At 48.7% G+C, this 117,839-nt stretch overlaps 1 protein-coding gene across 2 annotated transcripts; it reads right to left on the reverse strand.

Moving 5' to 3' along the window:
- Positions 1-8,672: 8,672 nt before the first annotated feature.
- On the reverse strand, positions 8,673-98,416 carry LOC146173296 (protein kinase C-binding protein NELL2-like). Of its 2 annotated transcripts, XM_084584136.1 has the most exons (8): positions 98,253-98,416; positions 41,909-42,193; positions 16,316-17,052; positions 13,322-13,544; positions 12,746-12,822; positions 10,856-12,187; positions 9,840-9,883; positions 8,673-9,723 (listed from the first exon to the last, which is right to left on the reverse strand). In XM_084584136.1, the coding sequence occupies exons 2-8, from the start codon at positions 42,006-42,008 to the stop codon at positions 9,654-9,656; spliced, it is 2,583 nt and encodes an 860-aa protein (XP_084440262.1). In that variant the 5' UTR covers positions 42,009-42,193; positions 98,253-98,416; the 3' UTR covers positions 8,673-9,653. The 2 variants fall into 2 exon arrangements, with proteins under 2 accessions (XP_084440262.1, XP_084440263.1); XM_084584137.1 differs by lacking the exon at positions 9,840-9,883 and having other exon boundaries at positions 98,253-98,414.
- Between the last annotated feature and the right edge of the window lie 19,423 nt (positions 98,417-117,839).

The following is a 117,839-nucleotide window of genomic DNA, read 5'->3' on the forward strand; positions in this document are numbered from 1 at the left end:
TTGTTACGTGGTGACAAGAGAGGCCTTCACCCTGCAGTGGGTATAGTCTGGCTGATGATGGTCGACGTACGCGTGCAGAGAGAGAATCATCGTCATCATCATCATCATTTAATAACCCTTAAAGGTCCCGTTCGGGACATTACATAAGGGGGGGGGGGTGTACAGGGTTGTACAGCAGTCACACATGAACATAAATATCAATGAGTCAATGAGTTTTGTGGTGTAGGCGAGAGTGCTGCTTCATGCTACACGATTACGTTATCGTTTATACGCAAAGAAATTACCGAGGCATCAGTGCTAAATTGTGAATCATTATGCTGGAACTTTTGGCCTAGGCCACATGAGATGTCCTGTAGGCTGCAGCCGTCTACATGTTTTTATGAAGTTTTTGAGCACAAGCGGATCACCAAGCTTCATGGTCGAGCAGTGGACACTCCCCATGCCATCTACTAGAGGCATCCTCGTCATTGTACGAAGTGGCGAAACTTCATACGGATGCTGCAATGGTTCCGCCTGTTTGATTCCTCTCACCAATCCGCTTAAAAGGAACTGACCAAGTTTTGGCAGCTCCTTCCTACTCTACCATGCCATCTGGTCTCGTGACGTCACAAACTTCGTGACCAGTCACACTTCCGGTGATTTCTACAAACTAAGGGAACACATATTGGTATCACCCTTACCTCGAAACATGCACCCAGACTACAATAAAGAACGCAGAGAACACAACCATCGCTAAAAGAATGAAGTAGTCGAGGAAGTTGCTTATGTAAACGCATCATGCGGACGACACGGAGCAGTGGTCTTGGCAGTAGTAAATGAAGAAGGTGCACCTAAAATTGCGGCCTCAACACGTACCCGTGGCATTAGCACAGCTGAAGAGGTCGCAATAGCGCTCCCATGCACTGGCACACAGGCCAAAACTATAATTAGCGACCGTAAAACGGCTGTCTCAAATTTTGCAAAAGGACGGATCTCTAAGGAGGCCAAAAAGATTCTTATCACAAATTCCATTACTAGAACCATATCCATCATATGGATACCAGCACACGAGTCGGTCCCTGGCAACGAAGCTGCGCACCTGCTGGCCCGAGATCTCTACCACCGGGCAGTGGTAGCACAGCTCGAATGCAAGGGAATTAAAGATTGCGCTATCACATACAATGAGATCACTGAGTCTTACAAACTAGATTTAAAAGTCTACCCTCCGTCAGATCGGTCTCTCGCTAACAATGAAGCACGCATTTGGAGGCCATTTCAAGCCGGTAACTACATCTGCCCGGTCTAGGCTTTCTTAACACAGACCGGGGAAGAAGAAGATTGTAAATGTAAAAATTGCGTCCAAAAAGGCACGCTATAGATCATATATATGGGAATGCGCAGACTCCCCAGGCGCCGCGGCATTAACATTGACAGTAGAGAAGCCTGGGATGGTTTGGCTGCGGAGCGGATTGATTTATTGATTGAATAACTTTATTTGATTAGGGTATTCTTCGCGGTTGCTCCTTTTGTAGAGCCTTCAGCACTGGTTGGTGTCCTTATTCCAGGGCACCACTTGCTTCCGCCGCCCGTAGAGTACGCCGGAGATCCCACTGTTCAGCGGCACGCGACCCGCCAAGCGGCTGAGGCCGTGAAGAGTGCTTGTAACCTCACCCACGGCCGGTCTCGAGGGAGAGAGAGAAGAGAAGCGCGCTCTCCTTCGAGACCGGCCGTGCCTCACCTGACCTCAGCCTGCGGGACCCTCCTGACCCACCCCCCGGCCTGCGTGCAGGGAGCAAGAGATGAAGGGCGCCTTTACGGTGGAAATAAAAATTTTCATTAATTCATTACAAACTAAAAAGAGAATGCGCACCATTGTCCCTTAGGCCTGCCAACTGGCACCTGCAGAGGTATGCCATCACCCTTGCATTTACGTTACCCCCAGTGTCACGCAGGCACGTCCATACGGCTTTGTTAAAGCGGGGCTTTATATGTTGGTTCATGGCCTACACTATCGCGCCATACCTTTAGAGGCGGGGTTTAAGTTTACCCTACAATTTTTTTTTCAAGGCTGCGACGCTTAATTCAAACGGTCTACGCCGCCAACGCAACTTTTTTTTAGAAGGAGGCCTGTAACACCCTCGCAAGATTCCGCCAAGACACGCTAATCTAATCCGCCATCCGTATCATGGTTACTCACAGCAGGTGTCTCAGTCACCAGCGATCAGCTGTAGTTTGTAGCCACGCGCTTCGTACGCGGTTCGTATACCGCAGAGCGTTCAGTATAGCTATGTCGATGTTTCTGTTGCTGCGATGAGGTATAGCTCTAGCATGGCAGGATTCACTGCACGTTTATGCACGGTCGTTCCCAATGCTCAAGCCGGGCCTTCGTGTGCCGCAATCAACGAGGCAACATATCGCTTGACCCTACGTTAGCGAAAGGCCGTCGACAACGCCACTGCCCATTGAGGCGTCCGATATACAACGCTTGCAGATTGCATTACCCCGACGCGTTGTGAAGTGATCTGCTTTCTCCTGTGCGTCCAAGTCCCAAGAATAGGTACAGCGGCCACCATCAGACTTAGTCGGATACAAATCTGCAGTAATAGACACACAATTCCTCCGCGACAAAGTAGTCCGTTATTAGGGCTTTTATGGTTACTCAGATAAAAAAAGGTAACCATCAGAGCAAACTAAAAGCGCAAGAAATTCGATGCTTCTTGGTTGTTTGGTATCGTCAGATATTAAAAACCGATTCTATTTACTGTTCAGCGGACTAATACACACGCCACATGCCACTGCGCATAGTTAACAACTGTTCGTTTTCTTTTTGTAGCGAGAGCTAGATTGGCCACAATCTGGCTATTCAACCGTGCCTGTCTCTGCCTGTCAGAAAAACGAAGAAAGAAGTCGTGGGAGGCGGTAGCTGGCAGCTGATTACGTTTGGCAGGAGCTGCCAACTCGAGCCTCTCCTATCATATGGGAGAGTGATATCACAATCAGCCTGCCAAAACCCTTGCATTCACGTTATCCATAGGCCACGCAGGCAGGTTCATACGGCTCGGTTAAAGCGGGGCTTTTTATGTTGGCTGGTAGCTTACGCTATCGCATCATCGCGAACCGGGTAGGAGTGAAAACAGAGAGAAAGAGGTGAATTAGTGGAGGGCTTCAAACCACAGTGCGATATAGGTTTTCGCATCGCACGTTAGCGGTCAAAAGTGCCCCCTATGGCATAAATAAAGCTGAAACCATACAGTAAACTACTATGTGCAAAAGCCATCTCTTTACTTTCAAGCCTAACCTAATCGTAGCCATGCAGATGTAGCCGCATGGCTTTTATTTATTTTTTAAAATATGTTGGTGCACGTCTATTTCTTCAAAGCTGCAGACCCATTGTGAAGGCGCTTTCTATAAGCTCCCCAGCGTGTCCAGGTCCGCCTGACTGGCTTTAAGGGCGAGACAGTATACTAATAAGTACTCGCTCGTTCACGGCAGGTGTCGGTAGGAGCGAAGACACTATTGGCGCTCGTGCACGCAGAGTAGGTATATATCTACAAATCGCTGTAGCAGCGCAACGGGCCACAAGTAAAACATCTCGCAGCTATTACAGGTCTACGTCTGCGCGGAAGTATAGCCGCTTATACCCAGAAAGATGTCGACTGCCACTTTATACCTGAATAACATCAGCCGCCCTCTATTTTTAGCCTTCATTGTTTGGGGCGCACTGCCTGACTGCCCTACATGATGGTCCGAAGCCGGAGATCCGATTTTGCAGGCGACGCACGCCACACGACCGGAAAGACCAACAAGGCACACCTCGTGATCGGTATTCAACTTCGCAAATCGCTCTCTTTGGCTGACCACATTTCGCGTTCCGCTTTTGACGCTTTTTCCAGCCGGAACAGACCCCCGACCAATTGGCCTTCGAAGCACGTCTGGCGAGCGGTTAAGTGGTTTCAATGCTATCAAGAGAACTAGTAGTGTATGCCGCTCGTCATTGCGGGGTTCTCTGCTCTTGAGGCAGCTTCTGGTGTTTTTGCCATACCCAAGGGTCGTGGATGGCAATTCGTTCCGACGTGCCTCTCGGTAAGTATGGTTAGATCCTCGCCTGTATTGAAAGCCGGAGTTTCCTGAAAGCGGCACGGCAGTTCACTAAATCGAAACTGGAGTGGTATGCGCTACTTTTGCTGTCGACTACCTATTGTTTTTTTTTTTTTTTTTTAAAGGCAAGAATGGTGGTTGTCGTTTTTTCTGCAGAGTATCATGGTAGCTGGGATACGCCCTTCTGTACCCTAAGAGCTTTACAGGTGAAGTACTCGTGCACGATTGAAGCCCGCAACTAAGCATTTCATTCGGGACGGTTTCTTTACTGATAAGCGTCAACTTTACTCGTCAACTTTGGTTTGATGTCGCATCATGGTTTTGTTTTCTAAGCGCACCTTTTTTTTTTTTTTTTCACAGCTGAAATTACCGCTTGCTGTGTTATCCACGGCTGTTTTTCTGTTGATTGACGTAATTGCATTCGACAGTTAGCCGCACTTCTAACATTTCAGTATCCTCGACCGGCTGAGAGTGCTTCTTTCTGTCGATGATTCGAAACAGATGGCGAATTGGTTTGCGGAGACACAACATGACCCATGTAAATCAATACCAGCTCAAAACTTCTGCGCGTTTTTCCTGAAATAGTTACCTTATTTCGATATATCGGTCATAGCATTCGCTTATATACTGTGCGATTGAAGTGCCCAAACAGAAGCTGTCAAAATGCGGGTTTCGGGACTTTCGGAGTCGAGGCGTGGTAAACAGAGCTGCCGTCAACTCGAAATCTGCAGCACGCGTAGCCAGTGCACCGCTCCTAATGTCAACGGGGACAGACGGTTGACACCGTGACCTAGCGAAGTCAGTCTGAAGTACACACCTGTAGCCTGCACTTTACAGAAAGGCCGGCAGAAAATGTTCATTCATATTTCGCCACGTCAGACTCACCGATAAAGCGTTTTACCTTGAATGAGATCTCGTGCGGCTAAAGCTGTGAGACGGGCGTCCGCACGGACAAGACGATGATGTTGGCGCGGCGAGTGTTTAGTTCTTCCATACGATGAAGATGAGGTGGTTCGCCACTATAATCCGCTCGCTTTCAAAAACGGCGCGATTTAACACAACCCAGAAATCTAGGTACTGCAGCAAGCGAAAGAACAGCCGTAGTAACCCTGACTAGGGCGACCATCTTTGTTTTGGGGGCACAGTATTGCAGGACACGCAACTTCGTCCAGCGTTGCCAATACAAACAAATACAACACGTCCGGTAAACACCCCAATTCCTCCGTGACATAGTCCATTCTTACACCTTCTCTTGTTATCTAAATAAAAATCTCACCACCAGACCAAATTTCATAAGCTGCAGAAATTTAATACCTCTGGCTTGTTTGGTATATAAAATAAATATGCATCCAATCTAGCAGCACACTTTCTGTAGCGGTGTGCTGAACACCGACGATCTCTTTCATGACATTTTGACCGTGCCTTGTCTGGTAGCTGCCCGCACTGTGAGGCGGTGTCTTCGGACATCTACCACATGATGTGGGCCTGCCCTTCCAATTCCGCTGACCTCTTCCACCCCAACTCCATCCGGGAGGGTTCGGAGGCGACCCTGCTCGGCTGCTCTGGCCCAAAGGCCTTAGTTGAGCGCGGTCGACACCACTGGGGTCCCGAATATACAAGGGACGCCACCTAGTGGTCCGCCCCCTTATGGGTCGGTCCAATCATGCCTCCCTATACACTCTTTTCGAGCCATTAAAAGTCACCACCACCACCTGACAGCCCCCCGCTCGTCTAGGGACCACCGAGGCGCTCCTACGCGCGTACGAGCGCCAGGTGCCAAAGGAGCGCACCTACAGATGCCGCTATGTGGACGCAATATTTGGTTGAGTAAGACCTGATGTCAGTGCACGTTAAAGAATCCCAGGTGGTCGAAATTTCCGGAGTCCTCCCCTACGGCGTCTCTCATAGCCTGAGTTGCTTTGGGACGTTAAACCCCACAAACCAAACCAGATCTAGTGAGGTAACTCACGCTGCTCGCATCTAGCGTCACATGGCACCTATGCCGTTGGGGAATTCACATCAAAGCCACAGCGGACGGTATTTTGGGAGTCGTCACCGCGCTCAGCATATATGAGGTATAATTCGGTTACTGGCACACTGTGTATGCTATAACCCAGTTAAAGTAAGGTGCACTTGCTTCTCTGTCTCCAACAGCGAAGCAGGCCTTCGCAGCCTTCGGTCAGCTGGGCTGGCTTCACCGCACGGCCTGACAACCGATGAACTGAACTCTGGCTTTCCCGCATGACAGTAGTGTCGCGTTAAAAAGGACGTCAGAAGACCACTTCAAGCAGACTCTACATTTACCTCGAGTAGTTTCAGAGTAATAACATTGTCAGGAAGTGCCTAAAGTTGCGTAGCTGATCCGGCTCCGCGCGAGAATGATCCTAGCGGCGCCGTAGAAGCACAGCTTGTAATTGTGCGGCCACCTTTTAGTATATCGAATGTTCCGCTGAGCGAGAGTTCGATAAACGAGAACACGACCCCTATACTTTCGCATAGGACTTCCAAGGGGATATTCTGTAAGTTCATTATAAGCAATAATTCGATTTATCCGAGATCTATGTACCCGGCTCGGGTAGAATAATTAGATCGTCATCTGCAGCGGAAGCTAACCAAAACGGCAACCTTGAGTTGTAGCCGTAGCCGTTTCGCCATTCCGCGTCCATCAGACATCAAACTACAGCAATCAGATGGACTCGACTGCTGCAGCCTTCAGGGCAGCACATCTGTTCTTCCGATGGGCGCGAGATGCGATATCGGTACAATCACTCCCCAATTTATGGTTCGCTGTCAGTGCAGATAGCGATTTAACAATTCATTCTGATCATATCAGGCAAATTTCCCATTTCAACATAGCTTGAAATAAGAACCTCTGAATAGCTCCTCTATACAAAATTTGAGCCTGAACAAGCGCACAGTTAGGGTTTTTTTTTTTTTTTTTTTGTCATGTTCGGAGTCACATTCTATATACTGGCACAAAACCACCAAAGACTGGCAAGCCCTCCACTGTCAGCCACAGGGCACAACCTGCACACCTGGATTCGGGTCTACATGCACAGACATACTTTTCGCCAACATTTCCGATGCACTAGCTTCTTTTGTAGTCTCTTTAGACTGGCAATTTTGTTTCACTTGCAATATCAGCAATATGCCACTTTCAATCAGAACTTTGAAATTCCTGACTGCAGTGCAGCTTTCAGTTGAGGATATGTGCCGCTCCAGCAGAAAATCAATTCAGAAATCACTTTACTATGTTAACAGTACTGTCTGTAGAAATAGGTGCAGCAGTACTCAGGAATGCAGCTGCCACTGGAACATTTGGGTAGACTTACTGAGTAGTAACCGCTCAGCCTCTGGAATCTAGGAAGGAACCAGATATTTTATGAGAAATTCGGTGAGGTATTGCTGTCCTCCGAAAAGTTAAGAATCTGTCCACCAAGCATTTGAATTTGAAAGCATATGACTGCATAGAACTGCAATATTGACATATACGTAACAATATTGTCACGGGTTCTTTCGCTACCCGGACGGGAGTCCTGAAGGACAGGGTCAAAGGACGGGGTTGGGGCGCTGAGGCACAGGAAGCAGAGAACAGGCGCTTGACCAGGCAAAGCAGCGGCGGCCCAGAACCACGTGCATTCCGCACGATCTTAGTCTTCTTCCCCCTTTACAACGGCCACGGTTAGCACTGGTTACAATATTATCAACAGTGAGTCCCATATTTCAGCGACATATTACTGCACTATCAAAATTAAAGGGTACAATAGACATGTGAAGACCTTAGAACTGAAGCAAATACACTGAAGAAACATTGGAATGCTTATTTCATTAAAACCCTACTGAGATTCCTAATTAAACAGTGAGTTCACAAAAGTAGCCCTGTTCCAGCTTATTCTGATGAAGCAAGAAAGGAGGCTAATGAAAGAAAATCAAGGCTAGGAGAATTGCAAACAGAAGACAATACCAGAATAAACCACGAATACTTAGTCTATGTAAGTGAACATTTCCCTAATCTCCTTCAAAGTTTATTCAAGTGTTCCTTCACTAAGTGTATTTTCTTTCATAATCTACTGGTGATTTTGTAATTGGTAGGATTAGAGAACTGTCCAACCTCCACAATGATGCAAGGAGATCTCAGCAAAGCTATTCCAGTATCATTCAGCACACATTACCACCCAGGCTAGGCGACATCACTGTGCTCCCAATGTAATGCTACGAGGGGTAATGCAAGTTAAAATCTGTAAATGTGACAAGCGTTCATTCTAAATTAAAGAAAAGGTGCTAGAGGTTTACGCACACATCTAATGCACATTAGTCTCAAGGAGTTGTCAATCCTAAGAAGCAAGCCATGAAGCAGAATGAACTACAAAAAAAGTTGGGAGTGCTGGGAGCAATCAGCTGACGCTGTGGTGGACTTGGCCGACACGTAATGAGCGTAGAGAGTGGAAGTAGAAATGGTGCAGTCAAATTTGTGCATGAAAATGCATCGAAAAGTAGGCATTGATGTTCACACCCACACATTGATGAGTGGATTGGATTTCGGGGAGTGTGAAGAGCCTCCGACTAAATAAGTAGGCAGATCATGACTACACACAGACGGCGTTCAACCAGGGTTTTATTTAAATAAAAAGGGGAGGGAAAAGGGGGTGAGGCGAAAAAAACGACTAGGGAGAAAAAGGCAGGGCTGTGTGTGTGTTGTTATAGCTCGCCGGGCGCTGCACCAAGCCCAGTCTCTGCTCTTGGTGTTCCAGCACACTGGGTGTGCCGCCAAATAAAAAGGAAGAGGCGCCTATATATATGTATATGTATGTGTGTATTATGTATATTATAAAAACGAAGCTTGTGTTTCTTTGTGTGTGTATACAAAAAGCACCTAGAGGGTTGTTGCTAAGGTGTGGCAGGATCTGTGGCAGGACCCGTACCACAACACTGGCGGAGGCGGCAGCGGCGGCGGCTGAGGCTTTGAGGTATTCTGCTGGCAGGTCTCTCGTCCGAACGCGCCAGGGGTTTCGCTGTCGACGAGACTAGAAAACCTATTTACACACTGACACACACACGCACGCACACAATACATAACACACTCAACATGCCTGCGGTCACGCTAAGGCCTCGCTACTCACTCACGGGCGGCTACCCGGAGGAGTTGAATGTACATTGCATCGCACATACTGTATGTGCTTTTCCTCTCACAACACGCACACACACAGCGCGTGTATGTATACCTTTCATAATAGTATATATATATTTATAATATATATATTTTATATATAATATGTATAATAGATAGACCTATCTCTTGCGCATGTTCAACAGAGCTTTCTTTTTCTTTGGCTTCGTTGCTAACAATGCCAGGCGAGCGCGCGCGAGGAATGTCGCTGAGATCTGGTGGAATGTGTGCGCCTCCCGGGCATAGAGAGAGTGTAGCTGTTGTGTGAGTTTGATTTCTCAAGGGAGGGGGTTGGGGAAGTTTGGGGGAATAAGTTACACGTGGGAACAGGGGAACGGGGGTTAATAAATTAACGCTGTACAAAGGTTTGTGTAGTGTCTCTCTCAGGGACGGGATGGGCCGGACAACCTCAGCTGGGAAACGCTGGGGCTATCGTGGCCAAGGCAGTCAGCAGAGTACAGGCAGCATAGGTGGCCGTCCTGCGTCGGGGAAGAAAAGAGGCACATCGTGTCAGCTCTACCCCTGCCCGCGGGGCCCACACGGCTGGGCCGAGAGAGCCGGTTAGTCTCATGCAACAGAGTGAGGGGGTTATTACCGGAACACACTAAAGCCCGCATTGCTCACCAAGAGCTCGGGGACCTGCGAGGGAGAAGGTGTTAGAGAAGAATGCGGCAAACTTGGCAGCAGCAGCAGTGGCGACATGCAAGGTTAACCATAATGCGGCCCACTGTGGTAATGCACGCCAAGCAGCAGCGGACAAGTCAGGGTGACGTAGGGGCGCTGAGACGCCTATGCGGCAAGCTTAGCATCTGGCCTGTGCGTGCAATTATAAACAGTACACTACAGCGTATAATTGCAAGATGCACAATTATTGTCGTTTATGAGGTAGATGTACAGGACTTTTCAATGCACACTGCTTCTAGCCTCATGTCACACGGCACTGCTCCTCTGGCAAAGCGATAGGCAAACTTGCCTACAAGGCGCAACAGCAGTTAGACATTCTCAGTCAACAGAGTTGCAAAAGCAGATACTCTGCACCGCATGCTAAATACTATGTCTGAATGCACAAAGGTTTTTAGGAAGACATTACACAAACATAAGGACAGCTTCATCTGGTTTGAGCGCTACTATGAAGTCTTAACATTGGAACAAGTTGGTATAGTTGGATGCAGCTCAAGAAGAAAGCGACAAATGCCCTTCAAAATGAGCCCTCCACCCAATGGTTCTGACCATCCGTCATGACTCTGGTGATATGCAGGTAATTCCTTTGCACCTGCCAGCCCCTTTTTATCGCACTAGTAGGTGCAAGGGGATTAACACCGAAGTCATGACAATTGGTTCACGCCATTGACTGAAGAGCACCCTTTGAGATTCATCTGCCACTTCATTCTCGAGTTTTATACAGTTATTGGTTAATTGCGCTCAATCCTGTGAAGTAGCCACACTTGTGTTCTGTCTGCTTGAAAAAATCTGGTGCATCCAGATGTGGTACTCCCTTAACCCGCGAGGTTATGGCATGCAATTGGCGTCTCGGCAGCGCCCCTCCCCCACCACTGCCCACTGCAGCCAGGCGCTGCAACCCACCAGGAAGGAGACCACCACAGTCCTCACCGCGCACTTGCAGCTGGCGCAAGGGTCCAGCGGAACCAGCTCCCCGGCTCGGTACGTGCGGCCCATGTGCAAGCAGCCGCGGTGTCCGCTCGCGTTGGCGGCGGGAGCACACTCCATGTCATCTTCGTCTTCATCGTCGCAACGGGGGCAGCACTCTCCGGGCCTCAGTGAGTGCCGCGCGCATCGCAGCGGCGGGCACTCGACGGGCCAGCAGTCCAGCTCTCCACGCAGGCACTCGCACTGCTGGCAGTTGTGCAGCCAGCGCTGGCCGCTCGCCAGCCGCACTCCGCTCTCTTCGGGGTGTTCGCACGAGCCGGCCCGATCGCACTCGGGGCAGCAGCGCAGGTCCACGGAGCCTCGCGGCCCGTCGCAGCGGCACGGCGCCCGCTCGCAGCGTGCCACGCCCGCGCGGCACTCGCAGCGCGTGCACGGGTCGTCGTGTCCGCCCATCCAGCGCTCGCCGTCGGTACGCTCGACGCCGCCGTGGTCGCACTTGAGCGAGCAGCTCGAGTTGTCGGCGCACACGCACGAGAAGGAACCGCGCGGCTCGTTGACACACGTCGCGGTGCTGTGACACGTGTGCGTCGCGAGGGCACACTCATCCACGTCCTCGCACGAACCGTCGGGCGCCGTGGGCGCGTAGCCCTCGTGACACTCGCAGTAGAACCAGCCGGGCATGTTCACGCACCGCGAGCCTTCCTCGTCGCAGCCGTGCGTCCCTTCGGCGCACTCGTCCACGTCCCGCTCGCAGCGGGCGCCCGCGAAGCCGCGCCGGCAGGCACACGTCTCGGGCGCCGCGCACCGCCCGCCGTTGAGGCACCCGCGCGAGCACACTGGTTCGCACTGGCGACGTCCGTCGCCCCGGTATCCGGCAGGGCAGCGACACTGGAAGCTGCCCGGCGTGTTGATGCATCGCGCCAGCCGGTGGCAGTCGTGCTGTCCCGTCGAGCACTCATCCACCTCGGCGCAGCTGTAGGCGTCGACACGCGTGTACCCTGGCAGGCAGTCACAGTGGTAGCTGCCTGCTGTGTTGACGCAGCGCGTGCTCGATGCCTGGCAGTGGTGGCCGTCGAAGCCCCCTTCCTTGAGGCACTCGTCCACGTCCTCACAGACGCGTCCGCTGCCGGTGAAGCCGGACAGGCAGTGGCAGGCATATTTGGTCTGCAGGTTGACGCACGCGGCATGCTGGTCGCAGTCGTGTCCCTGAGCGCAGTAGTCTACGCCCGGACAGAACATGCAGCACTCGCCCGGCACGCTGAACCGCTGGGACTCTGGGCAGGTGAGTGTCGGGCAGGTCTTCTGGTCGATGCGCCGACACGTCATCTGGCCGTCCTGCAGGGAAGATAAGACGTTCACCTCTGTGCCCTTTCCTCACAGACCCGTGCAGCGAAGAGCTGGATTATCTTAGACGATGGCCATCAGGACTAACAATGACGCATCGTATCGCGTTACGCGATACAATGCGGATGGCGCAATGTACAGTAAACGGGCGTTCCCCCACTCGTGGAGCGCGGTGCCTATCACTGTAAACTCCCGACGGATCGTAAGCCTTATTTCTGTTGCAGGTGTGCATGTGTTAGGACCACTGTCGTTGGTGGAAATAGATGCTGGATCCATTGGCGGACTTAAAAGATAGGGGGAGGGGATGTAAGGAGGTCTACCAGTTTGGCTCAGCATGGCTTTTTTTTTTTCTTTTACGAAATACACTACGCAAATAGGATCACGTCCTTTCCAACAAGCGCTCACAAATTCAGCCCTGGCTGGCGGATTTCTAATTACCCCCCCCCCCCCACACACACACACACACACTTCGATAGGCAACAGCAACGTGCCTAATTGTTGCGCGCTGACTCCGCGCCGCCATTACTGCCCCGTGCAGATGGTACTTACACTGCAGTTGCACTGGACACACTTCTGCGTCACTTGTTCCCCGTGGTCGTAAAGGACCTGCTTCAGGAAGCAGCGCTCTGCGAGAGAGAGAGAGACGCGCAACAGGCTGTCAGTCACAGCGAAACAGCTCTTACCATATGCATGCGCCGGACGTGCTCACAACATCAAAAAAAAAAAAAAAATACACCTGTGCAGAAATGCCCCGAAGACAACACAGACTAATGTAGTCGACAGCCAGACAGCACTTATAAGACGTTAGAACTGGGCTCTTATTCCGAGTTCGAGTCTTTTTCGGAAGTCTCTTTCGCCCTCACTTCCAAGTCCCCTGATTGGTGGAAACGTCGAAACCGGATGTCAGTTCGATTGCTACCACTTCCGACGTTTCCACCAATAACATGAGAGTGAAAACAACGAAAAAGAAGCTTCTGAAAACCACGTAAACTCTGAATACGGGCCCTGTACACCAGACGTATTCTTAGCTTCCACAGACGATTCCTATGCACCGTTCTATCGTCAATTTTGATAAAAGAATAGTGCAACTTGCACAAGCGACCCGGAATGGGCATGGATACTCACTCAGACAAGTGGGGCAGCACTCTCCTGGCTGCAGCACGGGGTGCTTGCAGGGGGGCGCGGGGCAGCTGATGGGGTGGCATTCGACCTGGCCCCGGGAGCACGTGCAGATATCACAGTCCTGCTTCCATACCGCGCCGTCCGGCCGCACGGTGTCGTTGACGTGGCAGTTGCGCTGACACTCGCACTCCTCCACCGAGGCGATCCTCTGTTCGGCCTCGGCTAGCTGGCACGCACACAACACAACAGCACCCGTCACTCTCCAGGTACCAGACTGTACAACACGCCAAACTAACAACACGAGGCCTTACGCTTGGTTCCCCGAATGACATGCGTCCCATTAGTGAAAATAATGGTCACAGAATGGGAGAACACATTTCGCTCGTCGGTGCCGGCTGACAACTTTGAAGAAGTTTATAGGCGATCAAATGGGTGCATGTGAAAGGAACGAGCATTTTTCTGTCACTCTTCAATCTCTTACAATTCCGATTCTATGCTTGATTCATCTAATCGTAATCACTTCTTTTAACAGTCCTAGGCCCGTATTCAGAGTTTGCGTCATTATCGAAGTGTCGCTATCTCACGTGACCTCGAGTCATCTGATTGGTCGAAACGCCGGAACCCTGCGTTTCCACTGCGGAACCGGAAGAGGTGGCAACATCATGTTCAGGCGTTTCCATCGATCAGATGACTCGAGGTCGGGGAGATAGTGACACTATCGATAACGACGCAAACTCGGAATACGGGCCCTAGCCTATGGGAGTAGAACATGGGACTGGAGTTCTTGCGGTTTCCGAGATCGCCGCGAGCGTCTTTGGAAATATCAACAAAACTTCGTAAAAAGTTTCCCGTTTTTCTGGCAGGGATCGCCCGAGTTTCCGCCTCTTAATAAAGGAAAGCTGTATAGCTTTCCTTTGTAGCCGTATGGCTGCACTTGGGTGGATGCAATGAGTAATTACTCCCTTATTAAATTACTAAATTGCGTGCGTTTCTTACCAAAATCCTGTATTACGAATTTTGGCTATATCGAACTATTTCACAATTTTTACTTGTTCCCAATAATGAAGTTTCACTATATCACGTTTATAAGTAAAAATTTTTTTCAGGTTAGAATATAACGAACCTCCACTGATTCTCATTGCCCTTTAGAACTTAGTACACCAATCTGTAACGGTGACCATCTTTCTCGTAGCGATTCGATGTGGCGAGCAGCAATCACTATGCATTAGCTCCTCTATCGTCCCTCACGGAGCGTTTTGTAGGCACAATTCGTCATTTCCGGTGCGTAGTTTCGGGCTGGCGCCCCCTCCGCCAAAAATTGGGTACCAGCGATAATTGCGTACTGTGAACTCTCCCTTTTCCGGTGAATATGGCCGGTAAAATGCGGGGAAAATAAAATTTAATCGAATTTCAGGGAACTTTGGAATCAAAATCTCCCCGCTTTTTCCCCAAACTGATTTCTTAGGGTGATGCAGGGCAAAGGACGGTCCGATGGAATTTCGGGTTACAGCATGGAACACCACTGGTGGCAACGCGGAGCGCTTAAACAATGCGCGGTACGACCCGCCCGTAGCTTCATGTTGCGCCTCAACAGAGTTAGTTCTCCAACGTCCAGCTCTCTAACGTCTCTAAGTCCAGTTTATTTACGCAACACTGTCTCGTGATCTTAAACTCGCTAGCGTTTGACGACGTCAACGTCGCAATGGTTTCACACGGCCGTGCAGCAAGCGATGGAAAACGAAAGCGCAATCATTTCTCTAAAAGGCGGCCATCATCAAACCTTTCCGCCTGGCGTGCGCATTTCCCACACAACACGTCTGTGATGCGGTGAAGTGTGACCCTCGTGTTCGTGAGCCGTGCGGCGAAGCTAACGCGGCCGCCGTATCCAGAAAACGGAGCTAAACATTTTGAACCACCCTTTCCCTGCCGCGCTTGACACTTATCTAAGACCTGCCTCGCAGCTGAAGACCACGTGGTGCACGGTATAAAGGAATGCGCGTCGGCAACGCTGACATAATAGGTTGATCGCGTTGTGGCTGCTCTGGGCACGAGCTTCTGGAAAGCGTTCCAGCGACAGCTGCAACTAAAAGGCCAAGTACCGCTGTAACAAAACAACGGCTATAACGAATAAATGGCCGGTCCTCTTCGACATCGTAATAACGAGGGGGTCGACGCGCTGTCCAGCGAGTGTTTGCTCCAAGGCCACCGGGAAAAAATCAACGTACGAGGGAAATGCCCCGTTTCGTCGTCTGTGCGCAGGCGTTCGCTTTGCGCCCAGATTCACAACACCGAATGCAGCGCTGCAATAGGCCGAAAACGCCAGCTGCAGGACCAGATGCGGTTCCGCATCCGCGAGCCGCTACCCATGCGTGGAACTAGCGGTGTGGATGCGGCCGATACCATCGAAATGAGTCAAGCTTGGGGCAAACAATAGCGTGACGACCCCTCTCCACAGGAAAAGCTGGGACAACTATGATGTCGAGCTTCTGTCGTGGCGCAGAGCACGGTTCTCACACACAGACTGCACGCAGACATCGAAAGCTTTGGTAAGCTGTTCACGGCCAGACGGTGGCAGGGGTACCGGTGCTGTGCGAAGTGCTCATCCAGGTGTGGCTCATGCACTTTACACACACTCCGCTGCACGGATCAATCGCTTCGAATGCACAAACCCCAGCTGGTATCGCAACGTCACGTGAAAAGACAGCAATTTGCATAATGACCACAAGCGAATTTACAGGTAACAAGCAGTCGCGATCGCAACGGCAGGGACTGCCGGAGCCATGCATATAAGGAACACACAGGAAAACTGGAAAATAGGCAGCACTTTAGCCTACTCAGGTACCAAGAATGTTTTCATACTGACTACGGCGATCAGGCTTGTCAACTGGCTTCGCTCAAACCTTAGCGCAGCTGATAACCTGTGACCGTCCGTATCAGCCATTGATCCAGCTCGCAGCTATGTGAAGTAGAAATAGAGCCGTCCCGTGGCGCACTCACCCTCTGCGTGAGTTTGCTGACGTATCCCTCGAGGCGGGCCACGGCCTCCTGGAGCTCCTGGAACTGGCCGCAGGTGGGACACTGGGCGTCCAGCTGCGGACACTGCAGAAGCACGCCCTGCGGCTGCGCCACGATGCGAACGTCTTGTAGCTCGCCGCGGAAGTGGAAATGGCGCGCATTGCGCTGGCCCAACCACAGCTGCCAGGACGGGTCGAGCTTCTCGCCCTCCAGATCTTCCCGCGTACGGGGCGGCTGGCGCAGCAGGCGCGAGTACACCCGGCTGCAGTCCACGTACAGCTGCACGTTGGGCCCGCTGATGGCGAGCGCCACGCGATGCCAGGCGCCATCGGCGAGCCGGTAGGGGAACGTCTCCACCAGCTGGCGGCCCCCTCGGCCCACGTAGTGGAGGCGAACCTCGTCGCGGCGCCCGCTGCTCTGCAGCTCCAGGACGCCCGCCGAGGAACCTCCTGCCGACAGCGAGAGCAGGGCGCCTACGTTGCGCGGCTCCTGGCGTACGGAGGCCATGAGCGTGACGTCGCCGGGCGAGAGGAGCAGCCTGGCGGCGTGCCTGGCCGCCTGGGCGGGCAGCGCCACGTGCCGGGCGCGCGCGGCTGTCAGCCGCACGGCGGGGCTCCAGCGGTGCATGCCCCGGGCTGGCTCGAGGCCCGCGTAGCTGCCGTTGCCCAGCGCCTCGATCAGGTCCAGCTCCGGGCGCAGAGCAGCCGCCGCCGCCGCCGCTGAAAGGGAGGAGACAAGCCGTATGAATGTGAGGCGTCGCGGTGAACTACAGAGCACTGAATGACATGGCTTCCTGGCGCCGCCGAGAGGTTTACGCACTTCGTACAAGGCAACAGATATCCCCGTGGTGGTACTGCGGGCTCTGTGCACATAGGGGCCTTATCTCGAACAAAAAAGCTCTCCAAACCCCCACAGCAGTGGTCCTCGGAGAAGGGTTGTCGGAGGTGTTGGGTCGAAGAATTTCGTGTGACGGCAGGACACGGCACCGCTGGTCCTCTGGACTGAGGGATATCTCCTCTTTGTTCCAGAAGGTGTACACCGCGTGTTGTCCGTAAAGTTTGTTTTTACTACAAGGCGATCTTTCTGCGTTGCAACGAGTGTAGGCACATCTGTGCGCTACTTTCCCATAGCACTATAACAGGTCAGATAGTTCAACAATGACCACAAGGACGTCAAAGCGAATATAGTAAGACCGCTACCATGCGCCCACCCCTGAAATATTTACTGAGCAAGAAGGAATCAATCTAGCGGCGAAGGTGGAGAGACCGCAAGCACCGCACATTGGAAGGCTTGCACAGCGACATGCGCTAGACGGGTTAAGTGCACCTCTCTTCCCACTACATAAAATAAGTCACTGCGCTTCTTTCCTTCACAAGCTCAATGAGAGAAGGCGGCACAGACAGGTCACTCAAGTCGAAAAGCACTTCGAACGACAAATTCCTTCTCTCGCCGTCGATACACGCAGCACGCTTCAACGCACACGCCAAACGTCAGCTCTAGTTACCGACTTCTAGACCGCGCAAGAAGTGCATCACTTTTTTTTTAACTGCATCGGTTAGCAGCAACCTCGCTTTCACACGCATCAGGCAAGGAGCTGACACGGTAGGCGAAACTGCACCCCGAATCACTCGCGTGTTCTTTCCAAAACCGCAAAGGGCACGTATAACGACGCTGCGAAGGCAAGCTTCTCAATCAACGATTTCGCCGAAGGCGGCTTTCTCCACTCCCGTCAGTGGCTATTGTGATGCGTCGGCCTTTCCCACCCGATCCATCACTCTCGCTGACAGTGAAAGCGAAGAAAGAAGATTAACCATAGCGTGGAAACCTGTCGTATTATTACAGCAGATCGAGTCTTGAACAAGTGACGGCTTCAGAAGACCGCTGAGAGAGAGCCCATTCTGACGGAACGTGGATGAAAGGCTTGTCACTCACGACTATACCACCAAAAGGAGAATGAATTGACACTCGCAGCTCGCTCGTCTGAAGCGCAGAGCTTTTCCAGTAGTTTGAGCTATCTCGCGCGTGACCCGATGGGCCACCTAGACGCATGACTGGACTCTACCGTTATGGCCCTCACTTCCATGGGAGGGCTAGGGAGGACCAGCGCTACTTTGGTCGTTATGGTCCTCACTTTACCCGAGAGGGCTAGGGAGGACCAGCGCGACTTCAGTATCGTAAAGCGAACAAAAGGAGTAACCGGCCTGGAACATTTAATAAACACTGCCCTAAGAACACATAGTAGCACAGTACAAGCCAGCAAATACGGGACTACCTGGTTTCGGCTGATTTTTGCTCTGTCCGTGTCACGGACAAACGCTGACAAGACAGACTGCGCTATCGTCCGTGGCTCGCCTCACTTTCGTGTGGTCGCTTGTCAGCGCAGAGCGCAATGCGGAAGCAGATTGCAAAATATGGTTTCAACGCAAATCATGCTTATATAGTCCCGAGCTTCTACTGTGCGTCGCCGTGAAAAAAACAATAAAAAATAATTTTCTTTTTTTTTCAGATCGCGAATATTGACGTAATACATTTACTAAAAGCTGAAAAAATTCTCCATCAGAAGGTTGCAAAATATAACAATCTGACAAAATGCTCACACCTCACCTTAAAGAAAAGGAGCACGACACGCAATCTTCGTTTAGTAAAAAACGGTTCTGCAGTATTCTGTGGCTCCGTCAATGTTCATTGGGTTGCAGAGGAAGGTGGTAATAGCTCAAAACATATGGAGTTGAAGACAACATTTCCTCACCAAGGAATTCGAACGCACGACATTGATGACCGTCATACCAAGCTACCAAGCGCATGAGGAATACCAGGTTAGGATTTTGTATCGCCCCAAAGAAAAGATGACGAGAGAGATAGCGGAATCATATTTATTTCAACGGACAATAAGTGTGTCAGCAAGACTTCTCTTGCTCTTTCAAGCAAAGAGGTGTCTTTTTTTAGTGACTTTTTGTGACTTTTTGGAGTTGTTTCACGTGATTGTTTTGTTTTCGTCATGTTTGTTTTTATCTGGGCCTTGGAGTAATGTGCTTAGGCATAGTTGTGAGTCAACGCTTGTACTGCGGCTTTCTTTTATCTTGTCCTTTGTCTTCGTGTTCGCGCTGTTTAAATTAATAACGCATGAGAAATGTCTGGTAGGGATGTAAGTACTGGCCGAGGTCACTTGTCAGCAACGTTTGGAGCAACGAAAATGAGATGGGGAGGGGGGGGGGGGGGGGGGGGATATAGCGCACCGTCATCGGCTACCGTGATCAGTTTACGCGTGGTTCGTCTTCACAATGGTAAACGCGCTCTGCTCGGGACCACCTGCCAGCGCAGATGGCCCCCCGGGTAAGCGGTTCTCATTGATCAAACTCGAATCATGCTAAGTCGAAATTATATTTGAAATTTTAAAGCTGGAGTCTCATCATCTCGCCTCAATCGAACTGGGTGCGGCAGCACGAAGCGCGCTCCACCGCCCCCCTCCCAGTCCGGTATTATCGAAAGTTTCGTTTTGAAATCACAACTCCATGGCTTCGCGCAGGTCGTGCGTTTTTCTTGCTCGACGTACTACGCCCATGGCGAAGCAGAAAAGCTAAGATGCAAAATTGAAGTTGCGTGCCGTTGGACCATTGTTTACTGGATGGAGTTGGCTTTCTCACTTTGCACGAATGCACGCCGCACATGGCTTAACCACCTCCTTGATAGAGCACCAAAAGCGGACCCCTAAACCGGCGCCCACTGAGAAGGCCGCGGTAGCGCGCAGTTTCCCCACTTCGGCCAGGAAAGGCAGGAAAAGCCAACAAGAAACGTCACTTGCACGTGAATGTCGATGCCGTGCTTATTTACGGAGTGCCCTGCACATCACGGGACGATTCGAGATAGCTGCGCGCTGCAATTCAGTTTCGCTACTGGCTGTTTGCATTGCTCGGACGAATAACGGGCCCGCCCAGAGTATATACCAATGACCGATTGAATCATTATCGATGAAAATAGCTTTCCCCGCTAGTGCCTTTAACCCAGTATACAGAATTGCGCGCGGCGGCCTCAAATAAGAAAATGCGCAATTCTGGCTCAGGCCCGGCACGAACTTTTCGTATTTTGTCACACTGTATAGCACCACGTAGCAGTATCTACCTTTTGACGCAGTTCATTACTGGCACTAATGTGCCATATGCTAAGACCCGAACTGCAAAAAAAAAAAAAAAAAAAAAACAACAACAACAACAACAAAAAAAGCGCCGTTGTCTTCGCGGTTAGTGCATCTAAAGTGGAAGCTGGCGGCGAAATGTGCATTCCATTTCCTGGCTTCTTTTCAGGCTTACAAAAGTTCCCCTTTCAGAGAAGGTAGCCACTGTCATTACAACAACAGGTCGCTATAGTGTATACGGATATATCGAACCCGAAGAAGATCGCGATACAGTTCCATATATAAAACAGACCACCGAATTAGCTCTGTACGAAGACTGTATACCTATATGATAGCGGCGCGATTCCTGCAACTGCATGCTGCCCGCCAACACACACTGGAAAAACTTTGATGGGGCTGGGACAGGCAGGTCATCGCTGCTTGCGTTTTTTATTTGTCGGCCGTCATTGCACCCGCCACCGTTTCGGCGGTGGACGACGGCTGTTGTTGCGGCGCGTGTCTTCCTCTCCCTCTTTCTTTTCTTTCTTCTCTACATTCCCTCCTGTCTGCACGAGGCAGCGGAGGTGGCTCAGCTGTAGAGCCAGTAGCAGGCCCATGCATTCTCTTTTCCTTCTTCCTAAAGCCACAACAACAACAACAACAACAAAAACACTGGAAGTCAGCACCGCGGTTGCGGCAACTCGCCAGGCGTATGCACTCTCATCCGTTCTCCTATAAAATCCCGTTAAAGTCCGTTAAAATGACGAACTTTCACAGGAGCGTACGCCAAGTGTCTGGCAGGGACAGGTCGGAGCGTCCGGGCTCGAACTGCTCGCGCCTGGCAGGTCAAGTGCCGTCGAACTGAGTTGCGACTCGCATATCAAAGCAGCAGCGCGCAAGCACTCGTTCAGCCAGGCAGGCTTCCCCGCACAACGCCGGTGTCTGATTGAAAGCCAGTTCATGGTCCACATCGAAGGGCGCTTTCAAGCGAACTCCGCATTACATCTTCAGGTGGTTTCACAGTAGCAGATCTATATACCAGCAGGTATTCACTGTTAATTCTATAGCATTTACCCACTCACAACGCAACGCATCCAGCCGACCTGGCTCTTTGCACAAAAATGATCATGGAAGAGCTGCCGGGAGAAGCGCCCCTTTCAGGGGCACGGCGCGCTAATCTATATACTGTGTTGAATGTTCCGCTGAACGGAGTTCGATAAGCGCGATAAAAGGCTACATTATTGCATGGTAGTTTCAGGTAGATATTCCGAAGTTCGATATATGCGATAATTTGACATATTCGGCATTGACTAATAGGACAACTTGGATTTTCCATCCGAGCTACAGCGTACCAGCGGCGTACACACACGTGACTGAGGGAGACAGAAAAGATTGGATAAGAATTTAAAGATCTAATAATACTCTCGCTAAACTCCAGCAGGATAGTACATTTGGACACAATACAGCGGTTCTCGCGCCCGACGTGGAACGCGCAAAGCGGAGCAAAGGGCCCTACAACGATCGCCGCTATGAGTGACCGATTGCCTGTCAGATGACGGACAGCGCGAATTCGAGAGCGGCACGAGGTAGAAGCCAGGAAAACCGGGAAATTTGATTGGGCAGTGCAGGCGTGGATGAAGTGGAGAGAGCTAACCAATAACTGCGACTCCGTATCCAAACGGGACAAAGTTTCGCCGAAGTGCTTATGCACTACCGCTCGCAAAGCCCTAACAGTGCTGCTCGAAATTAAACTCAACTGGTGATGGCCGCTGTAGGGGGAAAGGGATTCCAGGGCTGTATTCGCCTACCCTAAGGTATCATCAAACAACGCAATCTCGCAGGTCACGAATGGCTGAGGGGTAAAACTACCCGGATCTAAATAATAATAATAATAATAATAATTGGTTCACAGGAAGGGAACGGCGCAGTATCTGTCACACTTGCTATGTGGACACCTGAACCGCGCCGTAAGGGAAGGGAATGAAGGTGGGAGTGAAAGTGGAAAGAGAGAAAGGGGAGCCGTAGTGGAGGGCTACGGAGTAATTTCGACCACCTGGGGATCTAACGTGCGCTGACATCGCACAGCACACGGACGCCTCTTCGTTTCGCCTCCATCGAAACGCAGCCGCCGTGGTCGGGTTCGAACCCGGGAACTCCGGGCAGTAGTCGGGCGTCTTACCACTGCACCACCCCGGCGGGGCCCGGATCTAAATGCAAAAGACATTCTGTGTCAGTGTTAGTAATGACGGTCTGAACCGGTGCGAGCTGCCGCAGACGGCTGAACTCTCGATCGAGCCTGTTCCCGGAGGAAAACAGGCCGCACGATTTACGAGGGCTCCCGTGTCAAAGGGAAAAAAAAATGTCGTGAGACGACCGAGCAGGAAGAATAGGAGTAACCATAGTCCTGAGCAGCAGCTGCCAGTGTATACGATGCGGCTGAGTCAATAGGTCGCGGCAGAAAGCTAGTACGTCTTGCCCAGCTGCACTCACTGGGGCCCCGTCAACGTTCCCTACTGTAACCGAAAATTTCCCCAGCTCAGTACAAACATCCTTATCTGAGGCAATTTTCCCTAACAACTCGGAAATCCCGACATTTTGGAAAAAGTGGTGACTTCGGGGCTCACAAATGCTGATATTACTAAAGTTCCCTTGTCGCAAAGTTTTATCTCCTGAATTATCCGAAGAAAAAAATCCCTCAATGAAACATCACTGTGGCCATCAAGCAACGTGCGCATGCGTAAAGTGGAGAAATAAGGTAGAGAGGAAAAACGCGACCATCATACCATATGAAAACGTGCCACAACACTATTTCATCGGTTTGCATCTCCCAAGTATTACTTCCGCAAGCCAGCCGCAGAACTGCCCTCCAAAATACGGCCAGACATTTGCAGTTTCTTTAGCCCGGAAAGGGAACAAAACGGTAGCCTAATTAAGCTGCTCAATCAGGGTGCGATAGCATTCCGCATTTCAAGCTTTTACGGTGCACGCCAACAATAATTTGAAGTTGTTGGTTGAAATCTTCCTCCGCTTGCTTCGTGTGATTTGCTGCAAGTTCACAAGATTTCGCTCCCAAGTTCGTCCTCTGATGTCGAAAAGAGGCCACGCGTTCAAATTTCGGCTTGCAATGTTAGTGGCCGAGTGCTTTTCCTTTTGAAATGCCAGGCAAGGTTGTAAGCTGATGAAGACGACGATGCCTAAAAGCACAGAGCGACCCATCTAAGCACGCAGGATGTCACGCTGCGGCGATACAGCAGCTGTTTAAAACAACGACCAATATAACTCGCAACCAATATAGCTCGCAACAAATGAGAATTCGCTATGTATTCCTTCCTAGCAGTAGAAGTTAACCTGCAGCTCTCTTCAGACAAGCTAGCTCACGTGTCTTCCGCATTTCCTAACTATCGTCATAGCCTCCTTCCACGACAGCCACCCTCTGGGTCACGTGGGGTCTGACATCACAGCAGGACGACGCGGCGAACGCCGGAGATTTCTGATCCAGCGAGGCTTCTACGCTGCTGCATAAAAGGTGATGACCCATCTCCCCTTACGGATACGCCTGTGACCATCACGACTGTCGTGACCGGCACGACCTTTTTTGTTTACTTAATGGTTCACGATGGTTGAACAGCACGCAGAAGGATGTGCAGTCACGAAAACTAACCGCGCGTCTGCAACGCGGCGCGATGCACATAGTCCGGTGGAGAAAAATAATAGCCTCCAATCTATGCACGCTGACCACAGGACGACGGTGGGAGCAGACAGTTACAACTGGTACAGCGTAGCATCTTTTCCTCGCCGTCGTCGTCTGCTATATACAGGAACACCGCCTGTCCGCCATTTCGTGCGCACGTAGGAGGGATCCGTCGGCCCTTGCCACCAGCGGCCAAGAAGTCATTCGTGTCGATCGAGCTTTATGGAGACCTTGGAGGATCTGAGAGATGGAACACGCACGCCACTGCTCCTCCTCCTCCTTCCCGCTCGCTCACCCGGCAAACGACCGGCGCGCGCCCGCTGGTCGTCTGCTCCCGGCAGACGTCGGACGCCATTTCCTTTTCGGCGCCGACGCCGTATGCACACAGCGTGCAGCTGTCGCCGCGCGGTCGCGATGAACGCGACCGGTTAGTGGTTGCTGCACGCGCCATACAACCGACGCCGAAAGAGAGGGGGTCATCGACGAGGGAACTATTTTTTTTGTGTGTGTGTGTGAGTGTGTTTGCGAACACCTCGCCGCCGCACTGTCTGCGTCGTCCACATGGAGCGGGAAGGGCAAACCGTCTGTGGTGCCGGCGGCCACATTCAATAACTACGCCGTACGCACGCAACTCAACGGCGGCACCTTGTGGCACTTTTCTCCTCCCACAACAAACGTCGTAGCGCGTTAATCTTGCTCTCGGTACGACACGCCAGACGCGTCGCTTTCGATGGCTCCCAACAAGAGGATGCACGAATTGAACGACGCCGGCCTGGTGAAGCAGGCCGGCTGTCGCTGATCGAAATGGTTGGCACGAGCGGCAACCAAGGAACCCCATGCTCAAAACATTGACCACAGAAGCAGCGCCGGTTACCCCGTTAGGCTTAGAGTACCGAGTGAGCATGAAGCGGGCGATAGGAACGGGCCCGCATGCGATCGTTGGCTGCTAGCAACAGCATTCACTGTACGGGATCACAGTACGTCGCGCGTCGCTTTATAAATAGCACCTGTGAGTTTGCAGCGTACGTTTACAAGACAACGTATACCAGTGGCCATTTGCAGGAATGCACAAGAGGCGGATTCGGAGGAAAATGAGGTGGGGGAAATAAGACCCCCTCCTTTCAAAGGGAGGAATTTTCGGCAGGAAGGCCATATTAGACCCCCGTGTTTCGAAAGTTTCATTAGACGAAACTTTCAAACACGGGACAGTAAAACGACGCCAAAACTATGTTCATTCATCTGCCTCTGTTCCCTCCGAAGAACGCCCCAATGAAATAGTACTTTACAGTCTCGCCTAAGCGTCACACAGCTTCGAAAATATGGTACCTATTGATCGCTCTGCATCTTATTGGTGTGTGGTTGTGTGCGTGTTTCAGAGCGAGGAGAGAAGAAATTAAGTTCGAAAGAAAAGAAGTATAGCGCATCCCACTACAGCTGGCAGCATCAAACCAGGGTCGCTTAACGTGTCAGGGCCACGACGCAGTGAATGTTTCCTCCAGCATGCTTAACTCCCTCGAATCTTTACCGAAAGCGTTATTTTAACAGTGGTGGGATGGGCTTATTTTCTGAGCAATGCTGTTATCGCCTGGCCACGGTAGGTGGGCGGGAGTCATTTGTGTACACATTCCACTCCAACGTGATCCAAGTCATTTCTCTTGAGACGATGCGACAGACTTGTAGTGCGGTGCAAGCATCATCATCATCACCCCGTAGTACTTATACTGAGGAAGTGTCGAGCCAGCTCCCTATTTGGACGGTGAAGAGGAGCAGAGAAATATATACTGCCAAAAAAGGGTCTGCGAGACAGTCGCTGATATCTATACCTGGAATTAGATTCAGCGAAGAGCAGAAGGGACTTTGGCGTATGTGGCGAGCAGTGGTGCCTGTAATTTTCTTTCGGGCAATGCCCTCTTTCTTGCTTTCTTTTTCAAAAGCAACGGAAGGGTCTCCAACTACTGGTGTGTCACAAGCGATTAAGTTGACGTGGCCGGTATGACAGGCGATGCGATCGCCATCGGCTCACGCGCTCGCTGGAGGTCATTTACACCCAGCATACATTTCAGCTTTGTGAGATAACTTATTTAAAAAGCCACGTCATCAGAATGCACTGCGCATTAAGATATGACACTCTTAAGTGTGTGAATCTTACCAAAACTTACAGAGGAAAAGACTAAGCAACAGCCATTTTTCTGAGGGAACACAGTGCAAAAAAGGAAGACGGACAGAAGGCGAAGATCCACACAGGTGTACACAGTATTCTGTCCGCCGTCCTTTTGCACTGTGTTCTACCAAATATGAATCACTAGCAGCTAGCCCAACGGCCATCTTACTAACAGGCATTTTTTACATTGCAACGACGACGCTCGTTCACAATGCGACAGCAAGCAATTCAACGGCGCCCCGCTATACCCCTCCGTTGTATCTCGCTGCTCTTAGAGTTTTAGCTTACCGTGATCCGCGATCCGCTACCGTGATCCGCCACCGCGCGTTCCACTGCGCATGCCCAGACCCCCCTTGAAGCCGATAGATGGCGCCACATACTGGATGTCGGCACACAGACCTGCCGCGTCGGGATCAATCAGCTTGAGCGCCCCGCCCAAGCGCGGTAGAGAGTCACGGTGGCGGATCGCGGATCACGGTAAGTTAAATCTCTCTAATGACGCATAAAGAGCGGCCCAGCATAAGCGCATCGTCCGAAAAAAACAACGGCGCCGCGCGTGGCTAATTCCGGAAAACGGAGGTCGTAAAGATGAGCGCGCGGTCCTTGGGGCAGGCGGCGGCCGACCGATCAAAGGCGGGGTTGAAAGAAACTGCAGGCCACCGATGACCCGCGGGGTATGCGCAAACACGCCCGGGTCGAGAGAGGAAGCCAAGGAGAGAAAGCACCCGGCGAAGAATGCTGGTCCCGAAAATACCGCCCCGCGGGCACAACGGAGATCGCGAACACATGGCCATCGCGGCCTGCAGACACACAGCTATAGAAGGGGGAGAAGACGGGCTGCGCGATCGTCCACGGAGAAATCTCGCTGTGGGCCGAATAATGGCTTGGGCTCCGCGTACAAGGAAATACCAACAACGAAGTGGCGGTTATAACGAAATATACTAGATCTTTCCCGTTAGACTAAGTAGAAAATACACGTAGTTATTACGAGGAGTCAAATTAATGCGGCAGTGCATGTGGCACTACGTCACTTGCCTACACTTATCCCCGCTCGTTTTTTCTTCATTTCATAACAAAGTCTTCCAGAGTTGATGCTCGATAGGACGACCAATAAATATGCACTAACCTGTTGCCGGGAGTAGCTGTGAACATCAAATGCACCTAAGGGAAGAAACAGCGCATTCAAGGATGACTTATAAATGTCGGTATAGGTAGCCGCAACGGAGTATTGCTTGAGATGTACGTGTGAATATCGGTAATTTCCCAAAAGCGAATCCATTATCCTATTCGATTCGTCAAAAGAAATACTGCACACTGACAGTGAGTTATTAGAAGCGAATTGAATGTAGTTTCAAGTATGCGGCACCTCGTCGAATAATACGCTAAAGTTCGAATGAGGCAGCCTGTTTTCTTTGACGACTGTTTTAAAAATGGGGCCAGAAGCAACGACCACACGTTCGAGCGAGTAGCGAATATTCGTACAGATACTTAGTTCTGGTGTGTAGCGAAACTACTTTTTTATTAGTACCTCAAATGCCGACCAGGGACGTCACATGAGGGGTGGGCTAAAGCATCATTTAATTAGTTCAGGGATTACTCTTTAAAGCTTTATGGCCAGCGTTCACTTCAATTCGCTTTTGCAAAAAAATAAAATAATGCGCCGGTGATTTAGGACCCGACGTTTTCGTGGAGGCCATGGGGCCAACTTGAATTTGGTTCTTGCGGGTGGAGCTCTGATTGGTCCTTAGGAGTCTTTCTGCCTCTATGACGTCATCATCCTCTCGACCGGTCGAGGAATTTCGTTTCTCATGGAGACCGAGCTCTGGTGTGACCGCGGCAATACTATACACAATCACGTCAAAAAGAAAAATAAGGAAAGTAGTGCACGCACATACTTCATCGTAAATCGGCCAGTTTCATCGGGTATCGAACGAGCTCGCCCGCTCCTATTCGAGATACAAGCTATCCCCTCCCCCTTGAGGAGCCCCCGCCACCAGCATTCTTTTTTTATTATCTGGGCAGCTCCTTCGCAGTGCTTAACTGCACTTCAAGCTGTACGGGCCGCCGTAGCGCTCAGCGTCCTTCGCCCGCTCTACATGCATTCGACCTCCTTACCTGCCACCTCACCTGTACGTTACTCCGCATAAAACCTTTATCGCGAATCTGCCGCCTTGGCTACCTCGCCATATTAGAGTGCTACAATAAATCTCCCGTTGGGAGCATGCACGGTACATATAGAGCCTCTCGGCCGGAAGCGTATCAAACTGCTCCACTGGGAAGCCACGTCGAAAGCCCTGTTGGCTACTGACATTCGAGAACTCAAACCGAAACGATACAAGAGATCGGGAGTCCGATACATTTAAGCGCGTCCATGTGACAACAAAAGTATGGCTTGCACTGTTTTTTCTTCACGTAGTCTGTCATGTCCCGTAAGGCATTTAAGAAAAACGAAGAAATCTGCTCAGCTCGCCCCGGCGTTGATTTGAATCCTGGTCGGGACAATTAGAATTAACGGCAAAATATTTTTTTATATATTCTTGCTGCCATACCAACGAAAAAGTTCGAAATGTTTCGAATAATTACGAATAATTACTAGGCAACCGGAAGAAGCCAGCCTTGCTTGGTTTGTACATATTTAGCGCCCTGAAAAGGCTCACGCGTAGGAGACGATGTAATGGACGGCTCCGGAAATATCGACCACCCTGCGGTTCTTTATAACGTGCACCGAGATCGCACAGTACACCCTGCTTGGCATACACCGGTGCGTCTCCATCGAAAGCGGTCGCCAAGGCATCGCCCTGCCGCACAAATTTGAAGGTTTAAGGCTTCCAAAGGCCGCAACGAAACAATGGCTATAAAAACAAAATCCTAGGAGGCACTCAGATCTCCAAGTGCGGTAAGGCGAAAGCCTTTCCTGCGACTCTCCACTAATTTGCCGTTTTTTCACTCGTATGCTTTTTTTTTTCTTTTTGCTCATCTACTTTTCTTCTTAATACATTTTTCCTCTTTTACTCTTGGCTTTTACTCGATGTTGTAACGCAATAACGAGGCCTGACATTAAAGATTTGAAACAATTTTTACACAATTTTGACGTAATTTGCACAATTCCGACGTCCGTGGCTGTTTTGACGGCTGCACACAGTGTCGACATTCACAGCTATATTGACGTCGAACTGACGTTTTTGGCTCAGATTAACTACTTACTCCACATCAACGAAATTTTGCACAGACATTTTTTTCACTATCTACCTCATACAAACATTCTTTTACTCACAAATAACGTTATTCCTCGACAGGCACGAGGGTGTGGGACCCTTTGCGGACGAATACTTTCTGCGTAGCATGACGAAGGTCCTCCTCACTGAACCACACTTGACGCGGAGCTGTCTATGACGCAATTAGCGAGAGTCGACACGCCTGTTCACCGTGCCAGCTGGTGAAAGCATGACCCACATCCTGAGCACGGGATAGATTTTAGGCAATACCACCGGCTCTGCTCCTCGAAAGGTCATGCAAAGAGGGACGGCCCCCTCCACACCGAGCCGGTGATTGCCCCGCAAAAAAAAAAAAAAGAAAAAAAAAGAATGCCGACGATTATGTTACTTCCTAATGAGAAATTTGAGCCCAGCTCATCAGCTGTTCAAGCTTTTCGATAGAGTGAGGCAAAGAATTCGAGTAAGACATGTATGTACAATTACAGACAACGTTTAGGCAGGCGGTTCGCAGTGGCGAACGGTGGCGGCTAATAGCCCTCTATATCACCCGTGTGCAGCTTAATAATCAGCCTAAAGCACGGCACTCATAATCGGTATAAGAACCGCGAAGACTTAAGCGCCATGCACAACACGAGCTCTGCCAACGACTCGAGGACTTCACCAGCGTGAATCGCGCAAACGTGCTGGCTTCGCACTCTCGACTGGTATAAGATGAGGAAATGACTATGCTCATCCGGTGAACCGTCTCCCTGATGAGTACCGTAACATTTTCAGCGGAGGAACTTTCGTGACAATGTACGGAACCGTAAATGGCACACTTTTTTTTTTTTCGCTGTAAATTTCGCGGGTTCTCCGCTCAAGCCCGGCTTAACCAATGCCGGTGCGTTTGCACAGCTGCGGGATGCAGCGTACGCGGCAAAACTTGTGCTATAAATTTTCATCCCATTTCTCGTGTCCCTTGACACCCCTGCATGCATGACCACGTAAAAAAAAAAAAAAAATATCAATAACTGAGCACTGCTTTCAAGAGAACAACGCACTCTGATGAGAGCTTTGAAGAAAAAAATTACGAGGGACTTTAGCGACTGAAGTAGAGAAAGGCGAAAGCTTGAGTGCCGCATTCTGCTACGCAAGTGAAACTCATTAGCACTTATTAATTAATGAATTAGTCATCAAGTGGACAATTAGTTACAAAAATTACTAATTAAACATTAATTACTCAATTACTTATGTAGTTATCAGTTAGTAATTAATTAGTGATTGATCATTTATTGGCATATGGTCATATAAGGCACGCATTCGCGCATACTGTGGTAGTGCTCTGATAGAGACCTTTATGACGTCATCTCGCCTCGGCCAATCAGAGCCGCCGCAAAAGCGGGACAGATTTTGTCCAGGACAGCATGAGCCATTAAAGGCTTTCGTCTTAAAAAACAGATTATAGGATTGCACTTAGCTTCGCAGAGCTTAATGACAAAATCTTTTTCGGTTTTTCTTCCAAGTTTTGTCTACCTCTTACTCTATCTAGCATGTTTGTGTACTGGTTATAACTTCATTTTCTTTTCTTTGGCTTCATCGTCGGAACCTATACTATATATTGCGACGTCCTGACCGGGGAAGTTAATTATGTTGGCGTCAAAACCCGACCTCTCGCTCACACATCCCGCGGAAACATTTCGCACACTCGATATATTCGCCACGAGCCAGGAAAGGCTCTCGCCTTAAAAATACGGCAGTTGAAGAACGCGAGCAGAACAGGGTAAAAGATGGGACCAACAGAATGGTCCTCTTAAATGGCCTGTCATGATTCGATAGTAACTCGACCAATCTCATTCTGCTTTATAAAATACGGGGCTGGCATCGCGGTGTTGAAGACTATAGTTGCAATTTCCTTCACATCAACTGTCCATTATATACGGAACGTGCTCAAGAAGGCTTTACACCATCCGCCCCTAGTGAAAAAAACCGCACGAGTCACAACCTCATACATATTTCTCGTACTAAACGCATACAAATGTCATACAATTTCATATATTTCTCATATGTTGAATGAGATATGTATGAGATGATATGAGATTTGTACGAGTTTAGTGTGAGTTTAATATGAGAATTTGAAAGGTTATTCGACTCATGTGGTTCTTTTCATTAGAGACCGAAATGAAAATTTATGAAATGAACGAGGAGCTCGCCCTGGCATAGTGTGGAGCCGCTGGCAAACACTTCGAAGATTCCATAACGCATCGCGCGGAGCACGAGATGGCAAAATAATGCACGGAGGGGAGCAGGCAGAAAAGTGTGGTACAAAACTGCCTGTGCCATCTGCAGAACGATCGAGAATCGCGCACGGAATGCGTTTAGAGACGACTAGGAACAGAGGAGTCAAGGAACGTTTGATATGCGACGAACAAGTCGCGGAGTATTTTGTTTTCTTGTTTCCTTTTCTCGGCAAGCGGAATGTCATTTGGTTTAACCTCTCCCGACGTAACTAGGCATAACTCGGTTACACGATGCGCAGTTCTTCCCGCAGAGTTTGCGAAGCCAGTTTGTACAGCTCTGTATAACCGTTAAACGTTTAGCTCGCGAAGACAGTTTGTACAGCTCTGTATAACCGTTAAACGTTTCTCGGGCACGCAGAAATCGTTCTTTGTCTATAAATAGCGCTCTCAGCTCACGGCCGCGTGAAATCTGCGACAGATGATAAATCAGGGTAATTAAAAACATTACTCCCGCGCGCACTCAGCATGACGCCGTAAACTGAAACACAATTAAGTAAAAGACCCACCCGACATATGTATAAAGCCGCGATTAAATCGAGTCATGCGTGTCCGTGTTGCCCTGTGTGATTCGGGATTCCGCGGGTCCGATCTCCAACTCAATGAAAGTTTGCAACTCCAGCACACTGTCACGTGACGTCACGCAACCCCTCGACCAATCAGTGTCCGGCCGCGTCGTGACGTCATACCCTTTAAAGGCGGAACTAAAGCATCTATCTATTTATTAGGGCGAAAGCGTTTAATGGCTCATACTGTCGTGGACAAAATGTGTCCCTTGGTTACCGCGTCTCTGATTGGCCGAGGCGGGATGACGTCATAGAGGTCTCGACCAATCACAGAGCACCAGCACAGTACGCGCGAATGCGTGCCTTATATGACCATATGTCAATAAATGATTAGTTGTTAATTAATGCTCAATTATCTAAGAAATTGATCGCCTTCCTACTTCATGCTTAAATACATAATTACTAGTTAATCACTAATCAGTGCCAGTTGAGTAGAAGAATGCGGCACTCAGGCTTTCGCCTTTCACTACTTAAGTCGCTAAAGTGCCTCGTAATTTCTTAATTTTTCATGATACTTAGTGACGCAATACAACGTGTACGTCTCGCAACGTACGGGAATATAGCTGTATTTTTGTTTACGCGAGCTCCGGTCACCTTCGCAGGCAACCTTGGTGCCCCTTAGTCGGCACGGACGATAAACCGATGAACGCACCGTTTACCGGAACGAATCCACGCGGCAGGAAGCGCCTTCGTCAATGGACGCGCAGGGCGAACGGACGATGACGCCCGCAATCGCTTATAACCGGTGCAGTTTTCCCGCTGACTTACGACGTCCGCTTCACGGCCCGTCAGTTCGCGACACTCGTGTATACAGGACACGAGGAACACCTGTTGTTCTGTTTCCCGCTTATACTCATTACCCACTGCGTATACCAGTCATGCGTATACAAGTCCAGATAACGGCGTAATGAACGAGACCCTACTGTATACGTACGAACGCGCGATTAACGAGAACGGCGATTCGTGCGTCGGACGCGGCTAGCGTGTACGCCTAATCTTGCGGTACGGAACGTTTTGACGGGAAAAACACAGCTGCCTGACGTCAATTCCATGAACACAAGCGCACTTCCATCACTCGAGCCACCGTAATCAGTCAAAAGTAAGTCTACATATGCACGATCTACGCTGAAACGAAACACTACAGTTAGCATTGGCATCCATATATGCTAGGATAAAGGTGTCATCCAAGCGTGTCGTGCTTGTGCGGCTAAGTGCGGAAATTCCCGGACGACTCATTTATCTACAGATCTCCAGAAAATACACCGAAAAAAAAAAAGAAAAAAGAACGAAGAACGCGCGTATGGCCTCCGTTTGACGAGTCGATTAAAACGACGCTCAACCGTCCACTTTTACACGCCGCGGCACCTTCGAGTGCCTCTATTCAAACGCATGCCCCTCACGCACTGCAGAACACACAGCTAACCCCTCACGCACTGCAGAACACACAGCTAAGATAATACATACACAACCGGCGCACAACTTATATACGACGGCGCTGCACACCACGCGTATAAAAGCAAGCTGCAGCTAAACGCGCGTGCACCACATGTTCCGCTCCACGCACCGCCGCTTCTCGCAGAAAACGGTTCGCGAGATTCGGAAGGTCGTTATGCAGAGCAGGACGAACAAAGTATGCTCCACACCAGACGCGACAGCAGCCACCGAAGAAAACAAAACAAAACAAAAAAAAAAAAAAAAAAAAAAACTGCGGCGTCGGCGACTGGCAAGCCGCATGCCGCGAGAGCGGGTTGTTGGAATCGCTCCAGGAACAGTCTTTCCCTGGACTCCATGAAGCGCCGGCGACCAAACACGCGGTGGTGGCGGCGGCCCAGGGAGACGTAAACGTTTACAATTCGTACGCCAGAAGCGTGCGTCATCCGTCTATCGGAGTCCACCAATGGATCGCTCGCACACGACTTCCAAGGGAACTATACGATGATGAAAGAACACGCAGAGTCGACGCGGAACTGAAGGTGACGACAAACGGAAGAGGAGCGAACAGACTTCTCTGCGCTACAATAGTGGCTGGCCCACCAACAGAACAGCCAGCTACTCTCTTTGCTGAAGGAGTAAAGACACCAAATGTCGGGTCCACTTTTATTCTCGTTAATGATCTACGGAAGGCATTACTGTACATGAATTAATCGCCACGTGCTCTTCGGCTACAACCGCCAAAAAGATTATCGAATTAATTTTTTCGGGCTCGTTTCGGTTTGAACAGCCGATCGATGAATAGGAGGTCAAAGTGAAGTGTAGGTCACGTGATGGGATGAAAAAAAAAACTGACAATCGTTGCTTCTCCAGTCGTAGATTCTTTTCAGGCTTGACGTTGGGAAACCAAAATTATGATGGAGCAATTATATCCCAGTATTACGGTTTGGTTTGTGGGGTTTAACGCCCTAAAGCGACTCGGACTACGAGACACGCCGTAGTGGAGGGCTCCGCAAATTTCGACCACCTGAGGTTCTTGAAAGTGCACTGAAATCGCACAGCACACGGGTGCCTTTTTAAGGCCTTCATCGAAAAGCGGCCGCCGCGGCCGGGATTCGATCCCGCATTCTCGAGCATATATCCCAGTTTCTCCATCGCTCACGTAAACTAGACAACTTGGACGTCACTGAAATCGCTCAGCTTTGAAGTTGAAATATAGGTGAGAAAATAAATTCGATTAGGAACTATTTACCGGTCGTAGGAAAACAACACGTGGTGATTCGAATATAATTTATGTTTTACGCATTACCGTAAAGAGTGAAAGTACACGCGGCCAAAAATTAGCTGCCTATATTCCTGTCAACGCAAGCAACCTTGCCTTTGTCGAGTTCACGCCCAGGTTCACAGAGGGCCTTAGTCACAAGCAAAGAACCCATAATGCTCGCTTCTATCCCTGTCACACAGGCATATCGAAAGGCCTCATTCACTCAAAGGCCATTCAGCGCTCACACCGAAAACAAGGGGAGGAGGGGGGAGGGTGACTCTACCGAGACTTCGAAGGCATCCGCACATGTAATGAATGCACTGAGAAATGAAGTCGAGGCAGCATATAATAGATGAAGCATTATGAAGCTTCAGAACGTATGTGCAGCTAATTTTGTAGAAAGAGTTTGCACAGAAAGGCCAGGCTTCAAGACGCTGTAGCAATTGCGCGATACCATTGTTGCGAGCGGCACAAAAACAACCAGGATCAGTTTCTCGGAAAAGTATACAACAATGCTATATACAGCTTCTCCAAAAGCAAAACAAAATTCATTTCAAGAATTATTAATATGCCAAGGTGTGCAAACACTTAAAGACCCTCATTTTTCAAGAAATTCAGATACTACAGCCGCGCATTTATCTGGATGAAACTAACGATAATGCGACTTCGGTTAATTGGAGTCGCTTTGCTCGCCTCCACGGTGAACAAGTTTATGTACGCTTTTCTTTTTTCTTTTTTTTTTTTTGCGTCAGGACCCGCTCCGCGGAATAAGCGGCGTTTTTAATTTGCGGCGCTGGAAAATACCGATTGATCGAGTGGGGTCGTGTCATGAAATCACACGTAGGGGACGTCGCTTAGAAGGGATACAAAGTGATCATGTGGTGAAATTTAACCTGCTGACCTTTCGGTCGCTCGTAATTCATTCGACTGCAATGAATACCAAACATTCTTTTTAACCTTTCCAGGTTAAATCTGAAGACTGATTGATTGCACGCCTGCAAAATTAATGGCAACAACCGTGGCACCAAGCCACCTTGATGAGAGATGGACTTGGTTTGATTTGTGTGGTTTAACGTCTCAAAGCGACTGTGGCTATGAGAGACGCCGTAGTGGAATGCTTCGAAAATTTCGACAACCCTGTGCTCTTTAACAGCACACGGGAGCCTTGCTCTTCGCCTTCATCGAAAAGCCGGCGCCGCCGCGGACCTGATCCCGTATCCAAATGGGCGGAGCAGTGGAGCGCCGTAACCACTACGCCACCGCGGCGGACCGGTGTGACATTGAATGCCTCGACGAGGATCGAGTTCGGCGTGTGGCAGTGGCACAACCTCAAGACCGAGAGTAAGAATCTCGAACGCTCTTTACTCAAACTTTGGGAGCGCCCTTGCGCTCTGCTCCTGCGTAGTGAATGCAGAGTAGAACGAGGTGAAGACCGTTCAGCTCTATCTGACAGTGTAGCAAAAACTGGGTGGGATGGGGGTATACGTCAACATTTCGACTAAGGGACTTTCGCACGCCTGGGCAGCACGGTCACCAACGCTTTTCTTCACAACTCGCAATGGTATAGTTCCTATCTCCTTCGGGAGTACATAACGAGCCGACCCACATCATGGCCAGCCGGGAAGCACACCTCTCGTATTATCCAGCACCGTTGAAAACGGTTCTTCCCAGATTTTGATCAGAACACAAATTTGTCTCGTTACGCTAGCACCTGGCGCAGTGTGTCACGAGACGGGATCCAAGATTTAGCGAACACCTAATTACATCATGTGCTAAGGATGCGACAGCATTAGCACCCTGAAGGGCGCGTTCTGCATGCATCGCCGCCTATGCCGTCCCTGTTCCAACTCCTGCGCTGAGCCAGAACCACCTAGACTGAGCTCGCGTGCAGCCAGTCGATGATGCCCCGTCTTCAACCAACGTCATCTTAAACGACATCCATCCATCCATCCTTTCGTGGTCGCCATCTCCGCTGTGCGGGGATTTTCCACTAAGGTATACACACTGAATCCTTTCTAATCCGACAAGCGGAGCTGTCTACAGACGTCTGCACACAACCAAGCGCGGTTGGCAAACCGACGCAGAGCTCGCCACCGCGGCGCCTCGGTCATGTCACGTGTCTGACGTCACAGCGCACGACGGCGGACTCCGGGTTTCTGCATCAACGAGGCTTCAGTGCTATCGGATGAAACACTGCTACCTGAGTGACGTCGGCGCTGTTACGTGCTCGGTTCTTAGGAAGTTCGATAGGACGCGCGCATAGGCACGGAGTGTACACACACAGACAGGACGTGACTGATGAACTGCCGCAGTTTACAACGGTGCGCAGCTGTGCTATGCCTTCGTTTTGCGCGGCGTTTCACAGATATACGCTCTTAATCCGCCCGTCGCCGGTCCAAACGCGACTTCGAGAACGTTAAAATTCGACGCTGTTAGCTTATTTCCCACTACATGAGAAATTACACGCTCATGTTCGGCACACGAATGCCCGCTGTCATGCAATGCCCCTGAACAGTGGTGCTCGACGCTGGAATTGCAGAGGCAATAAAAAACGCGATAAAAACTTTTGCACTATCAGCATATCGTCATCAGTTGTTCTTGATAAGCAAAAATGCGAGTAAATTGGTCATTTACTGCCAAAACGCGGATAAAACGGAATCGAAATTTGCCGGTTACGTCAGAACGTCAATGAACAGCAAGATCAAGCGAGCGCAAGCCTGTTTTATAATGTAAAAATGCTGCTGCGCAAAAAAAGAAAACCGGATTTCATTCGCTTCTGAACTTCGCTTCTGGAGTGATTTACGTTCAAACAGGCCTTCTGTCAAAGCTGACACTTTGGCCTTACTTTTCAGACACGCTGGAGCAGACCGGTTCATAAATTTCTGCGAGCGTATGCACTGAAGCTTGTAGTGGTTTACGAGGTTTAACGTCCCAAAGCCACTCGGTCTATGAGAGACGTCGTAGTGGAGGGCTCCAGAAATTTCGACCACCTGGGGGATTCTTTAAAGGATAGCGGAAGTTTTTTTTTTTTTTTTTTTTTTTTTTTTTTTTACCTTTGAACGATATGCAATGGATCAAATGTACGAAGGCTGCAGATAAACCGTGCGAACTGGTTTCGCGCCGGCATTTAAAATAAGGGCGCAATCACAGACTAAAAGTGAGGTCTCCTCCTCGATGCGCCGGAGCAATGCAGTGAAACGCGTAGTGACGTCATTGCTGCCGTTTTTATAGGCTTCCGCTCGTTTCGCCCACATGCTGTCCGCCCGATGTTGTACCAAATTACTCTTCTTGAGCTGCATATTAGGTGGCTTTGGTTCTCTACCCTCAAGCAGCCATTTATTTATTCAGGTTGCCTCACAGGCTCCAAGCGTTGGAGTATTGTGTGAGGGGGGATTACATAAATAGAGGTAATAACAGGAACATGAATGACATGATTACACAATGCTGATTGACTGTTAGTACTCATTTAACAGTAAGAACATCATTACACAATGCTAACTGACTGTTAGTACTCGTCATAAAACAATAAGAACAGTATTATACAATAGTTATTGACGCGTCAGTAATCAGAAAAAATGGCTGTTATTTCGGTCCTAAGAGAAGCTGGATCGCGAATACTGACGATGTGTTCCGGAAGACCATTCCAGTGAACAATAGCCTGCGGCAAAGCGGATGAATTGAATGCAACGGTTTTACCTGAAAGGCGCTGGAAGCTTAAGTGGTTGTTTAAGCGGCGCGAGGTGCGGTGAGGTTGAGCAAGAGGGAGAGATGAATTGTAAGTACTATATAGACTATCTTGTTAAATAAGCAGACTAGGGCAATTAACCTTCTTGATTGCAAGGTACAAAGAGAGCGATAATTTAATGTTTGTGATGCTTGAGTGGCGGTCATAGTTTCTGGAGATGAAACGCGCTGCACGATTTTGAACTGATTCAAGGGAACAAATTAAATAAGCCTGGTGAGGTAACCAAATGGATGATGCATACTCGAGTTGCGGACAAACAAATGTTTGATAGGCGAGCTTACGGGTAGTAGCAGGGGTTCCATGAAGATTCCGTTTTAGGTATCCTAAGGTCCGGGACGCTTTAGCGGTTATTTTCTCTATATGAGTGGACCAGGACAAGTTATTTGAAAAATGGACACCGAAGTATTTGTAAGAAGACACCTGAGAGACTAATCTGTTATTGAGTATGTAATTGAACGAAGAGTTAGATTTTTGCGGCTGATTGTCATTAACTTGCATTTTTCGGCTATACATGACATCAGTGAGGAAAAAAAAAACGCGCTGCCATGCACTGCGAAGAAGTCTGAACGCCTACAGATCTTAACCTGACTATTACATCGCCAATTCAAATGCCAGCACAAAAAGACGTCGCTTCCTTTGCCTGCAAGTTTCACACACTTTAAGTTTCTCTAAAACCTCTTCAGCTGCCCTTCAACGTGCACTGACGTCGCACAGATTACGGGCGCCTTGCTTTTCGACGCCTCCATCGATTAGCGGCCGCCGCGACTGGGATTCGATCCCGCATCCTTAGGCGGGTCCGATCTCACCTTCCCTGAATTTTCTTTTTACTGCAAATAGTGTACTTTCCAATTTCGCCACTCAAAAGTTTAACACTAAAAATATTCGAACAACCCGAATTTTCGCCGTCAGGCTCTCCACCAAGCGGAAGCCTTAACGCTACCCTGCTACCGGAAAAATTCGGCTCCGACCAATTCGTTTCCAAGGCTGCAGTCACGAAAACATTCGAACGTGTGCCTGAAGTTAAAAAAAAAGCCATTCTTTTTTATTTATTTATTGTAAAGCGAAGAGGAGCACTTGACGTCAACTCGCAAGGCTGACCATAAAAATCACTCCGCGCTCTGCGACTACGGCAATGAAACGGAAATTATTTAGATCTGCTCTGGAACAAGACACCACAAGCTGAAAAATTTAGTAAAAGTTTAAAAACAGCGTTGACATCGGAGAAGCAAGTTTTTCTTTAAACAGACTCCACTCTTTCGAGTGTGACGGCTTGACTTCGAGACAAGCACGTATACAACCGCGGTGCGAGGGAAACAGCAGTCTTTCAGGAGACCAGTAAGAACTGCTATTTGCTGAAATGGTAACAGGGACAGAAATTATTATATATATATATATATATATATATATATATATATATATATATATATATATATATAGGAAGCAGCAACAGCGTCTAGCATCCGGGTGAGTCATCCATCCAGCTAAGAGTGCGCCTGCGACAGGCGTGGTTTGATGCCGACCGACAACAGCTGCCCGGCGAGAACGCTATCAGTCGCGGATGTTTCGTAGTAGGGACGAGCGAACTAAATGGCATGCGATGAAAAAGTTCCAAGAAAATGTCTGGAATTTGGCGAAGGAAAAAAAAAAATGCGACGGAAACGAAACACGACCGTGGCATCGAAAGCTCGTACGATGAATGAAAACCGCATGTGCTGAATCAAGGTCAAATTTTGTAGCGGAGTGCAGACGATCACGTTGGATTACGTTACGCTTAATAAAACATAACGAGGCTAAATTGTAGCTAAATTAAAACGGAGAATAAAAATGGCTCATAGCGCCAGAAATGAGTCGCAAGGAACTTTAACATCGTCTGAAAGGAAGGCAAGATGTACTTATGTCTGCACTGCCTTGTGTAGCATGCGGTAAGTAGGACCCGTGTGAACTGACAGGACGGCCGCATTAAGAACTGCCAGAGTCTCGCATCACCGGCAAGCGTACGAATTCTACCCGCACCACTGCGTCCGAGACCAACTTTGCCGAAAAACAATTCGGTCAAACGTGAGTAGCGCAGAAGATACACTTCAGGAGGTGGCGCTGCCGCCACTCTCGCAACGAGCGTAGGCGTTCGAGGGAGGAGAGTACGAGTGGAAAGTTTCGACGTCGATCTCCCCTCCGCACGCGTGAGAAAAATGCGCAAAAAGTCGAGCACTGAGAGGCCGCTATCGCCATCATCCCCCGCAGCAGACGACCGGCCAGAGCTGCAAGCAGACGACGAGCCGCGCATAGCAGACGATGGACGCGCACAGCGAGCAGAAGACGACGTGCCCGGAATCGCAAAGCACCAAAACCGCGGGAGATAAAAAAGACCTCGCCCCGGTACAACCCCCACTGAGCATGCGCGGCGAGCCTTTGCCAAGCCGGCGTAGGCAGGTAGCCTCGGCGATAGCGCTAAATGCCACGCACATTCCCTGCCGTCCGCGATCGCAGCCGTACGTCACATACACACACACACACGTCTGTTTTTGGTTGCCGCGCGCGTAGTTTTTTTTGCCGGCGGCGCGTTCGTTTTCTAGCGGGAGAGAGCTGGAAGCGACACGGCTGGAGCAGACGACGTTTCGGTGGTGGGGGGGCTCGCCGGTCGGTGGGCCGTCCTGAGGGGGCGAACCGCGCTCAAGCACGTGCGCCCGCACACGCCGCAGTGGGCGCACAAGGCGCACCTCGTGTCGCCGCTGGCGGCGGAGCAGACGCCGGTGCGTCGCCGTCGGCAGAAGGCGCCGCCGGGGTTGACAGGGTTGCAACCGGTGCTTGGTCGCTGAGACAGCAGGCAGCCAGAGGCACAATAGCAGCAGCAGCAACGTTCCCGGCGCACAAATGTCGCAGGGTCAGGCGCCTCGGTGGGACCGCACCCCGTCGAGCCCACAGCTGCCGTCCCGGGGGTAGCGAGCGGTGCTTCGAGCGCACAACACACGAGCACTCACACACACGGCCAGGACACAGGCGCACACGCCTACTACCGCATATACGGCCGGCACGCGTCGCATGGACATCGCGCCAGACACGCAACGAATAGGCGGGAACGCGTTTCGAAAAAAAGGAACGGAAAGGAAAAGATGCTCACCGGCAGCGAGCGGCGGCGACCGGTGTTGCAGCAGCGGCAGACACAGCAGCAGGAAGATGAGCGGCGGCAGCGTCCGAGGCAGCAGCCAGGGTCGTCGCATATCCTCGTCCTAGCTGCTGCACTTCGGCGCTTCGTCCGGCGGCCGCGGCACCCACAACATTCTTTCGCGGCGGGCGAGGCACATCTGCGGGGCGGTCCGACCGGGCCGCATGCCGGCTCCCGACTGGGGGGAGCAGCGAGGAGAGCACCACCGCCGCCAGGCGTCGCCGCCGCAGCCTCCTGCGCCTGCACATAGTATTTTAAGCGCAGTCAGCCTCGCGTCGGCAGCGTGCCTGGTATGCCTCCTCCGTTCACGCACCGACAGAAGAACGGGCCGCCGCCGGAAGTCCGGACAGCTGCGAAGCGACAACAAAGCACCGGTTCCGGCAGCTGCTGCTGACCCCCCACCCTCCACTTTGGCTCTGGAGCGCGAACCACCGCTGGTCGTCGATACCGCGCCGCTGCTGCTGCTGCTGCCTCTTCGATTGACACCAATCGATCGCCTCACCCCCTCTACCTCCAGACGGTGTGACCAGGTAGATGAGGGCGAAGTTACCCTCGTCCTCCACCAGTTACCGCAGAAGAGGGGAGGCCAGCGCGATGGAAAGAGGGGCCGGCCTCTGCTGTCATCAATTCCGATGTCACAGCTTTAACTGACGTGTACAGGTGAGAGCCCGTTGGCAGCAGCCACAAGACGCGTATCAAGGGGCACTTTGTTTTTCTTCACGTCTCAAGAGGAAAGTAACCGGACTGATCCAGAATTTCGGCGGTGCGTTCCGCGCCGACTGGTTCAACGTCAAGTCATTGCCGCTGTCCAGGCGGACAGCGCCGACCTCACCCACTCCAGCGCTGGCCCTACTCTCCTGCGACGCGGATTTCATATGCTATGGACCAGAAAAGACTGCTTAGTCGGTTTGTAATAAGCATTGAACAATATGCCTTGGTGCACTGGCTTGCGTGGCCAGGAACTTTGCCTTGCACGAACAGTGCGGATGAAAGGCACATTGTGTTTCTATTAAACCGATGATAAACAACAACATTCACGGTGCATAGAATAAAGAAGGAATATATCTGGTAACAAGGTTAGAACTATATCCCCTTAAATGAGGGCATGGTTCATCTGAGCTATATTCAAATATAAAACGCTCATTAGATGCTGCGTCGAGTTTTCTGCGCGCCATATCCCGCAGAGGTCATTGACCGTGCGACCAAAAGCCATGCGGTGCCTTGCCGCACGTCCGCGGCACCCTGGCAGTTCACCTTCACTACTTGGTGGAATGTAGGAGCCTGATGGAATGCATTTCTGGCTGCACGGGGAGTGACCTCGAAACTTTCGGAAGAGCGTGGTCCTCGTTTCTGTGCAACTAAATCCACAGATATATATATAAAAAAATAAAAACATTTAAGATAGGTGAAACAACAACAAAACATTTAAGGCATTCAAGAAGACTGCCACGATAACTTTTTTGTTTTGTTTTCCGACAACAGACGCGAACCTCCATAATCGTCCATGGTCTAGACGCAGGTCGTCAACTTGTGCACATAATCGATTGACGTTTCATGACAGATTACTATACATGGCAGCACGCGGAAACTCGGTGGCGACCTGTCTCCAATCTTGTCGATTACACGAGTAAATAAACAACAGCTTGCTCGCAGCATAGTGGTCAAGACAATCGTCACGCTGCTCCGACTGAACCCGGCACTGCCGCCTCATGACCTGAATTAACCACCGATGACCAGTAGAAGCGAATCGATCGATCCGACCGTCTGACCGACAACGAAACTGCGCCGGCAGCCAAGCTATCGAGAGCATGCGCCGCTTTTCTCCGCAGAACAATGGGCCACGCTCCAGACGGGCTGTCAGCTGTCTTTTTCTGGCAGGACCATCGTCAAGTTTACTGGTGGCCCAACTTAGAGCAGCCCAACGGGGGGAAAGAAAAAAAGAAAATTCTTTAGTGCGCCAGAGGCCCAACCACCGATTTCGCTTATGGCTGTGGTTAAACCTTCACTTCAAATAAACTACAACATTTATGATCGCGAGTTCTCTTAGGCCTATGTATAACACTATAGTCTAAGCCACAATCTTGTGTGCCATAAACTTTTTCTGTGGACTTCGATTCCATTGTGAAGGGAACACATCAGCTCCGGTGGCCACTGCTTTAGACCCCTGCGCCATCACCACAGCCGAACATACATGTTTAACTTCCCGTCTCTCGCACCGTATATTTCGCATGCGGTCGCCTTCATCAACTATCCATCCGTGCGCATATACAGCGCACGCACCTTTATCACATTGCCCTCTTAGCGATAAGCGGACAGATAAATGTATAGTGATACCCGCACTACGCCCCTCCCTTTCCTCTTTCATTCAACTCACCAATTTCATTGATGTTTGTCCGAAGACTGCTTGCCGTTGAAAACCGAGGTCCTCGAGCACATAATTCGCGCATTTGGCCTAACCACGCTACATCCTGCACTTTTTTTGTCCTCCATCTGAAAGGAACGGAGCTGACGAGCGCGTTTTTCATTCCGACGCTGTTCCTGCGCCGTGCAAGCGGGCAAAGTTGTGCCATTGTGCCAGACACGTGTTGTGCTCCGTTAATGTCAGGTTTCGCCAAGGTGATCGCCGTCGCTAAGCATCGGACTGTGTATACCAGCGCCGTCCTCTCGACGACCCATTCACAGCGGCATACGCATCCGACGCACGGCGGGGGCAGCAGCCAGACACGCGTGGGTGGCCAGCGGCTGTCCAGCTGCGTTTGAGCAGCGGCGGTGCCGAGCCCCGGACACTGGCACCGTTCCGGGCCCCTGAGCACGGCGAACGACGATCCGTGCTCTGACCCGGCGCATTTCGAGGAACAAGCATGCAGACACGGGGAACGTATAGCATACGCGACCAAAAGTCGCCGCCGCATTCCCTGCCCTCTGCTTCCTCGAGGGTCGTCTATATTACTACACGACCAGACTCTTGTGGCCGCCGGTGAGCGGACAAAACGACTCGTTCGCTTACATGCACAGTACACGCCGGCAGTATTGATGACTTTAGCGTCGTTAATCACCGCCGCCAGGCCACCCGCAGTTCTGAAGAGCGGCGAGCCATTGATCCCGCCGGTGAGGTCCGTCGGCGCACGGGTTCATCCCGCCGCCGCGCTCGCTTTGAAGACTCCCCGCGCCGACATCCTTTTCCCCTTCTTGCCGGTGGCCGCGATGAGAGGTGCAAAACCGCCCCTACCATCATCGTGCTGGCCTAACCCCGCAGTGGCGGCAACATTAGCGGACGCAACCCTTAATCAGCGTGTCCAAATGTATAGCGGGATGATGGGCGGCCGCTACTTTCTTTCTTCCTTTCTTTGTGCACCACACATCTTGAGAGTACAGCGAAGCGTTCTTCGCTCTCCCCCTCCCCTTCTTTTTGCAGGGGCTCCGTTTAGCGAAGGAAGAGCGAGCTCCTCGACGACGCGTCGTCGTTAGCCGAGGCGCGCCCAGAGCGGTTGGTGGGAAGAAGGGCGCGAACGTGCGCAGAATAGAGAGATATCGGCCCTCCCACAGTGGGGCAGCGGCGGAACCAGACGTTACGTAATATGCCAGCGTACAGGCTCCGCAAAAACTTCCCGGGCCACCCGAAGCGTGCAGTGGTGCGCACGCTGCCCCATTCGCTCCTCTCTGCTGGTAGTTATGCAATCGTCCTACTCTCAAAGATATCATGATGGTGGACAAGTGACATCCCTGAGCATGTTTTCAGACTACCAGTACCGCGAAAGCAGGTTCGGACAAGGTATGCAGGGAAATGGTTTGGTTTATGGGGTTTAAACGTGCCAAAGCGGCTATGAGAGAAGCAGTAGTGGAGGACTCCAGAGATTTAGACCGACTAGAGTTTTTTACAATGTGCACCGACATCGCACAGCACACGGGCGCCTTGATTTTCGCTTCCATCGAAAAGCGGCCGCAGCGGCCGGGATTCGATCCCGTATCCTCGGGTACTGTATAGTCGAGCGCCCATACCCACTGCACCACCACCACGGGGCGTATGCAGGCCTGTTTTGTGGCTTATTGCCTCGCGACTCGTAGAAGCATGTACTGTGGCGCCGCCTGCAGATCCGAACCTTCCACAAGTTGGTTCTCGTAATGCTGCTATCTACTTTCCCGCGTGCCTTCACCTCACTCTTTTTCTTGTGCTCCCACACCACCGCCACACCTAACCTTCTTGCGCTCGCCATTTACATCCTTGCCCGCTCCAGTAAAGTTCGAACTTCGAAACTGAAGGCAACAAAGAGCTCTTGGAGTGGATAAAACCTGATTTATGTTTTTTTTTTGTTTGCTTTTTTTTACTACTGCGGCCAGAGAAAGGTTTACAGAGAATACGGATATAAAGACGGCCTTCAGCCTGTAAAACGGCCGTTTCAGTACTGTGCTGAAGAGTCATCAGCCAACTGTTGGACGTTAGATGGCGGTAGCCGAGCGGTCTAAAGCAGCGGGAAGCGAAGAGTCTGTCTGCGCAGCTGCCGAATCGAATCCAGCTCGATGTTAACGGTACATTACTTTTCTCCTCCCGTCATTTCGTATCCTCCTCTCACACATTCGCCCATGCCTCGGCTCCAAACACTTCCTGCTTCTAACACAGTAGTCAGTATATACCAGGTGTTTCAAAGAATCCTGTTACTAATCTTTAAATGTAGGCTCTCCGAGATATGAAGATGGCTTCCGCAGTAGGATTGTCGATGGGCATCAGAAAACAAAGTTTAATTATACTCAGTAACCGGGTTAAGTAATTTCTGATAATTAACTTTTTAACTATTGCAGAGAGGCGCTTAGTCGCAAGCGGCTAGATATGTGCAGCCGGCCATTGAGTAATAGCGCAATAAGTTTTTTTAGAATTTAGAAAACGCGATTTTCCTCGCTGATCAAATTTTGTCCATCTCGCTCCAGACAAACGCGCGTTTTCGATTAACTCTCTCTCTAAGCCCAGCCCCCAGCGTCGTCAATAAAATGGCTCAAATATGTCACGTCGCCTTCTGTGTCCAGCCGGCGTTGAGGGGTTGACCGCTGAATGCTGCTGGACAGCCCATGAGGAACAGCGACTGTGACGTCATGTCTAGTGCTCAAAGCGCGGGGTTTTCGAAAGTGCGTCCTTAAGCTCGAGATGCCCAAACTTTGTCGAGCCATTAAGCAGAGGACAATCGCTTTTTCGAAATTCTAAAAGCTGATATGGTCATTATTAAAGGTCGACACACACCTATATTTGCGATTAGACGCCAAACAGTAAAAGTTAAAAAGCTAATTACTAAGAAATCATGTAAACCAGCTGGCTAACGCTACCATTATAGACCCTATTTTCCGATGTCCGCCAACCCTAGAAAAATAGTGCCACAAACGCCGCCTTCATACCTCGAAAAGCCTACATTTAAAAATTAGCGACGATCGAAGTTCCGTGAAACACTTTGAATTGTGTGCACTAAATATACCTAAAATCGATTACGAAGCGCAGTCGGATGCCGAAGACCAGCGCATGTAAGCATGCGACCGACTAGTTAGCTATAGTTGTTTCCTCGTGTACACTTGTCTCTCATTGCTGCTGCTTATTTATTTACGAAAATTCACCCTCGCCAACCTGTGCAACGTCATCGTGTCACTGGGCGTTGTCTAAAAGAAGAAACGAACACAAGGGTTGTGCAAAACCCCATTATGAGGCGACGGTGCAGGCGTTGTTCGTTGCTTTCTTGATTCACCTTCCCTTTCTGATAGTTGTTTGTTTGCTATATACAAGAGCGGGTGAACAGGTCGTTGGTTAACGTCGCGCATTAAGCGCACACAGCTCGAGAAGACGACGGCGACAGCGACAGCGGAGTCTCAGCGCGGTGGCGCAGAGCGCGAAGACGCCGACAGGGGCGCGTCTTTTTCTGAGCCAGGAAGTTGTAACACCGCGAGACGGATAAGAGCTTCGGGAAAAGCAGCAGCAGTAATGGCCGGCTGATATACTGCGCGAGCGAGGAGCCACCATTCATTTCAGGGAAAAGCGGACAGCCCCGCCGCCGACGCAAGCAACACCGCAGCGCGGGCTCTTCCATTTTTGCGCGATTTATTGCCGCCTCTTCGCAGCTCCTCTCCTCACCGCCGTTGGCCTATTCCTCCGACGCGGACCTATTCTCGTACAATTTCCCCCTGCACCCTCAATTAGGAACAACGAGACGCGACGCCCCCCTCCCTCACTTCCCGCCCTCGGCCCGACAGCACACCCCCTCCCCCTCGAAGTTGCGCAATTTTCATCCCACACCCTGCATATATACATCGCGTTGGGTCGGCAAGCAGGATCCTCTTGACTTTCATAACAGCCACGGCTGCCCCAAAACGCTTGGCTCGCTGTCGTGACGCTGGGGCTATGTCGACCCGGCCTTCACTTGGTAGCGTGCAGAGACTCGGGGTTGAAGAAGGACTGAATCTTCGAAGTTGGTAAAATATGTACAAGCAGGTTTACTGGCACTTTGAGAAAACGTATTTACAATATTTACATGAAAAAGAAGGGTACATCAGCAAAATGGCAAGCGTTGAGAGTTCATAGCGAGAAGCGACTGGATGAGCCGTTTACCCAGGGCCCAGAGCGACATTTCGTGCTCTGCAGCGTCCTTAAAAACCCCCTATGTCCAGCCCCTCTCTGAAGATGCTGACCAACCAAATCCAGGGCACGCCCCTCAGGTATCGGCATCCAATCGAACACATCACTGCACTGATGGTCTGAAGCACTGACTGGTCCGGCATTCATTCGTTGGGCGTGATCACTTGTTGGCGGGAAAAGCTTGGGAACGGCGAGGAGAGGAGGTACATTTCTATTCTTCAGCAAAGAAACCACAGGCTGGTTCTGACAAGGGGTTTTACTTCTCAGAAACCCGAGTGCACGTGGCGCCGCAAAGGGCTCCCAACATGGTCCCTTTTCGACAATTGCAAATCTTTCCTGCATTCCCGGGAAATCACTTAATGGCCGTATGAGTCATGCTCCTTTCTTGTCCTGCACGTCAGCGGACATGTCACTCTGTCGTCTCCTTTGGATAGGAGGCATTCATCACTGGAGGATAGCACTTCTCGACTGGAAGGGTGAACAAAAGAAAGAAAGCACTTCCTGCTATTTCCCTCAGGGGGACGTTTCTTTGTGTTTTTCCAGACGTTCTCTTGACAGGGTCAATTTGGCATTTGCAGGTTGTCCACAAAGCAAAACATGCTTACAAAACAGGATTCCTGGAAACAGGCTCACTTAGAGCCATTGGACCATCACCACATATTCACAAAACTTATCCATGCCCACAGGCGAACAATAGAGCGCGCAATTGCGGATGCTTGGTCGTAACACTCGCTCAAACGAGCTCCCCGATCAGGCGGCCTAAATTTAAAACTAAACCCGATCAGCGTCCCTCGAACGCACAGACGAGTCAAAGCAGAGGAGAGCCCTTCCTTGCCCCCCCCCCCCCCCTCCCCCTTCCCCCCTCCATATACTCGCGAGCCTGTATCATCCGCGACGAGCTGTTTGCTTTGGCTAATGACTTGCACCGGGAGGGGAGCCCCAGAGGGCATGGGGGCTTCAAGACCGTCTCGAAAAGGGGCAGCGTCCCTCCAGGCTATGTGGGCAGGCGGGGCACGGACAAGTCATTTACGGCTAAACCGATTTAGCGGCAGGCCCTCCATTCATTTTTATTCACTAGATTAGAAGCCGGCCCTCCCATAGCAGTCCTGTAAACACGGCCTCTTGTCTCGTGTGCAAGGAAGGGCCTTTTTGCCCTTCCCTGTCGTGCGACGTTCTTCCCCTCCGTACGTCGAGCCGGCCGGCTGGGCAGCGCGCCGGTTTCCTTTTGATGTGCCCGTTTTGCGTATCCTTTTCCGCTGTTGATGCCTCCCCCCTGTCTGCGTGCGTACAGTACCGACCGGCACTCGAAGAGACTTTCTCGGTTTGCGCCTTCACCCCTGTTCTTTCTTCCTTCTTTCCGTTCCTGGTCGACCACACGCTGTTTGCACTTTCTCCGAGCCGCTGATGGCGCGCGTGAGCGAGTTGTCTGGCGCCGCGGTTACCTACAACACAGGACTGCCCGAGTAGTGGGCCACGGCTCACACTTCGTCGGTTGACTGACACGCACGATCTGGAGGAGAAAGGGTGAGAGAGCATGATGCTTCCTCCTCACCCCTCGGCTGGCTGGCTGGCAGGCGGGGTACGCCGCCAGAGAAGTCGCGTGGCGGCGGCACTTTTTCTTGCGCTTTGGGTCTTTCTGTTCCCCGCCCCCTCTCCCCCTCCCGACAGCTCCTCGTCGGCCTCTCTCGCGCAGGCTGCCAAGCAGCAGGAGCAGCAGCAGCGGAGGTGGTGTCGGAGCCGCCGGTGCGAGACCGCCAACCGTGGTGTGGCGTTGCTGCTGGCGGCGGCGCCAGCGTCTTCTGCTGTTGTATCCTCCCCCTGAGGGCCCTGGAGGCGCTGAAGCGTCCTTCCAGCTGCTGCCGGAAAGACCAGCTGGCGCGCTCTCGCCAGGCTGCACCGCACCGTTCGCGTGCCCCGTCGAATGTGGCGCGTGCCGCCGCACGCGGCGCCTCCTTTCAGGAAAGCGAGACTCCCACCGGCATTCACCCACTTTCTCTGCCGCTGGCTCAGAAAGAGGAAGAGAAAGCTGCCTCCGGTGCTCAATGCCCAGCAGCAGCGGGGAATCTCCCCAGACACGCGGAGGGGCGATTCTATGGCTGTCGCGAGAATAGGGAAAACTAACGGGAAGAAGAAGAAACGAGAGGGGGGGGGGGGGGGGGGGGGGGACTCCACTGTACCCCTCGTTAGGCCGATGTTACTTCGTTGGCGGCCGGCAAAGCGCTGCCGACAGCCTGATACGCAGATGGCAGCAATGCGGGCCCCCGTCTATGCCTATCACGAGGTGACACAACAACGCATATAGCACACGTCGCTGCAGGGGTACAGAAAAAAAAAAAAAGAACAAGTAAAAGAAAAATGAAAACCCGAGCAACAGACCTGTCCTTCGTTCTGTTCCTACGTTGCCGATTTTCTTTTTTTTTTTTTTTTGCTTTTTGTTCAATATGTGTACGTATCTGTGTACGAGGTGTCGTGAGGCTGTCAGTGAGAGACGGAGGTGATCAAGAACAACCGTCGCCGGGTTTCGGGGAAAGAGGGTCAAAAACAACCGCCGCTTTTTTTTTTTTTTTTTTCTCATTTCCCTCTTATTTTCGCGGAGGCATGCATAGATAGATACCCTTCGTTGCAAGCGGGCCGCGCAATGCCCAGTCGCCGCGCCAATAAGTCAAAAAACAGTTCGGCGTATGGGAAACGAGTTTGCGAAAAGAAACAAAAAAGCGACTCGTTAATTGATAGACCAACGTACCAGCAGCAGCAGCCGTATGGCACTCGATATAATAGAAGGGCGGCAAAAAATAACGAGGAAAACGGTCCAAAGAAAAAACAACGTAGCCTGATCGACGACAACCTTCCATTGCTCCTCAAACGCCGCCAAATGCGAGCCACCCCGCTAGTACCACACTCCGAAAATCCCCCTCCCAGCCACCAGCCGCCGCATAGGTATACGTTTTCCACCTGGTACACTCCTGCTCCAAGAACGGAGCGTTTTTTACCAGAATCAAGCCAGCTTTGCAGCGGTATTCGAGGGGTGAAACACGCCCCCCCTGTCTCTCTCTTTTCCCTCCCGAAGCTTTATCCGAAGCATATGCCGCCTCGTGTGCCGTACGCGGAATGGCCTGCCGAACAACAGCACTGTAAGCCATCTGCGGGAAAAGGCCCCCGACGCTGTACATGGCGCACGTCTGCTGCCGCATTAAAGAAGTACATTTATTTATTTTTGCTTTCTGGGAAAAAGCAAGAAAGGGCAAAGGCTCGGAAATGCAGACATACGGGACCTCCGAATAAGTTTTCCGCGTTTACTAGGCCCAAAAAGTATCCCGCAGGAACTGCGCTTACGGATCGCTTGATCAGCTGTTTCATACATAGATGAGCTTCCCACCTGTCTGAAAGGAAGTTGCCGAGAAATTCAAACAGCGCAAATATGATCCCAAGGTTTATTAATATTCATAATTAAGAATCAAGCAGTTTTCTCAACTTGTGTAAATTCAGAAGGCCTATACATTGTCAGAAACAGAAAACACTGGTAAATATGCATGCTTCTCACGTACTATATAACCACGGCCAGCAGATAACGCACAACCTAGTGTTTAGTTAAATATTCAATTACACACACAAAAAGAATGTTATGAACGAGAATACCGAAGAGAAACGAAAACATGCACGTTAGCATACAGAAAACACGCAGGCTTGAGATTGCTTCATTACTTGACATGGGTTGTTTTTCTATTAGTGATGTGCTACAGTATTTTTGTACTCTTCTCCGTTTAGAATGCAGAAAAGCTACGTTACAGTGAACTAGCTACGTTACGTGAACCTTGCTGGCGTGTGTACTTGGTTCTTTAGAGCTGCGAGCTGTATTTTTTTATTTGCCCGTCAATATATTTGTTTCGTGTTACATTTGATACAGAAAAGTAGAAAACAATATACCGGGTGTTTTTTTTTTTTTCTTAACTGTTACTAGATCGTTATTTTAAACCCGGCGAGAGATACGTTGGTGCGATTTGCACAGGCGAATTGTATACAGCAAGGCGGACATGATGTACGTGATAGAGCTCAGAAATGAAACTATTAATAAACTAAAATTATAACTAAAGTAATGTTTTTCACAATTTTAAGGCTTTCGACACAGAAGTTGAGTCCAGTTTTTTTTTTTTTTTCTTTATCGTAATGTTTCGAAATATTTAACATAAAAAAACGCCTTTTTTAGCTAAAGTTGGCTTCTCAGAATGCACATTTTTAACGAAGAATGGTTACTCAGTTCTAATGCTGCGGTATTCATGTTAGCTGCTCCTCCGGCATAAAATACAAACCGCACCCGTATTTGCCGTGTCAGAATTGCAAACAACGCCATTTTATTAATGTGCGTTGCGGGAAGCCAACTTTACGAGCTAAAAATGCGCATATTTGACGTTAAATATTTTGAAGTGCATAAATTATATAAGCGGGACTCCACTTGTATGTTGACGGCCTTAAATTTCCTTGTATAATGCCGTCCCTTAATGTCAAAAGTACAAAAGGTGATTAGTTTTCAATTAACCAATTATAGTAATTGAGCTCCGTCACGTACATACTGACCTGCTCGCTGTATAGCATACCACCAAAACAGAATGCACCGACGCATCTCTCGTTAAACAAAGCAAAAAAAAAAAAAGGGCATCCGGTATATGCGTGCAAAAGTGTATCAACATGACTATACGTACGGTGGATGCATACATGTTCAACATTTCCAACAATAACATCGTCTTAGCTACGGCGCATGTGCAGGTACAGTATACTGTACATTATTTTACTTGTATTTTCGTTTCTTTCCATGCAGATAGGTCCAACAAGACTTTGGCTGCATGATTCCGAAGAGGGTACGAATTCCTCATCAAGATAGTGCATCAGTAGCTTTTTGTTCTGGTCCTAGCATGTTTTGTGCGTGTGTGTCGTGTTGTCATATAAAAAAAAAGGTACTGACAGTGACAGATGACGAATGCAAAAAATCGGCCAACGATCGCTGCACTCGGCAATCTAAAGTTTGAGCGCAGCTGTTGAGGTATTGAGGTATTTGAACCGTATAGGCGATCGAATACGGATCACGCTGAAGTGGAGAACGGCTCCGCTCGGCGCGAGCAGCGTTGGCAGCCGAGAGAGCATAACAGATTCCTCTACTCTCGCCCCGCTCTCTATCGTAATCTTCCTTGCGCCTTCGCCTACCACCGCCGTACACACATCCTCGCGTATTCACCATAATCTTCCTCTCCGCTTTTCTCCACAGGCTGCTGCCATGCCCTCCCTCCCTTGCTTTTTCTCGTCGCGCTTTCTTCAGTGTTACTGTACTTTCATCCTCCGCTGCTCTCCGCATTCGCTCTCTTTCATCCTCCGTTGTGCTCCTCATTTGCTATGTCGGTTAAACCGACTAACCCACGCACGGGCGCCTAACAGCTGCACTCTAAATAAAAAAAGAATACATCCTGGCTTTCTCGAACCAACCAGCGAACAACTAACAAGCGTTTTTTTTTCGTTTTCAGAGATATGCGCCAGTTTCTTCCTTTTTTCTTTTCTAGTCATTTGCTCGCGTTACGTGCAACTATACCGCTGTTATTATGCACAACCTGCATTACCTGCCCCCAAAGCTGGCCGTTTGTGCGAGTTTCCAAACACCTTCTGAGATGACGCATAGTAACGACAACATAACCGGCAAATATCCACACAGCCGTCTAGGGGCAAAAAGGTATACACGGAGATAGCAACCGCGCGATTCTCGAACTATAACCACACCTCAGTGCGCTTTAAACTGATCCTTAATTAATGGGCATTGCCCAGCTGTGCACACCAAGCCCAGTTTTGTCTTGTTGCGTGTCCCGTCTTTTGTTTTGCTGGGAAGACGCGGCTTCGTATTTGGCTGAGATATTGAACGCAAAACGTGGATGATCAGCCGTATTTGAACGCCAGATGATCAGCCGTATTTGAATGCCAGTCTGCCGGGCATGCCAGCAGCCAGTCTGCTATCTCTACCCTTGCGATAAAACCCTATGAATCACAATAACCTCATGCAACTTCTCATACTAAACTCGTATAAATCTCATAATCGCATACAAATATTCAACTTATGAGAAATATATGAGATTGTACGAGTTTAGTATGAGAAATCTGTATGAGGTTATTGTGACTCATACGGTTTTTTCGCTAGGATATACACAACCGGTTGGGTGTGCCTCGGGTGGAAGCGCAGGGGCTGCGCTGCGCGCAGTGCCGCGGCGGACGATCGCGCCGTCCGGCAGCGACGGAAGTGTAGCATGCTACTTTTAGAGCGCAGCTCTTTGGCGCCTGTTCCTGCGTTTCACGTCGCCATTGCCGTTTTCCCTCGTAACCAGCTCCGCAGCCAGCGCGCGCTCATGCCGCTGCGTATCCCCCTCGTGTTCTCCGGTTGCTGCGCGCGCTCCTACCGCCACCGTTCGCTGCTGCGTGTACTTCCTCCCTCTTCCTCCGTGGCGGCGACCGCGCGTGTTCGATTCCTGCAAGCGCTCCTGCCGCCACCCTTCGACGCTGCGTGTACCCCCTCCCTCTTTCTCCGTGGCCGCGACCGAGCGTGTTCTCCGATTGCTGCGGGCGCTCCTGCCGCCACCGTTCGCCGCTGCGTGTACCCCCCTCCCTCTTCCTCCGTGGCGGCGACCGCGCGTGTTCTCCGATTCCTACGCGCGCTCCTGCCGCCACCGTTCGCCGCTGCGTGTACCCCCGCCAGCTCTGCATCAGCGGATCATGGTGCGTGCATCTCAAGCCGAAACACAGAGCCACGATGACTTGACTCGCTAGCGGCGTCAGTGGCATCTTTCAGTCGCTGCTATTTCTTCGCCGCGCAACGTTCCTATGCGCCCACACGCTGCCTCCCGCGACCTCCCGACAACTTAATTGCTCTCTTCGCTCCTCCTCCAATGCCACCTCTGTGCGGCGGCAATCAGAGCGCCGGATCGGTGGCGGCGAATCTCGATATGTGCACCACCCGAGCCGAAACGCATAGCCGCCGCCGTTTGCCATTACGTACCGCCTGCCTAAAAGTTGTCTGTAATTGCACATGTCTTGCTCGAATTCTCTTTCTCGGCGAATATAAGCGAATATGTCTACTTAGGCAGCTAGTAAACGCAGACCCGGACCATGAAAGGGAAATAACAAGGAGAATAAGATTGGGATGGAACGCATCTGGCAGGCACTCGCAGATTATGACCAGCAGCGTACCGGTATCGCTCAATAGGAAGGTATACAACAGTTGCATCCTACCTGTACTCACTTATGGGGCTGAAACGTGGAGGCTAATCAAGAGAGCTCTGCTTAAGCTGAGGACAACCCAGAGGGCTATGGAACGAAAAATGGTACGGGTAACATTAGGAGATGGAAAGCGTGCAGAGTGGGACAGAGAAATAACTCAGGTTACTGACATTCTAGTGGAAATCAAGAAGAAGAAATGGGAATTGGCGGGACATGTATTGCGAAGAGAGGACAAACGATGGTCGCTTAGGGTAACAAACTGGATTCTAAGGGAGCGAAAGCGTAGGAAGGGGCGGCAGAAAGTCAGGTGGGCGGATGAGGTCAAGAAGTCGCAGTTACAACGCAGCCGAGCGGGTGGTTCTGTTCATTTTCTTTCGCACCGAAAAGATGCGTCCCTCTAAGGCGAAAGCCTTTATTGCCTCATCGTTGCCGTCAGCAAATGTGTCACGCTTTTGCGGCGGCTCTGATTAGTCGAGACGGGGTGACGTCATGGAGGTCTCAATCAAGCACAGAGCACCACTACAGTATGCGCGAATGCATGCCTTAATGGCCATATGCCAATCAATGATCAATCACTAATTAATAGTAATGATTTATTTAAAATACTAATTACAATTACATTAACTAACGAATGACTAATGTCGTGACGCTGGGGCTATGGCGACCCGGCCTTCACTTGGTAGCGTGCAGAGACTCCGGGTTGAAGAAGGACTGAATCTTCGAAGTTGGTAAAATATGTACAAGCAGGTTTACTGGCACTTTGAGAAAACGTATTTACAAGAATATTTACATGAAGAAGAAGGGTACGTCAGCAAAATGACAAGCGTTAAGAGTTCATAGCGAGAAGCGACTGGATGAGCCGTTTACCCAGGGCCCAGAGCGACATTTCGTGCTCTGCAGCGTCCTTAAAAACCCCCTATGTCCAGCCCCTCTCTGAAGATGCTGACCAACCAAATCCAGGGCACGCCCCTCAGGTATCGGCATCCAATCGAACACATCACTGCACTGATGGTCTGAAGCACTGACTGGTCCGGCATTCATTCGTTGGGCGTGATCACTTGTTGGCGGGAAAAGCTTGGGAACGGCGAGGAGAGGAGGTACATTTCTATTCTTCAGCAAAGAAACCACAGGCTGGTTCTGGGGGTTTTACTTCTCAGAAACCCGAGTGCACGTGGCGCCGCATAGGGCTCCCAACATGGTCCCTTTTCGACAATTGCAAATCTTTCCTGCATTCCCCGGAAATCACTTAATGGCCGTATGAGTCATGCTCTTCTCTTGTCCTGCACGTCAGCGGACATGTCACTCTGTCGTCTCCTTTGGATAGGAGGCATTCATCACTGGAGGATAGCACTTCTCGACTGGAAGGGTGAACAAAAGAAAGCACTTCCTGCTATTTCCCGCAGGGGGACGTTTCTTTGTGTTTTTCCAGACGTTCTCTTGACAGGGCCAATTTGGCATTTGCAGGTTGTCCACAAAGCAAAACATGCTTACAAAACAGGATTCCTGGAAACAGGCTCACTTAGAGCCAATGGACCATCACCACATATTCACAAAACTTTTCCATGCCCACAGGCGAACAATAGAGCGCGCAAATGCGGATGCTTGGTCGTAACAGCCTCCTCCCCCGCCAGAAGAGACTCGGAGGGCAGCAGCCGCAGCTGCTGCATGAAGAGACGACTTAATGGCCTGCACGTGAACGCTTGAAGCTCGCTGTTGCATGTCGCGTTGTCTTGATTGTTGTAGGCCAAATTGCTTGAGCTATCTGAAACTCAACCACATGTCGAAGCAAGCACTCGGCTCCCGTCTGAAGAGACCAGGTCAAAAGAAAACTGCCATTGTTGTTCGAGAAAAGCCCACTCTCAAGACGTTCAGGACCCACGTATGCCTCGAAAACCAAACGTGCTGCTTTACATAGTCATCTATATTCAAGCGCACGAAAAAAAAAAAAACCTGATTATCAATTTGGATACATGGTGAGGAACATCTCGGACCGCTTAGAAAGAGCGGCTAAGCGCGTCCGCATTCCCATTTAACTTCCCCTTTTTGTATCTTATTTCAAAATTGTACTGCTGTAAAATCAAGCTCCACCTAAGAAGGCGACTGTTCTTCGATGTCGCAGTTTGCAGCCAAGCCAGGGGACAATGGTCCGTCTCTACGGTGAATTTGGCCCCTCCAAGATAGCACTGCAATTTTTGAATGGCCCATACAATGCAAGCGCATTCCTTCTCTGACGCGCAATAAGCCCTCTCTCTAGAACTCAGTTTTCTGCTCAAGTAGAGCACGGGGTGCTCATTACCGTCGTCATCTCTCTGGCAGAGAACAGCACCTAACCCTCGATCACTGGCATCACACTGGACCGTGAATTCTCGGCCATAGTCTGGAGCTCGCAATACCGGACGGCTAATCAGCACAGCCTTCAGGTTTACGAAGGAGGCTTCCTTTTGTTCGTCCCAGACTACATTTGTCGGTTCTGTCTTGCGGAGAGCGTCGGTCAGAGGGCTAGCCAAAGCTGAATAGTTAGGGATGTAGTGATTGTAGTACCCAGTCAGACCCAGGAATGCTCGAATTTCCGTCTTCGTGCTCGGCCGCGGGTAGTCTGCTACCGCAGAAATCTTAATCTCGCTGGGTTTCCTGAAACCTTGACCTACATTGTGACCCAAGTAGTCCACGGTCGCCCTTGCCAGGCAACATTTCTCGGCCTTTACGGTTAGTCCAGCTTGACGCAAAAGGCTCAGTACAGCTCTTAGATGTACCATATGGTCCGCCCATGAGTCGGAAAAAACCGCAATGTCGTCTAAATAAGGCACCGCGAATGTTTCACACCCCTTTAAAACCCTATCCATGAGTCGGGAAAAACAAAATGGAGCATTTTTGAGCCCGAAACTCATCATTGTTGGCTGGTAGCTGCCCGTCGGAGTGACGAAAGCCGCGTATCTGCTGGCGCGTTCAGTGAGCGGTACTTGCCAGTATCCTCGAGTAAGGTCCAGCGTAGTCACATATGCCGCTCTACTGACCTGTTCTACTCTCTCCTCAATATTCGGAATAGGATACACTTGATCCCTGGTGAGAGAATTTAGCTTTCGGTAGTCTACCACAGGCCTAGGGTCTTTACCTGGAGCTTCTACTAAGATCATAGGCGAAGCATAATCGCTTTCCGAGGGTTTTATTACTCCCAATTCCAGCATGCGAGTTACTTCCCTATCCAGAATTTCTCTTTGCCTTGGAGAAAATCGGTAGCACCTTGATCGCACTGGCACGTCTGAAGTCAGCTCAATATCGTGCTCAGTCAAATCAGTTCTGCCTGGCCTGTCCACGAAGCAGGCCTCAAACTCTGTTATTATCTCGCCCAGATCGGACAGCTGGGATTTCTTTAGTTCTCCTCTCTGCTCCGTCTTTTTGAGAAGCTCCTGAGCGTTGCTTCCTTTTCCGCTGAGGCAAATCAAGTTGTCCCCCATCTCCTCGGGAAGGTTTAACGTTAGATTTACCACGGCTTCCCTCTGCACATAAGGCTTCATAAGATTGCAATGATAAATGCGCACTTCTTTACGCCTACCGGGAATTTTCACTGCGTAGTTAGTGTTAGAAAGCTTTGCAACGACTTCAGCCGGTCCTTCCCACTGTACTTCGAGCTTATTCTGCCTTGAACTTCTCAGCAACATCACCTGGTCCCCGATACAAAACGTCCTTTGACGGGCTGTCTTATCATAGTACACCTTGGAACGAGCCTGGGCTGACTTCATGTTGGCCTCAACGAGTTCCTTAGTGTTATGTAAGCGATTCAAGAGGTTCAGAATGAATTCTACTACTGTTGGGTCTTCTCCGCGCCCCTCCCAGGCTTCGCGCACCATTCGCAAAGGTGAGCGCAGTGACCTTCCGTACACCAACTCGGCTGGGCTAAATCCAGTGGATTCGTGCGGCACTGACCGCAAAGCGAAAAGCGCTGCAGGCAGGCAGGTATCCCATTCGCGCTTGTTTTCATAGCACAGTCCCCTCAGGACTCGTTTGAGAACAGAGTGCCATCTTTCTACGCTGTTGCTCTGCGGATGATGGATCGAGCTATGCACTACCTTAATGCCGCATCGCTCGAGAAATGAGGTGGTGAGGACACTCGTGAAAACGCTACCCTGATCACTTTGTACCTCGGAAGGGAATCCAACTCGTGCAAACACTGACAGCAGCGAATCCACTACACTCTCGGACGTCACCTCGCGCAGCGGAACAGCCTCTGGAAACTTTGTGGCTGGGCATAACATAGTGAGGATATAACGGTACCCTGACTCGGTCACAGGAAGTGGCCCAACTATATCTATTACTAACCGGTGAAACGGCTCGGTAATGATTGGTACTAACACCATCGGAGCTTTCCACTTATCTTGCGCCTTTCCAACCCGCTGGCACGTGTCGCATGACCGTACAAAATTTTCCGTGTCCTTAAAACATCCAGGCCAATAGTATTCTTGCAACAGCCTCTGCTTTGTTTTCTTTATTCCAAGGTGACATGACCACGAGCTGCCATGGGAAAGTCGCAGTAAGTCTCCGCGGTACTTTTGGGGAACGACTAATTGGTCCCGCTCTACTCCGCGCTTATCCTTGAATAAGCGATACAGCACTCCCTTTCTCATCTCGAAAGAAATATTGTTTGCTGTCTTAGTGGCGCGGTGGCGCTCCCTTATCTCCTGTATATTGGGATCATTGGCTTGCTCTATAGCTAAGTCCTCTCGGGTTCCACTTAAAAGTCTCGTGAGATTACTAGACGCTGGCGGCAAGAGGTTACTCCCAAGGACGTCCTCATTCCGCGTCTCATCAAGATCACTTTCAAGTTGACTTATTTGAGATGCCTTGCTCTCAAAGTTTTCTGACCCACTGTCTTCCGCATCGACCACTGTTTTAGCTGTCGTTTCCTCCGCGGTGGATTTTTCTGGAATTAGCAGTGTAGCTAGTTCTCGCGCCTTTGAACGTGTTAAGGCTGGCACAACTCTGTCTCCGAAAAGGATGCCCCTCTTTCGCAGTAGCATATCCGATTTGTTGGAGAACAAATACGGATAGCACTTAGGAAGCTTTCCTGAAACGGCAGCCTCGGTTGTTAACTTGCCGAAAGGGCCCTCGATGACCACGTTCGCGATTGGCAAGCACACACTCTGTTCCTCCACTACCTGGCGGATCCATGCACACTGTCCTGTATAGTCAGAAGGCGACACATACGCCGGATGGACAACATCCATCGTTGCGGCCGAATCGCGCAGTACCTTGCAAGGCTTCCCGTTGACTACTAGGTCATGCATGTAAGGTTCCAAAAGGTGCATATTTTCATCGCAGTCACTGACATACGAGAAAGCAATCTTTTCTTTCCGGCAGTTGACGGCAATATGACCTTGCTCATTACACCTAAAGCATGTGAGCGGCTTCCTAGCCTCAAGCTTTTTCTTTGTGTTCTGCGCGTTGGTCACTTCCCCACTTTTCTCACTGCCGTCCTTTCTAGGGCGTTTGCCTGAAGAAGCCTTCCTTTCTTCGTTTGCAAATCTAGCAAAGTGCCTTTTCTGACGGTTATTCACACTGAACTTGGGATTGCGGAGCCTATCCACTGCTGGGTTGCTGAATTGTCGGCGCGAAGCGTACTCCTCAATGACTTCGGCAGCTTCAGTTGCCGACTTAATGTCGCCTCGGTCCTGTAACCAATTTCTTTCTTTTTCTGGGAGGCAGCTATAAAACTGCTCCAAAAGAATTCGCTCGACTACAGCGTCCCTATCACTGTAGGAATCAGTGCTCTTTAGCCACTCGCCCAAATTAACTCTTAAATTGTATAGGAATTCAGGGTAACTCTCGTCTCTGAACTTAGTAGCGTTCCGAAAACGTTGTCTGAACGCCTCGGCGCTAAGCCTATACTTTCTCAGAAGGCAAGCTTTGACCTTCTCGTAGTTGTCCGCGTCCTCCTTGCTTAGCCGCGCGACAACCTCCGCTGCCTCGCAGGGCAGAACCGTCAATAATCTCTGAGACCAAGTGTCTCGCTGGAAGGACAGTTTTTCGCAAGTTCGCTCAAAGTTAGCCAAATACAGACCGATATCCCCTGATATCACATATGGCTGCATGTACTTTGACATCTTGAAATCTGCCTCCTTGTTGAGAAGAGGTACCGCTAGCTGGGGACAATCGCCCGACCTCTTGCTCAACTCTAGTTCTAATTTCCGGAGCTCAATTTCTAGCTCCAGCTTTTTTGCTTCTCTTTCAATTTCACGCTCTTTCTGCTGTCTGAGCTGTTCCTTTTTTTGACCGATGAGGTTCCATGCTTCACTGAGCTCCTCATCATCGGTTCCCAGATCAGTGATTGCCTTTATAATCAAGGGTTTTCGTGCCAAACCACTTGTATCAATTCCCAATTCCTCACACAATAGCAACAGGTCCGGTTTCTGCAGCTTTTGTAGGTCCATGATCGCTCCGAGTGTCGGCTACTTCCAAAACAACTGTGCAAACTACCAACCTAAAGGCGTTTCCACACTCTCTTTACCAGTTCTAAAATCTAACCCTGTTCTAGAACCTGGTCCACATCAGAAGAAAAGCCAAGCACTCACCCACCCATGCGATCGATGTTCCGAGCTGCCCTCTTGTTGGCCGATTGTTGCTCCTGCTTGTTGCTTGAGATGCCACCTCCGATCACCAGATGTTGTGGCTTGTAGATTCAGATCCCAACGCTGGTCACCAGTGTTGGGGCTTGTAGATTCAGATCCCACCGCTGCCACCAGTTGTCGTGACGCTGGGGCTATGGCGACCCGGCCTTCACTTGGTAGCGTGCAGAGACTCCGGGTTGAAGAAGGACTGAATCTTCGAAGTTGGTAAAATATGTACAAGCAGGTTTACTGGCACTTTGAGAAAACGTATTTACAAGAATATTTACATGAAGAAGAAGGGTACGTCAGCAAAATGACAAGCGTTAAGAGTTCATAGCGAGAAGCGACTGGATGAGCCGTTTACCCAGGGCCCAGAGCGACATTTCGTGCTCTGCAGCGTCCTTAAAAACCCCCTATGTCCAGCCCCTCTCTGAAGATGCTGACCAACCAAATCCAGGGCACGCCCCTCAGGTATCGGCATCCAATCGAACACATCACTGCACTGATGGTCTGAAGCACTGACTGGTCCGGCATTCATTCGTTGGGCGTGATCACTTGTTGGCGGGAAAAGCTTGGGAACGGCGAGGAGAGGAGGTACATTTCTATTCTTCAGCAAAGAAACCACAGGCTGGTTCTGGGGGTTTTACTTCTCAGAAACCCGAGTGCACGTGGCGCCGCATAGGGCTCCCAACATGGTCCCTTTTCGACAATTGCAAATCTTTCCTGCATTCCCCGGAAATCACTTAATGGCCGTATGAGTCATGCTCTTCTCTTGTCCTGCACGTCAGCGGACATGTCACTCTGTCGTCTCCTTTGGATAGGAGGCATTCATCACTGGAGGATAGCACTTCTCGACTGGAAGGGTGAACAAAAGAAAGCACTTCCTGCTATTTCCCGCAGGGGGACGTTTCTTTGTGTTTTTCCAGACGTTCTCTTGACAGGGCCAATTTGGCATTTGCAGGTTGTCCACAAAGCAAAACATGCTTACAAAACAGGATTCCTGGAAACAGGCTCACTTAGAGCCAATGGACCATCACCACATATTCACAAAACTTTTCCATGCCCACAGGCGAACAATAGAGCGCGCAAATGCGGATGCTTGGTCGTAACACTAATTATTATTATTATTACTAATTAGTGACCGTTGCTTAATTGAATAATTACTTTCTAATTAGTGCCGCGCACCCGGTAAAATCAACAAGGAGAGCGATCTCGTCACTGCCAAGCAGAATTCTCTGAACAAATGCACTCGCAGAATGTGAAAGAGTAGTCGCTCGCTTTACTCGTCGCAGCATTCATCGCTACATGCGCAACAGTCGCGTAGCAGAATGCAGCACTCAGGCTTTCGTCCACTTTAGTCGCCAAAGTGTTCTCGAATTTTATAGTCTTGAGCGATGTATGCGGAGCCAGTTTCCATTGTTGTTTCAGACCAATTGTATTCACATTCTTTCCCCAGTAACCGCAACAAACGCTAGTGTGTAGGTGCTGCAAAAGCTTGCGGCGGAACACTACGCAAGCGACTGGAGCTGTCAGAGTTCCTGGTGATACTATCGCACGAGCATGCCTCTGCAGCTGACAACGCAACGAGTAATGGTTAAAGCCGGCAGACTGAGCAATCTGAGAACACAGCGGCAACCTTATTCTGCAGCAGGTGCGTTTCACGACACGTTCAGAGGCGTCCCCGTCGGCACTTCGTTCGCCCGCTGCCTACGCTCCCAACAACCCTGCTTTTTTAATGTATACGGCTGCGCTCATTCCCTCGATCCACATATATGCAATCCTCACAGAACGTGGCCACTTTACGTCACAGTGTTTCATTTCCAAACGTCCGGTTACTATAGGCCTCCCGTGATTACATTCATGCCTAGTAAGCTCGTGCAATGTGACGGACGCAACTTGCATATGGTGACAGCAGCACTTCAGCAGAAGACCGTGTACAGCACAAGAGCAGGATAAACAACCGGAAGTGAGCCATAAGTCTAAAGGAGAAAGTAATCAACAAGAAACTTCAAGTTCCAAACCCACCGAGAGAGCAGAGAAGGCAAAGCTTGTTGCACACTTGTATAAAACAGTGAATACACGGCGGAGCTTATAAAGACGACCGGCTACTTCCGCGCCATCGAGCGAAGAGAATAAATACAAGTGATGGGAACACGCACCCCGTTTGTTACAACGACACACGGAAGCGATCAGCTACGCAGCCTCCGCGCCGCCCCAGTAGACTCGCGTCTTTTTTTACGACGTGGGTGATCAGCGAATTTCTCGTGCTTGCTTCTGCAGGATCACCTCGCTACAAGAACCCATTCCTCTATTTTACGACGGCAATCGGCGAATGTCTGACCTGCCTGCCTCGCGACTCTCTCACAACTGACTCTTTTTATGCCCCCTTTCTCATTTTTTTCTACTCCCTTTTTTGCCCTATTTTACTCCCAGAGGCTTACGCCCTCAGTTCGTTCGCTCTTACGTCGGTCCTCGAACCCAGAGGAGCAGTTATGTCTCCTTCAGACGACCTGTCTGCTGCAGCTGCTAGCTCTGCTTCTATTGGGTGTGTCACAAGCAATCAACTAAAGAAGAATTAGAGTCGAGACTTTGGCTCTCCATTTTTCAGCGGAAAGGAAGAAAAGTGCGCGCTTCTCCCCTTCGGAAAGGTGTTCTAAATGAGCTGTCGGACACACGGAGTGAGAAACGGGCAGCGAGCCGTATGTTTACTCTGTCAACATTGCACCCCCTTGCTGTAAAACAGTGCTGGCCGCAGGCAGCGAAGACGCCCGCTGACCCATGATTAGAGGATACGTCCTGACCAGCCAGACAAGGGTCAGCAATAACTACTTTTACCGGAGGCTGGCGTGCGAGTGAGAGACCAGAGAGAAGAACACGCGCTCGATAGCGGGAGCGCACGAAACGACCATGCACGCCCCGCCACTGGACAAATGTATATATGAAGACGTCTTTTCCGTTCTTGCTCACACAGAAGTCCCCCTTGAGCGCCAGCTGATCGGTCAGGCCTGGAGGGCCGTATTCGCCAATGGTTTCATAGACCTGGGTGAACTACCCGTGTAATTACTTTGTATAAATAAGGTTTATTCTCTCTCTCTCTCTCTCGGTTCTTGCTGAGGTATGCGTAATCCGCTCTGGTCGCGGCCGCACGGTTTGTTTCCGAACCAGTCGAAGCTGGACATGTTTTCTTTGGCAGTAGACCGAAAGTGCAGTGAAATGAAAGGACACCGCGACTCGAATGTTTGCCTTACAACCTGTCGCTCTCCGGAAGAAAAACATCCGGATTTCAAGTAGCAGAACAAAAATGTCAGAATAGGAAAGGCGATGGTGCGTGCTCTGAGGCTGGAGCCTCAGAGACCTCATCAGGTCGCTTAAGAAGTTACTGAGAGACACATTGCCTTTGAAGCCTAAAGCCGCACCAGCTGAGTTTGTGTAGAACCGCGCTCGAGCCTTGTATAGCTTTGAGCGCATTGTTACGCAGTGGCACCGCCCACGCAAAGAAAAGTGCGCTGCAGTGACTTGTCATCATCAGCCGGACTATACCCACTGCAGGGCGAAGGCCTCTACCCTATACTCCCCCAATTAATCCGGACTTGTGCTTGCTGCATCCACTTTACCCCAGCGAACTTAACCTCATTCGCCCACTCAACTTTCTGCCGCCCCCTGCTACGTTTTCCTTCCCTTGGAAAACAATTTGTTACCCTAAGCGACCATTGGTGGTCCTCTCTACGCAGTACATGCCCTGCCCATATCCATTTTCCCTCTTAATTTCCACTAGGATGTCATGAACTGGAGTTACTACCATTTTTCGTTCCATAGCTTCCTGCGTTGTTTTCAATTTAAGTAGAACCATTTTCCTTAGCCTGCAGGTTTCAGCCCCATAAATGAGTACAGGTAAGAAGCAACTGTAGTATACTTCTCTCTTGAGCGATACCGGTAAACTGCTAGTCATAATCTGCGAGTGCTTGCCAAATGTGCTCCATCCCAATCTTATTATCCTAGTTATTTCTCTTTCATGGTCTGGATCTGCAGTTATATACCTCTGTTAACTTGTTAAGAAAACGTATTCGCCCAGAGCTCTTCAATACTCTCCGGTGAGAAACTTCCCATAGGGCCTATGTATCAAAAAACGGCGGTTTTGATTGGTCAAAATTCGGGTCTTTACGAATGGTGACGGCACCCGCGGCCATAAAGGACACTACGTCGAAATGCCAAACTTTCTGATGGTTGATAAATGTACAATGATCATAGAAAATAAAATTAGTCGAAGGCTGACAGTAGCAAAAATTCGTAAATATAACAGCCATCATAGTTAATTAAGATAGAAAATAATAGAGAAAATTTGATTTCCAAAAGGCAATGACAACAATAGCAAAAAGCTTGTACCGACCGCTTCCAGATGGCGCAACAATTGAGACACCCGAAAAATGCATACAAAATCCGGTCACTTTTTGAAGCGGAGTTTCGCAACTGATATGATCCAAAAGCTTTGATATTCGCTTACCACTTCAAGTGCTTCGCTGCATATTGTGAGCTACTTTTCCTTCCCGAGGCTGTTGAACATTACCTTAGTCTTCTTCACATTGATTTTTAGGCCAACCTTTCTGCTTTTTCTGTCTTGATCATCAATCATTCCTTGCAGTTCATCCCTGAATTAATTAGTCAGGCAATGTCATCAACGAATCGCAGATTACCGAGATATTCTCCATCGACCCTTATCCCTAGCTGTTCCCATTCCATGTCTCTGAATACTTCCTCTAAGCAAGCTGTGAATAGTACTGGGGAGATCGTGTCTCATTGCTTAACACCTTTCTTTATGGGAATTTTGTTACTTTATGTAGAACTATGGTTGCTATGCAGCCACTACAGATACCTTCCAGTACTTTCCCATACGGCTCGACTAAATCCTGACTTCTCAATGTCGGTATGACTGCCGAGGTTTCTACTGAGTCAAACGCTTTTACGTGGCAATGAATGCTATGTCTAAGGGCTGGTTATATTCTGAGCATTTTTCTATCACCTGGTTGATGGTATGGATATGATCGATAGTAGAGTACCCTTAGTGAAAATCTGATTGATCTCTTGCATGATTGAAGTCTAAGATTGTCCTGATTCTGTTAGCGATTACTTTAGTAAACACCTTATATGTAGCTATAGTAAGCTGATTAGCCTCTGTTTTTTTTCAACTCCTTAGCGTCCCCTTCGTTATGAATTGAGATAATAGGGAGTTTTAGAATAGCGGAACCCAAGGCTTAGGGCCCCCAAGAAAATAGCGTGCCGTGGCGCAACGTTCGAGCCGACCGGCGAGTTTTAGAATAGGGTTTTACCGACGCAGCGGAGCGGGGCTTGCGTTTGTCGATTGCAGCGCCCAGACGGTAAACCGTGAAAAGCATATAAATCTATAAAAGCTAACCAATGCTATTTCATTAAAAAGAAACTGCTGTCATTGTACAAAACTATCTTAAAAATACCAGTTATATAAACTCTTTTTTTCAGACAAGACGAAATCGGCCAATCTTCACCAATCCAGGCTGAGCCTGGAAACCTCATTTGAACCTTCTGCGCTTTCCGACGCCTGGTCCCCATGGCAACCAAACGAGGCGAACTCGTTAAGCCTAGCGGCTCGGTAAATCCGGAAGCAATCAGAAAATATGGGGCTTTTTATCGCTTAAATTTGGTGGTGCAGGCATCATGAGACTTAGAACAAGCTTCGTGGACCTTTCGTTTGTCGTGAACGCGGGGCACCATGGAGCGGGAACGACGAATGTGTGCCGAGGCGAGCGGCCGCCATGTTCCCCGACCCTATCCGGCGATAGGGTACACGCTATTTCGCCGAGATAGGGTGACCGTCGTCCGCTGACCCAAAAACCCAAAGCACGCTTGGGTTCTGCGCATGCGCACTCGCGTCCCGCTATTACCCTACCCCCCTAACCGATAGGGTCCCCCTATTCTAAAACTCCCTAATGTTAGCGTTCTTCCCTGACTGCGGTACCGTCGATGACACCATGTCATTGCGTATACAAGGTGGCCAGTTTCTTTAGCACGATATCCCCCGCCCCGTCCTTCAACAAATCTGTAGTTACCCGAAACTCCTCAGCTGCTTTCCCCCTTTTCACAGTTTCTAAAGCGTTCTTGACCTCGTCCTTCGTCACTGGCAGAACATCTGACTGCTTTTCACTACTGCCTATCTCATTATTGTCCAGACTACTTCGGCTACTATATAGATCCGTATAGAACTCCTCGGCTACTTTGACTCTTTGATCTATATTCGTGGTGACATTACCCGCCTTGTCCCTTAGCGCATACATCTGACTTCTGAATATGCCCAGTTTCCTCTTTACCGCTTTAAGGCTGCCCCCGTTCTAATACAGTGACTTGTACTGAACATAGAATGAACGTCCAGAGGTATCGCCACCGGGCTTCTGAACAGTGCCCGCGTGCCCGAGACAAGTACGCAGAAGGGATGCGCGCACACTGGGCGCCAAATGCTGGCAGTGATTCTGCCTACGCGAAGTTACGGAGCAACGACACATGCAGATTCCACCTACACACAAGCGAGTCCCTGCCAAGACAAGCGGATCTCGAATTGAACCAGCCGGTTTACGGGTGTGCCCCAAAAAGACTGCAGACGAAGAAACAATGACGAGTCGGCACCAGTTTCTCGCGTTTCCTGGCCCTGTTGGAGATTCCCTTTCCCGCGCTGCGGACGGCGAGATCAAAAAGCCGTCCGCACAAATGCTGCCCCTCGGCCCATCCCGTTCCGCAAAGACCGTGCCTCCGACGAGCCGACAGGGGGATCCGGCATCACGCCGAAAAGGTCACTCTCTCTGCGCGCGTTATCGGGCGCGGCAAACGAACGCTATCAGCGTCGTTCGCGCGAAACGTATGGGCACGTTCACCCTCCCAACGACGACACCCTCTGGATTACCTGCTCCTCCGAGCAGCTTTCGAGAAGTCTTTTTGAGACATCGAGGTGGGCCGTTTGGTGCATCGGCGCGGCTACCTAAAGAAAATTAGGTCCGTTCCGTTTAGGGGCTATACGCTCCAAGTTGTGTCGTATAGTGTCTTCCACAAGGATACACACTGCGGTATATGCCCACTATAGGGCTGACTAGACTGCGACGTGTAATTGCTGAAACCGTACCACAGTGTATACTACGTAAGAGCGGAGCCGGCCTCCATAAGCGGACGACGAGGCGCAGCTGATATCAGCTCAGTGACGGCTATATAGGTCGCTCTGGAAGGGGAATTTTGGGGTGAGTGGGATGATGATGATGATGATGATGAGGAGGAGGAGGAGGAGGAGGAGGAGGAGGAGTCTAACCAGAACTATGCAGTTATTGTAAAAGTTTTCCTTCATCCAAAACTGTTTTTCAGCACAGTTTGCCCCCTGGAAAACTTGAGGCAGATATCTATTTCCCGCAGATACGTTCACCGTCTTGATGCATGTTCGGCCGCAGCGTTGTGTGCTAACTGCTATTCTTCATAGATGAACTCACGCGTACCTTGTGAGCAGTGCCACGTTTGTTTAAACGAGTGCGCGTGTCGTGCGTGAGTGCGGGTATCATTGGGCCATTAAAATCATCCACATGTAGAATGTAGTGCCAGCAGCCTGGTACCGGGTCGTCTCCAGACTACCGAAGAGTGTGTCGCCCGTCTATTTAGCACGGCTAGAGGCCAGCCTTTTAGGTCGGGATTCATCCCTCCTGGTGCTTCAGTGAGTAGCAAACGGTGCTGGTACAACGACGCGAAAGCCTGAAATTGAAAATCGACACCGCCATCTTCTACCGGAACGCCTCGAGGACACTGTGATCCCTAGTGAAAAAACCCTATGAGTCACAATAACCTCATACAAATTCTAATACTAGATTCGTACTAAACTCATACAAATCTCATATAATCTCCTACTGAACTCATTCATCATATGAGAAATATATAAGAATTAATGAGATTTGTATGAGTAATGTGAGAAATCTGTATGAGGTTATTGTGACTCATAGTTTTTTTTTCACTAGGGAACTCGTACTAAACTCATTCAAATCTCATATAATTTCCTACTAAACTCATTCATCATATGAGAAATATGAGAATTAATGAGATTTGTATGAGTTTAGTATGAGAAATCTGTATAAGGTTATTGTGACTCATAAGGTTTTTTTCACTAGGGATAGGCCCACAACGAATGTGAAATATTACTGTTTCCATCAACAGACTAGCAGACTGTTAGCACCTTTTAACTCACATATACTGGAAAGAAAAAAAGATCGCCAACGCGCCCATGTCCGTGCTAGCAAGGAAGTACGGAAACTGAACGCTGAGATAGGGGAGGAGGTAGCGCCCTTTGACCTTCCTGAACAGGGCTTTTGCGATTCGTTCGGTCGCCATAATTACCCGACAGAGACCTTCGCAGGGCTTTTAGCGCCCAGAGAGGAGGGGGGAGTCGTAAAGCCGAGTAGCATATACGGGACTCTAACAGCGCAGTGGCAGCCGTCCGCAGCCGTCGGTTAGAGCCAGCTGTGCTCAATGCAGGCTGTGCGAAGTGTACGCCTCACTGCTCGCAACTTGTGGGCGGCCCTCCAAAAAGGATGCGTAAAGATAAAAGCAAAAATGGAGACCGAACGCGAACACGATGTGGCGGAACACCTGAGGACAATCGAGCGTGGGTGGTGTAGTGGGGGGCCGCACATGGTGCCAAAAAGCGAGTTCAAGGCAAACCGAGCCGTGAGCTACACAACGCGCGCACTGTACAGGCTTCTTGGCTGCGGGGCGAACGGGGCTGCGTATAGCAACACACTGCAGTGTTGAAGCAACGAAAATACAATTTTCTTTTCTATATATCACGATGCGTGTTCGGTTGCATTGCCCCGGCCTTTGCTTGGCCTCAGTTACCGTGTACTGAATAAATGGGACATATAGAGCTTGCCCTATAGCCGTTCGTGCGAAGTGGTGCCTACGCGACGTGCGAAATACACTAAAAATGAAAGGAGTTGCAGCAATCGCTTATAAGAGAGTAAAAATTAATCCACATTCCACTCTTATTTCAAGGGTGTTGTATCACTCCTTTTAAGGCGGAGTGAGTTAACGGAGTACAACGTGCACTCCATACGAGGGTGGAAGCATGGTAATAGTTGTTTACTGAATAAATCGGACATAGAGCTTGCACTAGCCGTTCGTGCGAAGTGGTGCCGACGCGATGTGCGAAATACACTAAAAATGAAAGGAATTGCAGCAATCGCTTATAAGAGAGTAAAAATTAATCCACATTCCACTCTTATTTCAAGGGTGTTGTATCACTCCTTTTAAGGCGGAGTGAGTTAACGGAGTACAACGTGCACTCCCTACGAGGGTGGAAGCATGGTGGAAGTTGTTTACTGAATAAATGGGACATAGAGCTTGCCCTAGCTGTTCGTGCGAAGTGGTGCCGACGCGACGTGCGAAGTACACTAAAAATGAAAAGAGCTGCAGCAATCGCTTATAAGAGAGTAAAAATTAATCCACGTTCCACTCTTTTCAAGGGTGTTGTTGCACTCCTTTTAAGGCGGAGTGAGTTAACGGAGTACAACGTGCACTCCTACGAGGGTGGAAGCATGGTGGAAGTTGTACTTCCAACAGCGTATACGTGGACGTATACGTGTGCATTGCCGATAGGGAGACGTTGAGGATAAACTGAGGTTCGCCTATATAGATAAATTAGATCGTTTTAGTTTAAAGAATGATTAAAATATTTTCATCATTTCAAAACGTTCTTTTAAGAAGAGAGGTAAGAAAATAAACAGGTTTTATTTTTTTATAGCTCGGATCTCGAAGGCTTATCGCGGAGTTTCTGGCGTAATGTCAAGCTTGAATGCCTGCAGTGGCGTGAAAAAGTTTTCTACGGCAATTTTTCCAGCAGTGAATGAGTTTTTTGCTGCGCAGTAGACACTGACATATCCTCAAAACTATTAAAATAGATTTTACTAACAAAATGTGGATCGGATCGAACTACCAGCAGCGTCAATTTGTCCAACGCAACGAACGCTTACGCGTTTGAAAGTAAACTGCTATTTTTAACCTGCGCACGACAAACGCTTTAGTGCATGCAATATTGTTCAATAAACGTTTTTATCATCATCATAATTACTTCGTGCGTTCAGAACATTGTTCTCTTAAGTCTTTGATCTTAGATGTTTTGGCTGCTCCTCTTTACGCAGCGCATGTGTTTTCCAAGTGTGTAAATTAAAGAACGATGATTCCGAGTACATCCTACATGGCAGACATGGCAGTAATTGAATTACAGTAATGAAATTACTGTAATTTAATTATTTTATTGGTAATTTCTAATGTAATGAATTACTTTTTCAGTTTGGTAATTTAGTAATGTAGTGAATTACTTTTTCGTAGTAATTTCGCAGCAAAATGATTAATTCCTTTCGAAATTACTTTTACTAAAGTGCGCCATCACTCCTTCAATAGACAACAAAGTTGAGTGCGCGAAAGCAGGAACGACGTGCTGCAATCCGAAGCCAGCGTAACGGATTGGCAAAAGGAGACAGAATTGAGCAGAACTAGAATACTCTGGAGAACAAGTTGTTGTTTTGTTTAATAGCTTTACTTAGGTTTTGCATTTATGGAAACTAGAAAGTAATTTCAAAGTAATTGAATTACTCCGTACAAGTAATTTTAATGTAATTTCATTACTTTTGGGGAGCAATAATGAGTAATGTAATTTAATTACATTTCTGCGATTTTCAACAAAGTAATTAGTAATGTAATTTAATTCTTTTTCCAAAGTAATTTTGCTATGTATGCTACGTGGCGTCGGAGCTGCATGGTATTGTCCTCGTAGATAACGTTCATACCGACGTGTTTAGGTGCAAGTTTTGACGGTCGTCCAGTCAAGCTCTTTGTATATTTCGCGCATTTAACACGAATGCTGATGTTGCGCCCGAAGCAGCAATATATAGTACGAATTTTAATGTCATTCAATCAATCGAACGACTTGGTCAGTGACAGCATTTATGTGTTCCTATTATGATACCTGACCAGACGCAATTCCGTTGAGCTATTAAGTCACGATAAGTTAGTAATAAAAATAGAGCATTCAAATGGTGATCCTCGAGCTTTCAATCTCCACAGCTTTCGAACACGAACGTTTCACAATGGCCGCACTTTAAGTCCCCACAATAATCGAAGAAATGTGTTATTGGCGCCATCTTTATTCGCAAAAGCGATTCACAAAACAGTGCTTCGCCAATTACGCTAGCGTCACTTTTACTTGCAAGTCTAAACGAGATGGTTATGGCGGAAACGCCTATACACCCTGCATGCTGCAGCAGGCCCTAAGCGGGAACGAATCCAAGTTCGTTTATTATTTTACTTTGACGGAAGCCGCCTCATCGGCTCGGCGGTCACGTCCGCTTAGATCACGCCAAACATAACCAAGCGAACGTGACCAAAACACGTTAGCTATGACCAGACTTCGCGCATCGCTTGAGCACGCGGCGTACAAGTCGTGCGTGTGGCACGTCTACACGCAACGCACGCGAGGACTCACAGAGCCGCCTCGCATTTATCTCGCATATTGAGCCTTACGCATAGTAAGGCGGGCCCCGGCTTGGCATAGTGAGCACATTCTACACGCGCACTTCGCATAACGCCAAACCGTATTTACTCCTCCACACGTCGGCCCAGCCTGGGGGAGTCGGAAAAACGTTTCTCACCATAAGCGAAAAGCGCTCCGTCATTTTCCGCCATCTCCACCGCGGCGCAAAGGCCTCACGCGTGCCTTCCTTCCATGAGAGCCACGCGAAATATTCTATAGATAAGCCCGACCGGAAGATAAGAACGGTGCTTTGGCGCGCAACCACTGATTCGGTTGTCCCGCACATATCCTCGTAAAAACAAAACTTCTCTCTCCCAGTCGCTCAGATGTATACGCCGGCAGTCAAGGCTCTCGAAAATGGGCGATTGTTCTCAGTAGTACTTTTAAGCGCGCGCAGGCCTCAAAAACAACAAAATAAGCTAGCGTGATATAACACACAGACTTGTTTGTTTGTTTCTATTGTGGGGTTTAACGTCCCAAAACGACTCAGGCCCTGAGAGACGCCGTAGTGGAGGACTCCGGAAATTTCGACCACCTGGGGTTCTTTAACGTGCACTGACATTGCACAGCACACGGGGGCCTTGCTTTTCGCCTCCATCGAAAATAGGCCGCCGAGGCCGGGATTCGATCCCGCGTCTTTGGGAACAGTAGTCGAGCGCCGTAACCACTGCGCCACCCCGACGGGGTTCACAGACTTGATAGTCGGCTAAAAGCGCGTCAAAGAGCAATGAGCACGTGTCCGCGGTGATTGAGTTCCTCACGGTACTGTCACAACTCCAAAAACGTATACGCATGGCGCTCTACGCCAGCGGGCCTATACATTACGACATTTAGACTTGCTGTACTGCTGCTTCTGAACTTAGGTTCTGCATCATACATGGCAAAATTACTTTTGAAAAGGAATTAAATTACATTACTAATTACTTTGCTGAAAATTGCTGAAAAGTAATTAAATTACGTTACTCATTACTTCTCCCAAAAAGGAACGAAATTAAATTACAATTACTTTTACTGAGTAATTCAATTGTTTTAAAATTACTTTCTAGTTTCCATCCATGCAAAAACTAACTAAACCTAGTAAAAAAAAAAAAAAAAAAAAACTTGTTCTCCAGACGCGAAGCACGCACATTCCGCCAAATTCCGTCCCAGAGAGTGATTCCTTCCCTCTTTCCTATAGCACTTGCCATTACAAAAACAAGACCAGAGCAAACACCGGAACAGACCAGACGCACTTCAGTAAAAGTAATTTCGAAAGGATTTAATTACTTTTGCTGCGAAATTACTACCAAAAGTAATTCATTACTTTATTAAATTACCAAACGAAAAACGTAATTAATTACATTACTAAATTACCAAACGAAAAACGTAATTAATTACATTACAAATTACCATAAATGTAATTAAATTACAGTAATTTCAATACTGTAATTCAATTACTGCCATGTATGTTCTGCACCTATACAATACTGCGCATCAATTGGAGGTTTGGTTTGGTTTGTGTGGCTTAACGTCCCAAAACGACTCATTAACTATGAGAGACACCGTAGTGGAGGGCTCGGGAAATTTCGACCACCAATAACTCACGAATCCACGAACCCAAAAATAAAGACTTATTTTTGGGTTCGTGATTTATCATTTGTAATGATGCCCAGGACATTACTGTATACGGATCACCATGTCACATTCGTCTACGACTGCTGAATAATATATAATCGAATTTCTTTTCTTACCTCGGTTTCAAGAGCCGAGCGATGGCTGTGACGTCACAGTCAAGTCTAGGTCACGCGAGGGATAAAAATACAGCGATATAATCGTTGCTGTGCCATTTGAATTCAATACAACGATAAAGCCAGCCTGCCTCAAGAATAGGAACCATTACAAGTGAAGAATGAGCGATGATATCGTTTTTTCATGCAGCGCATCATGACATGTTTGTGACGTCATAGCCATCTCTCGCATATCGAAACCGAAACCGGGAAAGAAAATTCAATTATAAATTATTTAGTGGTCGTAAGCGAAGACAGCGTGCGGATCGATATACAGGGATAACTTGCACATCATTAACAAGAAGAAAAATGCCACCAAAATTTGGTCTGGTCCCAACTCCCTTACCTCAAGTCCGACTTCGTGTTCTGCTCCGTTCTGGCGCCCTGCGCGGTTCCCGGCGGCGAGCGAAACTAAAACAATTTCTTGCTCATAACATGTAAGTATAAGCACGGTGCAGAGTTCGCGTTTCCCTCCCTCTCAGCTGAGCGTATACCCCGTCGGGCTCTAAACAACACTTCCCTAACATGTAGCAAGACGAATATGCACGCCATCATCATCATCAGCCTGACTATACCCACTGCAGGGCGAAGGCATCTCCTATATCTCTCCACTCAACCCGGTTCTGTGCTAGCTGCATCCACTTGACCCCCGCGAACTTCTTAACCTCATCCGCCCACCTAACTTTCTGCCGCCCCCTGCTACGCTTTCCTTCCCTTGGAATCCAGTATCGGTTATCCTCTCTTCGCACTACATGTCCTGCCCATGCCCATTTCTTCTTAATTTCCACTAGAATGTCGGTAACTTGAGTTATTTCTCTGACCCACTCTGCACGCTTCCTATCTCTTAATGTTACCCCTACCATTTTTCGTTCCATAGCCCTTTGGGTTGTCCTCAACTTAAGTAGAACTCTCTTGGTTAGCCTCCACGTTTCAGCCCCATAGGTGAGTATACAGGTAAGATGCAACTGTTGTATACTTTCCTCTTGAGCGATACCGGTAAGCTGCTAGTCATAACCTGCGGGTGCTTGCCAAATGCGCTCCATCCCAATCTTATTCTTCTTGTTATTTCCTTTTCATGGTCCGGATCTGCGGTTACTACCTGTCCTAAGTAGACATAATCGCTATACTACTTCCAGTACTTCGCTACCTAATGTAAACTGCTGTTCCTTCCCGAGGCTGTTGAACAATACCTTAGTCTTCTGCATATTGATTTTCAAGCCTACCTTTCTACTTTTCCTGTCTAGGTCATCAATCATTATTTGCAGTTCATACCCCGAGTTTCTTAGCAAGGCAATGTCATCAGCAAATCGCAGATTACTGAGGTATTCTCCATCTACCCTTATTACTAACTGCTCCCATTCCAAGTCTCTGAATACCTCCTCTAAGCAAGCTGTGAATAGTACTGGGGAGATTGTGTCTCCTTGCCGAACACCTTTTTTTTATGGGAATTTTGTTACTTTCTTTGTGCAGAACTATGGTTGCTGTGCAGCCACTATATATATATATATATATATATATATATATATATATATATATATATATATATATATATATATAATCTCCCGGCACTTTCACGTACAGCTCGTCTACCCCCTGATTTCGCAATGCCTGCATCACCGCCGATGTTTCAACTGAGTCGAATGCTTTTTCGTAATCAATGAATGCTATGAATCAATGAATATGCACGTGAGGAACGTCTATTACTTTGAATAGAAAACGTGAAGGACCCGATCAAGTATGATGAAAACTATAAAGGGGAGAGTTCGTGCGCTACAACGGACAGTTATTTCTACACAGCGACGTCGATCTATAACCACTTAGTACCGTAACGGGCGCTGCGCGCGATACGCGGGGAAAAAAAAAGAAAGAAAAAGGCCCAGGCAAAGCTATTCCCCGTACGCGCTGCCGTTCGCGAGTCGATAAGCCGTCGCACCTTCCTCCCCGAATGTCGGCAGTGCCTTCACCTCAGGTCTACGGATGCTCGGACTACGGCACTGACGCGAAGCAACGCCAACGCACGTACATTCCTCGCTGGCCGAGCGCATATATCATCTCCACACCGAAGAAGACGTCGGCGCTTCTTTATTTTATTCATTTTTTCCTCGATCGCGCATGCGTGTTCGAGAGCGCGTATGTATACACACGCGTTCGACGGAATACTCGCTGGCGGCGAGGTCAGGTGGGGCCACCGGCGCGACGCTTCTGGGAAGGCGCGCATGTGTGCGCACGTAGAGACCACCACCACCTTCGCCGGCAGCCAGAAGAGTCGACCCGGAAGCGAAGGCCGACAGTCAGTCATCAAAGGCCAAGACGCGAGCGACCCGCAGGTGCCGCCAAAGCGAATAAAGTCGCGGATGATGTGCAACAGCGCGGATGTGATTGGGCAATATATCAAACCAAACGGCGAACGTTTCGTACCACGCACAAAAGCCGGTCACCGTCATCACTATAGCAGGTGGCCCCAAGACCTGCCCATACAACTGGCTGCCAGTTTTCATGTGCCTGCACCTGATAAGTATACTAACTTATTGCTACACCGTCTTGTTATACACCGCGACTTGCTACATGTGCACCACGCTCCGGCTTTCTGAGCCAGACCCGCCCGCGGATGCGTCATTTACACAATCCACCACTCTGACCTGGCCGCCGTTGCGGCAAGCCTGTGCAGAAACTAGTGCAGAGGGAATGAAGGAGCCAGAGCAGAAGGCAGCGGCAGACATCAGGACCCGACAGCCGTATATAGAGGCTTCGAAGTGAATTCAGGGTTCTGGTGCAGATAAACTCAGAAGAAAGCTGGAGTTGCAAGCCCCTATAGCAAGAAGTTGTAACAAGCCGGAGTAAAGGCCCGGTGCACAGAAGGCCGGTGCAGAGGGCCGGCACAGAAGGGATGAACATCCACACTCGTGATTTTCGTCCATATCATTTTAGAATTCTTTGAATTTCGACATTAAGCAAACTAATACACTTTCTTTGTTCAAGTTGCAATTAAAAAATTTTCTTCTTAATTTGTGATTTCTTTATCTTTTGTGTCGCGGAATTCGTAAGTGTTTTTGTACTTTTTTCCTGTATTCTATTTTTGTATCTAGATCTGTCGGCATTGCACTCTTTACTATGTATTTTGTTATTTATTTTCAGTGTTGCTTCATAAATTTTCTTACAATATTATTCTTCATGTTGCCTATCGAAATCTATTACCATGGGAGGTCCCACCTGCGGTCTTGTACCATGGGGCCTCTCGCTGTATATTCTTGTACGTTGTTTTTTATTCGAAAATAAACTTCCAACTTCAACCTATACCCAACCATGCATCTTCATAATCCATAAATCCAGATCACGGCCCCATAAGCGCTTGCTCCCCCCACAAAGTGCTGACTCCTTCAAAAACTCTTGACGTGTGTCTCGCACAGAATAGAAAAAAACAACTCATTAGAGCAAAGGCATTACACTAATCAAAGAGGGCAAATCCAACCGCTTTCGCAGAATTCTGGCATCAAACGTCTGATCGTCTCGTCGTTTATTTCTTCTTTTTTATTATTTCGTGGGAAAATGGCTGTGAGGAAAGGGCGCAGTTGTCAGTTCTTGGAAGAAACCTCAAGAGCGCCGAGAGGGAAGGGAAGGGGTTCGCAATGGTAAAGAGAAGAGAGAAATAGGCGTCATGGACGGGAGGGCACATAGAAGAGTTAGACCCCCTGCGGTCATTTAAACGCACTGACAACAAGGGCAGTTTCTTTTCACCGCGAGTTCCCGAGAGATACACATCGCGTCAGAGAACAGATGCATCCCTCTCTCTTTCTTTCTTCTCGCCAATAGCGGAGCAAAAGGCCGCAGACGAGGACAAGACTAGAGACAGAGGAAATGAGGCCCCTCCCAAATTGCACCCATTGGGGCCGTTGGCGGAGTCGAGGGCGGAATAAAACAGTGCTGGAGCAGGAGGACCATTAACGCTAACCAAGGGAACATACGGGTTAGGCTTGCGTTCGCTGCCCGGCCGCATAGAGAAGGGAGCGTTCACGGGGCGCACGATCCCGTGGTCGCTGCAAGAACGATAACCATGCAGTCCCATAACTGCGCGGCATTGGAGATCACGATAATGGCGACTGTGTGCAAACCATCCGCGCGCATAAAAGGTATACATGTATATATGTGCTATATATAATAGCGAGGCCTAAGTAGGCCTGACTCTCCTCGACATATCGTCCCCTTGGGTTCCCTGCGCACCACGCTTGTGTAGAACCGAACGTGGACATTGAGAGAAAATGCGACTGACAGGACTCGAATCTGCTTACGCCAGACGTTTATGCACCGGTGAGGCTTCACATTTGATCTCTGCCGGAGTACGTCAGAGCGTGCATTTATGCTCAGGGGTCGTATAAGGCTATAAAGAAAGACAAAGTAGCAGTTTTACAGCGCGTAGACCTTTCGATAAGGTTAAGCAAGGGGAGAAGCAGGCAGAAATGATTCCCAGTCGACAAAATGAAAACAGAACTGTGTCAAAAATACTACAGAACATTCTGTATAGTTCTGTCGTAAACAAATTTTCTGCCGTTCTGTAGTACTTTCAGTTCTTTTCTGTAGTCTGTAGTACGTTTATGTCGTAACTACATAAATTTCTGACGTTACTACAAAACTTTCTGTTGTCACAACAGGTTCACTGTCAAAAACAACACAGAAATTCGGTTGTGACAACAGAAAATCTTCTGTATAGTTTTCTTGGCTGGGTTTGGTATGGTTTGGTTAGTAGGGTTTAGAGACGCCATAGTGAACGACTCCAGGAATGTATATCCGCTGCGGTTCTTTAACGTGTGATTGACATCGCACAGTACAGGGGGCGCTATATGCCTTTCGCCTCGATTGAAAAGCGGCAAGCCGCGACCAGGATTAGATCCTTGAGCACAAGAGTCGAGCGCGCGGCGGAGCTAAGCAGGCAGAAATGATGAAATAAATGACTGTCAGCGTTTATACTATAGCCCTCGCCGGGTTTTGCGACTCACGCAAAATAAGCATGAAGTCGATTTCTTTTTTACTTCTCCAAGCACCTCCCTTAAATTTTCGGTAACAGCACTGCTTCTGCAGCGCATTAGATTTTTGCCAGCCGATGCACACGCAGTTCGGACAAGGGCGGCATGAAGCGGTCTTCAACGCCATAACGCCGGCGCTGGTCGGCCTTGATCCGTTCTGCACGCCTGTACTGGCCCCCGCCCAAGGACGGCGGGAGGACAGAAAGAAGCACTTTGCCGGCCCTGCACGTATATGGTGTCGAATTTATCATCCGCTTCCGCCGCTAGGCCATCGGAAACGTCCTGGCGCCCCGTGTCCGCCGTCTGGGAAGTGCCTGGCTGCGCGGGAGCGCATCGAGCACCGCGAAGCAAGACACACTCCGCAGCCCAAATGGTTGCAGGCAAGACGCTCGGGCCGAATGTGCGTCGATCAACCTTGGAATGCGTTTGCAACAGGAGCCGTTCGTTGCGAGCAAGTGGTCATTGATTATATCGACATTTCTCAAAATCTTCTCTTTTCCAGCGGCGCCTGAACTCAAACGGGAGAGGTGGGAAAAGGTGGCGCGGGGACTGATTATCTCGAACTGCAAAAACGCATGGCAAGGTAATGTAATGGAGCTTAAAAATCGATGCCTTTCGTGGTCCGTTTTGAAAGCTATACTCACTGACGGCGGCACTGCAACCGTGTCGCATCCATTACAGAGCTCATTTCGCAAGCTCTGTAATGGTAATGTAATGGATTTTTTTGGTAAGGAGGAAAGAGGTAGGACCGTTCGCAGTTAAACGCCCCTTTTCGAATAAGAAAGTAGTTTCCGGCAACACCTGTCTGAAGGCAAGTTTACAAGATCCGTCCTGAAAGCTAAGAGAGAAGAGACGAGCGGATGAAGAGAAAACACCATGCGATGTGCCAAACAAATTGCATGCCTTAGAAGCGAGTTTCTAAAAGACCAAGCTTCGAGCCTTTTTCTAGTCTGAGAAAATTATAGCACAACATATCTGACCATCTTTCATCGGAACTGCATTACTGGGTTACGGTAGCTTAGAAAGGTGCAAAAGGGGATGTATGCGGTCGCAAAGTCATACAGTCAGCCACCATAAGCTATACACTCTGTATGATGGAGCGGCTTAAATTGTGTACGATTACACGAGAATCGTGCAAGTGCATAAACTGAAGGAACAATAGTGGGTCATTCCATCGGCATAGAACACGCACATATCTCGGTCACTAAAATGCAATACGGTTTGCAGACATATGACATGAGTGCTCTTGCTCGTCTCTGTCGACCTTCACTTTGCTATGACTGCAAATAGCGCGACCTTTGTGGTGTGGCAAGCTTTTAAGACAACAGTGGTACTGAAAGTGCCGCAGTGCACGAAAGCGGTTTCCAAAACGTTACAGCTTTCAATAATGCCCGGAAAAAAAAAGTTTTTTTTTTCTTTTGTTCGTTAATACCCGATTCGTTTCCTGGCCGAACGGAGCGACTACCTCCTGTCCGACTTCACTGGACTTCCCCTCTACGAAATGAGACTCTTGCACGCAACAAGGAACAGCTACAGACCAAAGGAAAATGCTGACCCTCTGCCTATCTGAAATCTTCAAGGAAGGCTGATGGGCGTCTTGTTCTCGCAGCTAACCATGTACGCACGGTGAGAATGAACCCCACTTACGTTGTTGCACGGCTGCACAGCCACGGATCACCCAGCGCTGGTTGCTACCATCACCGACTACCCCGACCTCCAACCACCACCACCTCCACGGGAGGCGGCGGTTAAATCCATCCAGTCAATGCAACTAGCGGGCTGCAGCAGCACGGCAGACGCTCGCAGCGACGCCACGCGGCCAAGCTCCGCGGCGAGCGCCAGTCAATAAGTCGCGCCACCAAAGGCTTACCACGAGCGCGCAAAGCGGCTATTATCCCCGCAGCCAAGCCGAGCCGAGCCGCGGAGTCGAAAGTGATTGCAAGAGGATAGCATAGTCGTAAGCAGCACCGAGCGAGCAACGGCTTCTGCTGCTACTGCTTCTGCATTCGCAGCGGTGGCCATGAGCGACGCTTTCCCTGAAGTATCGATCAAGACGAGCGGCGTGCCGCGACCTGGACAGAATCGATACAAGCCGCCGCCGTCGCCCGCCCGCCTGGCCGGGCAGGACAACGATGTTGCTTGCCACTTGCTAGCGTGTGGTTGTTGCTGCTGTGTACCAAAGGGGGGCGGGCCCCACAGGCGCCGACTCCGCGGGCGCGATTTTGCAGGCCTCTGAACTCTTGTGTGTGTGTGCTTGCATCCTTGTGTAGAGAGCTCGCAAGGCTCCGCGGCCGAGCTGCGTGACTCGGGAGCCCTTCTCGCTTCCGGGAAACCTGTACACTGCGCGGCATTCAGCTTGCGCTGGCCGAAAAGGCTGAATTTCCATGAGCCTCTTTTTTTCGATAGTCCAGATTTTGGGACGGCAGAACGAAACATCAAAAAGCACCCCAGAAGGAGTGTGGCAAAGGCGGACTGAATAAACGGGTTTCTTCCGCGCCACCCGAAAACCGAAAAGGAAGACAAATGGGCGAAATAATTCAGGGTTTCTTTTCTCTTTCATTTTTTTTTTCTTTCAGCCTTTCCCTCCATCCCCCATCGCTCGCCTTTACTTTGCAGCCGCCAGAGTCTGCCCTTTTGAAGCTGTTTCCTCGGCTTTCGATGGGCCGTCTCTCTCTCTCTCTTTCGTATACCCAAGCTTCCTCGGGGTTCACGGCAGGCTTTGACGGAAGACAGAACGCCTGCCCGCCATACCTGCAGCAGCAGAGTCACCTTGAGCCTGCACTTTCGTGATTGCCCTCGAGGTGGCTCGGATAGGCACCCCACGGAGTCTCTCCCCCTTTCCGACCGCGGGGCCTGGTCAGTGTTCCCAGCCCCTGCGCCAGCGGGAACCGCTTTCACTCGCGCCCTCTTCTTCGCGGTCGGGGGCTGCGCACGGCGGACAGTCCCACGGGCCCGACACATTCCCACTGGACCGGAACTCCACCCCTCGTTTGCGGAGCGATTCCTGTCGTGAATACGCTCTGTCACCGCTTATTCGTTTCTGCGTGCCACCGTCGTCCGCTACACCCTTTCCTCCAAGCATGTATAACTTAGCCAGATTTCGATTTCCTATCCAAACGAGAACGGGGAGGTTAAACCAACAGATTGCATTAGTCAGCGTGAGCGCCGATTGCAGGTTACGGTTTAGCTGAAATTATGCGACAAAACAATCAAACTATTGCCGCCTCCCGGTAATAAAACGAATGCCAGAAATGCTGCAATCGTATTGGTTACACTTCTTAAGTGATTAACGCTGGCAATAGGCGTTGCAGCCTACGTCCTTCTTCTACCAGTGCGGATTTTGCATGCAACAAATTAAGCTAGGCCGAAAAGGTCTCTACGCACATGACCTCTACTAGGAAGATCAGTAGTACGACTCGGTAATGACGTCACAGTGTTGTAACGAGTTTAGGCTTCTCGCATTGAGAAATCTGAAACGGCGTTTATAAAGCAAGCCAAAATGACAACTAATACAATGAAAAACACGCATTGATTGATTCAGTGGTTCTTGAATTTTGGGGCGACGCGTTCTAGTGGGGGAGAGAAGTGGCGGGGAGCGCTTTGCCCCCCCCCCCCTTTTCTATTGCCTCATCAGGAGAGAGAACACGCATTCTTCCCGGAGAACACTCGTCCGAGCAATTCATAGTTTCTTCACGTTCACTGGAACACGTCCGTTGACGGCATTAAAAAACGCAAATACAAATTAGTATTTGCGTCGATAGGTATAGTGCAACGACCATAATAGAACGGGTATGTACAGTCTCGCTCAGTATGAAAGGGAACGATCAGTTTGCTCCAAAGTACGAATTCATTCGCCAGCAAAGAGGACCCACTTGCGCTTGACACATACAATACGGGTTAATCTTCCAAGGAACGCCGAAGCAATTTGTTCCGTTTAATATTGAGCGACCACGTATCACAACTGCAGCTCTTCCAGACTGATCGAGTCACTGCACACAGTTCAGCGCTCTCCTACGCACGCAACGAATTTCATCCCGGTCACTGCACTCACTGGCGAGCCACATCTCATGCGTGCACCATGCGAACGAATAGAAGCCGGAGCTGCAGCTTCCTCACCCTGTACAACGCGAGCGCAACAGGTGTCGCGGCGCGCGCACGCACTGTTGCATCCGGAGCGGTTCGAACCCTCCGGTGGGAGTCGCTGGACCAAGAGTGAGAGACGTGACAGCGGACACCCCTACGTCCTTTCCGAGTTCCGTGAGCGCTCGGCAGGGGTTGTTCGGAGGAGACGGATCTGGGCAGTTCCGTGCCACTGCGGCGGCAGCGTGTGAGTGGCATTCCTCGTCGTCGCCGCTGTTGCTCGCGTTTTCCTGGTCCGTTCCCAACCCCGTTTCCTCTCTTGCGGCTGATGTGTGCGCTATGCAAACGCCGCCACGGCTATGGACAAGGATGAAAAATGAGGCTCTCAAATGCTGAGGCTACGCAAGCAAGCACGTGCTGACGTAGCGAAATGGGCCCCCTTTATATATATCGGAGGAGTAGCCGCATGCCGAGCCTCAAATTTTAGTGCAGATGCTGCGGTGATTACTTTCAATGGAAAAAGGAAGGCGGCAGAGTAAATGCCTCATTTAATGAGGAAGATAGAAACAGGTTTTAAATAAAAAGAAAACGCGCAGTAATTTCTCGATGGTCACGTCAACGGACCTGTGAGGGCAAGGAGGAAGGAAGGATGAGAAAGAAATGGGGGCAAACGTGCAGCCGTAGTGAAGGGCTCCGAATAAATTTCAACCATTTTGACCGGGGTTCTTGCCCATTTATTAGGACAGCTGGACCGTACGACGAAGAGAGGGGTGAAATAAGTGATGAAGAAAGGAAAGGGTCATGTGTCGTTAGCGTAGTGAGCCTTGGGAGAGTACGCGTATAATAATAATAGGCTGGACTGCAATTAGAAAGAATCCACCGCGTTTCTGCTTTCGGGCCGCTGTGTCTCATTGGCCGAAGGCCTTAAATCTGCACAACATACTTTTACGTTGTTCATGCAACAACAGCCCGCCAATAGAGTTTTTCCGGCGCCACTTCGTGCTCAAAGAAATGTTAAGCATTTTGCCCAAGAAGCGGTCAAGATAAACATATCTCGTTCGGCCAGTCTCTACGAAGCTGCTCACCTATACTTTCCAACCTGACCGTTTCAACCGCCATACTTAGCCGAGGGCAACTGCCTAGACACGTCATCAACAGAAGGCACCACCAGAGCGATCTTTATATAGTCTAGCGTAACCAATTTTAGCCCAGAGTGGGAGCGCCGTTTCGACCTAACGGTGTTTGATTGATTGATTGATTGATTGATTGATTGATTGATTGATTGATTGATTGATTGATTGATTGATTGATTGATTGATTGATTGATTGATTGATTGATTGATTGATTGATTGATTGATTGATTGATTGATTGATTGATTGATTGATTGATTGATTGATCGATCGATCGATCGATCGATCGATCGATCGATCGACCGACCGACCGACCGACCGACCGATCGACCGACCGACCGACCGACCGACCGACCGACCGACCGACTGACTGACTGACTGACTGACTGACTGACTGATTGACTGACTGATTGACTGAAAAAAATTGTCACCGGAGAAAAACGATCATCCCCGCCCATTGCACGCAGCGTTTGATCACCCTTCCATGGCGTCATGTATGCATAGAGAACCTTTCTTGCCCGCTCGATCCCCCGAGGGAAACTGGACGACCGTATCCACCAAGCCCCGAAATTTAACCAATAAAATCTACTCATGCATATCAGGTTTCTTTAACGGTTAACAGATCTTTATTTTAAACCGTGCCGAAAAGACGTCAGTGCGGTCCGTGCATGTGGATTGTACAACAAGGCGGACATTATGTAGTCTTGCCTCGTTAATATGGACCCTTTCGTTTCCGCACAAAACTGTCCATAAAGCTAGCCGTCCGGAATAACGAATCGGAACTTTTCTTTTCTAAAAACAAAAAAAAAATGCTAAGGATAAAGTCTGCTTTGGTGCATAATGTAGGCCAGCGAAGTTGGCATTAGGAGCTACAAGAACATTACCCGAGTCATTGTTGTACTTCAAATGCAATGCAATTGAAAGTATTGTGATATTGTTCTCGATGACGTTTCATTAATTAATTACTTCAACTTTTCATCTCCCACGAACCCCTGCTACGCATCAGCATTTAGTTGGTTGAATGTTGCTGAATCCCAATTTCTACAAATCGCAAGCTGCTGTCCGAGTTTTGTTCAAGTGAATTCATACAATACGAAAATTCGTAACATGCATCGATTGCGTAACTTCGCAGTGTAAGATATGAAGATATGAATTACAATACATTTACAATACAACAAATACGGAAGCCGTTTGGCTATATATATTATGTCGCAGAAGAAGTTAACGTGATTTCCACGACAGTATACTATAGGCCCAGAGACGCCTTTTCTCTTCTTCACGTGGTGCCTGTCAGTAAAATCTAGAAGAGAAACTATTTTTGAAGCAGTGTAGCGATTTGGTTTTCATGACTGTCCATATTAAAGCAAACAAAAATGCATGACCCTGATGGTATTAGTGCATCTTGTCCGTCTACATTGTCCGGACAACAAGTTTCCATATTAACGAGATGTAAATGCATGGAAAAATTTGGTCCCCAGAATTAATGAGGCACGACTGTATACGTGACAGAGCATGATGAAACAATTATTAACTAAAATTAACGAATCAACCTTTATACCTTTGATTACAGAGGTTAAAATATCAAAAAACTGTCGGCCGTCCAATAAAAGTCGAATCCAGTTTTTAGATTTTCTTTATCGGCAATGCAGCACTCGAAATATTTAACGACTCGAAAACGCACATCTTTAGCTCGTAAAGTTGGCTTCCCTCAATGTATGTTTTTCAAATAACGTTGCTTGCATTTACAATACAGCAAATACGGAAGCAGTTTGGCTATATTATGTCGCAGAAGCAGTTAACGTTATTTCAACGACAGTACTACGCCCAGAGACGCCATTTCTCCTTTTTAAAAAAATGTGCGCAGATTGTGCAGTCGAACTCGGATATCCGAAATTTTCGGCTACATCGAACACACAGATTACCCCCTCAAAAATCCTGCGCAAGCGCATGAAAAGGTCACGCAGTATACCGAACTCCAGTTTCCCCACTAATCCGATATATCGAACGGCAAGCCGCTCCTTACAAGTGTGCAGCTTCTCCACACGGCGCTCTTCGATCGCTTTTGGCGCGCGCGGACGGAACGGTTATAAGGCCTGCGGCTCCTGACGGCCGCGCTGTGAAAATACGTGACCAAGTGGGTCTTTCCTGCTCCCTTGGCACACCACATTGCAGTCATGTGATGTGTAGTCAACCTAACTATATAAAGCCTAGCAGCGTCCCTCGCCTACGTGATTCGTAGCCTTGGAGCTGTCCAAGGCGTTGCTCAAACCAACTCTGCCTTAACGTTAATAAGCGGGTATTGTGTTTGTAGCGTACGGCTATAGAATAAGGCCCCTTACGCCAGGCAGTGGCTATGGAGTTCTAGTGCCTGATGAAGTCATGATGAAGTGATTTGTCCTGATGAAGGAATTGCCACGCGACAGCGTTAAATGTACGTCCTCTTCGCAGGAAAATGTGGTGTCGGTGACATGTCGAGGAAATCGTGATTGGTTGAGACGGGCGTGACATCAGAGCTGAGCAAGTTTGTCTAAAAAGGAAAACCGATGGCCCAGGTGCCGGAATAGAACCGATGTCCCTTTGGCTTTGTTCTATTTCAAACTTCTATTTTTAGAAATCCTTGAACGAATTCACCGAAACATACGCATATATCGATTTATGGACATATCGCATTCGCGAACCCCTTTGAGTTCGATACGCTCCTACGAGTATAGTTCGATATGCCCGGCTTCGAGTGTATTAAGGAAGTATTTTTATTCTTTTTTTTTTTTTGTAATAGGGGGTCGCAGTTCGCACAAGACAGCACTGATCCTGGAGAGATATATCACGGAGGCCTTAATTTATTGAGCAGTGACCAATGACCTTGGTGCACTACACGCTACACGTCAGTGCACGTTAAAGAACCCCAGGTGGTCGACATTTCTGGAGTCCTCCACTACGCAGTCTCTCATAGCCTGAGTCGCTTTGTAAAGTTAAACCCCACAAAACAAACTTCACTTACAGTGTATATAGTACTGTGCACAAATCTCATCCACTGCTGTTACACCACCGCTGCCATCGCTCTAATTTCTCTTATTCGCTCAACATAACTGGTTCGTCGTTTGACAATGGAGCTCACCTGCCACACATCGATAACGCACGTTTTTTTACAACAAGGGCGATCGGCTGCAGCGACCACTACGACGTTCCGTACTCGCTTCTAGGTTCGAATCCGCTCCGCTCCAACGTTTTGAGTTTTTTAGCTGAAAGCGCTGTACAGTACGGTCCACTGTTAAAGGGAACATGAGGCCGCGTTCCTGCAGCGCTTTATAATGCACTCCCGAGAGAGCCAGCGACAAACGATCGCGCAAGATACATGTGCAGTAAGCACGGCTGACTGATCTTCCCGAACATGCACTTCATTCCGTCCATTCTTGCCAGTGGAAGTTGGCGGCAGCGGTTTGCAAAGTATTTAGGCCACGCGATCTCATGTTCCCTTTAACAGCGGACCGTACTGTACAAGCGGACGTGCAAACTTTACACGATTTTGCTAAGCTCTGAACGTCCGGATTAGTGTTTTCGTATTAAAAAAAAAAAGTTAAACCGCCGCTTTGCAAGCAAGCCGTACGCACACAGAGAACGCAGTCATAACGTGCGCGAACCGCTTTCAAAACAACGAATAAATTCCGTCGACTATGCTTCCAGCATGAGTAAATCCCGCACCCAAGCAGCTGCCGCGCTCGTACAACGTTGCGGGCGACTTTTCAACGCTCGACACAGATAAGCGGGAAAGGATATGCCGCTTTCAAGTGGGAAGCGCTGTCCGGGAGGACAACGCGGAAGAGATACGCCTTTTATAGTGCATGACACGGAGGCTTCAACACGACGCTGCTGACGTCACGCCTACCTGGTGTCATTAATAAGAGTCGGAGAGAGCGTAAACACGCTGACGTCAGGCGCTCAATCCAAGTCGCGCACCGAGCGCGGCGCTTCGGAAAAAAGTAACACCTGTGCCCCTGAAGTCTCCGCTCAGGGCCCCTGCAACAATTCAATGACGGGAGAGAGCTCGCCATTTCGAGAGTGCATCGTCTGACGGGACGCGGCATTCAGCTAGACTCGCATAATTAGTCCCGTACATGAACGACGAGCGGACACAGACGCGGAGACATCCATCAAGCTGCTTACTCCACACGTCCATCAAAGGCGAGACGAAGCGGTCTAGTATAGACGTGGAAAACAAGAAAAAAAAAAAGGAAGGAAATGCATAAAATGAGACCTATAGCGCGACAGACGTCTCACAGACGCGATAAAAAGGACGCTCCCCTCCCTTAAAGCTCGACAGGAAAACGCTTTAATTATGTAACGGACGGACCGCGCTCGCAAGACCACAGGGTAACGTTGGGCGCCAAAAGCAAAGCACCAGGATATATAATGGGCACAGGCCCGCCACCAAGCGGGACCTGCTGCATTACTAACGAGGTTACGATGGCGACAGCCACACTGACCGACGACGAAGGCAGGCGGATGACCATGGTCGTCGCCATGAAAAAAGAAAATAAAAGAGGAGAGAAGAGACGAAGTGCAACACGTCGTTTACGTTCAAGATTCAGAGGCAACCGACGTCGCGTTTCAGCTGACATCACGGGCTGCTGCTGAACGCAAGGTAGCGCGTTCGCATGCCCAGCGGTGCCCCGTGACGTCACGCGTGGAAGGAAAGTGATTAAAACTTGACAATACGGGTTAAAAGCCACGACACGTCTCAAGTGATTTAGCTTTATAACGAGATTTGTTTCATTTGAAGAAAAAAATCGAGAATTTTAGGTTCCAGGCAGAATTCGAACTCACGACTCTGGTTGCTAGCCAGGCTTGATATGATTACTAGGACTCGCGAGGCTCGCAACAAGCGGGGGTTATGTATATCATCTGGTTTTTCACATAAAATGACACCTTACATATCTATGCTATATAAATACGCGAGAAACTATAGAGACAACCACGGGCCAGTATCTCGTCATGCCCTCACTAGAATTCGCATATCCCCAATTTTTTGCATTACTCAGAACAATAACTGGAACGTAGTAGTCCTGTGTGTCGATTTGATAAACGCTGGCTGCGAAAAGAAAGAAAGAGATCCGAGAAACAAAGCGTTACCAAGCATGACATGCGTGCAACAGGAGATATAGGACAAGGATCAATGGACTCGCGTGTTCACAGGGCCCGCGGCCCGTCGAGACGGCACTTCATTATCCTGATCAGTAGACATCGAACACGGCTAAGAAAACGAAAATACCCCGAACCTCCCGTCCCACACGCGGCGTCGCTTCTCAAATGCACCCCCGGACCCTCCCTTCCGCGTCCTCGAGATAGGCTGCAGTGTATACATAGACCGTCAGAACGTATTGATCCCCGCAGGGGCCATGGCGATCGGCCCCCGCCCACTCCCGACGGTAGTGTGTGACCCACTTTGTCGCGAACGACAAGGAGACCCGACGACTGCACTACACGGGCGGACACGACGACGCGCCATCATCTGTCAGCGGCATGCACGGGATGAACTCCCGCCGAGCGCCTTCCATTCACTGCGCCCTAATCCCGCGCCATCGAGTCAACACGGTCACTGCTGTCTGCACTGAAAGCCTCGTCTCTCGCGGGGAAAAAACAGACAACAGGACCGCCCACAAACACAAGATGCACGCACCGCGGCCCAGAGCGGACAACACGGCATGAAGCCGGCCAGCAGACGTCCAAGATTAGCTCCGCTGGTCCTGAAGGCCACTTTGTTATCGACGGGCCTGGACAGGCGTCACTTGACCGCGTTCGTAAACGACTCCTGTTCTAAGCACATCTCCCAGCTTCGAAAGCGCCTACGCAATTCGCCACTCAAAAGCACTCCTTGGGGAGCAAGATGGCGATGTCACATCGATGTGTTCCGTATACGTCTCTAACGCTCCCAGCAGAGCGCAAAACCAGTAGCAACCGTTTTCAGCCACGGCACAATGGTGTCCGCTGGCGACACTACCGCAGTCCAACGCTGAACAATGCGCGCAAATCATCTGTCAAAAACCAAACATGCCCTGCAGACATGGAAGGAGCTGCTGGATCCGGGCCGCGTTGTGAACCTTACGTGGTACCGAGGGCAACGAAAAAACATCGTGTTCCACGCCAACGGAGAGTCATCCGGCGTGAGTCACGTGTGGTGCAGCGGCTCCCGCGTGACATGATTTTGAACAAGCCGGCCGCTGCGTATACGTGGTACCAGCTGCTGGAGAACATGTATACAACAGGCATCTTCGCATACTCCGGGTAGGGAGGGAGACAAACGGAACCAAACGCACCCCGTGCAGTTTACGGCGGGCAGCCTAAATTAGATCAGCGACTTGACGTATCCCATGAGTGGAACGCGCTTCCAACAACTAGAGGCGCAGCACCGCCCGCTACCAAATATTTAACGACCACTCCGTAACTTCCCCTCGCTCGCCTGCCTTCCGTCTCTGTGTTCCGTCCGCACGCGCCGCAACCCCTCACTGAACGGCCGAGCCTTCTTTGCATTCTTCGAAGGGGTCTGTCTGCTCGCGTGCCTGGGTCATCTCCATTACTTGCGTGCGGCGATACACTCATCGAAATCGCCACGCACTATCCCCACGTGACAGAAAGTAGGCCACTGTTAAGGCTTTGCTGGATAACCAAATAAAAAGCTAAAGATCAGACAAGATTACAGGCTGAAGAATTTCAACGCATCTGACTTATTTGGTTATACTCACGTATTAGAAACTGAGCCTGTTTTCTATTAAGCCGAGTGATACACACGACGTGGAAGACTGCCTATAGTTCGCAACTGTTTTCTTTTTTCACTATTTATTTCTATCTATACTGTAGTCCGCGGTATCGACTGCTGGAGGCCGGGCGGACAGCTGGTTCAAAGCATTGCAATGTAATCCAGTAGTTATTGCCTGCGGCATCCACCCATCCTTCTTGTGGACCTGCTCCTTCCAATTGCTCCGTCCTCGACTTCCTCTATGGCGCATGATTTCGATAGCCGCGACCAAGCAAGTTTTCACACGGCTCACATGCAGTGAGGGCCACTTATCCATTCACCTTAAAAGAAACACGAATCCGTACCCGTCAATATGTTGCAACCCTGCGACATGCGGTGGTCGCGCACCACGCTTGCATTGGTCTACGGGCGATTTGCAGGGCATTACAAATAGTCTAACCAAGCGCTACGTGCACCAACAATGGCCTCGGCGGTAACGTCGTGAAATGGTTTATAGTTTGTGGGGTCTAACGTCCCCAGCCGACTCAGGCTGTGAAGGATGCCAGTGTGGGGGCTCCGAACAATTTACATCCCCTTGGGTGCTTTGTGTACTGACTGACGTCGCAAAGTACACTCGCGGCTGGGTTCGAGCCCGGGTCCCCTCAGTAGGCACCAGAACCACTGAGTTGCAGCGGCGCCGGGACTGAATTGTTCTCTACGTGCGAATTTACGTACTAGTACTATTAGTATATAAGTTTTCTCTCGCCGACAGAATAATCTCGATTAACTATCACTGGGCTCCCTAAACACACCCAACTACCTTCCCCCGAACGCGCTACTGACTTGGCTCCACTGCAGGATCTCGTACACATCAAAGTTTGTTCTAGTAACGTTGGTACACATCACATTTGCTTCGAAAATACGTTAAGTTCTGACTGACTGAATGCATGAAAGTACTGTCGTTTCGTCAGTGCTTTCATTTTTTTGGTCGGTGTTTTGCCTCTCCTTCATGTACCCATCTCCGACCAGATGGGTTTCCGCCCTGGACTTCGAAGACGTTCGTAGTCACCTGGCCGGACCTGGCCCCACCCCTGGCCACAGCACAGGAGGTGCTATCCGGCACACGTCTCCGCTAAGCAAAATCTCTCTAAATACGGATGACGTGACAATACACAAATACAATATCCCATGCAAATCTACCGAACACTGCGTACGAAGGAAAACATGTTAGGAGTCAGAGGGAGAGCCAGAAATGAAAGGACAACGGCGAAGATGTAAGGTAAGACCAAAAGTCGAAGCCACAAAGAAAGAAAGAAAGAAAGAAAGAAAGAAAGAAAGAAAGAAAGAAAGAAAGAAAGAAAGAAAGAAAGAAAGAAAGAAAGAAAGAAAGAAAGAAAGAAAGAAAGAAAGAAAGAAAGAAAGAAAGAAAGACTCCACGCTGTGGGCGCCGCCCATCAGGCCTGCGTCGCGTCGGCGGCCTCGGCAGCAGTCAATTTGGAGGAGCGCTCTTTTCCCGACACAGGGAGACCCCCGCCCTCTCAGTGATGGGGGAGGCGCGGATTTTGGGGCCGAAGGGTGAATCCGGCGGCGGCGGACGAACAAGGCTGCCGACGCCGCCGGCACAGAAGAGGGCTCTCCCGACGCCGCCGCCGGGAGCTGCTGCTGCATATATGCTCCGCGCGGGCGCCATACCGTGAAGGCCCGCGTATAAGCCGACACATATACCACGCTTGTTTCTGTTTTGTTACGTTCTCGAACACGGGATTGGGAACGCATGTTTCGTTTAACTGGGGGGCCTCGCACCTGAAGTGACCGCCTCAGCAATGGCTCAATGGTTCGCCGCATAGCCTGCGACGCGTTCTGGACAACAAACGTGTCGATCTTCGGGAAATGCGGCCAAATAAGGCTCCTTGCTTCCAGTTTATCCGGGACACCGATCAAGGGGGAGGGGATTTGCCAACGAGGGTTTGGAACTGCGCCAGCTTGATGAGATGAAGCAAACATTTATGCAAAAAACCCAAAGTGCGCGACAAAGAGGGGGGATGGGGGGGGGGGGGGGGGTAGGATTGCAGCGCAAATTATTTAGAAACAGTGGGGAGTGGTGTCCAGTTCCAGCACAATAATTTTAGATGTGATCAACTAGTTTTAAGGGTTGTTCGTAGCAGTAGCAAAGGAAAGGGCTTCTGGGCCTATCAAAATGGAGCCACTACATGACTATGCTACTACCCTCCTGTGGCCAACGACGGCATAAAAGGGTAGTAGCACACTCTTGTTGTGCGCGTCACCCTGATTGGCCAAGATCGTCCCTACCTTTTCGCAATGCTATAAATAGCTTATTAAACGAAGTTATACAGGGCGAAGCGGTTTCAGTTAACCCGCGTTACGACGATTCCCACATAGCCTCAGGGGATGCGGAGAACGCGCGATCGTTTGCGGTGCTCGGTGACGGCGGCGAAGGAGAAAGTCCTCCACCGCAAAGGAGGGGGTGGGCACTGACTGACTGCTCTCGGCCCCCGGCCAAAATTAGCCGCGCGCTCCGCCGATGTTTGGGAAAAGGCTCGTTTCCCGCGTCGCGCGTACAGAGCGGCTACGGCACGTACAGCGCGACTACGACGCGTGCGTTTCCAAGCGATTCAAGGCATCTAATGCACGCCCGATGACACGCCCTCGGCAAGCTCAGGGAGGGAGCGTAATGATCGGCAAAGAACGACGACGACGATGCTGATAGCAGTGATGCGATAAATGCAATGTCTACCGCGCGACGATACCGTGACAGGCTCAGCACACGTGTGCTCAAACTGACGCTTCAAGTAACAAGTCCCAGTGAAATCAAGAAAGGAAAGGCGGGGTGGAGGAAAATGCTGCCGAAATTTTGCCAGGGCGGTAGTCCAGTGGAAAAGGGTGCAACGATCTTAATTACAAAGGAAAAATTAAGCCATCACTACTTATTACCTTAATTTATTGTGCTTAAATCGTTTTTGACGACAGAACTGTTAGGTTTGTCATGCATCAAGGTGCGGCCAAACTTCATTCAGCAGTGCAGCTCTTAAGTCTTCGCAAACCGGTAACCATTTCTAGCGGTGGCATATGCCTTTGCTCGCCCATAGTTCACAGCACTGTGCAAAGCCGATCACAGTATCACGCGAGTTTTTAGGAAGACATTAGCAGGGCTGCGGAGAATGTCTTCAAAATCACATACAAGCATCCTGACCACCACCTCTGCCGGACATCGAGCAGTCTTGTGGTGCAACAGGTAATCTAGGAGTGTTTTACCTCATTAGTTTTCACAAATCCCGCAAGCGCTTCTTTTTGAGAATTTTCGGCGTACCTGAGGGAGCCCATGGAGAAACACGATCGCATCCCGAAATCAGACATCTTGAACACGACTCCTTCCATACGCTGGAAGGGTTTTGTGCAATAGCTTTATTTTGCACGACACGTATTTTGGGCGGAGTCATCTCGATGTTCCACTAATTTTTCCGCCAGTGAACTCCCGGAAATCACATGGCAGCCTGTACAGAGGCACTACCGAGAACCCAACTCACAAAATAAGCACGTCTTGAACATGACTTTTCCTAGACGTTTTAATACATTAAGAGCGTAATGGCTTTCCGATGCAATGAGAACGGAGGATGAATGCATTAGAGAGAAGGACGGAAAAAGGCTGATGTAAGATGACTTAAGACGGGATATAACTAAATGAAATCACAGCATTTTGCAATACGGTTCTATAACGTGGACAGTCACCCATCACGGAAGCCAAGTGCGAGCCCGTGTAAAAGCGCGATCGGAGCTCGGATCTCGAAGTTGTCGCTGGAAATCATGGAAATGCACGCCCAATAGCGACTGCTGAAGTGGCGACGGCATCCGAAAAAGCACAGAAGCTGTTGGGAGTCGTCCAAGTAGCGTGCTCCAGCGCCTTCCTTTCACGCTTGGTTGAGAAAAAGGAATGCCGCCGAGGACGACGGCGAGCGAGCGCGAAGGCTGCAAAGTATGCTCCGTCTACGACATGATTTGCGACGGCGCATCCGGAAGCCTCATTTTCGCGGCTTGCGAGGCAGCGCGGCCAGGAAAAGATGTCTGTATAGAGAGAGACACGTACACTCACATACAGAGCACGCAACCACGCGCAAACTCCATCCAACACCAAACGCATCTTCGTCCGCGACGCAAGCGTACAGTACTATAACATCATGCAAACCTAAAATAGCGCGCGCGTGAAACGGAGCGCAGGTTTGGGCGTTTCGTTTTCAATAATCTACACGACGGCGCCCTCGATACCTACAAAATTGCAAATGTATTATAATCGTCGCACATATAAGTTGCCCAGCATAGAAATGCTGGCCGCATACCTCTTTCCATTAGGAGTCTGTCATCGCTCTCCGCGATGTCTGCCCAATGCAAATGTGTTTTTTTTTCTCTCTCTCTCTCTCTGTCTGTTTGTCTAGCAAACTAGGCACGCCCAACAGAGCGGAGACAGAATAACATGTTTGCGCTCCCCCCCCCCCCCCCCCCCCCCTCCTCTTCTACGTTGATAAGCGCAGGACACTATGCATAGACAGCGTTGCGTACGCAATGCTGTGCACACTCATGTTTGCATTCATCTCGCAAAGTGCTCGCGAATCTCGGCGACCGGCGCGCGGTTTCCTTCGCTATATCGATTGTGTTCGTTTTCGTCGTCAAGGGAAGGAGGAAAAAGCCTATTGTTCACACACGACTTCCTAGAACAGAACGCGAAGTCTTTTTTTGCTTATGGGAACGGCTCGGTCGTTCCTCTATAGGCTTGTCTTCTGTGCAGCCAAGAACAGCAGCCCAGCAACTTTACACCACGTGCTGAACAGTTGCACACCTGACGCCGCCACGCCAAAGCCGGCGTCGCGCGCGTCCATTGTGTATACTCGAGCAAGCGCGTTTTCAAGTTACGGTCTATTGTGTTCGTTTGCGACGCTCTGTCAGTCGTTGACACCGCGCATACCCCCTAGAATAAATTTGCTTGAATCATGAAAAAGGTACTTTCTTGACAGGGGTGAATCGGCGGAGTCGGTCAGTCGAATAATAAACATGCATATGCATACCGAGCCTTCACCGCAGTTTCTTCAAAGATGCTTCACGATGCAACTGTAGAAGGGCGTTCAGGTGCGGAAACGCACGGGATTACTTTCACCACTCTCAAGAATTGCCTTTCGTAAAAGTAGCACGTCTACCCCATCCACCGATCCCGCTAGAAGTGACGTCACGACACATGCGGTAGGTGTGGTGCGGTGAAGCCAATGTCGTAAAGACGAAGCACGGCACGGTCGGATTTCGCACTTCGCACGCAAATACCGAGGCCTGCAAAATCCTTCCGTCAATAAATGCGCTCGTTAACACGTCTGTCCTTGCACGCACTATGTAAGATTACCGGTAGATTTGAGACGGGCCGGCGCGCGAGGTTCAGGCACCGAAGGCCCAACAGGCCTTGCAGCGAAAGAGAAACAAACATGCAGTTCGCTTGGCCGCACCGATAGCGCGTTCAGGACAAGGTGTGATGTAGACACTCACCAATCAAGTTGAGCAGCAGCAGATCGGCGAACAGCAGCGTTAGAGACCGGAGATGCATGTCCTCATCATGCCGCAGCCGGGCCGCGGCGGGCTCGACTCCTTTCCATAGCGCGCGCGCCGCGGCGGCCGCCAAAATGGTTGCCGCCTCCCATAGTCATGCGATGTCCTCAGTGGTGAAACTGGATAACTCCCCACATCTAGAGAATCACATAGTTTTCAAAGGTTTTAGTGGTCCTAGTCTGCAAACTGTGACGCTGTAAAAGACGCAAAACATTCGCAATTTGCTTCTTATACAAGTTGGCTTGTCATCTGTTAACAAAATTTTCTTAATTTGCAAAAGCATTTTTACATTAACGAGAGAGATAACTATACTTTCAGTTAACAGATGCCGCAACAACAAATAAAAGTTTATGAAAGATTGTAACTATAGTGTAATTGTAACATACTATAAATAATTGGGCGCTAGCTTTGTGTAATTCTTGAAAAATGCATAGAAGTTTTCTCGCGACGCCCTAAACTAACGGGGAGCTTACTATGTTTTATAACAAGCCACTACTGCTTTGCATTGCAGGGAAAATGTGTTCTTAGAGCGTCTTCTTGGTTCAAAGCCTTCGTGAGAACTGCAGCGCAGCAACAGGTGATGATGAAGCCGGTCGATCCGCTAAGGGCACAGCAAAGGTAATCCAAGGCCGTTCGTATGAGGAGGTATCACTAGTTTCACCACTTTGAAATTTTTACACTATGAATCCCTCCTGTGTGGTGGCTCCGCCTGCCGATAAGTGTTCTATGCGCCGGCGCGGGCCATTTGAGTGGCGGTCGTCGGCGCGCCTATGCGGTGATAGGATCGACCTGTGCGCGTGCTGCTGACTTTGACGACCAATTTAATTCAGAGCACGCAGTTTCCTCCCGGCGCCCCGCCCAGCGCATTCAGCAACTTCGTTGTAGCACGTCGATCGGACGCGTCACATGCATCTATTCCCCTCTACGTGGACCCGGTAGCCGCGAGCAGTCCCTAGGGTCATAAATAAAAAAAAGAAAGAAATTAGGGCGGGGCATAGCTAGTCGCGATGACGGGCGGTAATTTTCGAGCAACTTTCGTTGTTCGCAACGCTGGCAGCTTTATAAGCATGCTACACACGTTTGCAGCAATTTTCGCCGAGGAAAACGGATAAGTCCTCCAAAGCTGGTAGTTTGACACTCAAATTCTTCTCCAGTATACAAGGCCATGTATAGCAACAACAGTGTACTAAGGTGTTTAAAAAGGACTTCAGTTCTCCACTAATGGTGTAACAATTTTTACTCTAGATGGCTAAATGCTCACTACTGAAAAGAAAAATGAGAGTAAAAACAAGAGAGCGAAGCCATAAGGAGCAGGGTCATCAAGGGATGGGTGTTCACAGACATGCCCAAATTTTGAATAACGCGAGGAGATGCAATGACTCCATTAATCCATGATAATGTGCTCACAACTGGAGGAAATTAGTAAGGCCTACTAGGGCGTAGCTCATAACCCTGATAGCAAAAGGTGTACTTTTGCTTGTTTGGATTAGTTGGTTTATATGTGCAGCATATTCGAATGCTTCTAGAAAGGGGGCAGAGGCGGCATATAAAAATGACAGGACTGCTGCACTCACAATGGAGTTTATTGAGGTTGGATCCCGCCAGCACAGATTCCAACGGTGGGTTGTTGGCTTTTTCTTGAGGTGCACATGTAACACGGCTAAGCCGTCTTACAAAAAAATGACCGGCATGTGCGAACAGTAACCCCAGTGGTAAGTGGCACCAGTCCTGTTCTTTTCGTGTGCCTTCTTTTGACTTGTACCCGTTATCGCCATCTTTAAAATATTACCACACCACTGCTTGTGAACCAGGAAACCAGACAGGATCCATGTAAGTGTTTAATAGCCAAAAAGAGACAAAGTGCCGGGCATGTGCTGTTGTGGTGTAGAGAGACAAGGCGTTGTCACTCATCCATGCGTTCTTCTGTAGCCACGGCAACTACTGGATCAGAGGGTCCCTTGTCTTCTGGTTGAGCAGCTGGACGTGTGTCCTCATCAGGGGGTGGTGCTCGACGGTCCTCTTCACCCTCGATGGAGGCCAGCTATGAGAAAGTCAAGGATATACCTAAACACTGCTCTCATTTTGTGTACTGACCATATCTCTTTACACGTCGTCATGAAATGTCCAACTTGCACAGGCAACTAACTGTTAGCAGACTTGGGGGAATGTCCCATCCAGAGATGTGAATGGCCTTCACCAAGTGACAAGAGGGTGCTAAGGCCACTCCCTGTTGCTGCTCTCTGATTTCTGGTTTGCTCCATGACACAAGTGTGTAGCACAAAAGGACGAAGGACACAGAAAAGGTACACAACACAGGCGCTAACTTCCAGCTGAAAGAAACTAAGGCGACCAAGGTGAAACATGACTAGTAAAGACTAACAGGCGCATGCGTCCAGAAAAACCGGTGACAAAAGAACAGACGAAAAACCACTCAGTGATTAACGCTCCTTAAGAATGCCAGCTCACGTTTGGACAGGGAGATAGATGGCTTGATGACACATTTATCATCCAAAGCAGCGATCTGTGCAGCTTCTGTAATCTCATGGGTTAAGTGATCTCGGTGTTTAGCCACAATCGAGAACTTGTCCAAAAACGGTAAACAACCGCACGCACCCCTTAAAGGGACAGAACACTGTCTAAAATATGTTATGAGATTATGGTGGAGAGGAAAAGACGTTTCTTCATATAGTACACATTGAGCACTACAATATCGAAGAAAAGAGGCTTTATAATTTTAATTTGGCATTGAAGATCACATAAAAACAACAAAGGCGCTATCTGGTGGAGAAACCCTATAACTTTCGGTGTAGTCCCCCCATGTGACTACATGTCAGCAAAATATCGCCGCTTATCGCAAGTGCACACTTCTTTTTTCTTCTAGGAGTGCTTGTCATAATTCATTATATCTTGCGCTCTCTCCACTGCGTTTTTAAATAAAAATCACCCCTCCTTTCGCACCGTGAAAGGCATGCTTTCAGGTATTGCCACTAGATGGCGCCACAGCGTTTGGAATTCCGTGAATGAAACGATGATAGTACCCAGTAAAACTTTCGTCGACGAGGCGTACGTTATTGTGCTGTAACAGCTTTGAGTGTGAAACTGAAAAGGGCGTTACTCTAAGCAAAAAAATGTCGAATTACTGCCTGGCGAGTGAAATTTAAGTACGCCTTTTTCGTCGACCACCAGACGTCATCGCGGTCGCTGCTCATGGTTTCCAGCATCGGACTACATAAAAACGGGTGCATGCTCTGATCGAAAAATTCTCGTAAAAATTCTCTACAGCGTTTCTACCAAAACCGTTATGGAATCAAACATTTTAGACATCAATCTTCTTATTGCGACAAAAAAAAATTTGAGACCTAAATTCCAGATTACTGCCAGTAAATGTATTCATGTTATTCTTGTGTTCCCGAAGCCTTTCATTCACGAAAACCCGGAGTGACCAACGTACTGCTTACCACAAGAAAGTGGGACGTTGTAAACAATGCCCTCGGAACATATGACAAATTTTGTTCGGTGCTTAGTGGTGCATTGCAGCTTATGGGGATGTTTATCAGTGAGCAAGGTTTTTTTTTGCATAGAACACTGAGTTTCTGAAGACTGAAAAGCCCCCCATGAGATACGGATGAGACATGAATCACCGTTAGACTCGCCCAAGTTTCCACCCTTCTGAGCTGCCTTTGAAGGAAGAGCCAAGTATGTCCCGTGTGCTGTTAGTAAATATATTGGCTGGTACAACTGCAGCTCAATGTTTCGGACAAGCAACATTAACCCTTTCCTGTTGCACTCACCACGTATGAAAAAGCTGCCTGAACATTCCGTGAAAAGAAGAAAGCCAAAATACTTTATTTTTAAGTGTGAGACATCCACTGGTGAATTTCTGCAGACATTTACACTCGGAATCAAAACTTTATGAAGCAAGCAAGCAGCGATGCAACAAAGGTGATTTTCCTCCCAGAGTCCAGTATGTAACTAAAATCAAATTGTGCAACCCACACTTCAGTGTGAGAGCACGGCGGACTGCCTGTCGTTCTCAGGATGCGTTAGCAAGGCTACGAAAAAACGGCCCTTTCCAGTGAGTCGTGCGCCCTGTAAACTTTTGACACTGTGTGTACACAATTGCATAAAAAGTGCCAAAAGGATTGTAAAATGCCAACGTGTATCTGGCATGTGAAGGAGACGAGCAATTAGGCATGATCAGCTATTCACTTTGTTCGAACAGATAATGTGACAAGCATTGAGTCAAATTATACAAAAAGCTCTATGTCAAAGTGGTTGCTGCCAAGTTGTTTCAATAAACACTATTAACCACGCTTGCTACTTATATCACAACAGACATGTTATTCTGGTATCAAGTTTTCTCTCTACAGTGGTGCACACAACATTAGAATACATGGATTCTTTCAGGGTATCCGCCGACAAATGCTGAAGTATTAGAATTGTAGTCGAGGGTTCGACGGCATACCGTCTGGTCAGGAATCATGGTTTGTTGATCGATTCACTGGTCACTGACCATGGTCAATTTTAAAACAAATGACGTTTCGGGAGCGCTACGGCTCCCTTGTTCACAATGGATTGTGAACAAGGGAGCCGTAACGCTCCCGAAACGTCATTTGTTTTAAAATTGACCATGGTCAGTGACCAGTGAATCGATCAACAAAGTATTAGAATTGAATTTCTTCTCCCATGTTGTTTTGGTTTAAGTCTGATCAACTGAATGACCGCTCTGATAAAGAAAGGGGCCCTGAAATGGTACTTGTGGTAATATTCTAAAGCAAGCAATCCATAGAGGTCGTCTTTGAGTATTCCGAGTCAAATTAGGAAGCTGTATGTGGAGCCCATACTTTAAACATAATATTAAAAAAACTGCTCCTAGCGACCACTCGCAATCGATTAGGAAGACGCATCCAGGTGTGCAAACCTCCCTAAAGATGTCATTGGGCCTTGCTGGCTCTTAATTAACACAGGCAGGACGGGGCACAGTCACGATTTGTTCTTTATTGCGCGATGGCGTGCACTGAGTTGAGAAGGTGAGGAGCATGACTTTCTATCGCTGATATGATTGGTGCTAATGAAGCTAGTTTAAACGATTTCTGCGTTGCGGAGAGGACCGATGGGATACTTATTGCTCGTGCATGTTTTCTAGTTTTGGTAAATAGCTTTTCATGGGCCCTTTAGCTGTTGTAGTAAACAAACTATACACAAGCTACAATTATGCAGTTGTTTTTTTATGACTCATGTGACTTCAACACTCCTTACACATCACACCCGTCACTCAGATGTTCACTCGGAACATCACTATGAAAAAAGTGAATAAGTTAGGCCGCAGGAGATGTATGCTAATGTCTAATGCACGATTTTAAGAAATGAAGAGCGCAGGCAATGCTTTCATGTCCACAGCCTGAACATAAAAAAAATTACTGGACTGTGCTTAAAGGACTACAGACGCCAAACTTTGGGGGCATTTTTCATTTGCTAATGATGCGCAAGTCATTCCCATATATCGATCCACACGCAGTTTTTGCCTACGACCGCTAGATAACGTATAAATGAATTTTCTTTTCTCACCAGTTTCAGTATCGACAGCCGAGAAATGGCTGTGGCGTCACAATCATGCCTTGATGCGCGGCATAAGAAAACAGCGATATAGTCGTTCATTCTTCACTTGTGATTCCTGTTCTTGAGGCAGGCTGGCTTTATCATTGTAGTAAACTCTAATGACACAGCAATGATTATATCACTGTAATTTCACCCCTCGCTTAACTTAAACTTGACCGTGACATCACAGCCATCGCTCAACTGTTGAAACCGAAACAGGTGACAAAAGAAATTCAATGACAAATTATTAAGCAGTCGTAGACAAATGTGACGTGCTGATCCATGTACAGTAATGTCCTAGGCATCATTACAAATGATAAAACACGAACCCAAAAATTTGGTGTCTATAGTCCTTTAATTTTTCAACTACTTTTTCTTGCGTCATTTGGAAGCTCCATCCCCAAATTCATGAATAGCTGGCTGTTGAGCTGAGAAATACAACAGAATCATTTAAGACTTAATTTTTCCACATGCTAGTCTTGTTTTCTCAGTGGTAGTCCGCGTCTGCAAACACTGACATCGTGGTCACGACATTATGATGACTAGAGGGAGAGGTGGCATCTTAGGCTTGGGCGAGTTGACGCAGGCATTCAGGACACGGCAGCGCTGCTGTCGGCAGTTAGATCGCCCCGCAGGCAAGACGCACTGTCTCGCAAAATCGGTCAGCCCTCAATGCACCGTTTTACACGCTCGTATTGACACCATCTCAGTACTTTTTTTACATGCAATACGAGCTTATTTTGAGATCTTTGTTTGCTGTGCAAACTATACTGTGAGAAACAAATTGCAGGCGTAACCTGGGTGCATCAAGAGCACAGCTCATGCAACGGGAACAACCTGATCAGCTAAAGTATATGACAGCCACTTATGAAGAAACCTTGCACGCATTTTGTTTTCTTTCATTTCTTATAATTCTTTTTTCAGTGGGTCACGAATCAATACACCAATGGACAGAGTCTTCTGCTCACTAAAACGCTTGTAGCTCACTGAAAATAGGTGCATAGCGTCGCAGGATACTGCAATAATACAAGATATAAAAAAATCGATTTACACTAAAGTATTTGAAGTTTTCTCGAGCACAAGCTATTGTTGTCTGGCGTGCAAATGCTAAATGTGACTATTTCCAGCGTTAACACTTTTATACCAGTACTCAGTTGGTACTTGAGTCTTCCAAGCCAATTTGTCTAGTGCAGCGAATCGTCACTTACTTTCCTTTTGTTCACCAGGATTTCATCACTGGGCATCTTTGACTTTCTTTTTTTGAGATAGTCATTTGGACAAATAAGTTGTTGCATTCGGAAAAAAACATGGGTGCAGCGTCATCGTTGAGGTAAGGCTGGCCACAGGGAATCTTCTAGCCCCTCTGCATTCACAATGTGGCTGTAAGCCTGTACGACGAACCTTTCATCAAAATGAAGTTCACAAAGCTCTGACGTTTTTTCCAAGGGCTTGCCCATGAGAGGAATCACTATCAGTTAGAGGTACGCAAGTGCCAAAACTAATTCTCAGCCAGAGACCGACCCGGGCCCTACGCTACAGACCTATACTACAGGCTGCACACAGATCACACACCATGGCCTTCACCTGCGGCAGGTAAATTATAATACAATACAATATTCTTATGTTGGCGATGGTCGCTCAATATATAGGCGAACAATGCTGGGGCCTTCAATATATTATTGCTCATTAATTATGTGCAACAAACTTTTTCAATTTTTTAACTGGAGTTGATCTCAGCGTATAATATACGAGTCATTTGTTACTTTGGTACAGAAACAATGAACAAATTTGTCTTCCGTCATGTGACGACGACAGCACCTCAGAGCGGTTCGGAAAGTAAGAAATAAGTAAACTGTTTTCATTTCATACTGAGCCCCCTCTACAGTATAGGACATCTAAGGCATGGGCTGATTCCTGGTTTCTATTTGCTCCTTTCATTGCTTTAGAACCGTTTCACTCGATATTTCGAAAGAGAGTCTGCTATGACAGAGAGAGGGAACTCAAAGGAATGCTATCCGACTACCAACTAAAGATGTTTCGAAAAACTCGAGCTAAACTTTAATTCAGATTTCAATGAGCTGAGAATTATATAATAAGTGTAGCATGCAACTTTCTTTTCAGCTCGTGTCTAAACAAGGCACCTGATATGCGTAGGGCTAAAACAACACAAAGATCCAGCGTAGCTTTTCTATTTCTCCCTTTAAAGTGAGTGTGAATGCACATTGTACCGGGCAAGAACAAAAAACAACATTCAATTAAAATTAAGTGAAACATTACGTAACGCAGGGAACTACATAATGTTGAGGGATGCCATGTTTATAGCCACACAAATATTTGCGCACTTCCTGAATCAGGAGCTGTCTTTTGATGGCTCAAATGTCTTCCAGGCTTGAACCCCCCTCATAAGGTGTAGCTAGATCAACAGATGGACTGATAGCTGGACTGGTAACTGGACGAATAGCTGTTCCAGCAACTGGGCCGACGAATTTAATTCTGGGTGGATCAGTAGTTGAACCAGTAGTTGGAACGACAGTGGGAACAGTAGGTGGAGCATATGCTGGACGCCAGGGGAATATCACCATGGCTAAAGGTGACCAGACGAGAGGTAAACCAAGAGAAAGAACAGTCAGCAAAAGAAAGGATACGTAGGGGGCGACACGGTCATCATCGTAAATGGTGAAGTCCTGGTTCTTTCCCACAATGGCAATGGAAACATTCTTCGTCGACAGCTCCACTTCGTTGGGCAGGCAGTCACGGAGCGCCCGAAGGCCGTGCTTCACCAGCTCCTCAAGGTCGCCTGCATGGGAAGCACATGCCTGATTGCACTTCTCACATCTAAGATATCAATGGCATTCATTTGTTCCAAACAGAGAACAGGGCTTCTTCACTCTCAGCATTTGCGGCTCTGACCTTATCTGCACCTGACTCATTATGGACTGCTTATGAACTGCTCTAACCAGATGCTTTATTGAAGTAACTGTAGGAGTTCCATGACACGAGCTTTTTCAGCCATATGTAACCACAGTAATGGGAGCTTTTTCCATTTTACACAGTATCGAAATGTGGCTACCACAGCCTTTGTGAAACAGAACTACTCTTCTAGAAAAATACAGTGAAGCATGTTTACAGAGTGACTCCATGTTTTCAAGCACTCCACCGAGTTAAAAAGAAAGCAAATTGGAATGAAATTGGAAGGAATTTGCTGTTTGTCACAAATGCTTGAAACAATAGCTGTTACTACGCCCAAACTAAAAGCAAGTACCAGTAATATGCTTTGCGGCAATAGCAGAATGCTGAACACAGAGCCCTAATAAGCCCAAAATGACCACTGGTCACTATGACTGCGTAAAACGAGATTCAGTGATTTAGAGACTGCAATCAGCGGTGCTGAATGCCATCTTACTGTACCATCGTGCAGCAGCCTCCTGCACAGAGGAGGCAATGGTGCAAGAAACTAGTTTACACCGCTACACACAGAGGACGCCACAAATCCATGCTGTGATCCGAAGTGCCATTGCCCTTTGCTCCTTGTGTTTTCTTCATGCTACACCAACACCTACGATGCCACACAACTAGGAAATAGAGCTCCTAACGACTATCGCTGTAAAATGTGTGACCGCTTGGTGCGTGGAATTACTATGCGTACACCAGAAGTCCCACAGTTTTCTGTGGCAGACAATTTCAAATGCGCCAAAATGAAAATAAAGATTCTGCAATAATCCGCACGAAGATACGAAAGAATGCTTCGAATGCACCTTGCGCTGTTTTATCATGAAAATGTTGGCACTGTAACCGACAAATTCCAGGCACGCCTCTGTCAGGCGGTCGCCAGCAGGTGACATAACCATGCACGGATTGGTCGTCGGGCTGCATGATCATTGATGTCATGAGACCATACACACAAGCAAATTGGCAGGCACTGCCAACTCTAGCAAGTGCATGCATGCAAATGATCTGCAAGAGGAGATGCACATGGGAGCCATTAAAGCTGCTGCCCCACACTCTTAAGGGCGGAGCCTAACTGCCCCCCCCCCCCCCTTTTTTTTTCAGACCAGCTTCAAGGTAGCTAAACCAACCTCCGCTGCCAGGCCTGCCAGCCAATGGGAGAAGCCTGCTTTCCAATTATCTCGAGGTAAAGACCGTGGTAATCTAGTGCAATTAAGGTCGGTATGGATGGAAGTGAAAAAACAGTCCGGGTCATTTCATGAAATGCCAAGTGGCTGCTGCACAGCAGTGACGGGCACTGCTTGTTCATGGGAGGCTGCCCCTCCTTAATGCATTGAAGGCTTTGCTTTGCTTGATTGTGGAGCAGGCATCTGAAATACTGCCTTTAAAATAATGCTGATGTCCCCGCTTATAATATATTTAAGCGTGTCATCTGTGGGGATTGGGAAGGCCTTGCGTTATCGCTGTTGCTAAGTGTCTGTTTTCAGGCACAAATTTGTTGAATAAACAATTTCCTTAGTAAGCCCTCAGCTGCCTTTATGCCAGACCGTTTGTCATGATTATCACCTGGCACTATGTTCAACTTCCAAGTAACGAAGTACCGCTAACAGTCCATGTCATCCATTGCTTTTTCCACGTGCAATGACAGTCAAATTTCACAATCTTGTCTGTGTTTCTGAGTCATCATTGAAGACGGTTTGAGGAGGACCACACTTTGTGAGCAATGCCAGAATGAAGAGAGAAAGTCTCTAAGACAAATGAGTGGAGGCTTCAACTAGGAATGTCTCCTGGCCCTTTTTTTAGCACCAACAGCATCGCAGGCACAGATAAACGCAGACACTTCTCGGGCACAGCAACTGCGACTGCTGCAATAGCCGCAGTAGCATTTGCAGTACGTACAGGACTTGAATTCGTCTAGGTGCTTCTCCAGGTAGGTGCGGGCCGACTGCGAGCGCGCCCCAATGGCCATGGCCTTGCAGTCAAAGAAGTTGGCCGACGGGCACGTCTGGTAGATGTGAGCGCCCATGTCCTGCAATCGAAACAATTACTTCAACAAGGTTGTTAATGTAGCACGCACTTCTCTGCTCACTCACTGCTCACACCACAAAAAAAGCTCTCTATCGTCGCAGAGCTTTGTATAGTTTGTTTGCACTCAAAGGCACTGTCATGCCGAATCACTATGGTGTGAGATGTGACTAGATTGTGACGAGATGTGACGATTGAGTGAGATGTGACAAGATATGACTATATGCGAGATGTGACTGAGCTCTTGGGTCGTGCTGTCTACTCTGCATGTTCATCTTTCTCGCGCTCAATCACCATGAATACCTACCAAATATCCCAACTTCTCATGGTGACGTGACTAGATTTATCTCAAATGATCACAGCCATTTGCAACAGCTTATAAGTTTTTTAAATTTGCTACAGCTGCTTTGGTTATCTTACCTCAAAAGGTCTTTAATAGCTTTAATCTGAGCACATGCCCCCAACAAGACAGATTTCGTACTTCAATAACTGTTGCACACACTTGTCGTTACCTTACCTTCGCAGCCAAGTTGTCCAGTCCTTGCTGGCTGAATGCCATCCCAATGAAGAGCTTCTTTCAGAAGCCTTTTGCTGTGCGCTATTTAATGGACTGCTGTCACCATAACGAGACACCACGAAGAACAAAGTGTGGGTATGTTGGAGCAAAGCGTTCATGAGTCAACATGTGAGAGGCCCATTCTTCAGTGAGCCCTGCTTCACATGCACATGCTGGCTGAGCTACCACTTCTGGCAACCATAAAATTTATCAATTAGGCTCACATTTCCCTTTTGACTAATAGACCTCGTATATGATTCAGTGGATCAAATATGCAACAGTGTCAAGCTGTGAGCTGTGAAAGCAGGCTGCAATACTGACAATGTACTTTAATGCAATGCTGTGTCAAATGAAACGTAATCAGGACAATGGTAGTGGAAACAAACAAATAATGGCTGCTGAGGAGAAAACACAAATGAATCTATTAACATTTCCACATAGTGCCCTTCACAATATGGATGACAATATGAGGTGCACTATTATTTCGTCTTTCTCAACTAGTTTCCTCATTTTGTCGTTTCCATCGCTTACATTTCATTTGACACTGGAGGTAAGTAAAACATTCGATCCTGGGAAAGCTACACCCGCTTTCAACTGCTGAGGCCGCAGCGGAATGAACAATAAAACAGCCTATCCAAATTACCAGCTTCTTTAGAATGGAGCCTTGCGTTGCCTTCCCTATAGCAAGGCATCTGCAACTGAGGCCGGGCCCTAGCTGAGAAACAGTTTCTGTCCACACAATGGGTCACTCAATTCTTGAGAGTTAGCAGCAGCCCTCTAAACATGCACTGAGAACCTTCATGTGAGGCGATACCTTCAGATTTTTTATGCTTTTTAGCAACTCAAGCCCCTAATCCAAATCATTTTCAGCCCTGTGTTTATGTAGCATACTGGGGACTAAGCCACAGCTTTTGAGTTTTTCTAGATGCATTAGTTTCACATCTAAAGGTTAGGTTAGTAATGAACAGACCAACACAGTGTTTACAAACACAGGTGGTGCTCATGTATGCGAAAGGTGGCTGGGAGTATCGTTTTTGGCATCAGCTGCTACATAGCATCGTTAACTTTTGTTTGCTTATTACGTCATTTTAGAACTGTTTCTAATGTACAGCTGTCTAAGATATCTAATTTGGACAAATGTAGCACACTTGGAAGCATGTCAGGCTCCAGAAAAGCTTGTACTATTCGCAGAAAAATACAGCAGAAACAGCACCTATTGAGGGTTTGTCTTATCTTAAAACGATAACTTTAAAACAATGCAACCTACTTTGTCAAACTATTCGTCAAAGTATTTGCCAACTGTTAACGAACATGCTCCTTCCAGGGTGCTCTGTGAAATTAGATAAAAATTTTGGAAGGTTTCGTAAACATGCTTCTGCAGACCACACTCATCACAAAGTGACCCCCATTCACGTGTATCGCACTGTTTCAAAAATACATCGTCTTTAAAATGAGAATTCATACTTTCATGTTCAACTCTAATATATCCTCAGCTTTTCTTCATGAAGGGATGATATCACAGGTGGACAGTGAAATCTGAAAACTGCCCTCATAGCATGCCTACATCATGGATCAGCCAGGCCATACACCCAAGCTGTCTCAGGGTTGCAGGATTAAGCTTCTCATACTAATGGTGATGCTTACAAGGGCTAGGTTTCAACAAAATGAAAGCCAAGGCTTTATTCTAAGACAAGTCCGTTGAACTTCCTGAAAAAGAAAATCACAAAGGACCTTTTACATGCAGTTCTGGCAATTTCGATACAAAAAGTGCCATGCGTTCACCCAATTATATTAACATGCTGCTTTGTGTTTGGTGCATGATAGCCACAATTGCTTATGTGCTAAGAAAAGTTATAAAAAATAAAAATTAACGCACTACTCATTTAATATGAAGCTCATTCTAATGGTCGGCAAAAGAAACAGCAGTGTTGAAGCAAGTCTGTATTCGGCACTTGTTACATATTTGATGGCAAATTCTGATTTCAGCCTGTTTCACATGCAATCAAAACCTCTTGTTATTTCTGCCGCTGCACTACAAAAAAATGTTTCGGGTGACCGTGGCTGCTCGAGAGATGAGGTTCGGACCATTTAAAATCTAATTTCGCCACCAGCCCACAAAGCACCACTTCAAGCCAATGACTGTGCAGCAGACAGCCACACAACAAGAGAAGGAACCATGCGGGAAGAAGCTCTCCCAGAACATGCTGGCATGCTACACATCTCAAGGGCAGGGAAATGAGCTGTTTCTGAGTGCTCGAACAACGCTGCCCTTTTTCTTTTCTTTAAATTTCGAGATAACGAAATAAAGCTTATACAATGCTCATGTCACAGATTTCTGTAATGGTACAGACCGGCAAAGCCAATCATGACTGCATGTTTTTACCAGCAGCTGCGGACTCCACAGCCAAGCGAAACACAGAAGCAATGCACATGAAACATCACCTAGCAAACAGAATTGCCAGACTGCTTTGCTGGCTGCAGGTTAACCACAAGAGCTGAGGTACGGGCTATTTAATTCATCACATTTGATGAAACCAGTGCTGTTTGTGTCCTTTTCTGTCTTTGTGCTCGTCCTTTGCTCTGTTTTACCAAACAAGATTAACCACATCAGGTGCATATTAAACTGCCTTTAGATCAGTAGCTTACATTGTAAGTAATGATAAAAAGCCACATAACACTTTGCAGTGGTTACGACGCTCGATTACTATTCCGAAGGATGCGGGATCCAATCACAGCCTCAGCAGTGTACTGTGAAATGTCAGTGCACGTTAAAGAACCCCAGGTGGTCAAAATTTCTCGAGTCCTCCACTATGGCGCCTCTTATAGCCTAGTCGCTTTGGGACATTAAAACCCACAAACCAAACTTCAGAGAAAGCGAGCTATGGTATAGAGAATGTGAGTATTGCTCTAACATTGAAACAGAGTCTTCGCATTACGTTTCACCTGTATCTAAATGCACTGATGCGGCTGGGAAGAGCTCTTGGAGTCTGTCCATGATCCTCGAGCTGTTTCGTTAAGTATGCAGTACCAACTAGCCTGACACCTTTCATTTTTGTGAATGTAACTTACGTCATATCCGGCAACAAGAAGGCCCACCCCATATGGACGGCGGTCATAGCGCTGCGTGCACACCTGCATTTCTGATGACATGGAAGTGAAGGAATTCCTCAAAAAGAAAAAATGCAGTAACGGCACAAGGATAATGCAAAAAACACACAGGGCAAACCATCCAACACATATGGGATGAGTTAGTGCATCACTTATACAAAGCAAGCACCACAAGAGCAAAGTGACAAGGAATTGTAAGTGCTGTCCCAAAGAAGCAAGCTGTTTTTATATTAGGTTTTACAGTGAATCATCACGTATTAAACAACATGGGTTTGAAAAACGAGACTGTAAACAAAAACAAGACAACTGTAAATAAGGCTTCTTCAAGGTGAAAAAAAGAATGATCCATTAAATAATCCAGGCGTCGAAATCGGTGGTAGAAAACTTAAATTAGTGACACCACACAGACGTGTACCAAAGTTTTCCAAAGCAGGATGGTAATCCCAATCAATATCACTCAAAGAAAGGTAAGGGGATGCGTTTGCTTCTTTGTTAAGCGCCCTTCACCACCTTCACTCATCAGAACTAGATTGCAGCATGCATATGAAGAGGTTGGTTTTGAGGAATAGAGCAGTAAGGCGACTTTCACTATGGGTGAACACATGAACTATGCCAAAGGGCAAAGAATGCATGAAAGGCTGAAACGATAGCAAAAAAACAGGTTACAACACTGAAGGGCTCCAAATCAACCAGCTAGCATCCTTTATGGAGAGCTTTCCAAATTTTTAATAATATCGCACAAGACTTGATTTCTCTATGCAGCGGTGTAGAAGCGAAGCAGAGCAGAAATCAGGACAGGAACAAGCATATGCATCAATGATGCTGCTTAAGAGTGTGTTGTGTGCTTGGCTGTTGTGCTTCGTGCAAAGCAGTCCCTATGAAACAAGTGTTATCGTCATTGTGTCTTACATCTGCTGCATGTTTATGGCTCCGGACTAGTGCAAACGCATAACGTTGCAAGCATGACTGTAGTTTCTAATTACATTCATGGGTAGTGTATCCAAAGCACTTGCTTTAATTACTGTTAAGCGATTTCTACCTTATTACAAATCTACTTCCCCTTGTTAGATTACTGTAGACTTTGGAACACTTAGAGTGTTTGGTCAATTCGCCTTTCAGTCTAACCCTGAACAGGCAGGGGCCCCAAGTTCAAACCCCATATGACAATGAATTTTCTGTTACCTGTAAACTCTCTGTAGAAGCCAAATAGCATTGATTGGTAACTATATGCCTCAGCTTGGGTGGACGCTAATGAGTATTCGTTCCCTTGTAACTAAACTATTGTGCTGATACCAAGGCTCCTCTGCAATTAGTTTTTCATAAGTAACTATTGAAAGTGATTTCTTGGGCATGCTCTATTTTTTTGTCACAAATGCGTGTCCTTTTCAGCATCACCTGTGCTATATGCAGCAGTTAAAACAATTAGCCTAGCTTCTTGGGGCTCCGATACATACCAGCCGATGACTGGCAGGGGTTGCTTCACATTAATCAGAATAGCCTATCAGGTACTACTACCATCAGAATGAGTAATGTGCATGCCCAAATATCTTCCTCTGCACTAACAGTGCTTTCTTCTATATATCACCTTCCAGCACACCATCACTGGACAGTCAAAAACCACGCAATACTATTAATAGTCCAGAAAAGGCTGTACGACCTCACAAGTGACATCCGAAGTTTACACACTTCGCCTCAATCAAAACGAGGCTGCCAAAGCTGGCATTTCATCTAACATCCTTGCATTTGGCAGGTGAATGCAGTCAGAGCAAGTGCCTGACATTGAGCAGCAGATTATTAGCCGAAGTTTTGTCCAGCCTGTTTCACTCGTGTCTTCATTAGTCCCTCTGCTTTGGCTGGTGCACATACTTAATGAGAATCAAATATGTTCAGTTCCTATAAAACAACAACACATGGCACAGCAAAGCAAATTTTAAGATAGCTGCCACCAAGAACATCATCCCTTAAGGTAAGGTAAAGGTAAGATTGAGGTAAAGGATACTGTTTCCCAGCAATGTCACCAGGCGGCTGATGGGCAGAGGTGTGTCGTGCGCGTAACGGTTGTTCAGGCACTCGGTCCGCATAAATTTACTCAGAAGTCGTGCGTCAGCCGTGAGGCCGGCGATGGAGACGCCGCAGTGGTTGTCGATGGGGATGATCTTTTTCTGGTGTGCCGAAAGCTCGGAGGAGGCCCTCTTGAGTGCCAGCAACACGGCATGGGTGTTGCTTTTGAGGCCGATGGTGGCCGAGCCCTGCTTGACAGCCTCCATGGCATACTCAACCTGGTGGAGCCGCCCCTGGGGGCTCCACACGGTCACGTCGTTGTCGTACTGGTTCCGGTACTGGTGTCGGAGAAAAACACAAAGCCGAATACAAATGAACAAATAATCATACCCGTTCCAGCTACACTGCCGATCAGCTGGAGCTGATAACTGGGTAGGTTCCAAGAATTAGAAAGGATATGTGTAAGTGAGGAAAATAACGCGTGACGCTTTTGTGCATTTGTCGTGCACAGAAATGAGCTTTTTTGTGTGTATCGTTCCTGTATTGCCATTTGGTCTCTACTGCCCCCGCTATCGAGGGCAGGAATCGTGGGTTGTTATGCTGATTTGGGCTTATTTTTCTCTTTGATTTCTTTAAATGCATGTTTCTTACATGCAAATAAATGCACAACATGCAGGCTGAAACACCGCTCTTTGCAAGTCATTTTCCGGCTTCTCACTCTGCTCGCTGTCACGAGCGCCGGCTCTAAGCTTTTGAAGCGCCGCGTGAACCATATGCACAGAGAGTCAGCAGTACAGCGTTTTGAGCGCGAGGATTCAGTAGATGATGCAGAAAATAGCATGAGCTCACCATGTCTAGGCAATGCTAAGGGCGATCGTGACTCGCCGGAACGAAACGCGAGCACCAAGCGCGAGACTGACTATGGATTGGATTGCGTCGGCTCGCCTCGGATCGCTGACGGTAATGATCGCGATGAGAGCGACACATTTGCATCAGTTCTTACCACCGGCGGTGTAAAAGAAATACAGTGCTAAAACTGACAAGAAGCATGTTGCAGCAGCTTTTGTAGGTTAAGGAAATGCAATTTGTAGCACAAATTCTAGCTTTTGTGGCAGCAAAAAAAATAACATTTTGTAGCAGACGATCTTGCTTTTGCAGCTGAAAATACGATTTCAAAGCGACATTTTGCCTTTGGAATATTAGTGCCGATTTGCACTGTGATTGAAAAAAAAAAAATCAACTTCCCCACACCCAAGTTTCATCTTTACAGCGCTCTTCAAACGTTCAGGACAAAAAATAAACAAATGTGAATAAACATGCGCAAAACTTCCTATAAATAAAATAAATAAATCAGCGGCACATCCCTGACGATATTCCACGAGAGAACTCTCAAACGAGAAGCGCATATAAATACAAGTGGCAAAGTCAACATGTGCTCCTTTGCATGAATGTCGAAAGCTAGCTGTGCTGGAGTCCAAATACAGCGTGTTTAGTGATCGCGTATCAGTCACGCTGTACTCATCCCAGAGAAGGATTTGTAAATGCCGCTTTTTTATGACGTGTTTTATTTCGTTCATACGATGTGACGGTCATACCAAAGGTGTTTGCATGCTTTCACAAGAACACCGGGTGACCTGGAAATTTTATAACCTATGAGAAGATTTCCAAATGATACTGCTAGCTCTTACGTGTGGTGTCAATTTTATTGCTAATGTTTACATGCAATTACATCCGCGTATAGTGATGCGGGCGTGTAGAATAAAACCATGATAAAAAATACGAAAACGAAACTATACTCGAGTGCGTGCGCGAATATACTGCGTTCTAGATCCAAAGCCTTTAAACTCTTTTTTTTTTATTATTCTAAATTGTATAAATAAAGAAACATTATATAGGAGACAAAAATTGGTTTACTGCACGATCGACTGCTCACGCCACTGCCCGCTTCTTCCTCGTGCAGTGGCAGGAAAGGAGGAGAATGAAGGCTTTATTGAGGAAGAAGTTCTCGGCGTGGATTATGGAGGTGTTGGATTGAATTAGATAAACTTTATAGGTCAAGAAGATCAATAGGATATGGGATATGTGGACCTCTAACAGAAGGCGACCTCTCCCACCCAGTCCGCAAGTTTGGCTTCCCTTCCCCCAGTGAGTTCCTCAAGCCGGACGACAGTTGGTCAACTGACGGTGTTTGGCGACCTCTTCGGCCCGCTCGGTCTGTAACTCGTAGTGGAACGTCTGGGCATGCTCTCGGTCTGACCTGAACAATGCATACACTCCGGTGGCATGTCTTGATTTCGTAAGTATAAGACCTGTGGTATGTCTACCCTCTGGTGATCGCATGCACAGAGAAAAGAACTCATCTGCGGTCCATTTGGAGTAAATGTACAGATCACCGTGGTACGGATTAAAGAAAGTGTCCGTTTGGAGCTGCCGCCAGGTGCCATACTCAGATATCCATGGGGTTCTGAAAAGATTTGTCTGCCTTTCTTGATTTAGGTTATACTTTCTCTGTTGGATGTCACTCGCTCTTTGGCCCACCTGAGCGCAAGGCAAAGCACTTCTCAGTTAACGACGAATCCTCGGACAAATTGGTGCGTCGCCTCGTTTCTTGGATGGTCCGATCGAATGGGTGGGGTCCCATATGCTCTGGAGGGTGCAGGAGAATTTTCGTAAGATTCTGATGGCCGCAGTGCGGGCCCTTCCTCTAGCAAAATTTCGAATTGCAGTTTCAGAGCAGCTGATTATGTATTTGGCAGTGGTCGATGTAATGGTCAAAACTATATAGCAGCTTCTTCGGACTCCTCCTAGAATTTTGCTTTATCGATCGTTGCCGATGCTAGGGTGAATGTATCTTCTATGTGAATGTGTGGGTGAATGTGTCTACGTATACCGTTTCTTTGTACACTGAAAATCTTTCATGAAGTTTTTGATCTATGGCCATTATTCTGCTCTTATGATAGTCTGGGCGCATGTTTTTGGACAGAGGAGGGACTATTAAGTTTTCTTGCACATGTCTTGGAATCGGCATATCAGGTCAATTAAATATTGCGCCAAAAGCCGCGCTTCTTGGTATTAAAAAAAAACAACAATGATGTGGTATTTTCAAATATTATGAGGCAACTCTAGAACACTGCAAGATACATTTATAAAAATAATTGATAGAAATTTTGCTTCTGAGGCTTGTCCTGCGGGTTGTTGCCATAAAAAAAACCAGTTGAGTGTGTGAAAATAAATAAAAAAAAATTCAGACCTGCTTAGAAAAAAAAAAAAAAAAACAGGCTACATTATAAAAC

Source organism: Amblyomma maculatum, chromosome 11 (genome assembly GCF_055883805.1).
Source record: "Amblyomma maculatum isolate TAMU_Amacu chromosome 11, ASM5588380v1, whole genome shotgun sequence".
NCBI classification, from domain to species: Eukaryota; Metazoa; Arthropoda; class Arachnida; order Ixodida; family Ixodidae; genus Amblyomma; species Amblyomma maculatum.

Coding starts and splice junctions, on each gene's coding strand:
- LOC146173296 (XM_084584136.1), bottom strand. CDS start 42,008: ATGCGACGACCCTGGCTGCTGCCTCGGACGCTGCCGCCGCTCATCTTC. Junction 13,545..16,315: donor TCAGCAAACTCACGCAGAGG/GTGAGTGCGCCA, acceptor TGTGCGTGCCAG/CTAGCCGAGGCCGAACAGAG. Junction 12,823..13,321: donor GTGCTGCCCCACTTGTCTGA/GTGAGTATCCAT, acceptor TCTCTCTCGCAG/AGCGCTGCTTCCTGAAGCAG.